General features: G+C 38.1%; 2 protein-coding genes and 1 long non-coding RNA gene across 3 annotated transcripts in view; 2 read left to right on the top strand and 1 right to left on the bottom strand.

Moving 5' to 3' along the window:
* LOC149923081 (E3 SUMO-protein ligase ZBED1-like) overlaps positions 1 to 702 on the top strand; it is a 1330-nt gene extending 628 nt beyond the window's left edge. Inside the window, exon 2 of the mRNA XM_090162344.1 lies at positions 1 to 702. This exon is cut by the window's left edge and continues 213 nt beyond it. Coding sequence (XP_090018470.1) covers positions 1 to 702 — 702 coding nt within the window.
* A 36064-nt stretch (positions 703 to 36766) lies between these two features.
* On the top strand, positions 36767 to 37661 carry LOC149923080 (uncharacterized). Its single transcript, XR_016477424.1, has 5 exons — positions 36767 to 36818; positions 36882 to 37023; positions 37116 to 37239; positions 37297 to 37554; positions 37613 to 37661. It is a non-coding gene; the product is annotated as an uncharacterized LOC149923080 (long non-coding RNA).
* Positions 37662 to 41322: 3661 nt separating this feature from the next.
* Positions 41323 to 106209, bottom strand: LOC149923079 (uncharacterized). The gene is made up of 5 exons (XM_090163123.1): positions 106046 to 106209; positions 45601 to 48969; positions 43711 to 44065; positions 42582 to 43637; positions 41323 to 41442 (listed from the first exon to the last, which is right to left on the bottom strand). Exons 2-4 carry the CDS (start codon positions 48950 to 48952, stop codon positions 43289 to 43291), a joined length of 4056 nt encoding a protein of 1351 aa, XP_090019249.1. The 5' UTR covers positions 48953 to 48969; positions 106046 to 106209; the 3' UTR covers positions 41323 to 41442; positions 42582 to 43288.
* Positions 106210 to 144179: the final 37970 nt, after the last annotated feature.

The following is a 144179-nucleotide window of genomic DNA, read 5'->3' as shown; positions in this document are numbered from 1 at the left end:
TTTTGGAAGTCCAAATCTTTGGAGCATTTTATGAGCTTAACATGCCATTTTACTAGAAAGGATTTCACCTCCGCTGCTTACAGCCTGGCATGTTTCCCATATACAGATACACACACAGCGGAAGTTATTCGAAAGACTTTAAGAGATCTCATGGAGAAATATATTCCTCTGCAGTTCCTTGATGGGTCAATTCCTCTTTATTTTGCGACGGATAACGGACGTAACGTATCGAAAGCTATAAAGGAGTCGGAATGGACGCATGTAGCATGCTTCTGCCATACATTGCAATTAGGAATTCAGGACGCAATATCAGAATTGAAAATAAAGGAAAGAAAAGTGGGAGATATCTTGAAAAGGTGCAGGTCGATAGTAGGACATTTCAAGAAAAGTGTGGTATCTTCCAATCTTTTACAACAAAAACAAAAAGAATTGAACATGCCACCAAAGCATATTATTCAAGATGTTGATACACGGTGGAATAGCACCTTTATGCTGCAAAGATTATATGAAGTAAAGCAACCACTTTCAGCAGTTCTGTTAGAAAATGATAAGGTGGATAATTTGTTAAACTACGAATGGAAAATAATAAACACATTAGTTGAAGTTTTGGAACCATTCGAAACAGCTACGCAGGACCTCTCCGGAGACAGATACCCAACCTTATCAATGGTCATTCCAGCATTACATTGTCTCGAAAGTTAATTAACAAGATTAGGCTCATTACCACAAGACCATGCAGTAAATCTAGCCAATGTTTTTCTGAAACATTTAAAATCAAGATTTAAAGGTTATCGCAATGATGCCTTGCTCATTAAAGCAATGGTGCTAGACCCGAGATTCAAGACCATTCTTTTAACTAAAGAAGAAGAGAAGGTGGCAGTTGGCATGATTAAAAGAGAAATTTCCATTTTATACGGAGAAGAAGAGCAAGTAACAGAAGAGAATGCTGTAAGCAGTTCTAGTTCTAAAACAATAAAGAGAAATAGTTTATGGAGACATGTGGGGAGAAAAATTGATCATTCTAAACAGAAGAAAGTTGGCTTGAGCGAGCAAGTAAACCTATATTTTGAAGAAGACGTTGTACTAAATGATTCCAATGTGTCCGAATACTGGCGTAAGAGTCAATTAAAATATACACAGCTTGCTCGACTAGCTAAAAAATATATTGGCATACCAGCCACTTCAGCATCGAGCGAGAGACTTTTTTCAGCTAGTGGAGCTACAATGACTGAAAAAAGAGAGCGATTACTACCAGATCATCTTGAACAGCTAATTTTGCTACATGTCTACTTGAAAAACCGAAAGAAACTACAATAACTGCATAAAGAATAATATTTAACGGTAAAGAGACTGAACTATTAAATTTTTAAATTGATAATATAATTATTATTTTGTATTACAAGCTGTGATATTATAGTTGAATCAGATATTTCAAATGATCTCAGTGCTCAAACTTAACTTCCTTAAGTCTCTTCCTACAATGTTTTTTTAAAAATTTAAAAGTTTTAAATATTATATAGATTTTCAAATATCTAAGCTCAGTTCCAAAAATAAAAAGTATTTTTATTTGAAAACATCCAAATATTGTATCATTTTAATTAAATTTTCAGTTCAATAATTTTACCCACATGAATACTCGAACGCCAAGCCCAACTACTCGAGTACTCGAACGCTAAGCCCAACTACTCGAGTACTCGAACGCTAAGCCCAACTATTCGAGTACTAAGCCCAACTATTCGAGTACTCGAACGCTAAGCCCAACTACTCGAGTACTCGAACGCTAAGCCCAACTACTCGAGTACTCGAACGCTAAGCCCAACTATTCGAGTACTCGAACGCTAAGCCCAACTACTCGAGTACTCGAACGCTAAGCCCAACTACTCGAGTACTCGAACGCTAAGCCCAACTACTCGAGTACTCGAACGCTAAGCCCAACTACTCGAGTACTCGAACGCTAAGCCCAACTACTCGAGTACTCGAACGCTAAGCCCAACTACTCGAGTACTCGAACGCTAAGCCCAACTATTCGAGTACTCGAACGCTAAGCCCAACTACTCGAGTACTCGAACGCTAAGCCCAACTACTCGAGTACTCGAACGCTAAGCCCAACTACTCGAGTACTCGAACGCTAAGCCCAACTACTCGAGTACTCGAACGCTAAGCCCAACTACTCGAGTACTCGAACGCTAAGCCCAACTACTCGAGTACTCGAACGCTAAGCCCAACTACTCGAGTACTCGAACGCTAAGCCCAACTACTCGAGTACTCGAACGCTAAGCCCAACTACTCGAGTACTCGAACGCTAAGCCCAACTACTCGAGTACTCGAACGCTAAGCCCAACTACTCGAGTACTCGAACGCTAAGCCCAACTACTCGAGTACTCGAACGCTAAGCCCAACTACTCGAGTACTCGAACGCTAAGCCCAACTACTCGAGTACTCGAACGCTAAGCCCAACTACTCGAGTACTCGAACGCTAAGCCCAACTACTCGAGTACTCGAACGCTAAGCCCAACTACTCGAGTACTCGAACGCTAAGCCCAACTACTCGAGTACTCGAACGCTAAGCCCAACTACTCGAGTACTCGAACGCTAAGCCCAACTACTCGAGTACTCGAACGCTAAGCCCAACTACTCGAGTACTCGAACGCTAAGCCCAACTACTCGAGTACTCGAACGCTAAGCCCAACTACTCGAGTACTCGAACGCTAAGCCCAACTACTCGAGTACTCGAACGCTAAGCCCAACTACTCGAGTACTCGAACGCTAAGCCCAACTACTCGAGTACTCGAACGCTAAGCCCAACTACTCGAGTACTCGAACGCTAAGCCCAACTACTCGAGTACTCGAACGCTAAGCCCAACTACTCGAGTACTCGAACGCTAAGCCCAACTACTCGAGTACTCGAACGCTAAGCCCAACTACTCGAGTACTCGAACGCTAAGCCCAACTACTCGAGTACTCGAACGCTAAGCCCAACTACTCGAGTACTCGAACGCTAAGCCCAACTACTCGAGTACTCGAACGCTAAGCCCAACTACTCGAGTACTCGAACGCTAAGCCCAACTACTCGAGTACTCGAACGCTAAGCCCAACTACTCGAGTACTCGAACGCTAAGCCCAACTACTCGAGTACTCGAACATCTATTTTTAGGTAAGCCTAAATACTCGAATACTCGAAAACAAAAAAAAACTCGACTCGAAACTCGATAAGGAAATTTTAGATACTCGAGACTCGACTCGAAACCCCAAATTCAAGACTCGCACATGGCACTGAATGGGCATTTTAGTAAAAATCGGCATTGAGGAAGAGCAATGAAATCCGCAGAGATAAACGCCAAAGACCGTGAAAATTTATAGAAATTTTGTTTTCAATGTTAATTTATTTGTAAAAGAACCTTCATTACGATTATTATACATCGATAAATGTTTACTAAAATCCTTTTTTAAGTCAAAATAACTTATTTTTATTATTTTAATTTCATTGTTTTATTTGTTTTTTATTCGAAGATCTATTTGGTGTGAGTTTCGCGTTTTAATTTTATTCTCGAAGTCATATTGGTTCGAGAATTTCGTCAGTTTTATCATGACTTTAAATTTGTTAGGGTTTAGCTTTTTTGTCCCCTTTTTATTATGGACGTTTTTACGTTTTATGGTATTTTATCAAAATTACTGGTTCTGAGTTTAGCGTTTTACCTACGGATTTTAAATTTACACATAAACTTGAAACTTGCTAATCTTCGCATGCAACATTTTCTTGCGTACAGTTTTCATTGGTTAGACGCTACCGTCGGAAGGGGAAAATTCGTAAATTGTCTTCCTCCTTTCCGTAAAACGTTTATCGTAAAGGTTCGTCCAACGAAATTTGTACACAACACGGCGTTAGCGTGTTTAAAGGCTAGCTGCGTTCTCCTTGTATTGGTTGCTCCTAGCTGTGATGAAGTTAATCGTGAATACCTCCCGGTAAACTTATTTACAAAGAGCAGTGGCGAATTAAAAACCAACGTGCCCCTTGGCCTGAGTTCTATTAGACCCCACTGACCTTCATGTATCCTCGTTTCGGTTCACCTACCTTTAATAATTAAATTAAATATCTATTAAATTTGTACATCGACAGTACAAAACCTTCAAGGATATACACAGCAATATTTTACAATTTATAAGAGGGACAGTAGCATAATATTTAGAAATTCATAAGAGGGACAGTAGCAAATTATTTAGAATTTCATAAGAACAACAATAATACAATATTTATAAATTCAAAAAAGGGCCGATATTACAATGTTTCTAAATTCAAAAAAGGGACAATATTACAATATTTCTAAATTCAAAAAAGGGATAATATTACAATATTTTTAATTCCATAAAATGGAAAATATCATTTAAAGATTACAAAAAATAAACTCGGTTATGTATAAAAACTTTAAACAAATTCAGTTTTTAAGCTTTAGAATATCGTTATATTTACACGCGAAAATATCAATTTTGTCACCGAAATCATTACAGGTCGTCTGAGATTTAATGTTATTTAACTTTTGTCTGGTTTTTATAGTAGGTACGTGAAATTTAATTGATTGAGTGAGATCGGAATATTTCGAGTTACAAATAGTTTTTTTTTTGAAATATCAATTCTCGTTCTATATTCGTAGTCGTAAGGCAGGTTTTTCAAGGAATGTGTGTGTGCTAGTTCAATGAATTTTATTTGCACGTTTTCTATTTTTGTTAGTAAATACTCAGCGCAACCTCCCCAGGATAGCATATCGAAAGTAAGTTTCGAACGTAGGCTGAGGTAGAGCATTTTGAAACAGTTAAGTTCTTTGGCTAGACGGAGGATTCCAAACAGCGTTCTTTGAAACTTGCATTACAATTCTCAAGTCTTTTCGGGTGTTGGTTTAGGGCACCGCAGTGGCGTAGCTGAGAAATCAGAGGCCCCCCCGCAAAAATATTAATGGGGGCCCCTCTTTTAAATTTGTTTTTAGTGAGCGGGCCCTGCGAACCATCAGCTACGCCACTGGGGCACCGCTTTTACGTTATAATAATAATAATAATCAGCTAGGCTAATGCCCAAGGCACTACCATAGGCCCAAGTCATCTAGTGACTTTTAACAAGTCCTGTCTTTAAGCTGAAGCACGACCCTAAATACTCTTTTTACAACCGGGTGTCCAAATCGGTGATTTTTAATAAATGACTATCTCGACCTTGAAAATGGGTATCCTGACCTTCAAAACGGTTATCTAAAAAATTTACTAATATCTTTAAAAATAATTTCTATAAACAGGACTATTTCGACCTTGAAAATGGTGATCTCGATCTGTAAAATGGTGACCTTTAAAATGAAAATTTGGGCTCCCCAACTTTACATAAAAAGAAGGGAAATTTATAACCAACAGTATTACAAACCTGATTCAAGTTTGGATATCGACTTAGTTCTTTGAAAACAAAAGCACTGTTTCAAATACGGGAATATCCTGTTTTTCCGGGTGAGAAGAAAACGTAAATTTTTTTTTGATTCGAAGTTCGTTGCTCCGCTTGGCTAGATTCTCCGGGTCCAGTTCCCCGCTGGATTGCAACCCTTTCCCTTATCCTTGGAAAACATTCGAGCCTTGTTCAAATGAAATCCAAAGAACGTTTTTCCGTTTTCCGTTCTTTGAGAGAAAAAAAGTGACATTTTAAAACAAGGCTTTCCCCTTTTTGACCCTCATCCGGTTCAGTTTAGACTGTTCTTTTGGTGGAGCGTGCGCTTTTCTCTTTGGCACTCTTGACCCCTGAGACCCTTTTATTTTCTAACAAGAGAGCCTCTTTAATACTCGACTCCTTTTAGCATGACGGCCCCCTTTTTCAGCGCCAGTTGATGTTTTTCGTCGTAGATTGAAAGTCCTTTTTGTCCCTTAAGTTTTCAGGGGGTATAGGTCCGTTCTTTGAGATGAACTCAAACACTGAGAGAATCCCCGGTGACCGCTATATTTGTATTCTTTATTTACACAGCGCTTTTCAAATTTACAAGCTGACGAAATTTTGAAAAAGAGGTTTTATTTGAATGCTAATTTTTGTTTGTTTGTTTAACAAAATAAACGTACCGCTTTGTAAGCTAGCCATATAAATAAATGATTTACTATTTTATAAATTCTGAAGAAAATTTCGATTTCACAGTTTCGTAATTTGTGAATTTCAGAAATAACGGAAAGTTTTCTAAAAATTATTTTTTTCACCGATAGTCATCAGAGAAAGTTGTAACTTGTAGAGCGTACTCTCGAACCTACAAATAAAATGGGATCCATCGAAAAAGGTAAATTTTTACTTCGATATTACGTCATTAACAAAAACCAGTTGGTACTACCTAAAATAGTTTTTCCATTTCGAAATTAAGTTATAACAGGAATCCATACCTCTACTTGGAATGCTTATCCTGGCGTATCGCGTATGGTAAGATCACTCTGACGGCTTTGGCCCCACCTACGAGAAAAAAAAATCCCCTCTGCGCGCGCTCCCCTCTCACGTTGTTGTTTGTTAAATTAACATATATAGTGACGTCAAAAAAACTGTCAGCCACATCGAGACGAAAATCTGTCGCAATAAGCATTCCAAGTAGAGGTATGGATGCCTGGTACTACTAGCTAAAACACAATTTTTTTTATAGAAACAAGAATGGTAATTTGAAAAATTAAGATAATTAGAACGATAAAAGTTGTAAAAACCCCTCTTTGAACTTTGAAGCAACGAGGATAGAAAAAAACCAATACTCGACGAGTTTAGAGAGCTGCTTATTCGATTAATCGGGTACCCGAATCTGCAATTTTTAGGTACTCGGTAATCGACGAGTATTCTCCAATTAATTATTCGAGGTCGAGTTCGAGTACTCAACCTCAAAAAAGGCCGAGTACTCGATGATGTTCGAATACTCGCACAGCCCTACTTATATTGCTTTTATTTTGAAATCTTTAACTTTATATTTTTATTATATATATTATATATTGATATTACTTTGAAATATTTTATTTTTATTACTTTTAAATCTTATATTGTTATTACTTTTAAATCTTATATTGTTATTATTTTGACATCTTATACTTTTATTACTTTGAAATCTTATATTTTTTTACATGTACTTAGAAATCTTATACTTTTATTACTTTGAAATCTTATATTGCTTTTATTTTGAAATCTTATACTTTTATTACTTTGAAATCTTATATTCCTTTTATTTTGAAATCTTTAATTTTGAAAACTTTGAAATCTTATATTTTTATTACATTGAAATCTTACATTTTTATTACTTTGATATCTTATACTTTTATTACTTTGAAATCTTATTTTTATTTTTTGAAATCTTATATTGTTATTACTTTTAAATCTTTTATTTTTATTACTTGGGAATCTTATATTTTTATTACTTTGAACTCTTATATTTCTTTATAATTTTCAAATTCAGATTTTTATTATTTTCTAATAACTTTCAATTTGGGATCTGATAAATTTGAATTTTCGATTGTGATAATTTAGTTGTAATTTCGTCAATAGCCCGGGCGGGCTTCGACTGCCCGCACCTCCAAATAAGATACGTGTGCGTGTCCATAAATCAAACCAATTTCGGGAACCTCCCTTGTAAAGCGACACTTGGAATTCTCTATAGGTATATACCTATAGAGAATTCCAAATGACCAAATTTCTCTCGCGGTTTATGACCTCTACATTCCCTCGAGATGGAATGAAGAGCAAACCATTGAAATGGGTGGACCGCTCCCAGTTATCCCGCTTTATAGATCATCGGCTTATCCGCGGCTCCACTTGATATCTGCTCGAGTGCGGAGCCAAGGAAAATTGATGCTGTAGAGAGGGACTAACATTTTTTGTACTACATCCCGAAGATGCTGATGTCGCGGGAAAAAAAACCCGTAGATTTTTTATAAAGGAACCACGGTGCAGGCGGCAGACTAAAAAGGAAAACGTTCCCCCACAATGAGGTAATAAATGACTTCAACCGTTGTTTTTTTTTATCCGGCGAGGTGACCACCTCACACCCGCCTCACTCCAATTTTTGTCTTTCCTCTGGACACTAGTTTTTTTTCGTTCCGTCGCATCTTCCGAGACAAAGTTGTAAATTACAGTTAGCGACGCTATCGTAGACCTTACCTCCAGCAGCGGCTTCGACTAAAACTCCAGATAAGTCGGGGATGGTCGTTCTAAAAGAGGGCCAACAGTCCCCAGTCGCTGACAACCTCGAAGGTAGAGCGTCTACTTTCCTCCGCCGAAGGAAATGATCGGAGAAAGTCCACCTTCCATATACCAGACGATTGTGCCTTCGACGTTGACGGTGGTCGCTATAGGTATCTAGATTTCCCTACTAGCCTCTACGGCTATTTCTCTTCTATTTTGTCCCTCGACTAAATTCTTCTTTCGTTTCGTAAGGACAGGGAGGAGAACAACCGCCTTTCCTTCGGGCACCCGCTTAAAATCTTAAGTCTTTTCGCCTCTCGGTACCCCCCACCCCGCCGTAATCTCGCTCATAAATCACTAAGGAGTAAGGAGAAGCGAACTTCGCGGGAGCTAGAGAGAGAGGTTCGCGATGTTAAAAAAAGAAGAAAAAAATATCGAAAAAAGCGATTTTTCTCTTCTAACTGGCTTTGCCACCGTAGATAAGGAAATGTTCGGAGATTTAACGAAGAAACATTTTAATCTTCGTTCTAGTTTTACGGTGGACAAGTCTTGTTTCTTTTACAGGCTGGAAAAGTTTCTGAAACATTGACGTCGCCAAGGATACCGCTTTCTTTCGCTTTATACCCTAGTGTCGAAAAATTGTTTTTTTTTGCTACAAACCAACCAATTTACAACCCTAGAACAATGTTGTTACTTTTAAGAGTTTATCTCGTTGTCATCATCACAAGGTTTCCACTCAATTAACAAAAATTGGTATAATTGAGCGTTTAGGAATATTGAAATTGTTCTTGGGTAGTTCAGTATTCGCTCTTTTAAATATCTACGGCAATATAGGTATTCTACCGGAACCTTACTGTAATTTTATAATAATTTTTTTTATTTAATATCGATGAAAATTCCAAAAATGCTTAGTATAATTTTGGTGATTAGTTTTGCGTAAATCCAGCATCTTTATCGCCTATTATCCGTTATAATACGTTAATATTAATTATTTATTTATTTTTAGGTCAATCGAGAAGAACATCGTGAAGAAACAAAACTAAACTTTTTTGATCAGTAGAGAAAACTACATCTAACGTGAAAATCAGTTTTATAAGTGTACATTAACCGTGGTACTGTAAATAACGAACTAATAAAGGCTGGCAACGGTTGCTCACTATACACTCTTTTACGCGCGTCTTTCCCCCCATCAAGGACCCTCCCACGATTGGCTCCACAGGCAGCTGCCATAGACGTACTGCACGAAGCTCTACCGTGGAAAGTTCTTTCCCCCAAAACCCGTTCTCTCGCCTGTAGCACGGTAATGGCGACTCCCATGAAATATGCGCGTAAAAGATACTATATTAGTCCTTGATTTTCTTTATTTAAAAAAAGACGAAATATTTTGGTGTATTTACCAAATAATTATTTCCAAACCAAGAACTAGAAAAAGGGAAGGGCCATACCCTAAGTAACATAATAACCATAAGCATGACACTTGCTATTGTTTTAATGCTAATTTCCTGACGGAACATTTTTTCGACATTTTCGTCAAGCTCCGATTTGGATTTGCATTTGAACTGAGTAGTGTGTTATCGTCCTTGGAAGTAGCAGAAGTCTATAATAAGAGAAGCCTCTAACTCGCCCAAAATCGTGAAACGTCTCCGAGGTATTCAGATTTGTTAAAGCGATATGTGGCAAGAAAATAAAGTCCTCTCGATTCATACCGAGGGACTTCAGGTGTTCAAATCAGCAGTGAAATCACTTGAAAACACGTAAATGTAGTACCTTTATTAACTTTAATCAATTAAATATTGAAATCACTTGAAATCTGAAATCAGATGTACAAAATTTCTAATATTGGAATGATTGGATAGCCCCTCGATTCGTAGGCGTGCAGTAGCGGAGAAAACATTTCAAAAATGCGGACGATTCTTTACATTTTAGCTCGTAGAATTCCCATCGGATTTTGCTGGGGATTTTAAATTTTGAGAGACTCAGGGGCGTAGGAACGTTCTAGAAGTTGGAGGGGGCAAAGATAAACGAAAAGGGGTCTGGAGAATTGTTTTTAATTTTTAATGGAGTGTAGCTTCTCCGAATGCGTGTGTACTTGTTACTACTATGTAAATTGGCGGGAAAAGACTGAAATTTAAACACAGTTGAGGTTCTATAAATTGTATATGCTTTTAAAATGATAATTTGAGTCTTTTGAAGATCTCAACTGACCAAAGGTTGGAGGGGGCAATAACATTAGTTGCCCCTCCCAGCAAAATTCTAGGGAGGGGCATTGCCCCTCCTGCCCCTCCCGGTTCCTACGCCCCTGGAGAGACTCACCTCGTTTTGATTGAACTTGGTAATTTCTACATTATAAAGCTAATAAATGTTAAAACTATTATTTGTTATCATAAATATACGTACCAATGAACAATAATCGGGATTCTGAAGGCGATATCTCCGTATAATTTCCTCAATACGCTTTGAAAAACCTTAAGCCTTGCCCGCCTTTCGCGTTTAAAGTTTAAAGGTTTAAACCAAGGATGATCTATAAATTCGTTTCAGGTTTGCCAACCGACGTTTTGGAGAGCAGAGACTAAATATAGCACTCACTAGATTCGCTAGTCCTTGGCCGCGTTCATTTCTAGTTTGCTCCGTGTCGAAAACAAGAGGTTTCAAAAGTTTTACGTATAGGGAGTTAGAGGCTTCTCTTATTATAGGCTTCTGGTAATAGTATATTTCGCCTTAGGCTTATTTATACACTAGGGGGCTCTGTGTTGAGAAGGTTGGGTGGCGGAGTGGTTAGCACTTTCGCCTCGCAGCAAGAGAAGCCGGGTTCGATTCCAGCTTCTGGCACTGGGTCAAAACTCGGAACAGCTCTTTTTGCGTAGAGTTTGCAAGTTCTTTTCCCACTTGTTTAAGGGGTTTTCCCCCGAGTTCTTCGGTTTCCCCTTCCATAAAAACTTATTGAGGTTAACGGTGATAGTAAGTGTAGGGAGCTGTTGGCTCGAACGCGTGGCATGCAGGGCTTGTCACCACCCTCCTACGCAATGTTGTAACCCGGTCACCTGAATTAATGGCTTCAAAAGTGCGTACTAAATCTAGAATATTCCGTACCTCTGAAAATCAGTTTGGTGATCATTTTTAATAATTAACATACTTAGGGGAATTATGTTACTTATGGCTATACGGAGGTCTGCTTGACCGTTCAAAGTTGCTTATTGGGAAAATCTGTACTCCTTCTGTCTCGTCTTCCGAATCTTTGTTTGGGCAGCCGGGGAAGGCGCTGTACTCAATTCTGAACTGATCCCACCTGTCACCCACGTGGCGACAGATGTCCCTAGAATAACGGCTATAAACTATTCATTATCAAAACACTCTGGATTCTAGTTCAGTAAAAAAGCTTTTTTAGGTACTTTCGTCTACTATGAACGCAATATACAGAGAGTCGAATGTAGTTTATTTAAACTAACTTAGGGTGATAGGATCGCCTTATACGCTTTTCAGACCAGGCTTAAAAACCTGGGTTATGTAAACCGAAGTATAACTTTTATAAAACAATTCAGCACAAAAAATAAACTTTGGTTCCATAAACGGAGGTTAAACCCGGTCTTACGAGCCTAGTCTGCAAAGGGTATAACTATGACCATTTTTAAGAGTGGTAATGGATAACTACGAAGCTGGATGATAATTCAGTTCTTGGACGCCAAGTCGAGATACAAAGTAGTTTGCTTCGCGCGGAATACACGACCGGAGATTTCGTTTTTTGAGGAAAAAGAGACGAACAAAATAAGAAAGGAAAAAACGACAAACGGCGCCGTACGCGGCCATTTGTAACGTGTCGTTTCTTTGAACAGTGAGGAGAAATTTCGACAAAATTCTTTTTCTATTTCATTTCTTTGGCTTTGATGCTCGGACTTGTAATTTATTTATATATATATGGGGAAAATACAGGCATACTTCTCAAACCCTGTATACGAATATATATATTCGTATAAAGGGTTTTTCAAAAGGTGATGCAAAAATTTTAAGGAGTTGTAGGGGTGAGTTGAGAAGTATGCCTGTATTTTCCCCATTTTCCTGCGATGAGTTAGAAGAGCGCCAGAGAGCTTAAAAGTGTGGCCTACTAGCCCCTGGAAGTAGGCTGCAACAAGCGCAAAACCAAATAAACATTGCGGGCAATCCGTGGTCAACCTACTTCGTTCCTGTTCTGTAAAACGAACAATACGTTTGTAACGAACTAGTCGCGGAGAAGTTCAAGTAAAAAATTAAATAAGGTACCCAGAATGTGCCTGTCTCACTTAATCGACGATGGACATTGGTAAAAGTCCGTGAGACGGGGATGCGCCGGTTCGGGTACCTTTCCTGGTAGAGACGTTGAGCAGCCAAAGCATTGTCATCCGCTAGTCCATACACGAAATGAATATCCGCCAGTTCTTCCGAAGTGAACTCCATTGCTGCAGTTTGAAAGTGATGATAAATCGCGGTCCATCACGACTTTAAATTCTGTTTAAGTTTACTTTTTTACGCTGGTTACCTCGATTGGTTCACAAAGTCCTTTTTTACCTATCACACGAACCCAAACCTTAATGTTCGCATTGCCCTGCTGCTTGGTTTCGCGCTTGTTGTAGCCTACTTCCAGGGGCTAGTAGGCCACACTTTGAAGCTCTCTGTCGCTCTTTTAACTCATCGTAGGAAAATGGGGAAAATACAGGCATACTTCTCAACTCACCCACTACAACCAGTGTTACCTAAATGTCACTGTTTTAGAACAAAGTCCATGTCAGTGACTAAAAGTGACAAATACTGACTAATAATCAGTAAATGCAGAGTTAAATGATGTAAATAATATCTTTCAGATATGTAGCATCACTTACATGTGAGATATTGTTTCAGTTTTTCACAACAGAACCATTAAAACACCTTAAAGATAGACAGCAGATGAATTCAAACTCTGTAAAAATCGGTGTTGGTCCATTTGATCGAAAAATATGTGATCGACAGTCGATCATTATACGTTGCAATTGATCGAAATTCCATTTGGTCGAATCCCATTTGTCATTTGTTTCATAAGATCGAACCTTCAAATGATCGAATACTATTTGATCGAATTCAAAAGTATTTATAGTAGCAGTTGGTATGTTTTTATTTTACCGAATGTCAATATGAAGTGCCGAAGGAATAATGATGGAATAATTCATTGCTTTAACTGTATTAAGCCACAAAGATGAAGAGATTTTTACTTTATACACTATATGAGGGAATTTTTTATGACATCGACGATAACGGCCCGTTGTTTTTGATATATATAAATAGGGTCAGGTTAGGTTAGGTTAGGTTGATGTACGCGCGCCGTAGGCGCGTATGCACCGTTTCCTTTTCGATTTACTCCCAAAAACTAGTAGTTTTACCCTACAGTAGCTTTCGATCAAATTTCGTTCGATCAAATGCCATTCGATCAAATGCAATTCGATCAAATGGAAATTCGATCAAATGGGACCCGTTCGATCATTTGGGAATCGATCAAATAGACTCAAACCGAAAAATCGTTGAAAAATGGGCAAAATAAATAACTAGATTGGGCTATAATTGAGTTTCTAGACCAAAACCCGGCAACTAATCCAGTATATTTGTCTAAAATAGCACTAATATATTTTTTCTTTGGTAAGTTTATTTCGATTAAAATTTATTATTTGCCACTATTTGGCATATTAGCCAGTAAAAGTATTAATCGCCATGTTAGTATTTACCACTTTTGGCCACCTTATTTATAATAATTATAATAATCAGCTAGGCTAATCACAAAAGGCACCACCTTAGGTCTAAGTCATCAAGCGACTTTTAAGGTCATTAATCAAGGTGGCCGGGTTACAACGCGTAGGAGGGTGGTGGCAAGCCCTTCATGCCACGCTAGCCAACAGCTCCCTACACTAACTTCTACCGTTAACCTCGACAAGTTTTTATGGAAGGGGAAACCGAAGAACTCGGGGGAGAACCATTTAAACCAGTGGGGAGATAACTCTACGTGGAAGGAGTGGTTCCGAGTTTTCACCCAGTACCACAACCTGGGTTCGAACCCGGCTCCTCTCGCTGCGAGGCGAAAGTGCTACCCACTCCGCCACCACTTCCTACAACTCCTTAATATTTCTGCATAACCTTTTGAAACACCCTGTATATTCGTATATACGTCCTCTCGCCGTTTGAGTCAATTTCTCTCAGTCTGAATTCCGGCTGCAGCGCCATAACGCGATGGTCCCTGCAAAGTACCGCCGTCCATAAATTCCCGAAGGCATCTCATTTGTCTCCCCGCGAGTCGTTAAAGGCGTCCATATCCTTTTATTCCGAAAACGCTCGCTCTCTATAGGCGAATAAAGTCTAGCGAAACCCATTTCACTCATTTCGCGAAAGATTCCCTATATACAGGCTCGCTAGACCCCGTCCGGTTGAGGGATGGCCCACCCGTTCCCGTCTCCCCGCTGTAAGGGACAGCCTGTCAGGTGAACTCGAAGCCTCTACTATTTTTTCTCCCGTCCCATCCGACCTAAAGGGATTCTGAAAAACGCCCGTATTACCCGTCACCCTCGTCCACTCGCCTACCTGATAGCGCGGTAGACGCTACTCCGCGGCTAAATTGCTCGCGTTTCTAACGGGCTTTTCTACGTCGTTCTTTAATGTCAAATGACGTCGCCGAGTGTCTTCCCCCCTCCCTCCCCTAATTAGCATATTACTCTCGTCCCCGCGTACGAACTATCTATATACACGCGCAGGAATTTCATTCGTTTTTCGCTCGCTTTTGTCGCTTAGAACTATAAAAGTGGACGGAGGGAAGGATGGGTTGAATAAGAATATAGTCGGGGAAATATTTCCCCATTTCCGCACTGCCTTCTTCTCTCTCTCTCACTGTTTTCCTTTTTATTTCTATTGGAAAAGCTACTTCGGAACAAAACGACCGTTTCATTTGGACGAGCTGCTTTATATATATATAGTTTTTTTTTTAAGTTTTTACTTCCCGAGCCTTTTTTTTATAAAATTTCAGTGCGGAAATACTGCAATCGTTACTGTCGTGGTCGGTTTCGTCGCTACGTAGTCGCTGTGGTAGTTTTGTAATCGTTTTTCTACTTTTACGCGTAAATAGGCGCTTCAATAAATGCCGCTCTCTTATTTTTTTGCTCCCCTACGCGCATGCGCGACTCACTGAATAAAATAGTCACGTGTTTTTTTTTACAAGAGGCGCGTGCGAAATGGAACGAGCCCTTCTATATTAGGCTTCCCTAAAATATATTTACAGAGTTGCCATAAAATTTTCAGATTAAAATTCCCTGACTATTCCCTGTTTTCCCTGACTTATTAAGGCCAAACTTTTTCTTTTATATTTTACTTTTATCAGAAGTTAATAAATTTAATGGACTTATATTTCAGTAAAAAGGTTATTGCAATGTTGAAAAAAATTAGCCAAACATTCAAGGAAGTAAATGATAATCGTGGAATTTGTCATAGATCTAGAGTAAAATTACCTTCAAAAAGTGCCAAGATAAAATTGAATTCCCTGACTTTTTCCTGTATTTTTACCAATTCTTAAAATTCCCTGTCATTTCCCTGACTTTTTAGGCCCTTTTTTAAATTCCCTGACTTTCCCTGATTTCCCTGTTTTCCCTGACGTGTGGCAACCCTGAATTTATCTGTTGAGACGATCATCGGAAGCGACGCTAAAAATCATCTCAATATAAAAATAAATACCTTATTTTTGCTTCCTGTCTACGTACCCAAAATTGTTCTCCATTCGAGTGAAGTGTGGCTCTACCCCTTGGCCAAATTGTTCCCTCGCGTAGCCTCTCATTTCCGTCACGGGATTAAATAGCAGACTTTATATTCTTCTCTCCTCTTTCATTCCATTTTTTTCAAAAATTAAAGCCAACCGAAGAAGAAACTTCGAAGATACTACTTCTAGATTTTCATTTTATTTCCCTCCTCTCTAGAAAAGTCCATTCAAAGCATTCAAAAGAGTGGGCGCGTGTAAAGAAAAAGTTTCGCGACTATAATAGCTCTCGCCGATGGGCTGGACGGAGTTCGAGCCCGGGTGAGAGAACCTTTGAAAAGCTTTTTGAACGACGTGTTATGATTATTCATTCATGAGAACGCGATTACCATCTTTTTAGTTTTACGAGTCGTTTCTCCAAAATGAGGAGAAAGAGAGGGAAAGATGAGAGAATTACCCCGCGTAGTCGTTAAAGGGATTCCGGATACCTTGGCGTACAAACTTACCTAATGGATTTCGTGGTTTTAATGCTAATACGAAAGAGATGACTTAGCGGGCTTCTCCTAAATTGACGAGTTACGAAGTTGCGAGCGTTCCAAGTGATTTCGTTTTTTCGGCGAATACGAGGCTGGAATCGAAATCCTGGAAAACCGCGAAAAAGATTGAAAGCAAATAGTGCGGAGTTCACTCCTGAGGGGAGCAAATTTCATTCGCCCTTTTCTCATTTGGCAACGACTAATTTAAAAACTTTCATTTCTAATTTACATTAATGCCGTTTGAAATGGCGCTAATGAAGCGCAGTTCGCTCATTAACCGCGAGAGTGAAAAGGCACTTAATTTTTGGTTCTTAATTTGCGAAAAATGAAAAGCGTTCGCTTTTGCTTATATCAAGATGAAAAGTGGGAATTAAATGGAGATCTGGAAAATATACCGGCGTTAATTGGATCTATTTGTTTCAAATTCTATATATTTAATTAAATTAATTGATAATGCAGCACTGTCAATCTGATCCAGGCCTGTCTTAAGATCTTTTCGGGCCCGGGGCTAAATTATTTTCTTAAGACCTTTGTGATCAACAACGGTCAGCCTTTGTATGTCCGTTGTCTAAATTCAATTACACAATAATCAAACAAAAACTTTAAATTTCAAAAGTATAACATAGGCCTACTGAAAATAAGATTTTTACTGACAGTGACTCGCTGTTAGGTTATAGAAATTGTTGGTACCGTATGATACGCGATGTCGCGATGAGTCAAATTATTTTAGACGTAACTAAAAGATACAAAATATTAAATGAGCATAAATAATATTTAACCGACTAAACCCTTATCCCTAGAGTAGAGGCTGTATGGCTGCTCTTTACGGGGCCCCAAAACTGGCTGGGGGCCCTGGGCTGTAGCCCATTTAGCCCATGACTTAAGACGGCCCTGATCTGATCCTGATTGACCGTGCTGCATTATCCATAAGGCTGACTAGGCTGAGCCCTCGGGGCCGACCAAGAGCCCGTGCCCATGCGTCATAAGTGAGAGGGGATTTCGAGGGCGCCCAAAGTGTCTCAAAGCCTAGTGGACTTGCCATGAGTTAATACGGCACTGCTGATTGACATAATTTGTAGGGAGGCTCAACTTAACAATGGGTACGTCAAGAAGCTAAGAAAGAATTATCTACTTCAGAAGAATTTTAAAACGTGTCAAGTTATAAAAGAGGTTACCTAACAGTAGACTGAAGCCTATGATAAGAGAAGCCTCTAACTCGCCCAAAATTGGAGGAATACAGGCGATATGTGGCCAGAAAATATAGTCCTGTCGATATATTCATACCGAGGGACTTCAGGTGTTCAAATCAGCAGTGGAATCACTTGAAATCACGTAAATTTAGTAGCTTTAATAACTTTAATCAATTAAATATTGAAATCACTTGAAATCTGAAATCAGATGTACAAAATTTCTAACATTGGAATGATTGGATAGCCTCTCGATTCATACGCGAGCAGTAGCGGAGAAAACATTTCAAAAATGCGGACGATTCTTTACATTTTAGTTCGTAGCAGTGTTGCCAATGTGTGGGATAAATCCCATATTGTGGGATTTTTGGCGATTTTTGGGCTGTGTGGAATAAAGGGATTTTTAAGCGAAAATCATTGATTTGGTGGGATTTTTGGCCTGAATTTTTGAAAAGCACTATTTCATAAACCGAAAATATCAGACTTCTATTTCTCTAACGCTATAACAATTATTAGTAATTTTTATTTAATTTTTTACCCGCGCTGTCCTACGAAACTTGAAAATATTTGGCAGGTTTTCCGCTGAGTTTTGGGAGGGGGCGTGACTAAAACGTGTAGGGGGTTTGGCTGGAAATTTTGGAACTTGACTGTGGGATTTTCGCTCGTCAAACATTGGCAACACTGGTTCGTAGAAATCCCAAAGGATTTTGCTGGGGATAAAAAAATTTTGAGACTAACCTCGTTTTGATTGAACTTGGTAATTTCTACATTATAAAGGTAATAAATGTTAAAACTATTATTTGTTATTAATTATTTAAATTTACATAGTAATGAACAATAATCGTGATTTTGAAGGTTATATCTCCGTATAATTTCTTCAATACGCTTTGAAAAACCTTAAGCCTTGCCCGCCTTTAAAGTTTTAAACCAAGGATGATCTATACCTACGTATCAGGTTTGCCAACCGACGTTTTGGAGAGCAAACTACATTTTCGCTACAAAGACTAAATTAACTAAAAGGGTTAATTTCTTCTTGAAAACAAGACCTTTCAAAAGTTTTACGTTGGCGGTATAGGGAGTTAGAGGCTTCTGTTAACAGTAAGTCAGCTGAATTATAGCACAGGTTAAACAGGTTTTTCTTCTAGTTCTTCGGTTTCCTCTTTCCATAAAAACTTGTTAATAGTAAGTGTTTGGAGCTGTTGACTCGCGTGGCATGAAGGGCTTGTCACCACCCTCCTACGCATTGCCACCCGGCCACCTGAATGGCTTGAAAGGTCGCTAGCTGACTTGGGCCTATGGTGGTGCCTTTGGTATTAGCCTAGCTGATTATTATTATTATTTTATTATATGTAAGTTGAGAATTTTAAGATTCTCGGTGTACCCATTGTTATAATTCCTATAGACAAAGGTAGGAAGCTAATCCTGTATTTATAGTGTATGGGTTTTTCAACTCTACCAAGTACCGAATATATATTACACGCAACCAAGTGAGACAAATTCACGGGCCCGAGTAGCATTCTCTCGGGGCCCGCTAAAATAGGGACCGACTAGTAAGATGGTCATATTCCATCAGCACCCTTAATGAAATTTTAAACGTCAATATAATTTGTTAGCACCAAGTAGCCCCCTTGAAATTTTCAACGCCTGAAGATTTCAACCAGTAGGGCCCTCGATTACCTCTTTCTCCTCGGGCCCGGAACGCCACCAAAAACTATCCATCCAGGATTAAACAACTTACTGGCAATTCTGTCCGTCAGTTCTGATATTGGTCTTCAAAGGGGATTAGTGGCGTCGACACAGAACGGTGGCTCTTACTTTCCTCGGCCTCCTGCCAGCTTTAACTTGTCTCGTCCGAGCAGTTGATAGCGTTGGGCGTCTCGCGGGTGACGCTAACTTATTATAATCCTCTTAATTTTACGGCATTTTGCTTAATTAAGTCTCGGGCGACAATTTCGGTTTCTTTATTGCCGAGACATCCGCCGCGTCCTGAGCCTTAACGTCAACCTCTCCCGAGTTGCCAACGACGACGGACAAAGGGGAGACAAAAATCCAGTCCGCGGGATTGAACTCGGGGACGTTACTTACTGACGTCGCACCATCTACATCGACTCGGGGTATACTGTAAGTAAGGCGGAGAAGTCGGACCAGTTTGCGTGGCTATCATATAAGGATATACAACCCAAGTGGATTCCCTCCCGATTCGACCGAGCGAAAAATTAATTCTCTGCCAAGTCAGTCTTCTGAAACTCAGTCCTTGTCTCTACGGTCCCGCTCTTTATAAGTTGTACCATTCTTCAACTTTAGTATAGTTTTTACAAGGGTTTTTTCCCTTGGCGTTTCACGGTCGCTCTACACTAAGGGGAATTCTTCGATGGCTGACAAAAAAATGTGAAGGGTCTATAGTGACTGAGAAACAATGGATAGGATGGTTCCTTTTACTTAATAATAACAGTGACTTTCTTGTTGTAGGATGTAATGGATTTTTCCGACCGCGATCTCTCTCCCCGATCTCTAGTTATGAAAAGATATCGTCTTCCCACTCTCGCCGCCTTTGTGCGCTCTTCCCTACAGGAAATTGCTTTTCATTTCACCTCTGACGGATAAATTTCTTCCGCTTTTATTCGCTTGGAAGAATTTCGCCGCTGTATTTCTTACGGCTAACCAAAAATCTATTTTAAAACTGTACCTTTACGCGTTTCAGATAAAATTTACCGTCATGTCTATAGCTACTATCATATGTAACATAATTACTCATAAGTATGCCTCTGTATAACATTTCCATTGAAAAAAATTCAATGAGACCTTGTTTCACGCGGAACATACATTAAGCGGACCCAAAAATGCAAAAATGCTTATAATCCTTGCGCTATTGAAAAGGTTACCATGGAAATGAAATCATGTGATCGCGAGGCACGAACTAAACTTGACATGGGCAAAGCCAGAAACGCGCGAGGAATTCTCACTAACTTCCGTTTCCCATCAGTAAAGTTGATGACGCGTATTTCGTCACGGAGTTGTAAGTGACGTAATTTACGTCATATCCCGTGAACAAGGTTTCATTAACGAAAATGCTTTTATGGCATACTTATGAGTGATTATGTTACATATGCTACTATCAAAAGTAGCATAAGACCCAAAAGTGTGTCAGAACGGTATAGTAGTTAATGAGAGTTTGTCGCAAAGTAAAAAGGGGAAACGAAGGGGGTCGGAAAATGCGTCATCAAACTCGAGGTACCCCAGCGCCGCCGAGTGAGGCGTTTTAAAAGTATGTCTACGGGCGACCAAATCGAACAGAGAAAATCGGGCCAGACTATAGACTAAATATAAAGTTGCTAGTACTATTCCAATTAGTACGTTATGTAGTCTATAGTGCGACTAGGTCTCACTAGAAATTTTAATAGGCGCGAAGGTACAGCTGACACACTTTTGGGTCTTACGCTACTTTTGCTACTATCCAATGGAAGGACCTCCGAGGGGCTAACCACATCCTCAAATTCTGTACACTTGTTACAGCGAGTACAGCCTTTGGTAATCATGCATTACGTACAGTCAAAGCTACAAGACCTCGGACCAAGAATTTAAGGAACTCACTGGTCCGGGTTTTTGGATACGGAAAGCGTGGCTTAAATCGGAAGGCTCGATGTTTCTAATCAAGTCAAAAGGCGCTTTAAGAATTCCGTTCAAGTGAACTAAAATTTGCTGTGTTTAGATTCTCAGTGCATGGAAATACGGATAAATTTGGTAATGATTATCTAGACGCCGTGTAGAGATGGCGCTAGTATTAATAACCCTGTAAATGAACTTATCTCTCTGTATAACTATGTGTAGTAACCTTTAAATGTTTAGTTAGTATTTGTTTATATCATCGTATCGCCGAGCTACGCTCCTCCCAGTTACAAAAGGGACCAAAGTATTTGGCCATAATAAATAATTTATTAATTAAAAGGGATTCACTGTATTGTGTTGAGTAAATAAACATTCATTCATTCCTTCTGATATTTTACAATTCAATTAAATTTATTTGTAAATAATATTGTAATAATTTTCGTTTTTAATTTATTTTTAAAGTTAATAATTTGTTAAACTAGACTCAATAATTAATCCTTTGGGCTCCTCTGCTCCGTAAAGAGATCTCTCTAAGTTGGGCAGTGGGAAAATAATTATAAATTCATCCGTATAAATATTTATCACATAAGTTTCATTTTCCTATGGTCCGCGTGTTAAATCTTTACTTATAACCATTTGTAGAATGATAACACTTTTTATTGACATACATATATGCTAAGTAACTCATAATTAATTTTTGTTTTTGACGTCAATTCTATGTTAGTCCATACATAGATCTCGATAATTATTATATATATTATTTTATAATGACCAGCATTTATAAAATATTTAAATCAAATAATTTTCGAACACATCCTTTCGATTACGCAAAACTAAATGTTAATTTAAATTAGAAATACCTTTATTAATGTAAATTGACATATTCTGTAGTAGGTTAGGTATTTTGTTTTTTGAATTTCGAGTTACGAAATATCGACAACTTTTCTCGGAGTCTGTGAACTACAGTTGAAAACTGCAGTCACCAACAAAGTTTAGCAAAAATATTGCCTCAGGTGTAAAAATCGTAGACAATCAAAGAAATTACTTAAGGAAATCACTAGAAATCACAGAATAACTGTGATAAATCAATGGAAATCACAGAATAATTGTGATAAATCAATGGAAATCACAGAGTATTTGTGATAAATCAATGGAAATCACAGAGTATTTGTGATAAATCAATGGAAATCACAGAATAATTGTGATAAATCAATGGAAATCACAGAGTATTTGTGATATATCAATGGAAATCACAGAATAATTGTGATAAATCAATGGAAATCACAGAATAATTGTGATAAATCAATGGAAATCACAGAATAATTGTGATAAATCAATGGAAATCACCGAATAATTGTGATAAATCAATGGAAATCACAGAATAATTGTGATAAATCAATGGAAATCACAGAACAATTGTGGTAAATCAATGGAAATCACCGAATAATTGTGATAAATCAATGGAAATCACCGAATAATTGTGATAAATCAATGGAAATCACAGAATAATTGTGATAAATCAATGGAAATCACAGAATAATTGTGATAAATCAATGGAAATCACAGAATAATTGTGATAAATCAATGGAAATCACAGAATAATTGTGATAAATCAATGGAAATCACAGAATAATTGTGATAAATCAATGGAAATCACAGAACAATTGTGGTAAATCAATGGAAATCACCGAATAATTGTGATAAATCAATGGAAATCACCGAATAATTGTGATAAATCAATGGAAATCACAGAATAATTGTGATAAATCAATGGAAATCACAGAATAATTGTGATAAATCAATGGAAATCACAGAATAATTGTGATAAATCAATGGAAATCACAGAATAATTGTGATAAATCAATGGAAATCACAGAATAATTGTGATAAATCAATGGAAATCACAGAATAATTGTGATAAATCAATGGAAATCACAGAATAATTGTGATAAATCAATGGAAATCACAGAGTATTTGTGATAAATCAATGGAAATCACAGAGTATTTGTGATAAATCAATGGAAATCACAGAATAATTGTGATAAATCAATGGAAATCACAGAGTATTTGTGATAAATCAATGGAAATCACAGAGTATTTGTGATAAATCAATGGAAATCACAGAATAATTGATAAATCAATGGAAATCACAGAATAATTGTGATAAATCAATGGAAATCACAGAATAATTGTGATAAATCAATCTAAATCACAGAATAATTGTGATAAATCAATGGAAATCACAGAATAATTGTGATAAATCAATGGAAATCACAGAATAATTGTGATAAATCAATGGAAATCACATAATAATTGTGATAAATCAATGGAAATCACAGAATAATTGTGATAAATCAATGGAAATCACAGAATAATTGTGATAAATCAATGGAAATCACAGAATAATTGTGATAAATCAATGGAAATCACAGAATAATTGTGATAAATCAATGGAAATCACAGAATAATTGTGATAAATCAATGGAAATCACAGAATAATTGTGATAAATCAATGGAAATCACAGAATAATTGTGATAAATCAATGGAAATCACAGAATAAGTGATAAATCAATGGAAATCACAGAATAATTGTGATAAATCAATGGAAATCACAGAATAATTGTGATAAATCAATGGAAATCACAGAATAATTGTGATAAATCAATGGAAATCACAGAATAATTGTGATAAATCAATGGAAATCACAGAATAAGTGATAAATCAATGGAAATCACAGAATAATTGTGATAAATCAATGGAAATCACAGAATAATTGTGATAAATCAATGGAAATCACAGAATAATTGTGATAAATCAATGGAAATCACATAATAATTGTGATAAATCAATGGAAATCACAGAATAATTGCGATAAATCAATGGAAATCACAGAATAATTGCGATAAATCAATGGAAATCACAGAATAATTGTGATAAATCAATGGAAATCACAGAATAATTGTGATAAATCAATGGAAATCACAGAATAATTGGGATAAATCAATGGAAATCACAGAATAATTGTGATAAATCAATGGAAATCACAGAGTATTTGTGATAAATCAATGGAAATCACAGAATAATTGTGATAAATCAATGGAAATCACAGAATAATTGTGATAAATCAATCTAAATCACAGAATAATTGTGATAAATCAATCTAAATCACAGAATAATTGTGATAAATCAATGGAAATCACAGAGTATTTGTGATAAATCAATGGAAATCACAGAATAATTGTGATAAATCAATCTAAATCACAGAATAATTGTGATAAATCAATCTAAATCACAGAATAATTGTGATAAATCAATGGAAATCACAGAACATCTTTCGAAAATCAGTAACCAGGCGTACAAACGTACTGTTACAAAAGCCTATCCCTTCGGCTTCGTGTAAATTAATGAACAATATTTATACTCTTATGTCCATACTTAATTGTTCTCAAAACCATGTCATAATTCGCCACCGAAACGAGTCTAGGTGGCGCAACGGCGCTAGCTTCTCCGATATTCCGCCTATGATCGTTCTTCGTCTATGCTATGATCTAGTGTCTGCTAGAGACAAATTAAAAAGTCATAAGAGATTTTTTTTCTTAAATAAACTTAAAATATAAGCAAACGATGCAAATATTATATTAAAATACGAGTATCATTATTTATAAAGTCAAATTTACGAATAACGATGAGGAAAAACTAATAGCCGCTACCCTTTGAATGCTTATACTGGCGTATCGCGTATGGTAAGATCACTCTGACGGCTTTGGCCCCGCCTATGAGATCCCCTTTGCGCGCGCTCCCCTCTCACGTTGTTGTTTGTTAAGATAACACAGTGACGCTACCTATCTAGGTTTCAATGACCACGGCCAACTTTGACACTCGCGCAATAGCGGCCAACGCATTCGCAGAAATTCCAAGAAAACGATTTTCCCGCTATAAACCATGCTATAAACTTTCGGCGTTCAGCACCAAGCTCGGTTTTATATTGGCTTCAATGCAAAAACTATTATAAAAATAATTTTCCGCTAGGGGCGCTCACAGCCGAGATATATTTTTGTTCGTAGGTTAACATCGAAACTTCAACGAATGGGCTGGCCGCTATAGTGTGTATTCACGAGGCGGGGCTTAGTCCCAATTTCGAATTTCCCGCGTTAGGACCAAACCGCCATCTCGGATCGGAAGGGTTTTAAAAAACGTCGGGCGGCCATATTGTCTGTGATATCTCCTAGTCGCTAATCGTGGTGCTATTAATATTAATGCTAAAATGAATTTAAATAACGAGACGGATAAACTTTGTGCTGGATATGCCGAAGTGATAAAATTAGGTATATGCGAAAAATATTTCTATTACCACAACCTTGTATTGCACATTTAGACCAGTCATCTGCCAAGGCTTAGAAACACAGCTAAACTTCCAAAATTGTGTTAGACAAAATGGCCACCGGCACAACTCGCGATAAAAAAATTCGGTCGTTCATCGTCATCAAACGTCATTCGTATAAGGCGTGGCTTAGACTAATACGTCACAATAATACACACTATTGCGCGAGTTGGCCGTGCAATGACGAACCAAAGGTGGCGTAGCGATAGTTTTTGGGTCGAGAAGATATTTAAGTTTAATTTTAGACTACACTACATAACGGGAAACGGAAATTTCCATGCCAAGGCCTAACGGAAAGGAATAAACATAGACATAATAAAGAAATAGACCCAAGATTCTACGGGGGGTAAACACGGGAGCGATAACTAGCAGACAGCCGGTATTTGTTCCGTATTCCTGTGGTACCACGTTTAAGCGACGCCTGTCGATTAGGCGAGAAAATACAAAATCATCACGTGACACGTCACACATGTTCGTGTTTGCAATCTTTTAGGTACTCTGACGTGATTCGCGAATATTTTGGCTGTGAGAATTTAAAATAAGGTAAATTTTTATTATAATTTTTAAATAAGTCAATTAATTCTTTCAAAACCCAAATAAAAAGCAGCAGATGATCTTATAATTAAAAACAAAAAATTCTATTTGCGAAATTATATTTTGTCAAAGGCTTAAGTAACTATCCGGTTTGTTGTGGAACTTGTGGTTATGGCTTGTTATGGGAATATTCTGAGATTCTAAATTGTAAACAAAAGTAAATGGAATTTTGATGAAAAGGATGATTCTACCTTGGATTAATAATGATTCTACTAAAGGTATGTAGCTATTGTCCTTGAAAAAAAATTAGCTTTGACAATTTAAGTCTGATGGCTTGACCCTTCATTTCTAGATTTTTGTCCTTCGCTAATTTGTGGAGTCTGAGCTTGCAATATAAATTAATAACTTTCTTAATGATGATGTTCGATTCCAACTTCAGGATCAAACATGTTCGTGGTGATCTGGTAAGATGTCCATGCCAACAATATTTCGTAATACAGCAAGTTCTAACAAGACTACATTTCTTTTATAGAGAGAGGAATATCTCTTCATAACAACTAAACAAAATTGGCTAAAAACCAAGGAGATCTTACTCAAATTATAATAACATAATTAAAATTACACGAAATGATCCTTGGTCAAAATTTAAAGGTGAGAAGTTAGCATCACCGGTTTTTTCTATTTCACTTTCAACTGGATGTAATTTCTTTAAATTAAATAAAAAAATTATTTTGACTATTTTTACTTGTTTTAATTCTATGGAAACCAAACCAGAGTTGGAATGGCTTTTGGTGTGACCCACCTTTTGCCATTTACAATTTGTATATCCCGTTCTAAAAAGTGATCATTACAAATTAAATCATGATTTGAATGTGTCGCGATTTACAGCAATTGTCCATTGAGAAAGTATTGTAGGTTTAGATAAGGGAAACCTATAGTTATAAAAAGATTTTAAATAAGAATGAATATTCATTGAAATAATATGATAGTTTAATCCTAATTATAAAGCGCCACTAAACTTAAGTGGCGCTTTGGACTAGGCGCCCACTGGCTCTCTGTTTCGTATCCGTCCTGCCTTCCACAAGGCATTGTCTCCGTTACGAAGCAAAGGCTTGTGGAAGCCAGGACAGAGACGTTACGAGGAGTAGTGAGCGCTTGGCCTAGGCCATGTAGTACCTAACGCTTAGGAATATTTATCCGGTTTAAAATCAGACGCAAAAACTTTAGGGATGAATTTGATTAACGGGTAGTACTTTTATGTTAGCTAACATGTTTCATAATTCGTTTCGGTGATTTTTTTTATTAAAAAGTTATAGAAAAAGTGTTTTCTACTAAAAATCTTGTTTTTATTTGGTAAAAAAAGGTTAATTTTAGTGTTTTTACGCATTGCAATAACAAGTAAAACAATATCGGAAAAGGTTTCATTCCATAAGTAGGATTAAATTATCATATTATTTCGATGAACATTCATTCTTATTTAAAATCTTTTTATAACGAAACCTACAATACTTTCTCAATGGACAATTGCTGTAAATCGCGACACATTCAAATCATGATTTAATTTGTAATGCTCACTTTTTAGAACGGGATATAGTAGAATCATTATTAATCCAAGGTAGAATCATCCTTTTCATCAAAATTCCATTTACTTTTGTTTACAATTTAGAATCTCAGAATATTCCCATAACAAGCCATAACCACAACAAACCGGATAGTTACTTAAGCCTTTGACAAAATATCATTTGGCAATTAGAATTTTTTGTTTTTAATTATAAGATCATCTGCTGCTTTTTATTTGGGTTTTGAAAGAATTAATTGACTTATTTAAAAATTATAATAAAAATTTACCTTATTTTAAATTCTCACAGCCAAAAAATTCGCGAATCACGTCAGAGTACCTAAAAGATTACAAACACGAACATGTGTGACGTGTCACGTGATGATTTTGTATTTTCTCGCCTAATCGACAGGCGTCGCTTAAACGTGGTACCACAGGAATACGGAACAAATACCGGTTGTCTGCTAGTTATCGCTCCCGTATATTTTTGGCAAATCAAACTCCGCGTAAGGTGTCTATTTCTTTATTATGTCTATGGGAATAAATAAAAAATATCCTCTCTGGTAGGAATGTTAACGTTTGACTCTCGGGGGTTCGAGCTCCTCTCTCTCGTTGAATTGAATTCCCGCGCGTCTGATTTCCTTTCTTTTTATTTATTCCGTATCGTTATATTCCACTATCGGGCAATCTTATAGCCTCCTATCCCGGCTGGCCATTGTGGGAAAAGGCCAGATAACCGCGGCGCAAATTTTAGCAAAACGTAACTCTTCTTTTATTGGGCCGCTTGTATCCTCTTTCACATCGACATTACATTTTGTCTAGACGAGCCCCTTGAAACGGCTCCCCACCGAAACCCCTACACTCCCTCCTTTTAATGGCGGATTTTCGGGGTGTTTCTATTCGTCCATAGAGTTGTATGGATCACTATTATTGGACGTTACAATTTAAAGGACGTAAAAATGCTACTTTCTAGCCAGAAATATTTATGCGGAAATTATCGATGAAAACGTTTAGAAACCGATAAAAGGCCAACTACGACAACTTTACTCTCAGGTAGCTATATTACCTGAAGCATCTCAAATAATATTCTTGCGCGGTACACTGATCACACTAATCCAGAGTAATTAAATTTTTTGACTGCAGACTAGTTAGTACAGAAGCTGAACCGAGGCTTAGTATTATTTATATTACTTTATGTGATAAATTTCAACCACTACTAACTATTTCAACACCAATTTCTTAAAAATTTTCATCGTTAGCAATTTCATTTACTATTAAATATAAAAAAATTCTGCCCCAGAAAGAAAATTTACCATAATTTTTAAAAACACCGGTGACTGAAGCGTGTGGTTCAAGAAAATACCAGAATGAAGTCCAGGCTCACCGATTACGAAATAGCTTTTTTTTTTTTTTTGAGATACACAAACATCGGTGTCGACCCGAGGCCTTAGACACCAGAACACACACAATAACTGATTAATCAGGGTGAGATATGTGTAACGGCCACGCCAACGGGGGGATACGTGGGGACAGGGGTGTTGACACCCGTGGCGGAAGTATCCCGACCACCCGTTGGGGGATTGGTAGTCGGCCTCACATGGCCTTCCACAAACTCTGCCTCCCGGACGCCTGGGATTACAGGAGTGAGCCACTACTCCCGGCGATTACGAAATAGCAAACAGCGGTTTTTAGTCGATGAGCTCTATTGAACGTATGCCGATGAATAGGACAGATACAGACTGAATAGCGACGTTCAACGCGCTGTAAATATAGTCAGAGTAAAGAATAGACAATACCGGAAAGAAGGATACTATTAAGGCGGGTTCACACTTACCCCTAAAACCGCTTCGTTTTAGATAACTATTTTTCAAAACCAGAGTGAGAAATCGCTTCGTGTTGGTTCGGTTCGCTCAGAATCGCTTTTAAAACGACAAGGCGGGGAAGTCAAATTGCTCGTATTTTCAAATATAATGGGAATAAAATTCTAAATAATGTCGAATAATATTACTGTATGTATAGTAAACATGATTAACTAATTGTTTTGGGATACATTTTAATATTTTCAAAATTCCGGTCATAATTTGAAATTACGTTAAGCCTTGGCTATAAGCGAACCGGGGTGAAGCGATTTCGCACTTTTGACCCAAGTATTATCTGCGGCGGTCAAAACTGGGATTCAAACCGACCTAAACTGGGTTTTAAACTCTAGTGTGACTGTGACCGTGGCTTTACATTCAACCCTTCCCTTAAAGGGTAACGCAAGTGGCGGTGTAGGGGGGCGCATGATTCGGAATTATGTTTTCTTCTACAAGTCGTAAGTTGGTTTTCCAAGGAGGATTTTATACCGCGCGAAAAACCTTAGTCTCCTTGGTGTATCCACGTGGTGCAATTTCGTACTCATTCGCGAATTTTTCGATTTTCTTAGCTTAATTTATTTATTATGGAGAAAAGAACCGAGTTAGTTTCCGATAGTTTGACGTTGATATTTTCGATTTAACAATGTTTGGGCATAAAATTATTTGTCAATTGAATATTTTTTAATTATGGAGGTTGAAACATTAGGCCTTGGACGCGGTAAATCTCTAGCCTCACACCCTTGGCCCAGTCTCCCTTAACAATTTCCCAATCATTATACCCCGACCGAATATGTATCTTTGTTTTATAATATTTCTTTTGCACAAAGAATCCGATTTGTCGGTAACCTCGAAAACTTCACTTTCCTCGGCCATTTTCGCGACTAAAGAATGGATTTTGCTATCGCGGAAGAACCGCGAGAGGGCGCATTGATACAAAATAAATTCAGAAAAGATGGTTCTGCTTTTTTTACAGATAGAAAGGCTCTCACAGATAGCGCATGCGCAGTCGTTCTTTTATCTATAAGATAATTTATCCCCCGCAATTTCGTTGCCTTTTAAAAGAAATAGCTTTTATATCGAACAATCGTGCTATCATATGTAACATAATCTTTCATAAGTATACCATAAAAGCATTTTCTTTAATGAAACGTTGGTCACGGGTTTTATTAAGGTACTTTACGTCACTTCCAACTCGGTGACTAACTTTAACAATATATAGATTAGCTTGTGCTTCGCGATCACGGGATTTCGTTTCCATGATAACCAGTACCGCATTTACTGAAGGTGGGGCCATAGGTAGATTTTAGTGGGGGCCTATGTAAGGAAAGCGTAAACACGCCAAACTAGCGTGTCCCGAAGCTGAGCTTATGTCACGAGAAAAATTATTTTTCAAATAATAAAGCAACAAGCCTGATACGGTTTTCTCTTAAACCGAATCAGTGAAAAATCCATTGATAGTAGGCCTACTACTTAAAGGGGAACGGCCAAGCTTTTCCAAATATCGCCTTATTTGCATATTAAAAGATCAACAAGACGTTTAATATACTTACACGTGCCTTATTTTGTCTTGAAAAATAGTTTTTGGCCGGAAAAGTTGAAATGCAAAATAACGCCAAGTATTTAGGTTTGAATTTTCGCCGCCATCTTAAGGTGTATCGCCAGCGCCAGCAGGACCTTAGTAAGCGATTTGCGAACTATCCTAACTTTTAAAATAGCGCAATTTAGGCTTAGGTCTCGTATAACTGGAACGCGCCGTGCGTGCAAAACATTTTTTTTTGCGTCTTCGGCAGCGCGCGCTACAATGTTGTAAGAAAGCTATCGTCGCCAGAGCCATTGTCTCCTGCGCTTTTCAATTTCCCGAAATTTCTTTATTTTATTAAAAATTAACCACTTAATATTTTTTATGCGGTTTTCGCCATAAATTTTAGTTTTTATCGGGCTATAGGGCTATCTAACTGGTTAAAGCTTGACCGTTCCCCTTTAATCCGGCACTGGTATTAACCTTTTCAATAGCACAAGGACTATAAGATATTTCGGTTTTTGGGTCCACTTATTGTATGTTCCGTGTGAAACCGCCTCATTGAAATTGTGTCTATGGAAATGTAACACGCGAATTGTTTTTAATGTAACTAACGCCAGTCACCCCAAGCTTCTGTTAAAACTGGTGGTTGAAATGTCAAATTCGTGTCATAAATACGGAAGGTCATACTCCGTGTAATGCAGTTGGGCTTAAGAGTATAATAAACAATTTCAATATAACATAAAATGGCTAACAAGACTAATCCTAAATACGCGCTCTTTGACTCTGGAAGTCGTAAAAGCCACATATTAAAACAGTCTTGGAGCAGTTTAAAGCGAGTTCAGGACCGATACGGAAGTGAGAGCTAGCAGACAACACCTATTTTCTTCATGCACTCCATTATAGCGCCATCTTTCCACCAAAAGCAAAAATATTACACGTTATTTCAACTTCACGTTACTATAGGGATATCAACATTATTAGGCCTAATCTACCGCGTTATTATTTCCAAATACTAATTTTGAATAGATGGCACTATTACCTAGCGCATGCAGGAAATATTTTCCAAATAGTAATTTTGAACACCGATAGATGGCACTATTACGTAGCGCATCCAGGAAATATTTTCCAAATACTAATTTTGAACACCGATAGATGGCACTATTACGTAGCGCATCCAGGAAATATTTTCCAAATACTAATTTTGAACACCGATAGATGGCACTATTACGTAGCGCATCCAGGAAATATTTTCCAAATACTCATTTTGAACACCGATAGATGGCACCTAGGAGCAACAAACACAACACCCCACACAGGAGAGCGCAACCCGTCAAAAGTCGTGGATTTTCTTGCGTACACTTTTCATTGGCTAGACGCTATAGGGCCTGCTGCCGTCGGAAGGGGAAAATCCGGAAATTGTCCCCCCCCCCGCCCGTAAAACGTTCAGCGTAAAGGCTCGTGACGCTCGTCCAATGAAATTCGTACACAACCCTTCGTTAGCGTGTTTAAAGGCTAGCAGCGTTCTCCTTGTGTTTGTTGCTCCTGGATGCCACGCGTTTGAGCCAACAGCTCCCTACACTTACTATTACCGTTAACCTCAACAAGTTTTTATGGAAGGGGAAACCGAAGATCTCGGGGGAAAACTCCTCAAACATGTGGGAAGAGAACTTGCAAACTCAACGCGGAAGGAGTTGTTCCGAGTTTTCAACCAGTTCTCCTTGTGTTTGTTGCTCCTAGATGGCACTATTACGTAGCGCATCCAGGAAATATTTTCCAAATACTAATTTTCGTCACCAATAGATGGCACTATTACGTAGCACATACAGAAAATCCGGATTTTCTGCTAGCTGCCTATCTATGCTATTTCATTTATCTATGGTTCAGGAATGGTATCTGGCTAAGCTTTAAATCAGTGGTTTTCAACCTGTAGGGTACAGCGGGATGGTTCCAGGGGGTCCGCGGAAACATTTCAAAAAATATATAAAAAGTTTAAAAATCCAAATAACTAGCTAATCTAGTCTATTCTACTTTATATTTGTGATGTTATGATTAATAAATTGATAACTCTGCAGTTTGGTTTATAAATAATTATGAATATTATTATTATAAATAATAATTTATTTCATAATAATAAAATTAAATCATATATTTGAAATCTGGGGCGTTTTGGCTTTCAAATATTGGTTTTCCAAACGCTGGGGGCGATATTATTTAAGTCCAACCTAGCTTAAGAGTGAGAAAACTAAAGTTTATTTGGGAAGCAAAACAGACCGTCGTCCTGGAGAGCAAATTAAGACTAAAGTGTTACTTTATTTTTCTAACTGTAGACACTTAAGCAGACGACGCCTTATTTATAGCTCGCCTTTGAAATAACGTAAGCCACGACCTATTTAATTGGTCGTCGCCGTATCTTCGGACAATGCGCGCTGTCCGGAAGTTGAGAGCGACCTCTTATATTCACGAGAGGTTGCCCAGGGAAATTAAAGCCAAAAATTCCTTTTAAAAGGAAGAAGCTACGGTTTTGGTTTGCCAGGAGACTAGCGTGGAATATTGAGCGCAATCTTATTAGAAGTCGGGGAATTGTTCCTCTCTTTTTCCTTTGCTGGGTCCTCCTGAAGGCTGGCTCCTTTCAAGAAGCCATTTTCTCTAATGCGGAATGTAAGGAAGACTAGTTCCCATTTGACGAAATATTTCGACGAATTAATTTTTTGCGTAGCGAAATAAAGAGCGATTTTTTAATCCTTAAGCTTGTTTTCCACTGGCGCGCGCAACGGCGCGTTTCTCAGCTTTGAAACGTTCAAACGTTTTTACGCGCGTAAAGAAAATAACATTATGATGCGTGCTAGTGGAAAACAAGCTTAAGCCTTAAGCTTGTTTTCCACTGGCGCGCGCAACGGCGCGTTTCTCAGCTTTGAAACGTTCAAACGTTTTTAAGCGCGTAAAGAAAATAACATTATGACGGGCGCTAGAGGAAAACAAGCTTAAGCCTTAAGCTTGTTTTCCACTGGCGCGCGCAACGGCGCGTTTCTCAGCTTTGAAACGTTCAAACGTTTTTACGCGCGTAAAGAAAATAACATTATGACGGGCGCTAGAGGAAAACAAGCTTAAGCCTTAAGCTTGTTTTCCACTGGCGCGCGCAACGGCGCGTTTCTCAGCTTTGAAACGTTCAAACGTTTTTACGCGCGTAAAGAAAATAACATTATGACGCGTGCTAGTGGAAAAAAGCTTAATCCTTAAGCTTGTTTTCCACTGGCGCGCGCAACGGCGCGTTTCTCAGCTTTGAAACGTTCAAACGTTTTTACGCGCGTAAAGAAAATAACATTATGACGCGTGCTAGTGGAAAACAAGCTTAAGCCTTAAGCTTGTTTTCCACTGGCGCGCGCAACGGCGCGTTTCTCAGCTTTGAAACGTTCAAACGTTTTTACGCGCGTAAAGAAAATAACATTATGACGGGCGCTAGAGGAAAACAAGCTTAAGCCTTAAACTTGTTTTCCACTGGCGCGCGCAACGGCGCGTTTCTCAGCTTTGAATCGTTCAAACGTTTTTACGCGCGTAAAGAAAATAACATTATGACGCGTGCTAGTGGAAAACAAGCTTAATATAGCTTCAAAATGAACCAAATGGAGAGTAATGTTGAGAATTTCAATAAAATACATTTAATTTTATTTAATATCTTATTGGTTTATACCAGAAGTAAATGAACCGAAATTATCGAAATAGCGCGCTCAGAATCGGAGGGCGTTTTCCTTATGAAAATGATGAAATCGAGTCAAATTAAAGCTAATTTCCATCCCCGTCTTTTGACGCGTTAAATTGTACTTGGAAATTGTGAGTATAGCTATTTATATGTATAAAAAATGGTTTCATAAAAATAATTTTTGTTTCGGTCTAGGAACGCGCAAAATTTCGAGGTCAAAATGTAACTTTAAAATGAAAACGCCTCCAACATGGGGAGTATAGCAGTCTGATAACCTCGGTTCATTTACTTTTGTTTATACAATATATGAAAATTTTTTCTCCAAAAATCAAAGACGTTTTTGGATTAGAAATATATTTCTAAAAAGACACAGGGCTATTCCAATAACCTTATTCAAGAAATGAGGTAATTTGAAATAAACAGTATTTGAAAGATTAATAAATTAAAAATTTATTTGCTTTTTGGGTTCTTTCGAATGAGTCCGGAACATTACGATGTATTACTAAATCTAGTGAGAAATAGGATTGAGAAGAAAAATAGCAGATTTCGAAAAGCTTCTGATTGGCTGAAATCTTGGACGAATAATTACTGGACCCGAAACCAAATGGCGCGCTTGGTACTTTTACGGCAGCGCCGCTTGTAGCGCAGTTGTGTCAAGTAGGGGAAAGATTTCTATTCAATTAATAAACACGTGCTCAATATTACCGGACGACGTTAGGCCTAGCGTTCTTAGCTCGCCACTGTGTTAAAGCTTACGCCTTTATTTCCATTTTGACTAGGCATTTTTAAATGTATAATCTATTTAAACCTTCTTACAAACTATATATGCAAAAACATTAAAGCGATTTTCCTATTTAAATTAATTAAATCATTACCCTTTCATTTTTATTCCAATACAATTATTACTGAATAATCTAAAGCCTATAGTCTTAGTCGATAGCTACGCCGCAAAATTTTCGTTTTGAAAACGAAAACATTTGATAGAGTTGGCCGTTTTTGGTCTATCGAAATCTGGCAGCCTTTGCCCTCCGGCCTGTATCTCCATTCCGAAAATGGCCGACGATTACGCCGTCGAAAATATTTTACTAAACTGATCGGCGGCGTTTTTGAACTATCGACTAAGGGCCCGTTCCGGAGACGTTTTCTAAAGTCTCGTTAAATAACGAGACTCGCAACGAGACCCAGACTAGAGTTAGAAAAACGCGTTCCAGAGACATTTTAAACATTTCGTAAACTCCCGCTCTCGTTAGGTGGTTTTTGTTTCGCCTGTTCTGGGTTTTTGAGCACCGTTAAAAAGTGTAGCAATTTTATTTTTTATTTACTTTACTTTACTTTATTTTCATTTTACTTCAATTCTGTCTTGACGAAAAAAACGAGTTCGAGTAAGAAGGGAGTAGTTAAAGGTTAAAGGTTATTTAATAATAATCAGCTAGGCTAATACCCAAGGCACCACCTTAGGCCTAAGTCATCATGCGACTTTTGAAGTCCTTAATTCAGGTGGCCGGGTTACAATGCGTAGGAGGGTGGTGGCAAGCCCTGCATGCCACGAGATCGAGCCAACAGCTCCCTACACTAACTATTACCGTTAACCTAGAGTTGTTCCGAGTTTTCACCCAGTGCCACAAGCTGGGATCGAACCCGGCTCCTCTTGCTGCGAGGCGAAAGTGCTAACCACTCCGCCACCCCACCTAAAAAGCTTGCCCGTCATGTTTTCGTTAAACGGAATTTAAACAGACGACAAAGCTAGATTACTCCCTCTACACCTCCTTTCGAGGAGTAGTAAAAAGTGTAACCTTAGAGCTCTGGAACGAGCGAACAAAATTCGGGACAGGGTTAATCTTACCCCGAGAACAGGCGAATAAAACGTCCAAGGGTAAAAAGTTTACACTTTTTGTCCCCGGACAAGCGAAAAAAAAACCACCTAATTTTTAACCTGCCCAAAAAACCACACTGATTTCATTGGCTGTTGACTTATTCATACAGTATATAAGAGAAGAGGTTTGTACGGACGTATTATACATTTAAACCGGACGTTCTTAGAAAGAGTTGGAGAGGGGTGAAAGTTTGGTGGTATTTTCAAATGACCGTAGTTGTATTATTTAAGTTTTTCATTCTTTAGAAATTGACGTTTGGTGAATATAAAGTAAAAATTCCTAGGTTTCTAGGATTTAGTACTTAAACATTTATGCCATTTGTTAAAGTAAGTAATGTCGCAGAATTTGGTAACTATTCTAACAAAAGCTCAAACAAGAAATTCCAAAGTAAGCTTTAGGTTCTTTCTACTTTATGGATGAAGCATGGATTAACTAACTATGGATGAAGGTAGTAAAATGACTAAAATTAAATTTTTTAGCCTGAGGAATTCCTGCGTACTTGTCCTGATAAATCAAATCAAGTCACCGTAGTGAAAACAGAACGAGACTTGGGATTCAAATTTAATCTCATTAAAACAGCATCAAAACGCAAGAATGGCTGAAGTTAGTCTCACCTAAAGTTCTTTAATGGGGTTGTTATCTTAACGTACTATTTTAAAGATTGTTAGACCATAGACCAAGGAAGGTTGGTTAGACAGCAGGAAGATATTTTGGAAGCAACTTCAAATAGGACTGTGGCTGAACAGCGTGGAAAAAAGGCGGATAAAGTTTTGAAATTAAAGCAGGTGTCTGATCTTCAACAATCTCAAAAGGTTCTAAATGCTAAGATGAAAGCTTTGAGAATGGAACGTGAACGCGCTGGTTTTATAGCTTCTTTGCCCCCACCATCAAAAGACCAGTTAAAAACTCTTTTAGAATGTAATGGATTTACACTGATATAACCAGATATTTTTCTAATACAAATATTTACAAACAGAATATGACAATGGTCAGAATGATAACCAAGGATCAAGAAGATTTTTAAATTTTTTACTGTGTATATTTAATGTTTTAGATTTTTTACTGTGTATATATATTTAATTGTGAAAAAATACCTTTTTATAAAATTTTATGAGTTGAAAAATTATTGTTTGTTATTTGACTATAATTTAATATAACATTATTTTTATCTATCAATAGGTGTTTTTTTTTTCGCTTGTCCGGGGAAAAGGTGTAAACTTTTTACCCTAAGACGTTTTATTCACCTGTTCTCGGGGTAAGATTTACCCTGTCCCGAATTTTGTTCGCTTGTTCCAGAGCTCTAAGGTTACACTTTTTACTCCTCCTCGAAAGAAGGTGTTGAGGGAGTAATCTAGCTTTGTCGTCTGCTTAAATTTCATTACCAGCAGTATGTCTACTACTTTAATATTAATTTAATGAATATTACTTATCTTTAGCTTTCAGATGTAAAACTTCCCACAACAATGAAACTTATTTCTGTATTATTGTCAGCTGATCCATCGTCCAACGGAGCTGTCTCCATCTTCAAGCAGGTTTTTTCACTTAATATCAGTTTGGCGGTAGATTTGAATTCCATTTGGATATTTTTCAAAGGTGGTTATCACCTTCCGGTAATATTTTACCCATAAAAGTAGTTAGGGGCTCAATAAACTTTTCATTAAGTACATTTGGCAGTTTTTATCATTGGGTATCAGGTCAAAAGGGAGATGTGTTCCCCTTTCTCTTTAAATGATAGCTACAATAATAAATAATAAATAAAAATCTATGGGGTGTCTTCAATTCGGGCCTTGGCCATTCCCATTTGTATTTCAATAAACGCGGTTTCAGGTAAATGTTTGATTGGTAGTGCCACAAATACTTCAATTCATAGTATTGGGTCACTCGCGATACATTATTTTCAGCGGGACATCGGTTTCGATATTGTTTACACCTTGTTTTAACACGTTAGCTCGAAGAAACTCCGCCGCCATTTTTTCATTATTATCACCTCCAGACTTTTTGTCTCGTTAAAATGTCTCTGGAACGCGTTTTTGAAAAAGTCTGGTTAAATAACTAGACTCGCCCCCTTTCTCGTTATTTAACGAGACTTTTTCGTCTCTGGAACGGGCCCCAAGACTATTAAAATTCCAAAAGCGTCACATTTATTAAAAACAGCGGAGTAGACAACGGTATGCGTGTCAGCTGACATTTTTACGCACGAGTTTGGTATTTGGATAGAAATATTTGGTGATTCTCTCGATAGGAGCGCTGACGGGCGATGCAATTTGTGGAACCGGGGATTTTGCTGTGGTTTCGAGTCCCGTAATTATTCGTCCAAGCTGAAATGTTATTTCGCTAAGACGCCAGCGGAAAAAAACCATAGAACGTTCGCATCTAACCGCGGTGGCGCGATTTTGAAAATTTTCGCAAATTTTATTCGTGAGCGCGAAAACCGCTTTTTTCGCCAAGTGGGAACTAGGCTTAAGACTCTACTACTTATTCGTGGCGGCATTGTACCGCAAAGGGAGAAAGCCCCAATAAAGGGGAAATTAGATAAGAGCGAATGAATAATACCAGTCCAGTCGGAATCGCTGACCGGAGATAAGAGCCTCCCGCTGCCACGGTATTAACCCGGCGTTTTAATTTATTCGTTTCACTCTTTCGACGCTCTGGTCCTCTCTCCCATAAATAAAATACAATACGGGCTATAGTGTCGCTTTTATCTCGGTAGAGTTTGAACAAAACGGTCCCCGGCAGAATCCAGATTCGAAGAGGCGATTTAAATGTTCAAACAATTTTGTTTTCGTTCCGGGCCTCGCTGTCTGAATAGTTGCTAGTAAACTTGTTCGAGTGGAAAGTAAGAGTTTCGGGGTGGGCGGAACGGGGAGACGTTCAGGATAATGGCGGCTACGACGCCAGCGCCACTCTTCGGAGCGTAAAAGCAACCGGCTCTTTTGCGTATAGAGAAAACGGAAATAAAACGCATTTATTTTTGACCAAAACATTTCGTGGCGTTCGTCTATAAAATTAGCAAGTTTCTGAAAGGCAGGTGTTTGGCTCGTCCCCGACGTGAAATATTTACCTCTTCCCGAGATTACAACACGCGAGCTTGTGTTTTATTTTCAATGTCCGATCCATGCAGACGAGCCTGATCTTAAAGGATAGAAAAGTAAAAATAATATATCGTGTAAACATTACTTCGGTTTGTTCGTTAGATAAGTTAACAAAGGCTTAGAAAATTATTTTTACTTTAGAATTTTCTCCGCTGTATTCTGGTCTCACCCGCTTAAGTATAGTTTAATTAGGTTTATGTTAAATCTAATAATGTTAGGTTTCTTTAGTCGGGAATTCCAGTCAAAATTTTTTCATCCAACACTTACACTTAAGTAGCGTTTAATCTAATGCCTAATATAGTTTCGATTTATTAGTTAATGAGGTTAATATAGCTTCCATAGCTACGATAGGTTAGCTTCGATACGTTATAATTAGCAATTAAATTTAAAATTAACATTTATTTTAAGCACTCCTAATCATCCATTAAATAATTGCTTATTTACTTCACCAGAAACATATTTTACATGAAATCATAAGCATACAGGAACAAGGGTCATCTAGCCTTCATAGTAGTACCAGGAAACTTATATAAATACGTTAAATATAAGACGTCGTGAGTATTTTCAAAATCATTGGCTGACGACCATCACGAACGAAATTCTTGGTAATAAACCATGTCCTTTTCTATGAGAATCCTCAGGGTCACCTTAGACTTACTTAGATACTTCAAGTGTAAAAAGTTTACATCATGGTGGCTTGCATCGGGTTAAAGACATTTAGATTAAATATTTTAATTTACACCGTTTTTAAATTGGTACCATTTCTCTAAATCTTGAGATAAACTTTGAATTTGCAAATTCTAAAGATTCCTACCAGTTGATTATGTCTAGCAAATTTTGATACTCTACCATGAGTACTTTTCGAGTTATTAGATCTTCAACCTGGTCTCTAATAGTATTATTTTCATCGCAAGATGTTTTTGATTTGTCTAAAATCCCTCGATTTGTTATGAGTCAAATTAGGTATAATGAAAGCTATTTAGACCTAAAATTTTACGGGGAACACTTTTCTAATTGAAACCAACTTTTTATCTCTAATATTTCTGGAGATACATTTGAAATAACCTCTCAAATGTGCCACTGCATGAGCTACGCGAGCTGAAAATTTCAAATCCGTACTAAAATTAAATTTTGATTTAATACCGCTGGATCGTTTTGACGTTTACACCCTGTATCGTTTCTTAGTAGTCCCTATCAAGATTTTTGTTCTAAAATTTAGTATATTATGCCTATTTTCTATAGGAAGACGACGTGAAAATATATTATAAATCTTATTTATTTTAAATATAAAATTAAAAGCGTTCCTTTAGAAATAGAACTAAATCTAAAGAATGAAAAGTAAAATAAAAGTCAGAACATGAAACACTTTTAGTTTTCTAAGTTCCGTTTATTTTGACGGGAATATTTCTGTACAAAAAAGATGAGACAATATATATAGGTATTTTTTGTTCATATATATAATTTACTTATTTTTTATTTTCCCAGTTTACAATGGCAATCATTTTTGCGATTAAATTTGTTCAATTTCCATTCCTTTTTCATCTTAAACACTCCCAAACCCATAAACTAAAATCATTTTTTTTTGTTCCAACTGGGTTTTGTTTTATTATTATTATACATCCAACGAATATATATTTTTTTTTGTAAATCTTCTTAGAAGGAGGCATTTTCTCGAGGAACCAAATACTTTTAACACTTTTTCGGATAGTTTCGTCTGAAACATAAAAAGAAATCAACACTTTTTTTTACGAGTATTCTCTTCCATTTGTAAAAGTGGCTATTGCTAAGGAAATTCAGCGCGTCGTTGTTAAGGTTTAAGGGCAAAAAAGGTTCAGATTTTTTCTTCCAGAATCAGTAGCTTAGAAACGCGTATATTTTAAAACCAAGGGCTAAGCTGAAAGTACTTTTAGTTAGCTCCACTTGCCGGGGAAGCTTCGAGTAAAGTAGCAGCTAAGCTTCGACACGATGTTTTTGTCTCTATCCCGGGATAAAAAGCTGGATATTTTTAACCCCCCTTTTCTGTTCCGCTTTCTTAGAGGAAAAAAATCGAGATTGATCGAAGACTTTTCTATATCCATTTGTTCAAAGTTCCCCGCCCCCCCCCCCTTTCTCGATATCAATCAATGATCTTCCGGTTCAATTTTATTAGCAGGATTTCTCCGCGTTGCGAATTTTTTTCTGTCATTTGCCAAACAACCCCTGATTTTTGTTTTTCATCTACTTTTTCGGACCTATTTTTACACGTAGCTTAGATTAGTTTCGTTGCCTTACCCTATCAATTTCGCAGTTCACAATTGAAATTAAGGGGCCTTCGAAATGATCGAATGGCTAAAAATATCTTATCTCTTTTCCGATTTCGTTTGCGCATTGGCTTTCAATTTCTCGTTCCCGCCAACGAAGGCCTTTCAAAAAAACCTTGGATTTATTTTACAATTTTTCCGTTTCGTATTTCATTTTTATGTTTTTGAATAATTAGGACAAGATCAATGAGAGTAGATTAGATAATTATTGCTGTCTTTTTTATTTTATTTGCATCTCAAGTACGCTTTGATTGAGTATTAACTATAATTTTAGGTACGAAAGTGGGCCGATTAATTATGAAAATAATTTATTCGTTTTTTTTAATTAATATTTTTGGTAAATGTTTATTTAAAATTATCTCAACTCAATCAAAACAAATTTATTAAAAAGGTTATCTAGATGGCATTCCCGCGTAATAACGATAAAAGAGGAGACATTTGGGGAAATCATTCAAATCAAGTCTGACATAAGGGTACTATCCGAAACCTGCCTAAAGTTGATTAACCCTGGTATTATTATTCTACGCGTAGATTTGCAATTAATTATACTTACCATTATCTAACAATATCCGTGTTACATATTAGAAATTCTTCTTCGAGGGTACAGTCAAATATTATCTATACACATGGCCGGGCACGTGTCCATTCAATGTTTACTTTCACGTTAAAACTCACGTTTTAGTGTTTGTAAGTATATATAATCGAAGTTATCCAAGTTTTACGTAAAAGGTCCGTCTCTCCTTACAAAGAAACACGTGGGAACTATTGTATTGCTGATCACACTTTTTTATTTTCATTCTTTGTGGTAAATATTTGCATCAATCCTTTTATAGTCCAGTCCAATTATTGCAAGAATTTTCGCGATTATATATCCATTCAGATTCACACCGTTTACACTTTCCACACATCAATTACAACCGAGTTGCTCGTGTATTTTGCGTTTTAGGAGTAACTGGGGATTAGCTTTTTTTCTCTCGGAAGATATAGTCATCAAATGGGTACGAGAAAAAGAAATTCCACAAAAATCGAGACTTTTTTCTTGGTTAGTTTTAAAAACGCGTCGAAAAATGCCGCGAAGGTCTTAGTTTATGTCCAGCACCGTAAAGTATTCGACACTCGGTTTTTGGGGGATTGGTGGCGCGCGCTTGATCAGTGTTTTTGGCAGATGAAAGAGAGAGAGATCTGCAAACCGTCTCACAAAACGCATTTGGGTCTTGTCTCTTCGTCGAGCCTCTTGGCGGAAGCCGACGCCCCTCGCTGTCACGAGTAAACTCCCTCCGAAGACTGGATGGAGAAGTGACGGTAAGAAATGTACTCCTGAGGAACATCGTTCTTTACCGGCCTTCTCCGCCGTCGACGAAATTTCAAGGCGGTCAGTAAGATGGAGAGTGTCAGGACGAGCGCCGCCCCGATGCTGGCCCCCAGGATGATTCCCAGGGTGGACAGCGAGATCTTGCTCTTCTCCGTCTTGGCCAGGGTCCGTTTCTGCAGGCATTTCCTGTTGACCGAGGGACTGTCGTTGAAATTTTTGTCCACGTCCGTTACGTACGCCGTCGGCTTTGATAAGGTGCGCAAGTATTTGCCCGTAGCCATGACGCATACCGTGTACCTACAAAACCGCGAAAAGAGAGAACGCGTCCAAATTTAGCGTTGAGAATGAAATAAGTCAGCGACGAGTGTACCATTTTTCCGGATCCAGTCCGTGAAGGTCGAATTTTCTCCTCGGCGCCTCCATCGTTTTCGTCACGACCGAGCCAGACACCGAAGTCTCGTGGTACGTCAGCACGAATCCGCCGATCAGGGTGCCGTTCTGCACGTCCCACTTGACGGTCATGCTGTCGTGCTCCAAGTGTTGGACTTCGATGTTGGAAATGGAGGGCGCCGGACAGAAGTCGACGGGATGCAGGTCCAGAATCGTTTGTTCTTTCAGCTTATCCGGTTGCACGCAAGTCGGGCTGGAGCTCATGAAGAGACGCGTGTGCTCCTGAAACCATTCCCAGACTCCCAAAAGGCGGCAGTCGCAGTGGAAAGGGTTTCCTGAAAATCAAACGGAAAAGATAACGAAGAAGAAAAACGGGGCGATAAATTCTAGCGGGGAAACAAAAGCCCTTTCTCTAACGCCGTGAGCCATCTTCACGCCGCTATTCATCTTCGGCCGGCGTTGAGGTTTTCTTACGCCCTTCGAGCGGAGCCAGTCCTTTCCTAATCCACTAAGAACGAATTCTAAGATCCCCGTTAATGCCATTGTCGGGTTTTCAAATGCAAATGAGAGAAAACGTTTTCAGCCCTCGCGCTATATCGGGTTCTTTTCCGAGTCCGGATCGCTTTATTCCGGGACAATTACCGATACATTGCACGCGGTTAATTTGTTCGTCATTAAATTCTCATTAGCGAAGAGACTCCCTGGACAGTAATTATAATAACGGGGGAGACGCGATCTCTCTCCCGAAAGTTTTATTACGGCTTTCCCTCCTCGCGTCGAAGCCGATTTCCGATTCGGAACGCCGAAATCCAACGCGCCCAAAGACGAGAGTCGTTCCGATTCGTAGTGGCGTTGTACGGCTGGGGATTCATTCGCGTCCGTTTATGAAAATTTGGCGTCAATTGAAACATGGGAAGGGGAAGGGGGGACGCGTTTCCGTATTTGTTTCAGCTCGTCCCCCTTTTCCTTCCCGTTGGTGTGTCCGCCTGGATATGTCGCCTAATAACGCTTGTCCGGATTGTTGAGGGATTAGCCGCGGGGGAATATTTAACGAATCAAGCGCTAGTTTAGGGCGCTAATTTGGCAGCTTCCTTCCCCTCGCTGTCTTCCTCCTTCGGGGAGTAACAATATAGTTAATTATTCATGAATATAGGCAAGGAAGGCGCCGTCGAAAATCACCTATTTAATAGCCGATATGGAAATTCCCGCTTATTGCGTCTTCATTCGAGACTAATTTATTCGCCCCCCCCCCCTTCCGCAAAGAGAGGCTCGGGCTAATTGGTGCTCGAAATCGGTGAACAAATAGCCCCTCTCTCAGCCACGTGCCCTCTCTCGTCTGCCTCGGTTATAACCTCTGCCAAAAGTGGCGTTACTACGTAGGAATTAAGGCTGGCGTTTGTTCCAGAACGAGCTCGAGGGGTGTTACGGGCTGCCCGGTGGGGGGGGGGAGACGATTTAATTGAACACGAAATCAATTAAGGTCCACGGGGTTTCGCTTTGGCGTTACGACTGGCCCGGAATTTATCAAACCAAATTCGTAAGACACCTAACCTTATTAATAATAAGACTTTGGTAGGAATAATTAACGATTAGTCTAGCGTGATCGAATCTGGAGAATCTCGAAATTTCTGGCCCAGAAGAAACCCCGAGAGGAGAGAGACAGCCGCTTCCTTCTGGCCTCGTTCCAATGGATTTCTCCAAAGTGTAAATATTTGAGGTCGTCTAATTAGCGGACAAAGGGACCTTCTTCCCCGGACGGTCGCCGCTATAAAAACAGCTTTGCGGTGTGGGCGGTATACGGGAAAGGGTTAAAAGTGGTCTTTTACGCGCGAAGGGTTGGTAATTGGTTAATAGAAAGGCGCGTTCTCACCGGTTAAATTCAGCTCGGTGATTCTGGTCTCGAGAGGTAGAAAGACTTCGTGGTGAACGAACATTAATTGGTTTTCCATCAAGTTGAGTTCCGTCAACGAGAGCAAGTTTTCGAAAGCTCCCGACGCGATCCAGTTGATGAGGTTGCCCTCCAAGGAGAGCGTTTTTAAACTTTTAAGGTTCTCGAAGGAGTTGGATTCGATCCTCATCAGGCGGTTGTACGAGAGGTCCAGGTGCTCCAGCTGCTGGAGGTCCTCGTTGACCGCCGGGAATTCGATCAATCGATTGCGAGTCAAGTTGAGAGTTTTGAGCTGTTGCAGGCCGTAGAAGCGCTCTTCGGGCAACAAATCGAGTTCGTTGTGACCCAGATTCAAGGAGGAGAGTTTTTCTAGCGGCTTGAAGGCGCCCGGAGACACTTTGGATATTTTGTTGTGTCGCAGCGAGAGCGAAGACAAATGGGGGAAGCCCCAGAAGTCGTGCGAGGCCACGAGAGATATGTTAGCGTGATCAATGGTCAGCGTTTCCAGCGAGGTGAAAGCGCCCGTCGTCCCCCAGTCCTCGCGCAGCCTCTCCAGCGGGTTGCGGCCCAGTGACAGCCCTTTCAAGGCCAGCATCGAAGAGACGAGGAACGTATTGGGAATGAAGGAGAAGGAATTCCCGTCCAAGTAAATTCGCTCCAAAGACTCCATGTTATCGAAGACCCCTTCTTCTACCGTCTTCAATCGATTGTTCGACAGGTCCAAGAACTTGAGCTTATTCAACGCCGAGAACGCCCCGCTTTCAATGGTCGTCAACTCGTTGCGGCTGACGTTCAACGCCTTCAGATTGGGATTACTGGCGAAGGCGTCTTTCTCGAGTATCTTGACGCGATTGGCCGCTAGACACAACTCCTCCAAGTTGGGAACTTTGCTCAAAGTTTCCGTCGGAACCGCCTCCAATTGGGTATTGTCCAGAATCAATTCGCGCAAAGAGCCGACGCTGCGCAAAAGATCGGCTGTCATTTGACCCTTCAAGTTATTGTCGCTCAGCTTCAAAACGCGCAAGTCTTTGAGAGACTCCAGTAGTTTCGGGGTCACCGGAGACACGCTAGTGTTCTCCAGATTCAGCACGACTAAATTGTTCAGCCCGTAGAAAATATTATCACTGACTCCGCTCATGTTATTGCCAGAAAGGTGCAAGTGTTTCAAGGACGGCAGGAAGAGGAAATCCACGCGCACGTCCGAGAGCCGATTATTTCTCAAGTCCAGAGTGGACAGGGCCGACAGTTCCAGGAAGGAGCCCGCCTCGATGTTCTCAGCCATGACGCTGTTGAGCAGCAGCTCTTCGAGGAGCAAATTGCCCTCGAACATGTATTTGCGAACGACGTAGATTTGGTTATGAGACAAATGGAGCACTCGCAGATTCCCCAGCGATTGGAAGGTTTGAGGTTCGATATCCATCACTTGGTTATGCGACAGGTACAATTCCTCCAAGCTTTCCGCACCGTTAAACATGTCGATATTCAAGTGATTCAAGTTATTGTATTCCATACTCAGATACGTCAAACGTTTCAAAGCGCCGAACGCGCCCGGATCGATTCCCGAAATCTCGTTGTGGTCTAAATAGAGTTTCTGAGCTTCGGTCAAATCGCGGAAAATGTCCCGGGTGATTTGCGATAGCTTGTTGAAATTGAGCCACAGGATTTCCATTTTGTTGAGTCCCCGGAGACTATCCGTGTGCATGCGGACGATGGAGTTGTAATTGAGCTGAAGGGATCGCAGACTCGAAGGGTAGCGACTCAAGATATCGCCCACTTCGATTAACTTATTGCGTTGCAGATTGAGATGTTGCAGATTGGCCAGGCTTTGAAGAGCCTCGTTTTCGATCACTTCGATGCGATTCAACTGCAAATGGAGCTCCTGCAAATTGGGCAATGAATAGAAGGCGCCTTTCCGAATCATTTTAATCAAGTTGTTTTGCAGCCGCAAATCCCGTAGTTCCACTAGTTCTTGGAAGGTGCCCGGCCCGATGTCCGTGATCAGGTTATTGTCAATCGACAGGGATCTGATCTCCCGGTTGTTCTTGAAGAGGAGCGGGTGGATGTCGCGCAGTTGGTTGAAGGAGAAATCCATTTGGTACAAGTGCGGCATCGTCGTGAAGGCACCCGAGTCAATGTGGGCAATGGCGTTGTTGGGAGCGAATAGCACGGTCACTTGCGAGCTGTTCAAGAAAGTTTCGTTCGTGATTCTCATCAGGTTGTTGTTCGACAGGAATATTTCCCTCAGGTTCGTTAAATTTTGGAAGACCCCCTTCTCGATGCTGTGCAGGTGGTTGTAGCCGAGCTCGATCGTTTTCAACTTGCGCAGTGGGGTAAAGACCTTTCCACCCAGTGTCGTAATGGTGTTGTGGCTCAAATCGAGCGTCTCCAACTCTCTCAAGTAGACGAAGACGTTATCCTCGATGGCTACGAGTCGATTGGTATAAAGCGAGAGCGACACGAGTTTGGGCATGGTCACGAAACTGTTCTCGTGCAGCTCCCGGATGCGGTTGGAGCTCAGATCGAGCCTTTGCAAACTACTGAATCGCGTGAAACCATCGTCGGGAATGTCGATGATCTCGTTCCAAACTAGTTTCAAGGATTTGAGCTTTCGGAGTCGCCGCAAAGAGACCAGAGGGAAAGTCGTCAATTTATTGTTGATCAAAATCAGTTCCTCGAGCGTGTTTTCGAGACCGCCGAACGCGTATTCCGATAAGGAAGTGATTTTATTGCTCTGCAGATTCAGCGTGATCAATTGCAAACCGTAAAACGCGTAACTGTCCACTTCCCCGATCTCATTCGTGTCCAAGTCTAAAGTCCTCAAATTGCGTAATTTGTTGAGGGCGGCTTGGGGCACCTCTTGCAAACGACTGTTTGCGATGGATAAACTGTCCAAGACACCCTCTAACCCCGAGAACGCGCCCTCCTCGATGGTGGCCAACTGGGTGAAGGAGATCTGCAGGTGAGAGATGCTGGAGTTGACGAAAAAGTTGATAGGTAGCTGAGTGACGTTGTGATCCAGATGGTAAATGCTGAGGGATTTGATGGGTGTCGAGATCTGGGCCAGAGTCGTTCGAATGGGATCGAGTCCGGTGGTGGGACATTCGAGGAACAGTCCGTCCTCGAACTGGTAACAGGGGCACCAGGGGCTCTGTTCCCAGGGTGGGCAGCCCAGTTTATCTCGCTCGGCGCCTTCGCTGGTGCTGCCACCGAGCGACGCGTCTTCGCCTCCGGTGGCCAGGACCGTCGAGAATAAAACGAGGGCGAAGGTGGCCGAAAGCCAGAACCGAGAAACGCCACGAGAGCAGCCGGAGTGGAGTCGCTTCGACCGTTTCATGTCTCATGACTCAAAACCTGTCAAAGAAAAAAGGTACAAATGATCAGGGTTTATTTATAGAGGCTCGTAAATAAAGCTTAATACGATTTGGGGCCAAGAAAACAAATATCGATCGGTGAACCCCTCTTTTTAACCTTACCGCGTAATTCAACGTCTAACGAGGGGTGGCGTTGGCTTCTAGGCCTTCGCTACATCAAGTTTAATTTATTCCCTTATTTTCCATATCGATAATTTGGCGGAAGGGTTGAAAGGAGCCGAAGAGAAAACGGAGAACGCGCTAGGGTCTATATTAAAGGCGCCTGACCGCTTTCGCCGGGCCTCTAATCGAGCGACGGAGAAGGAGAGCCAGAAGTCGGGCTGCCATCGGGAAATTCATAAATATTCCCCTGTTTTCGCCGTAGCCAATTCCCTCATGAAGATGTTACTTTGTAATTTTTTTTTCTCTTTTCATTTCATTGGCTCATAAATATTCATCCTCGTTCACATCCCGAGCACGCCCTCGTACCAAAGGGCCTCTTCGCGTAAAAAAGGGAGATAATTCTCAGGGATGGGGAAGGAGCTGATCACGGCGAACTTGACTATAGGGTGGTGGAGCGTCACACTTCGCTACATCGATAGCAATTTTACGGGCGATAAAAGTTGTCTCCTTACATCGGAATGTTTACAATGACGCACCCCGTTACAACCTTTTTTATTTTAGGATCCTCTTAGCGCCTGAAAGCCTTCCTTAAAGGCCTCGCCTGTGTCCCTTTCTCGTTTACGTTCTTTCGGGAAGGAACGGAAACTCGCCCAACTTGTCAGTTGAAACGCTGCTCGATAGTTGTATTGTCGGAATTGTTTCTGCTAGATTGTTTTTACTTTTAATCGCGTGAAGGAAAAATGATTAAGACACCGAAAAGAATTTCGAAAATATTACAGCTGCCTTATAAATAGCCGAATTCCGTAACAGGCGCGGATTCGCAATTTTCCTGAAAGCTTCTACTGGCTTTCTCCGTCTGACGATTCCATCTTGCCGAATCAATCATAACTCGTTTCTGCCCCGTTTTTACGCGACGTAGCGTACGCGGTAGAGGCCTAATCTAATCGCTTTCGTCTAGGTTTTTCTCCTAAACATTTTCCAGGAAATTTCACCGTTAATCAAACACTATATAAAAATAGGGCTCGCACGCTCGCTTGATTTCTTGGCGTTTCGGCCCATATTGGAAGAAGTCGGGGACCATCTTGCGCCGAAGAGAGATAGAAAACGTTTCAAAGTAACGTGGGCTCTTCGTCGATATAGAGAGACTTTCGTAACCCGCTTCTTAAGAGTGTCTTCTCGGCGAAACACCGGCTATTTCTTAGTAACGCGTCTTTAACTCCTATTCATAGCTGGCTAGATTCTGGTCGATGATCGTATCACCTGACGGTTCGGTCGACGCTATTTCGGAGTGGTTGGCGGTACGCATACGCGCCCGGAGACTATCCAGTTATCTGGTAGTTTAGAAGAAGGCGTTTTCGGATGAAACCTCGGTCAATGGCTATAAAGGAATGTAAAAAGAAAAGGGAAGATGAGGAGCGTCAAACCCTCGACTTTCGCGTCTTACTCGGCTTTCTGGCCCCGGGTATAAAAAAAGGGATATACATTCTCTCTCTTCGGCTCTTCCCTAAAAGGGGATCTCTTCGATTTAGCTCTCTCCCTTTCGGTTGGGGTGCTGGGTAGCGAAACACGCGTGAACAGGCACGATGACGATTCCCCTTTTAGGGCAATCCGACAACAGCCATTTTCTTCTTCCGCCGCTATCTCCAAGTTCGCATCTTTCCCTTTCCATACGCCAGCCTCTCTCTCCGACGCACTTTTTCCTCATTCGACGCTGCTTTAGGCTCTTTTAACCCCACTTTTTCCACCGAGTATTTTTTTCTCCTTTGGGGTTATACGCCGCCTCGGTAATCCCCCTTCGGGGTATCTCTCACCCGCTCTACCTTAATGCGCTTCTACGCCGCTCTTTCGCCTTTCTATTTGAGGCCTTCCTATTACAACCTTGGCTGCCTCGACGCGCCTTCGATTCGCGTCCCCCGTCGCCTATTTTTTCGCCAGGGTCTCGAAGGAGAAAGTCGTTCAGTTTATAGACCAAACATCGGCGCGCGGTACCTCGGGAACCTCCGAGACCGCTATCATTTCCAAAACCCCTTCGCCTTGTTTTCAATCCTATATCTCAACGAACCTTTTTATCTCATTTCCAAAACTCGCAGAATTTATAACGGTGACAAACAGAATTGAAGTTTTCTTTCGTGTCACTTGATATAAAATTACCGATACTCGGAATATTTATATTTTGTCCCTAAGAATGTTAACTGCGGTTTCTTCTATTGTAATTTGTTTGTTCCTAATCTCCAAAGGCAAGCTGACGTTGGCTGCATTATTTCCGGTTCATTTCATTTTCCTTACCGGAAGTTCGTGTGTCAACTAAGAGTTGAGGACAATAAAGCTACGGTCACACTAGAGCTTAAAACCCAGTTTAGGTCGGTTTGAATGCAAGACGATAATCCTTGGTTCACTCGCGCGAAATCGCTTCACCCCGGTTCACTTATAGCCAAGGCTTAACGTCATTTCAAATTATAACCAGAATTTTGAAAATTTTAAAATGTATCCTAAAATAATTAGTTAATCATGTTTACTATACGTACAGTAATATTATTTGACATTATTTAGAATTTAATTCCCATTAATTTTTGAAAATACGAGCAATTTGACTTCCCCGCATTGTCGTTTTGAAATCGATTGTACGCGACCCGACTTGGACGAGTTGGTTCCCGAACCAACACGAAGCGATTTCTCACGCTGCTTTTGAAAACTAGTTATATAAAACGAAGCGGTTTTAGGGGTAAGTGTGAACCCGGATTAATAGTATCCTTCGTACTAAACACGCTATCGCAGTGTTGTGAGGCAGAAAACCGAAAAAAGTGAAAAACTTTATATTTAAAAGTAAATGAAATGGCTAACGATGAAATTGTTAAAGAAAATGGTGTTGGAGTAGTTAGTAGTGGATTATTGCCACAATGTTAATAAATGATACTTAGCCTCGGTTCAGCTTCTATATACTAACTAGTTTGCAGTCGACTTCAATGCTCATCTCAAAATTTGGTATATTCCCATTCGATCGAAATCCCATTCGACCGAAATCAATATGTTTCCGAAATATAGCCCAAAAGGCAGATTCGGTTCATTGGGACCTTTTGTTTTTTTTTTATTTCTGCCCCGAGATATAGCAGGGTACGCAAAAAACGTTATACCTAAACAAAATTGCTACAGGTGTACTAACGGTAAGGTTAGGTTAGGTTAGGTTAGGTTAGGTTAGTCTCTCACTTCCCTAGGGTGGCGCGCTTTTAGAAATATATTTATGCTTTGAACTTTTTATTTATATCAAGAATACAATAATTCGAACAATTCGAAACACTTATTTATATAAGAAGTAAACCTATTTAAAAAAGTCTCATAAAAATGAAATTTGATGTACTATAAAAAATAATATAAACGTGCAAAATTGGGCTGTAAACCGCACAATTGGGGTATTTTCGATCGATTGGGACTCAATGTTAAATCGTTTTCGAACGAATGGGATTTCGGTCGAATGGGACCAAAGCCAAAATTTAATTACTCCTGATTAGTGTGATCAGTGTACCGCGCAAGAATATTATTTGAGATGCTTCAGGTAATAATCAAGCAGTAAAAAAAAACATTTTTGTTTTATATAGATGATAATTAGAATATTAATATAGTAATTGAAGTGGGCTGGTGGAGTGGTTAGCACTTTCGCCTCAGCTTGTGGCACTAGGTGAAAATTCGGAAAAACTCCTTCTGCGTTGCAAGTTCTCTCCCCACTGGTTAAAGTGGTTTTCCAGCTAGCTCTTCAGTTTCCCCTTCCATAAAAACTTGGTGAGGTTAACGTTAATAGTTAGTGTAGGGAGCTGTTGGTTCGCGTGGCATGCAGGGGTTGCCACCATCCTCCTACGCATTGTAACCCGGCCACCTGAATTAATGGCTTTAAAAGTCGCTTGATGACTTAGGCCTAAGGTGGTGTTTCGGGTTGTATTAATATTAATATACTAAAAAGAATAGGAGGGAAGTGAGACACCGTCCTTTTATGCATGAATAAAAACTTTATTTACAATTTTACAAAAATTTATACAATTGTAAAATTGTAAAATTGTAAATAAAGTTTTTATTCATGCATAAAATGACGGTGTCTCACGTCCCTCCTATTACATCCCCTTATACGAAAAAGAAGGTTAAAATAACAGTCTAATGTAAAAATATTATCATTTGGAATTGTTTTCAAAAGTCTCGTATGTCAACTTGCTTGACTATAGCTCTCAGATATAAGCCTAAAGCGAGCTTAAAATTGATTTGCGTACGCGTCAGTCAGCTAAAAGCCTTTACGCGTACGTCAGTCATTATTGAGAGATAAAATCCTATTTTAATCGAGCAATTTCAAAGTATCACTACATTTTAGCGTACCTAAACCTGATAAACCTGATTCTGAGATCGGTCGATAACGAAGCTTTTTATCAGGAAGCATTTTCATTTTAGTATACAGCAACAAACATATTGCTAATATACCTAAGGGAATCCGGAATTTCAAAAATACGAACGTGGACCTAAAATTGGACAGTTATTCCATAAACTTTATCACATCATAAATGATAATAGTTATCAATTAGTACGAATGAAACTTTTAACATAACGATTTCTATACTATACTATTATCAAAAATTTCATAAAAATTTGTTTGCATCACCTCAATATCGCGGTAGTCAATGTTCACCGCTATACCATAAATATGAACAGAAGAATGAGTTGGGATAGCCATTTTGATTGAAGACACTTTGAATTTTTGAAAAAAGCAGACAGAATTGTTTTGGCGTCTTTTTGAAATATTGTCACAAAATTATTTTTTTAACAACTAATATGTGTTTCCATAAAACAAAACCATAAAAAATTAAAGTATAAAATGTTTTTCTCTGCTTCACGATTGTAAGTTTTCTAGTACTTTTGACACGCGCGTTTCGCACGTGGATTACAAATCGCAAAATCTTTATTGACTCGAGCGCCTGCTCTCTATCTTCAATAACTAATAATCTGCTAGGTTAATACCAAGGCACCACTTTGGCCTAAGTCATCAAGCGACTTTTAAATCCAATAATTTAGGTGTTCGGGTTAGAATGCGTAGGAGGGTGGTGGCGAGCCCTGCATGCCACGCGAGCCAACAGCTCGCTATTACCGTTAACCTCTGCAAGTTTTTATGGGAAGGAGAAACCGAAGAACTCGGGGGAAAACCCCTTAAACCAGTGGGGAGAAAACTTTCGAACCCGGCTCCTTTTGCTGCGAAGCGAACGTGCTAACCACTCCGCCACCACACTATAGCTAGTGACGTAGAAGAAACATTTACACGTGACGTCCCGTATTTTATAGAAACACCTATTGCTAATGAGGTATAGAAAAATTAACTTATCACACTTATTCTATATTTTATTCCGAAATTATGATTACGAAATTAAACCCCTTTGTAGTGGTTAATGTTATTAAAACAAGTCAAAATATTATACGAAATTAGAAGTACTTACAAGGAGACATCCCGAAGTGTAACCCACCGATTTTGTTCAAACTCGGGGGATTGGTAGACGTTCATGTATGATGAAAAATCCTAAATGGAATTTATTCAATGGGCAACCGTTTTGCCATGGCAACGAAAAATGTTTTTGACAACAAAAAATGGAAATTTTCCCATTGAAAATAACATGGGATTCTGACCGATTCCTAGCCCCCCCCCCCCTGTGAAAAATTTAAACAAATTTCAAAACTTCGAAAATGCCAAAAAAAAAGAAAAAAGAAATAAAAATTGACAATAAAAACATCAACTTTTGATCAATTTTAGGTCCAAATCCCATGTTATTTTCAATGGGAAAATTTAACTCCTTGTTAGTCAGACTTAACTGGTAGCGATGAGAGATAAAAAAAAACTTGCAGAGGTTAACGGTAATAGTTAGTGTAGGGAGCTGTTGGCTCGCGTGGCATGCAGGGCTTGCCACCACCCTCCTACGCATTGTAACCCGGCCACCTGAATTAATGGCTTTAAAAGTCGCTCGATGACTTGGGCCTAGGGTGTTGCCAAGGGTATTAGTCTAGCTGATTATTATTATTATTATTATCATTATCAATCTCTTGATTAAATTCCCCTGACCTTGAAATGTCAAGGGCAGATAATGAATGCCTAAGGTGGTGCCTTGGGTTATATAATTATTAATTATTATTATTATTGGGCATTAGCCTAGCTGATTATTTTATTATTATTATCAATCTCTTGATTAAATTCCCCTGACCTTGAAATGTCAAGGGCAGATAATGAATGCCTAAGGTGGTGCCTTGGGTTATATAATTATTAATTATTATTATTATTATTGGGTATTAGCCAAGCTGATTATTTTATTATTATTATCAATCTCTTGATTAAATTCCCCTGACCTTGAAATGTATACGATCCAAGGGCAAAGAATGAATTCGGTAGTTGGTAAGATTGAGGCGGAGGTAGCGTTAAACCTTTAGGGCAGGTATATGGTCATTGAGGGATGAAAGGGCGTTGAAGTGGCCGAAATTGAGTCTGGCAATATCGTTTTCCCCCGGCAGTGGCTAAGGGTCAGTTGGTCCGAGCGTCTGATTAGGGCGAAATGTCCCCCAGCCGAACCGGCGGTGGCGAACGCGTGAGGCCGAAACCTCTGGAGCGTGGACCCCCTCTCGAACAAGTCCCCCTACACCCTATTAGACAAGTCCCTTCTTTCCCCTATATATCCAGCCTTCGCAGAATCAGCCTGGCTCAACTCTGATACGATGTCGGATGTAGAAAACCCTCTATGGCCGACGATGACCCGCGTCTCTACGGCTCACTCGACCCTTTCTCGCTCGTAATCGCTGTCCTCCGCGCCATCTACCGACATAATTTTCTCTTTTACGCTGCTCTATTTTTTCCTCTATTCCGTTCCGTAGATAGATATGGCTTTATCTCGATTTCTATTTGCGAGGGATCTTTTGATGGAGTTCTAATGGAGGTGTTGCCATGACGACCCACCGATTGCTTATAGAACCGTAATTACACGGTATTGTTTTTCCCTGAGGCGTATGGTCGGATGTAAGTAACGAATAGCTGTTTGCGATGCCTAATTCGCGCGGTGGAAGTAAAGCCTTGCGCCGCCGATACAACGCCGCCGAACCGCCGCCGAATCATTTACTTTTCAGCACGCCGCCGACGCCACCGCCGAATTTTTTTGAGTTTTCTTACGTAACTTTAGCGTGGTTTAAAGATCATGAGTTTTCACACCAAAACTCCGTAAATTATTCATTCTGGAAGACGTAACCCAGTAACACACTATCAAATAGTAAGCATCGATTTTAAAAGCATGAATCCATTAATATATAATTAATATAATCAGAAGTAAATGAACCGAAGTTATTAAAATAGCGCTCAGAATGGGAGGGCGTTTTCCTTTTCAAAATGATGAGAAAATCGAGTCAAATAGAAGCTAATTTCCATCCCCGTCTTTTGACGCGATAAATTGCACTTGGAAATTGTGGGTATAGCTATAAAAATGGTTTCATAAAAACAAAAACATTTTTTTTTCCGGCCTAGGAGCGCTTAAAATTTAAAATTCTAATTCAAAATGTAACTTCATAAGGAAACCGCTTCCAACATAGGGAGTATAGCAGTCTGATAACTTCGGTTCATTTACTTTTGATATAATCAGAATTAAGTAAATTAACCGAAGTTATCGAAAAAGCGCTCAGAATGGGAGGGCGTTTTCCTTTTCAAAATGATGAGAAAATCGAGTCAAATAGAAGCTAATTTCCATCCCCGTCTTTTGACGCCATAAATTGCACTTGGAAATTGTGGGTATAGCTATAAAAATGGTTTCATAAAAACAAAAACTTTTTTTCGGCCTATAGGAGCGCGTAAAATTTAAAATTCTACTTCAAAATGTAACTTCATAAGGAAAAAGTTTCCAACATGGGGAGTATAGCAGTCTGATAAATTCGGTTCATTTACTTTTGATAAAATATATTATAATATAATAAGAATATTCTTATCAATTTCCCTATAATAAAGTTTGAACTTTTCCAATTAAAAACTGAATATTTCAACGTTCCCAAATTTCATTTAATTTTTTTTAACCTTAAGGCGCCAAAGACGCGGTTAATAAATAGTAGGTTTTTTTGTTACAAAAGGTAATATTAAGATTCATCCACCGGAGGTCGAAGCTAAACTTATACCGTTCTACGTCTTAATTTATGGCTTCTTGGTGAAAGTCAACGAAGCTAAACTATTGAAAAATTTAAATTACGTTTTTAATAAGATATCTTTTTTTTTTTCATTTTCTGGCGCTTCCATTCTCGTGAAAAATGTCGCTCTCCTTCGTAAGAAAAAGAATTTTTCCATTTCTTAAAACGTATAGCTACAGGTACAAACGAAATATTCCCGGTAAGTTTCGCGAAATACCCTATCCTTTACTTTGATTTAGTTCGTCTTAGTAAAAGAGGTTTCACGCTGGCGTTTCGTTACTGCAATGGATTCTTTGAAACCACCGAATTAAATTTTCCCCATTTCTTTTTCTCCGAGCGGTCTTCAGAATTTCCTTTGACGTTTATGACGACATATATCCCGCCAAGTTATCTTCGCTCTGAATTCATCCGTTTGTTGGTGGTATATCCAGAGTTAAATGCGTTGGTAAAGTTTACGTTCTCTCGTACCTTTAACTCAACCTAGTGGAAAGTCAGCTAAAGTTCGTAGTATCCTATAATGCGTAAAAGTAAAACTTGCGGAAAATAAGAAAGATTCTCATTCCACGGATGTTTTCCGTTACAGAGTCTTAACCTGTATATCTCTATAATAACAGAAGTATATTATATAATTTAGACAGAAGTATATCCGCTTGAAACATGAAGCTTAGCAGACTGTCGCTGATTTTTTTAAATACCTTTAGGAAAATTATAAAATATGTAACGAAAGAAAAATATTACAAAGATAAAATGGGTTTTATAAGTAAATATCCCTACGCAGTGTTGTTTTTAAAATTTACGTCGTTAGATGAAGCAATATACGCGATAAGAGTTTCAACTAGTGTTGTAAGGATTTGGATACATTTGTTCGAATTTCATTCGTCCGAACGGTGGTACAAATGTCCGAATGATCATTAGTCCGAATGCCAGAAACAGGATCGATATTAATACGAATATGAAGTAAAATATACAATATATAGATTTAGCAGCAATTAAGAAAAAACCACTTGAACAAACAACGATATTTACAATGTAGTTTTTTATTTTTTATTCTTGCACTAAAAACAATCCGGACAAAAAAAACAGCCATAAGAAATACTAATTTAGCGACAGAATTCGGACAAGTGATGCTACCGATTCGGACGAATGAAACAAACAAGTTGTCCAATTCTAACAATTGAAACATTTGTTATTTCGGCGGTTCGGACGAATGAAATTCGAACATTTGTTCCACCGTTCGGACGATTGAAATTCGAACTAATGTACTAATTTTCCGGAAAATGACCGAGGCCTTTTTTATTAGTCTAATATTGTTTGCAAATTTAAATATAGCGTCATTTTTGCCTCATTTTTTCGAATCTAAAAGTAAAACTAAACCTCTAGACTAGCTTTAATCTGATTAACAATGTAACACTTTGAATGTTTTGTAGTATTTTTACTGATATTAGACATTTTATATCGATAAAAAGTTAAAAACATTAAAAACCCTTAAAAAGTAATTTATGTTTCAATGTGTTATTTTTCCGATTTTCTGGAAATTTTTCCGCATTTTATTTTTCCGGAAAATTAAATACTTCTATCGTAATATATTTTTAATATACTTCTAGCAAGAATGTATTTATTTATATTTAGGAAGAATGATTATGTTGCGACAATCGCCGGGCACGTTGAACGCCTTTCCCCCGTCTCGCGCGGGGGGAAAGACAAAACGTCACCGGCGTTTGATTTCCATCGCGTTAGGTGACGTAAATTTTAAGCAGCCAATGAAATACCGGCACTATTCGTTTTATTTTAAGCGGAGGAGCGTACTGGGGGGACCAACGGGTGGATTGAGAGAAAGGCTAAAAACCGTCTCGACATAGACATTCTCCCTAGGTATAAATAAATACATTCTTGCTTCTAGTATAACGAAATTATCAGATAGTAATTTCCTGATTCATGTAGAGCGAAAATAACCTTATCTCGTAATATATATTTAACATACTTCTGCTTTAGTTAAATTGTGATAGTAATTAACCGATTTATAAAGAGCGAAAATTATGACTGCGCGTTTAATTAAATGGCTTGTTATTTACGACTTTTTTTTTGGCCTTTTTATAAGTCTGTTCTGACGTCTGTAGGAAAACCATTTATTTTAAGTGTAGGACTCGGGAATATCCAGAGGAAATAGCGTTCTTCTGGGCAGGGGGCAGGGGGAAGGGGAGGGGGGGCAGGAAGCGGACCATAACTATTAAGTAAATGGGCCCGGGGGTTCGCTTAAAATTTCACCTTATTTTTTCTATCGCGATAGGCGGAAGATAACCTAGGACTTCGTAAATAGTCTGGTCACGCAGACTGGACCTTATCGCCGGCTGTTTCTCAACCCGACGGCGAGTTTTATCAACAAAATAAAAATAAAGCATTATCCTAAATTGTTTTTGGTCACTTTTTTGTTGTGTTTTTTTTGGGGGCGAGAATGGTTCGTGATTAATTCCTATCGTTGCCAAAACATTGTCTCCGAGTCGTTGGACACGGCAATAAGAGTAATGAAGAAATATAGGCCTAGCCATACCCTATTTGAACTTTTGAAGACACGCGATCAATGGTTTTTCGTGGCCCGGGTGTTAGTCATTGCCGAATTAACCTTCATCACCATTACGTTGAGGCTATACTGGGACGGAGCGCTTTCAACCAGGGGGGCACGTGGAATGTCGTAAAAATTGATGTGATTTTATTATTTTGTTACGGGGTTGTAGGCCTATCAAATAAAAGGTTAGTAGTAGCGAAATGAAAAGCTTTCGCTAAAATCACACCACAGATTTTTTTGGTTTTACGTTTGTTTTAAAAGACCACGTTGAAAGTTGGCATTGGTCACGGTCTAAGATATGGTCGTAATCTTTTCACTTTATGGTTATTGCTCGCTTTTAAACGTCTATTTCTGGATGTTTTGCGATCGTGTTGACGTAATAACCGAGACAGCTATATCGAAAGGCTAGTGAACATTGACAATGAAATATGTTTGAAATTGTGTGAAAACGTTTTAAAAGCTAGACCTTCCCTTCTAAGATTAATCCTAGAAAATGGGAAAAAAACCGGCATACTTCTCAACTCAGCCCCTACAACGTAACCTTTCGAAACACCCTGTATTTATGACATAATAAGCAATGTCTGTAACCTTACAGACATTGCTTATTATGTCATAAATACAGGGTGTTTCGAAAGGTTACGTTGTAGGGGCTGAGTTGAGAAGTATGCCGGTTTTTTCCCATTTTCTTACGATGAGTTAAAAAAACGCCAGAGAGCTTCAAAAAATGGCCTACTAGCCCCTGGAAGTAGACTGCAACAAGCGCAAAACCAAGAACTGGTCAAATCAGAAGATTGCGTGGCTTAGGTGATGGTTGTGCGGGTCTCCAGGATCTTACGGTGACGAAACGAATTCTCGGCCGATAGTGTGGCGTACGTTTAAAAAAGAAAAACTAATGTAGTGCTGGGATGTATGTAGAGCCTTAACTCTTTTTGTAAATAATTTTGTAAATATGTTATTGTATTATATAGATACTGCTTCTGGTTACCTTAAGACTTTAAGTGATGAACTCTTATGTTTTTATTACTTCGCTTTAAAAAATGTAAATTCCTGCGAATCCACTGTATAATGGTTTCCTCCGTGATATAAAACGGATTTGTACCCCAAAAGGAAAATAAATATAGATAGATAGCAGCAGGGACTTTAACTACTGTTTAAAATAACTTTTTTACGCTGGTTACCTCGATTTGTTTACAAAGTCCTTTTTTACCTATCACACGAACCAGCGTGGGAAATAAGGCAGTGGCAGTGGGCAAATGACCAGTTTAAAAATTTCCCGGACCAGTTTATTAACTAAATCGGAAGGGGGTTAATGGTCCACTGGACCACTTAATTAATTCAAGGTGTTTTATTTTTTTGAAGTGATTCTGCTTGAATATTTTGCAATTGGTAGGTCCAAATGTTATATTATTAGTCTTTGGATTTGAGGGTCTGTGTAACTGCGGATTTCACATGTTTGTACACTCCAATTCGAATTCAGTAATTCACGGTGAAAAGTTAAAACAAGCTATTCTAATATAGCAGACGACGTGCACTGGTCATGGTCCAGTTTATTTATTCTAGGCCAGGGGGTTACTGGTCACCTGTCCACTTAAAAAAAATCCTTATTTCCCACCCTGACACGAACCCGAACCTTAATGTTCGCATTTCCCTGCTGCTTGGTTTCGCGCTTGTTGCAGCCTACTTCCAAGGACTAGTAGACCACACTTGGAAGCTCTCTGGCTCTCTTTTAACTCATCGTAGGAAAATGGGGAAAAACAGGCATACTTCTCAACTCACCATCTATAACTCCTTCAAATTTTTGCATAACCTTTTGAAACACCCTATATTATTCAGTTACTAACGCCTACACTGAAGTTATAAAGATTCAAAATTTGAGCCTGGAACACATACGAAAAAATGTAAGGGAAAAGTATTTCAGAATCGTAAAAGAGAAATAAAGTTAATTTGCGTTTCTGTTTACATTTAATGTTTTGACACGCATCAAAACGTAAATGATTTCAGCCATTTGAAATTCTATAGCAACGCCATCTAAAAGTCAAACTTCAAAAGATAAAATATAAATAGATAAAACAAAATGGCGTCTAACTAGTAGAATACGGACTGCCGATTGGCTGACGGTGAAATAAATGTAATATATTTTATGGTGCACGGGGAATCCCCATCCCAAGTATTTCACTGCGAGGATTAACTAATGTAGTTGGCCTTTCGTTTCGATCATATTCTTAAAAGTATCTAGTTAATAGCATTAAGAGCTTAACGAAGCCAGGGCCCCCACTCAAATCTTTAATTTTTTATAGGACTATTTTTACAAAATTATACGATTTTATAGGACTATATATGCTATTTAATTAACTAACTTAATGCATTTAATAACAAAATCTATATTTAGAGAGATAAGTCTTTGATTTTCACTTAAGAAATTGAAACTATTTAACCATTTTATCACAAAAATATACTAGTAGCTAACCATGTTAACATTAACAAAAGTATAGACTAGAATGACTTGGTATAGGAATTTATCCTATAGCTAAATCTAGCAATTTAACTGAGTGGCTGGATTTGAAATTGGCAAAATATCAAAATTATAGGATTTTATAGGACTTTTGAGGGATTTTGCTAAAAATATAGGATGTTATAGGACATTTTTTTTAAATATAGGATTTTATAAGAATTATAGGACCTCTGGGGGCCCTGCGAAGCAAAAAACTACCCCAGACGAAAAAAGGGAACTTGATTATGCACCCTATATCTTTAGTTTTGAAGAAATATCGATTTTTGGTTTTAGCATTTACTAACAAGGATTGTACTTAATTGATTTAATCCAATTTTATCGACTTAACCCAATTTTATCGATCTTATCCAATTTCATCGACTTAACCCAATTTTATCGATCTTATCCAATTTCATCGACTTAACCCAATTTTATCGATCTTATCCAATTTCATCGACTTAACCCAATTTTATCGATTTTATCCAATTTCATCGACTTAACCCAATTTTATCGATTTTATCCAATTTCATCGATTTTACCCAAACGTTTTGCCAAATTTTTAATTTTCTAATTTTTTGAAAATGGCCCTTACAATCCGTGATTTTCCAATGCTATTTTACGTAAAGAAAATTTAAATTTGAATTGTGAAAAACATTTTTGGTTGCCATAGCAAAACGATTTCCATTGAAACTTTTCCCTTTAAGAGCTTTCAAGGTCCATGAAGGTCTACTCAACCCCCGAAATTGAAAAAAATTGGAGATGTCTCCTTGTAAGTTCTATACTATTTTGGTTGAAAAAAAAGGTACTATACATTTTGGATTTTAAAAAAAATCAGAGTTTCAGTTGCCAAGGACCCTACCACTTCTCTGACTACCCCGATGAACTGCCAGTATTAACCAATTCTACTTGTAAAGAACACGATATGACCAGGCCCGTCTTAAGACCTTTTGGGGCCCTGGGCTAAATTATTTCTTAAGAACTTTGCGATCCCCAACGGTCAGCCTTTGTATGTCCGTTGTCTAAATTACACACACTAATCAAACCAAAACTTTTAAATTTAATTTCAAAAGTATAACATAGGCCTACTAGATTTTTACTTACAGTGAGCTGAGTGAGTCACTGTTAGGTTTTAGAAATTGTTGGTACCGTAGGATACGCGATGTGGCGAAGAGTCAAATTACTTTAGACGTAACTAAAAGATACACAATATTAAATGAGCATAAATAATATTTAACCAACTAAACCCTTATCCCTAGAGGTATGACTGGCTTTTCCGGGGCCCCAAAACTGGCTGGGGGCCCTGGGCTGTAGCCCATTTAGCCCATGCTTTAAGATGGCCCTGGATATGACCTTCATACGCGACCTTCAGCAAACGGCCATATTTTGTTATATTTATACGCGGTAATGAGGGGTTTGATTGGTGGTATTACGGAGGGGTTCGAAATAACCCGTTCTCCGTCGATCTTCAAAGTCGAAATTGACCGGTGGGTTTTAATAAAGGGAGAACCGCGTGGCCGAAAGTATTGGGGCTGTTCAACCCGCGCGCGGTCCCCGTGGCGTATTGGAGAAGGGGCTTCGGCGGTCATTAAGGGGAATCTATTACGGCCGCATTAAAGGCGCCGCGCTCGAGGGGGAGAGATCGTTTCCTCGCGGGGGTGGCGACTGAAGAGAAATGAGCGGGATTAGAGAATTGCGTCTACAAATCGATGGGCCCCCTCCTTGCAGCGCGGGGAGAAGGGGTCCGCCCCATTCACCACCCCTTAATCCCCCCACTTTTCCTTTATTCCGGCCGGAGCCTCGGCGAGCGTACCCTGTGGGAGGCGTCGTTCGTTTTAACGGGACAAACGTTAGGATCACCCGCATTCGTCATATATAGAAAATAGGGAAACCGGGCTCGCTCCCCCCCCCCTCGGGCGCGCGCTCGGCGATAAGCTGTTACTGCCTCTGCCGACCATATAATTCCGAATAAGATTTTCCCCCTGAATCGTTTCTGTATCATTTTCTATACCGAGTAGTGTAAAAGACGACACCGTCTCATCCCGTACTACGAACTAGCGTCGAGCAAGGTAGTCCTTAACGTTTATAGCGGTACGTGGTGAGGATAACAACAACCTCCTCCTTGAAAGTCTCAGGGCTATTTTATAGGGCGAAGTTAGTCGTCGGTCCGCTCGGGCCCCGAACGCTCGCTCGGGCCGCCAAAGCGCTTCGGAATGGGACTCCATCTAGCAGCGAGTTCTTGATTTATAGTATGGTAATGCGAACGACTGGAGTAACTGACTCGTACAGTTACGCGTTTTCCTTCCTCTCCGCTCGGGAACTTTTCTACTCCAGTTGGGCTCGACCCGCACCTACCCGGCCCCACCCGGCCCTACCCAGGCCCGAGCCCTTTGGACATCGCTCCCCGTACGCCGTATTACTTGTATGGAACAATAAGGAATGGGTCACGAATGCGTGTTATCCCCCCCCTGGTCCACTTTCGCCCATATTCCGCTTATGATAAATGCGCCACCGAACATCCGACAGCGGGGGTTATCCGTAAGGTCCTTTTCTTGACTTCTTCTTGGGGATAACTAATTTCATTAGTTCGGTGGATTCGAGAGCTGCTCGAATTACTCACCAGGGGAATCTTGACTATATACGTTTCTAACGTAATCGCGATATCTAAGAAGGGTTTATTTATTTAAACGTATTAATAGTCAGGCTTGCGACGAAATTGGTTCGTATCGTTTCCGAATGACGCTAAGCGGTCTGTGAAATACGTGGTTTCTAGAGCCGTTTAAAGGGACACTGAAGGCCGGAGTCACGTGACCGGAAGGGAGTAGCTACCTGAAATTTGGTGAGAAGTTTTCTAAAACTTCTGTAGCCGTTTAAACGTTGGTCTTGATAATTTTAGCAGTTGGTTAATAGAACAGCTACTCCAATGAAGTGGGGTGGCGGAGTGGCTAGCACTGTCGACTAGCAGCCAGATCAGCCTGGTTCGATACCAGTTTGTGGCACCTAGGAGCAACAAACACAAGGAGAACGCAGTTAGCCTTTAAAAACGTTAACGCAGTGTTGTGTACAAATTTCATTGGACGCTAACGAACAGCTGTGTACCAATTTCATTAGACGAGCGTCACGAGCCTTTACGATGAACGTTTTACGGGCGGGGGGGAAGAGAATTTCCGAATTTTCCCCTTCCGACGGCAGCAGGCGCTAAAGCGTCTAACCAATGAAAAGTGTACGCAAGAAAATACACGACTTTTTGACCGGTTGCGTTCTCCTTGTGTAGGGTGCTGTGTTTGTTGCTCCTAGGTGGCACTGGGTGAAAACTCGGAACTACTCCTTCTGCGTTGAGTTAGCAAGTTCTCTCCCCCACTGGTTAAGGGGGTTTCCCCCGAGTTCTTCGGTTTCCCATTCCGTAAAAACTTGTTGAGGTTAAAGGTAATAGTTAGAGTAGGGAGCTGTTGGCTCGCGTAGCATGGAGGGCTTGCCACCACCGCCCTACGCATTGTAACCCGGCCTCCTGGATTAATGGCTTTAAAGGTCACTTGCTGACTAAAGCTTACATGTACAATTGTCACCTTTGATTTTAGTGGCAAAAACATGTTTATTTCTAGTTTAAGACAAAATAATAACCTAATCCGAGTGTGGTTGAGTGAGCCATTTGATTATCATTTAAGAAGAGGAGTGTACTGGAAGACCTTGAGGTGGTCTGGGAGTCCCCCTAAAGTAGAAATACAGTCTTGAAAGTAGTGATTGAGTATTCTAACAAAGCATGAAACAGGCTAGAGTCTGTCAACTTTATCATTCTAATTTGTCCATGCCAAAGTAGAGTAATTATTACGTTACTTATGGTCCATGGTTTAAGAAAAACGTATTAATTTTGGAAATTCCAGGAGGGTTAAACGTAACAACTCTCGGTAAAAAATGTCCTTGTCTTCGCGAATACAGTTTAAAAGTACGTGTCACCTCGACGCCCAACATTATGAATCACCTTAAAATAATTTGCAAAGGGGGGCAAAAAATGCACTCCTTCCTCCGCTTTTTGACGGGGGGCGTCGAGGCTGGTGCTGGCGACGAGGGTATTCATTAAATAGATGGTTGACGACTGTTTCCCGCGCGTTTCCGGCTCCTTTTATCTCCCGGCCAGAAAACTAAGAAATTGACGCGTTTTTTTCCCGCAGCAGCAGCCCGTGCTTCGGGGTCGTTCGCGACTGGGAGAAGCGATGTGTCCTCTGGCAGATGCTTCGTCTAGTGTCGCCTCCTCGCGTCCCGACACGCAGCCACGGAATACAGTTCCCTCTGTCTTCGCTCATCGCCGGTAGGTGTCACTTTTAACTCGCGCTTTTCTCGAGCACCCTCCAAAACTCGCTCGCGTTCTCGAGGAAAAAAAGTTAGCCTCGGTTTGATGGATGGGATTCATTTCCTACTCTACCGCATCCACTCTCACGCTACGGAAGGTATCGCTTTTTCCTCCCCCCAAGCAACGCCACCTCGCGACCCTTCGTAGTTTCGCTCGGTCCCATGAATGAGAGATGGTCGTCTTCTACTCCTTTCCTATTGATTATAACTCGGCGATGGTCTCTGTTACTGACACAGACTTCGACCAAAAAGTGTCTTCTGTAGCTGACGAAAAAAGACCACGTGACGAATAACCGTTATGGTCTTAATTTATAATTGCGGTAGTGGATGAGAGTGAAGTTTCGACGGAATCGTAGGGAACAATCTCGTTGACTTTGAACACATTTTAGGATCATTACCCATCCGTTTTTAATTTGCTTTAGCGAACATTTTTCTCGCCTATAATACGTGTTTCCTTTCGATAAATTATAAAAAATAAAATAAGGTCAAAGATTTATTCCTGTTCCTACCAATAATTTAAAATTTTTTAACATCTAAAATGTCTAAACGAAGAATTTATATCCTAGGAATGGAATAACAATAATAATAATCAGCTAGGCTAGTATCCAAGGCGCCACCCAAGTCATCTATCGATTTTTAATACCATTAATTCAGGTGGCCGTGTTACAATGCGTAGGAGGGTGGTGGCTAGCCCTTGATGCCACGAGAGCCAACAGCTCCATACACTAACTGTTACCGTTACCCTGTACAAGGGGAAACCGAAGAGATCGGGGAAAACCCCTTAAACCAGTGAGGAGAGAACTTACAAACTCAACGCGGAAGGAGTGGTTTCGAGTTTTCACCCAGTGCCACAAGCTGGGTTCAAACCCGGCTCCTCTTGCTGCGAGGTAAAAGTGCTAACCCCTCCACTACCCCACATCTAAGGGAAATTCGTCTCTCATGCAGGGCTTTGTTGACTAAACTAAACATTATGCCATAAGTAACATAATAAGATTAAGTATGACACTTCCTATGTACTTACGTCGTTAGTGAACCTTTTTTTCAACACCCTGACATTTTCAACTACCTCCGACTTGGACTTGCCACCGAACTGAGGGGTTTATTATCGTCCTTGGTAGTACTATTTTTGCTTTATAAATATTTAGACGCTAGGGGGCTCTGAACTAAACCTTGATTTTGCTAAAACACTGAAAATAAGTCCGATGATAATATTTTGCTTAATGTTATACCAAGAACCCATAGACGGACTAAGAACACGTAATCATAGCTTTAGCCCGTCGGGGAGCCTCCTAATCTATATTTTCAAAATAAGTCCCGCCTTTTTATATTTTCCGCCTGTAGTAATTTAAGTAACCAAAAAAATAAGCGGTCTAAGAACTACTTAAACTAACTAAAAACCTACTTAAAAACCACTTAAAACCAACTCTAATTTCGCTTAATGGAGGACACTTAAAGCCAACTTAACGCCAACTTAGAGCCAACTTGAAACTTAATAACGACAACTTAAGCCAACTTGAAAGCAACTTAAAAATAATATGTAATTTTCTGTATATGTAAGGGTTCGCGCCTTCTTCTTAGAAGTAACAATAGTCGAAGAAGACTCAATAGCTCCGCCTCTTTAAATAAATCGATTAGGAGGCGATCCAGCAAAATTTCCTTTCCTCTGTTTTTGGTACGTCTATTTGTTCTTGGTTATACTTATTGTAGCTATGTGACTGAGAAAGGTGAAAAGAAATTTGATTTTAAAACGCAAAATCGTCAGCTAATCCAATCCACTGAATAATGTTAACGTAACTAGCGCCATTTACTCGAGGGGTCACACATGGGTCTCTTTATTTTTAACCTGATTTTGGATTTTTGAAGAATTGAGGACTTTTAATGCGTATTTGTCAATTAAAATTAAATTCTTGGATTTTTGACTTGTAGACTTTTATTTAAATTTGGCGCGTGATCAGAAAATGGAATTAAGAAACCCTGATTCATTCTACAATTTCATTTCTTGTAAAATTTAAAATATTCTTCACGGGTAAATTGATGTATTTAGATGGTTAGTAAAAGTAAATGTAGTTAGAGCTGTTATTTCTAGACCAAGGCTTAGCGTCTAATTTTCGCCGAATTTAGCGTGGTCATCTTTAGACATACCAAGTGTAAACATATCCGTGAAAAAGCTTTTAAAATGACGTCTTCGGCATCTTTAGAAGCTATAAGAAATGCAAGTATTTTAGTAGACTACCCATCCTAATATTTGTAGACGGAAGTACCACAAAAATGGCACTGTTATGACCTTCAAACTGTCATAACAGACTTAAGATAGCGTCCTAATGACGGAAAGAAAACGTTAAACTAAGGCTTAGCAACGCTGTTTGCTAAGCCTTGGCTGAACGGATCCACTCTATTTCTTTTATTTACCCGGCGATATTATATTTTTATACGTAGTTCCTTCCGCGATTTTTCCATTTCGAGAGTGTAATCATTTTCAGACTTTTCGTTAAAAAATGAGTTTTTTTTTAGGTACAAGGGAGCTTTATATTACTTTTTTTCAAAGCCAAGCTCTTAAGTCGAATCGAAATGAAAAAAAAACTCAATTTTCGTCAGACTCGAAATAAAATGTATATAAATACGGCCCTTCTGAGCTTGACAGTTGGAATTATCCGCGCTTTACCCGCAGCGTATGAAACGATTATTTATAATTTTTCTGTTCCCGATCTCTCTATAAAGTAACATTGGCCTTCTTGTTTAGGTGTATCGGGCGCGTCACTCGTGACGTAGAAATGACGTTTCACCATGGATTAAACACTAAAGGATGTTCCACGAGCGAAAAAACACAAAAATACTCTGTAACCTTGCCACCTAGCGGCGCGAGCCCGCAAACCGGAAATTGTTTAATCCATGGTTTCACTATTAGTGCTCTAAGGTTTATTCATTACCCAAAAATTTTCCGATTTATTTAAAAAAACGTTGGTAAAAAGAATATCATTTTAACTTATTTAATTATGTTTTTTACGCAACCAAGCATTTATTTGAATAAAAGTGGCATTTATTTAAATAATTAAAAGTGGTATTTATTTAAATAATTGTTTGTTTAATTTAAATAATAGGCTTATTCACTTTCGATTATTTAAACATTTTACAATTTTTATTCAACTATTGGTTATTTAAATAAATATTATTTAAATATCGCCGAGCTTATTTTATTCATGGATAAAAATTAATCGATTGCCGAGCACTATTCACTATGATAGCCAATTATAGACGCTAGCAACTCTATTTATGTCTTATTCAACTTGTTAAAAAGTTCCACGCGCGTCTTGATATTTTAGCGTAAAAACCGGCTCGAGCGATTTCGCGCGTGCTACCTGAAATAAACAAAAATGCGCGAGCCTTTTACGCTAAAATATTAAAGAGCGCGTGGAGCATTTTAACAAGTTGAACAAAACCAATGAGGTAGAATAAATAGAGATCCAAATCCGCCTTCCACGACCTACCGTTTCGCGGGACAGTGTTTGTTGAGTTGAAGAGTTAGGCCTAAGAAATGAACTTAATCAAATCGTGTTGGCGCCATCTATCGTGTTATTGGAAAACTAAAACTTACTATATTTTGCAAAAGTGTCTGCTTATAGAAACAGATGGCGCCAACACTATTCGATAGAGTTGAAACTTAAGCCTAATTCTCCTACTCGAATAAAACGTGTCCCGCGAATCCCAGATTGGTTTGGATCTCTATTTATTCTACCTCATTGGAACAAAACATGAATTAAAATTCGACGAGTCGCCCTTTTTTTAAGATGTAGCCTTCAAAACTGAACTGAACTCCTACGTATCTCGTGACGAAAACGATACATTTAAACTAGTTCGGCAAGCGTAATGAATTTATAGAAATTTGGATTCCTTTTCGCGATGCGACTAAATATTTTTTACTTCTTAAAATTTCACCTTTAAGCCTTTGCAAATAACATTTTTTCTTCAACTCTAGGGGGAATCCCTCGGGTTTAGGTTGGGTTCTTTGGGCAAAACAAACACGCAAAACGGCGTCGTGTATAATCAGAAATTGACGTTAAGGGACCTTTGGGCTTTGCCCTTTGACGATTTGTATAATTCGCTTTTGGAAGATACACGAGTTTTGGAAAAGTCGTACAAAATTTGCTCATCAATAACTACCGGAGGCGCTATAAAGTGGATTGGAATCGTATACGATTCACTCGGAATACGACCTAAAAGTTTATTTCAAATGAAGAAGATCGCTCTCCGCCTTCGCTTGTAGTATCACCTTAGGTGGGTAACATTTTCCAAAGGGTTAGTTGGTTTGTTTTATTAGTCCGCGTAAAACAGCGGGTACTACTTCGAAGGGAAGTATCCAGTGAGGGTCTGTAGCGATCACCTTTAATAGGGAGAGGGCAATTCTCTTCGGGCGGACGTCAACGGAACCAGCTATAATCCCCAAAGGTCAGATTTAGTTTTAAAAGGGAGGACGACGTGGAGATGAGTTTTAACTTTTGGAAACCGATAATGCGCTCGTCGTCTTTTAATCGACGATGGCATTTTCTCGATTAACTACACTTAACTCCGCGTTCCCGACCCGATCTACGCGTATAACTCTCTCTCTCTCTGATGCGGGAGGCGCGGGCTCACCGCTCCACTCTCTTGGTCTCTTCCAATCTTCACGTATATATTTAGGAAATCCATCGGCGCTTCTCTGTCTTTGTATGTCGGGCATATTTCAACCCCCGCCTTCCTCCCGCTTCGTTCTTTAGCGAGACAAATGATTTCGAAGTTCCCTGGGCGCCCCGTCCCTTTTAACCCGATTCGGAAGCGTAGCTCGCTTCGCCGGAAACAAATCGAAACTCTCACGCGCTGCTCCCTCCCCCCCCCCCTATTTCTCCCAACGCAATGTTTAGCAATCCTTAGATATACGTATACAGGTTCACCCTTTTCCGCCTTGTTACTGCTATACGGGTTGCATTTACGGCAACGATACCATGAGGGTACGATCTATTTCGGCTTCGGTCGCGTTCTTAGGGCTGGTTCACACGGGCAGTGTTCTCTACTTTTACCACCTTCTCCGGTTGTTCTAGCGCATGAAAATGATTGTACACACCGACAAAATTTGCCGGGTTTTACCGCCGCGAGCACTACCGGTAAACGAGAAAACGGTTAACCTTTTTTTGAGGCGCGTTAGGCTCGACCCATCGCTGAGCGTTATGCCGTCACGTGATTGACACAAAAATTTCGTAAGCCTACTTTTAAAGAATAGCAAAATCGCTCCTTATATCACGTGACAGCGTAACGCTCTCTGATTGGTCGAGCTCAAAGTGCTTGAAAAAACCAGGAAAATGAATTAGATATATTTCAACATTTTTTCTCCGTTTTCTCGTTTACCGGCAGCGCTGGCGACGGTAAAATCCGGCTAATTTTTCCGTGTGTACAGTTCATATTTCCGTACGCCAGAACAACGGAAAAATAGAGAAAATCAGCTAGGATAACAAACACAGCACCCCACACAAGGAGATCTCAATCCGTCAAAAGTCGCGCATTTTCTTGCGTACATTTTTCATTGGTTAGACACTTAAGCGCCTGTGGCCGTCGGAAGGGGAAAATTTGGAAATGGTTTTCCCCCTTTCCGTAAAACGTTCAGAATTAAGACTCATCCAATGGAATCTGTACACAACACTGCGTTAGCGTGTTTAAAGGCTAGCTGCGTTCTCCTTGTGTTCGTTGTTCCTAGCTGCCTTGTGAACCAGCCTTCAGGTTTCCTCAGTGGGAACGCGCCTCGCGTGCGCAAGCTGGTTCGTATTCAATAGTGCGGTCACGTGACCGAAATTTAGGCCTTTCTTGACCTTTCGGTTCTCCTTCGGGAGCGCGCGTCTTTCGGCCGCCCATCGGCCCTGAGTGGCTAGCCGCGGTTTTTGGTATGCAAAAAAGGAATCTCCAATACATTTAACAGCTCGCTCGTTTTCGTTCTTGATGGGAACCTTTTTGGGTATTTGGCTAGCCCTCTCTTCGATAAGAAAAAAAAACCGTCTTGTACGGGGGTATTTCTGGCCACCTGATACCAACTTTCGCTGCGAATACGTCATGCACTTAACCCCTTTCTTTTCTTCCCGGTGTTTCTGTAACTTCTGTTTATATATCCTAGCCGTCTTTAGCGCCATCTGGACTGGTCGATAAACTCGAATAGTTTAATTTTATGCCGATATAATTTATTTAATCCCTCATCGTTAGAAGAAATTTAAATTGTTTAAATTTAAGTTAACATTTCTATTGGTAAAATTTTTGTATATTCTTAAAATTTAAATTAATATTTTATATATCTTACAACCTGGTGTTTTCATAAAATAAAACAAAAAAATAAAAGTATAAAATGTTTTACTCTGCGTCACGAGCTTGAGCTTATTAGTACTTTTTTTACACGCGCGTTTCGCACGTGGACTTCAAATTCCAAAATCTTTATCGGCTCGAGCACGTGCTCTCTATCTTCAATAACTATAGCTAGTGACGTAGAAAAAACATTTACCCGTTACCTCCGGTATTTTATGGAAACACATATTATTACAGTTTATCGATTTATTTATTACATAAATTTTATTTTTAATTCACCAATTTGGCCTATTTATGCGCCTGTAGAAGTGTTCTACACGCCACGCACCGGTGTACCGAAGGAAGTTAATTTACAGGGTTTCACCAATCTACGTCATCTAGCATCGGCGTTTACGTAATTCTAACCAAAAACCAAATAGTCCAAATTATTTCCCGTAAGCTCTAATTTATTAGGATTCGGATAAAATAGTTCGATTCTTACCGGAGGCGATCGAAAACGACCAAATTTAGCCATTGAAATTCGATAAAAAGCGGAAAGAAGGTTTTCAAACCTTTTACCATAATACTCGAAAACAATCAAACCTCCCGGGTATTCTCGTTTTATTCCTAGTCGCGTTGCCAATGTTGACGTAATGGCAAAAGCGAATACGCGAATTCTCTTTTCGGGGAGGGCCGGGATAAAGTGGAAAGAAAATGGCCATTGCGAAGAGGCATTCTCAGCCTGGGAGCCTTTCCCCTTAATTGAGGGCTTTAACGCGCCGCCGGGAAAATAAATAAATCGAGACTGAGGTGGTATTTGATATACAAGAACCAGCGAGTATTTAGATTTCCCCCCCGGCTGCTATAAGGAGCTTTCGAGACCGTATTTTGGTCTTCTTTTGGAAAGTCTACCCGTCTAAATGCGGCGGCTAAACTTCTCCAGATCCACACGATTGATTTGGAAGTTCTTTTCATCAGACGCCCGAGAATACTACCGTTATGTACAACTTCTTTTAAAGAAATAAATTCCCTACTTCCTTCTGTCTTTTAACCGAAGAAACTTCACTTTTAAGGTCTCTGACTCTCTCTCTCGCTCCACCCTTCTTCGCTTCAGTCTCGTCAAGCGTCCCGTAAAATCCATACCAGCGGCTCCTTCCAGCCTAGAGTTTTGGGAGTCGGCTTAGCTGGAACCGAACGGAAAGCGAGGCGAAAGACCGAATAGACGTTGAAGGAAATGTCAGCTTAGAGGCTTTGGCTTTGACTGGTGGGGTTGGAATGGACGGAGGGAGGCTTCAATCTGAAGTCTAAAAGGCCGTAAAGTTATAGATTTTTCCATCATCGATGCTCGCGTTGCGCGGATATCGAAACAGCCGATTAGAAAATTCTCTTTCCGTTCTACTCTTGATAAATCACTGGCATAGTCATCAGTAGGGACTTCACCTTCCTTCCCCGGTTTGAACCTACTGGGAGGTAAGCCTCGTTTTGGAATATAGTTGCAACTTCATTCTTCTGGTGGGAGATTTTGGGTCGTAGCGGACAACCGCCGATGTTTGAATAAACTGCGCCGAAAATGCGTCCTCCCCTTTTCACTCCTCTTCTCCGCACTACGTGGGATGTCTAGTTTTGCCTTCACTGTTTTACCTCTTCAGGTCGCGCGTCAGTCAAACACCAACGGCCTTATTTCCGAGTCGCCCTTGGGATGTTTATACCCGCGTTCTCCTTGATAACTTTATAAACTAAATTTAGTCCTAGCTACTCGTTAACGAAAGTTTAGGATTGTTTGAAATAACTTGGAATGTTAATTACAACATTAAAGTGTAATTGCGGAAAGTTATTGGAGTAGTTTTGAAAACTCAAGTGGTTTCTATCGATGTTGTTTTGGTTTGAATTAGATAAATTATAATTCTAAGGTATGCGATGGGAATTTTACAAACTTCGTAGCCTAGTTTGGATTTAAACTTTAAAACTTTCCCTAAAAATAAAGCGGAATAATTTGGCCAACCTAATGCGCGTGTAGATGTATTGCACCTGTGGCAAATGAATGAATATTTATTAGCTCAATGTACTGTACAAATCCCTTTTAAAACGGGGAGGAAACCATTTCTGGATCCGCAAGAAGTTTAAAACAACAAACAAACGATATAAATTTTTAAATCGGAAATAAAGTTGCAATAACAATATTTACAAAAATTTCCACTATTTACAAAACATTTTATAATTACAATAAAAATAAAAAGGTTATCGCACGAGGACTTTTCCAACGCAGAGTGGGCACTCCGGTGTTCAGGGAGAAACTAATTTACGGGATTATCTCTACTAACGCCATCTATACGGGACTTATGTTAAACTATTTTATAAAATTGTAATATTTTTCTACAGAAATATTTTGTAAGCTAAACCGTAGCACTCATTTTCCGTGGTTTGATTTACTAAGACTGTATTAATTGGTAGTTTATGGTCGAATTTACCCCTGAAACTAGAGGATGAGTTTTAGAGAACCAATTAGATATTGGACTAATTTGATTTAATTTCGAGGTAAAGAGCTGAAAACCATCCTTCAATATAAATTAATACATTCTCGATATTACATAAAATCACCCTGTTCTTATTCAAAACGTTACATCATTTTGAAAGCCCGATTCGAAACTAAAATATACGCTTTTCCACGCGTATATGTAAATATCACAACGAAATAGAATAAATATAGAATGCGAATAGATTAGTAATTTATCAAAACGGGGTTGCCTTGGGACGTTTAACAATCAATTAGGACGAGCGACAACGAGAGAGAATAATCATCTTCATTTGAATAACGATATCTGTTTCTTAAGATATACGCGGCAATATCTCTCTCTTATCCTATTTTATTGACCTACGCATAATCCTGAAGGATCCTAACTATCTCGCCGCTTCCTTTTATACCGTTATTTTGATTATTCAAAGAAAGGGAAAAGAGTGACGCTTAAAAAATCCACCCCGATACAAGTATGACCGACGGAATAAGAAAAATTCTCTCAAAGGCTATTTTATCTTTATTCCGAAGCAAAAATTTACATTTTCTTCGGAAAGTTCTTCCTTTTTGTTTCTTATACACGGTCGTGCTAGTATTCTTAAAAGGCGTATTTTTTCGCTATTTTACGGTTGAGCTTCTGATTCGGTAACGAGATAAATTCGACTCTCGCATATATTTCTCGCCGCTTCGACCCCCTACGTAACCCCCTACGTTTTCACCGGTAAAGTTTTGAAAGAATGCAAAAAAAACGCCGTTGGATAAGAAATATATAAACTGAACGAGAAAATATATACCCCCTGTGTTTGCAAAAGTACCGTATATACTACACTTTTATTTTTCTTCGCACGGTAGAGGGCGCTTCCATTTTATTACACCTATCCACGCTCCCCCCTCCACCGATCCACCACGTTCCCTTTGTTGGAACGCGCTTTTAAGGTGACGGTGACGAGGAAGGTCGGAATGGAGGTAAAGTTAGCGAGGCGAGAAGCGACGTCTGTATCGCGAGCGAGATTCTGTCAGGTTGGCGTTCATCGACGGGTTTGAATAGTAAAAAATTGGAGGGGAAATAGGCAGCGGCAATTTGTTTTGATAACATTCCGAGAATTCGAATTGTTTTGGGTTCCCGCGCTGGAAGTCAAAGGAAAAGGGTTTATATTCCTTTCCGTCGGCGATAGAACCACCTTTTACCCTGCCGGATCCGTTCTATCTATACATTTCCTTTATCTCCTCGAGGGATCTATAGATTCTCTTTGGCCGTTTTCCCGACGTAACTCTCCGCCCGATAAAAGAGGCCCGCGCCATTTTACCAGAGCCCGCCGATTTCTCCTCGCTCCTTTTAAAAGAAGACTCTCGCATTCCCCCAAGATCAAATTTCGGCCTCTTTTCTAACCTTTTATCCGTATTCTCTACCGACTGATCCTACAAACGGCATCGCGCGCTGATAAAGAAGAGTTCTCGATCGGCGAAATTATTCCTTTGTTTCGGTACCGACGAATGGTAACTTTTCTTTATTAAATCACGCTGGCCACAGTTGCTCCGCTCTTTTGTATGCCAGCCGAAACAGGCGAAGAGACTACCATTCTTTTCTTAAAAGGCCAATTCCCTCCCACGCTTTACAAAGAAACCGAGCGCCTCTATTAACACGATAGATAAAATAAAATCCTTCCCTTAACACAGATCTTACGTGAATGTTAAATACTAGAACTCTAATTATAAACGCTATTAAAATATTCCTTTGGTTCAACTTAGGAAATGTAATAATTATTTGTTTAACTACACCAAAACTTCCTTGAAATTATAATTTTTTTCAACAAAAAGATCAAATCAAATCAATTAATGTTTTATTATTTAATCCAAACTTGTATGGCCAAGTCTTATATGACTTTCAGGCTTCGTTTCCGTGAATGTTAAATTCAAGAAATCGAATTATTAACGTTATTAAAATATTTCGTTTGGTTCAACTTAAGAATGTAATATTTATTTGAAAGTTAGTAATAAATTAAAGTGTTTAACTAAACCTAAACTTTGACGTGTACTGTCTATCAATAAATATTACAATTATTATTTCTAGTTGTTTAAAACTTCGCTAACCTAGGAAAACCTAGCTTAACCTAGCCTAACACTACCTAACCTAGCCTAACCCAAACTAACCTAACCAAACCTAACCTAGTCTAACCCAACCCAACCCAACCTAGCCAAACCCAACCTAGCCAAACCCAACCTAGCCAAACCCAACCTAGCCAAACCCAACCTAGCCTAACCCAACCTAACCTAGCCTAACCCAACCTAACCTAACCTAACCTTACCTAGCCTAACCCAACCTAACCTAGCCTAACCCAACCTAACCTAGCCTAACCCAACCTAACCCAACCCAACCCAACCCAACCCAACCCAACCCAACCTAACCTAATCCAACCTAACCCAACCTAACCCAACCCAACCTAACCTAACCTAACCTAACCCAACCCAACCCAATCCAGTAAACATTACATTTCTTAATTCTAATTATATTTAAAATTTAACCAAAAGATCTTAGTATAAATAGTAACCTAGTTAAATATAACCTTAACCTAACCTACCCCTTCATAACCTAAGCCCTTTCGTTAAGATTTTAAATCTTTACATTAAAATACGTACTGCGTACACTAGAAGTAGTGGATTTCTAATTATCATTTAGCTAATTGTCTGGTGATACCATCGTAAATAGACCTTACACTTGACTGTATAAAGAAACCTTATCTCGTACGACACAACCTAATTATTTCTCCGCTAACCGCGGCCAAGAATACTGATCCCTATTTTTTTCAGTATAGTGCTTTAGACTTTATTATAGACAGAGGGTTAAAAAAATACAAACAAGTATATAAAACCAAAAAATATGGTGGAAAAACGCGTATGGCATAATTCGTTCGGAAAACGTGATTGCCATTGACAACGAAATATATTGGATCCCGGGGGTTTTTCTTTTGATCTATTCACGGAATATTTTTACTTTTTTTTTAACCCCAGTTTTTTCTTTTCTTCGACCTTCTCGGCGGGTTTTTGCCACGGGCCAAACTAGCGTGACCCCGCGCGGATCATAAGCTTTAGTCAAAATCCAAGGTTCTTTTCGGGCAAAATGATTTTTCGGGTTTCCTTCCACCTTTTTTGTTTCTCGTTCTTTCTGATGTTTTCTACCTTTTGTATTCGAGAAACGGGCGCTGTCGTGTCATCAGTATGCCGAACGTCGTTGCCTCCCTCGAATGCTCTCCGTCCAACAGACGAAGGAAAAAAATATTGTTTACACAATGACTCCTCCGTGACTTTTTGTCTTTCGACTTATCAAAGTTCGGAGGCTCTAGCGAAGTCCCATTCGAAGTCAGTCCACCCACGAAATAGTCTTTAGATTTCGAAACCCGCAAAGCTTCTCTCCGTGTTTTCTTTTATGTTCTCGCGATTGTTCTTTCGAACAATGGTTCGAGACGGACTATCTTTCCCCGTAGTTTCGTTTGGATATCCTCTATTTTGCGTTGCGTAGCACCTTCTTTGATGTTTAAAGACCTGAGTTCCATTACGAGGACTCAAACAACATCCGTTATTGTCAATTAGTTCAAATTGATGCCGCGATGTTGCTGGTTTTTACTTGGACCCAAACGCCACGACGGCGAGCGAAAACGCGTAAAAATTGTATTAGGCCTAACGGAGACTTATTGCGTCGACGCTTAAAAATGGTATTAGGCCTAGCGGAGACTTATTGCGTCGACGCTTAAAAATGGTATTAGGCCTAACGGAAATTTTTGCGTCCACGCTTAAAAATGGTATTAGCCCTAACGGGGATTTTTTACATCCCGCTTAAAAATGGTATTAGGCCTAACGGAATTTTTTTGCGTCCACGCTTCAAAATGGTATTAGACCTAACGGAGATTTTTTGCGTCGATGTTCCGCTCTTGTTTCGCTTACTTGTTAGTGTTATTGATGTCAATTTGAAGCGTGTCGGTATCTCGCGGAAGCGTGCAACGGGTGCGAGCTGTGAACGACTGATCTAAGACAATGGAGATAGAGAGATAGAGTGGGAAGCGTTACTCCCACCACGGCCAACTTTGATTTATCGCGCATCTCTCGCGCTACAGCGGCCATCTCATTCGTTGACGTTTCTGTGTTAACCTATGAGCAAAAGATGTGTATGACGTCAGCGCCCCTAGCGGATTATTATTTCTAGTATAGTTTTTACATTGAAGACAATATAACCACCGAGCGTGGCGCTGACCTCCTACACATTATAGTACAGTTTATAGGGGGAAAATCCTTGCTCGCGGAATTTCGACGAATGTGTTGGCCGTAGTAGCGCGAACAGCGCGTGATCAAAGTTGGCCGTGCTCCCACGTTAAATCGGGAGGGGATAATGCAATCGCGAACAACTCAACTAGCTAATATACTTAGACTATAAACTATAAATATATACAACCAAGTATAAGTTCGGTGCCCGGGGAGAAATTAATTTACAATGTATTTTGCCTAATAGTTCTACGGAGCTACATGACCACCAATTATTAACGCTCACGGCTCTAGACGAAATGAATTCGAGGTATCGTAAATCACGACTCTCCCGCATACTCTGTTTCCAGAGATAATAAGTCCGTATTATGATTTAGGGCTCCGTACAACGAATAACAGTCGTAATCCGAGAGAAGTAATATACGACTGCCAGACAATCGTTCCCGCGTCGCTACTAATCCGAATCCAGACGACGGACCATGATTTACAAAAATGCTCCTCTCGGGCTAAGTGGTTCCGCCTTGATTAGCTATGTAGCTCCCAAAAATATGAATCCCACCGTATTCGAGAACGAAAGTGGGCCAATTCCCATTCCAGAGTCGACGAGGCCGGACCGAAATTAAACCCGCAAATGCCCCTTACGGTAATGAAACTCGGAGAGAGTCCTATTTACAGGCGGCCCGTTTTCGAATTTATTTTTATACCGCTTTGACGCGGGGCTAACGTCCCTACTAATTTTTATGACCGTCGTTAAGAGCGGGCTTTTCGTTTTCCGATGAATTTAACCTTCTTCATTGATTTTGATTCGGAAATCTCGGAGAATCGGCGGAGGCTGCTGGCGACGGATTATTTTCCAAGGAACTCCTCGGCGGCTAATTAGGCTACTTTATATTATACCTCGGAATAGTAAAAGAAAATATGGTCGAAGCTTCCGTTGGTCCGCCTCTTAATGAAGGCTCGAGTAACTCCCGGACAATTACCTCGGTAACTTTAAGCCCGGGACGTCGGCTGATAGGCGTGACCTTACGTCTATGGCGGTGGTGCTGGTAGCGGACGCTTAGAAGGAGGCTAAATGGATAATTAAGGGGGTATCTGTTAACTGATAATTAAGCCTTCCAGAGGCGGGCTCTCCCGCCAACAGCTCGCTCCTTAACGCCGAAACCCCTCCGCCATTAACTCCTCAACCTAGAACGTGCGCGGGGGAGGGGATAGGTGAAACACCCTTTAATTACCTTCCCTCTGATTTGTTTCGCTATTTACTAGGGGGGGACCGGTACGTCAAATTCAAGCGGGAGGGCTCGATTGTCCCCGCGCTAGCGTCGAAGAGGGTTTGTTTTTACGTCTTATCATCTATACGTCGCTTTTTTTTTCTACTTAAAAGACTTTACCCCCGTCCTTCGAACTTCGGCGCGTTGCCCGGTTAAGTTTGTGATGGGCTCACTTCCCCCTTCACTCGTTTAAATATAATGTTTTACGTCCGAAACACTCCTCGCTCTCCCCTATTTTGCATATGTATCCGCTAATGACTCTGACGGAGTTCCTTACTAAAACGTTGTTCTCTCTTCGGTTGCCGAGCGTTTTTGAATACGTTTAAAGTTATTTTTCGTGTTTTGTCGTTTAAACCTAATTTTAAACGGGGTTCGTTGAATTTGTTAATTATTGGCACCGTGTTCAACTCGATAGAATGTTACCATGTTATATAGTATATTGGATGATGGTGCAGAAATTGGTCACATCGTAATATCTAGAAGAATCTAGGTGATAGTTAATAGCCCGAAAATGGTTTTTGAAAATTAAATTTTGTTGGTGAGCGCACTTAATTATAATAGTTGAAAATTATTCGTGAGTTCTGAACCGTTCAACCAGTCCCCATGCGCACTATTCGGCAAAAAAAATTCTAGAACTACCCAAATGCAAACTATTCGCAGACAAGAACCTCTTGTTGAACCGTTCGGAACCGTTCTAAATGGTACCTGCTCAAGAGCAAGTACTGGCCAGAACTCAAGGTTGAAATCTCTAAAATTCGTCTGCACATCGGGCTGCGTACGTCAAATCGTACGATCCTAATTTGAATCACAACTATTCGTACAAAAGTTCTGAACTATCCAGAACTTTTGCGTGACGTCACAGCTCAGTCCTAGGCCGTTCTCTTAACGGTTCAGAACTCACGAATAGTTTTCAGCTAATAATAATAAAAAAATCACATTGAATTTTCGATCACGTGCTCCTGAGATTTTGGACTGAACCGGCAAAAATAATTACTCGTAATGTTTTCCAAAAATGTGGCCATTGTCTACTTTCGCGCTATTTCAAGCTGAACTCTTTGAATTTTGTATTTTAACTTATAAAACTAATAGTTATGTGTAGAACAGCCTCTTGTTTAGTGATTAAAATAATTTTGACGATTTTAAATTTAAAAGAAATTAAGTTATTACGTTTTAATTCGGACCCCCGGAGCTAAACATGTTGGGCAAGCGCCCAAACTACCCTTTAGTTAGGACCTTATATCTCGTTAACTATTAATATTATAATTATCAAAATTATTTTAAGCACTAGAGGAAGGTTCAGCCTAATAATAAATAATTCAATGATGTAATTGTTAAAACAGAAACGTTCAGCTTGAACGAAAAAGAGGCTTTTACTATATTCTTCCCCCTTTAGACATATGTTTGCATAAAAGCCTTTCATCGTTTAATTAATTGTAATTACTTACTTACTTACTAATTAAATAATTAAATATACCCAGCATACCAAATAATCTAATTACAATGAGTACTCTGTTGACTGTACCTACAAAAGCGCTAGTTATCCTAGTGTCTTACCAACTAATGTTTCTATTATGTTTGCTTTTCAAATGTTATTTCAATTTCCCTCCGTGTTTTGAGGTCTTAAAGGAGGCTTTAGCCGCTCCAAAGAACACCCGACATATTTGATTAACTTTCGCTGGCCATTTTTCTTCCACATTAAAAGTGTTTATTCTCAGTGTTGTGTTGATTATATTAAATTATTATTTGACGCTTATTGCAAACTAGTTCTGATGGAAATGGTTGCTAAGCGAGTCTTATTAGAAAATATCCGTAAATTGAAGCAGATATCGCAACCCTTGCATTGGGAATTTTTCCCATCACTTTTCACAAGCATTCCGACTTGCAATGTTAAACTTTCTTACAAGATTGATATTATTGGTTGTTTAAAAACGTCTTTGCTTCGTAATAATCATACAGACCGTGCAATTACATTTAGGACGAGAAGCAATATTAGACAGTTCCAGCACCTAGTGTAAATGCGTAAAGGCGAACATCTACGTTCGGTTCCAATGTCAGGAATGGGCCTGAAAGTTAGCATTGGCATATTTTCACGAGTTTCTGAAACTTTCAAAAGACGTTTAAAGGGGAACGGCCAATCTTTTCCAAATATGGCCTTATTTACGTATCAAAAGATTAACAAGACGTTCAATATACTAACACGTACCTTTTTTTGTCTTGAAAAAATAGCTTTTGGCCCAAAAAGTTGAAACGAAAAATAACGCCAGGTGCTTGGGTTTGAATTTTCGCCGCCATCTTAGGGGCTGCCGCCAGCGCCCCTAACCCCGTATGAGCGATTTGCGAACTATCCTAACTTTTAAAATCGCGCGATTTTGGCTTAGGTCTCTTATAACTGGAACGCGCCGCGCGTGCAAAACAAATTTTTCGCGTCTTCAGCAGCGCGCGCTTTTACGTTGTTTTTCTGTCTCACCGACTTCTCACCGGGTGTTGCGGTGGACACGCGCTTTTCGATTTACCGATTTTTTTTATTTTATTAAAAATTAACCACTCAATATTTTTTGATGCGGTTTTCGCCATAAATTTTAGTTTTTAATGGGCTATAGGGCTATCTAACTGATTAAAGCTTGACCGTTCCCTTTTAAAGCCCTCGTTCAAGGTCGCACGCGCCTCCTCAAAGAAAATATACGGGCGCGCTATCAACTTTAGCCTTACAAATAAAACTAACACAAACGCGTGACTATTTTATTCAATGACTCGCGCATGCACGTAGGGGGAGGAGAGTGGCATTTATTAAAACTTTCTGTTCTTTCGATTTAGTTTTTCAATAGGTGGTTTTTTTTTGTCCCAGGACAAAAAGTGTAAACTTTTTACCCTTGGACGTTTTATTCGCCTGTTCTCGGGGTAAGATTTACCCTGTCCCGAATTTTGTTCGCTTGTTCCAGAGCTCAAACGTTACACTTTTTACTCCTCCTCGAAAGGAGGTGTAGAGCGAGTAATCTAGCTTATATAGGAAATCCGTCTGCTTAAATTTTGTTTCACGAAAACATAACGGGTTTTGAACATCTTCACATGTGGCCAGCTTTTAATAACGAATATCCAATTGCTAAATGCTATTTAATGACTTTAAAAGTTGCTTGATGACTTAGACCTAAGGTGGTGTCTTGGGTATTAGCCTAGCTGATTATTATTATTATTAAATAAATAAGAAAAAATAGTCATATATTGATGATCTCACCACCGGTCGCCATCTTAAAAACAAAACAAATATATAACCTTTAACCTCTAACTACTCCCTTCTTACTCCAACTCGTTTTTTTTCCGTCAAGATAGAATTGGAGTAAATTGACGTCATAGGGCTACACTTTTGAACCTGCTCAAAAAAACCCAGAAAAGGCGAAAAAAAACACCTAATAATTAAATCGGGATTCATAATGCTAAGTCATTCTCTGTTGAAATTAGATTAGAGTGGACCTAGCAGCTTGTAGGGCACGTATTACAATCATATCTGAGTCATCTGCCTCGTATACAGACGCGCTTACCAAACCGACTCCTCTTAAAATTGAATATTTCATTCGGTGCAAACGCTGTAGGCTCGATCGGAGTCTGCCAACGAAATAACGCGGTTGGGGAATGATAAATGAGTTAATGTAAAAATTCCCTCGGTTCGACGAGCTTTAATATTTTGTATCAAAATAAGTATAAAAAATTCTTTTAATCCCCTTCGCATCGGAGATCCCCGGCCCTTACATACCCTCGACTTGATTTTGCAGTTCAGGAATTCGTGTCGGAAAATTTTCGGTAGAGGAAGCTGAAAGGGGGATGGAGGGAGAGAATCTGCTTATCGTAAAGTACGGCGAAGAGACCCGAGGCGTCTACGAAACTAGCCAAAGTCCCCTTACCATTCTCTATTGAAATCGCGGGAATAGGAGAGAGAGGGACCTCCGCCGTTGATCGTCCAGATAGAGGCGTCCGCCGAAAAGAAAAGAGAGCACCCCTTCTTTTATTTATAGTCCTCTTATAGCATCTCCTCTATATTCATTTCCCCTTCGCGCGGTTCCATTTTTGGACCATTGTCCCCGAACACCCCTCCGTTCCTTTAAACCCCCTCCTTCGCTCCTACGCCGTCCGCTTCCAATCCCAACGCCCATAGACATCTCCCCGACCTTCCGCCTCCAAATTTCGCGTCTCTCTTCGGTTCAGTGTTGCCAATGTTTGACGAGTGAAAATCCCACAGTCCAGTTCCAAAATTTCCAGCCAAACCCCCTACACGTTTTTAGCCACGCCCCCTCTCAAAACTCAGCGGAAAACATGCGAAATATTTTCAAGTTTCGTAGGCCAGCGCGGGAAAAAAATTAAATAAAAATTACTAATAATTTTTATAGCGGTAGAGAAATAGAAGTCTGATATTTTCGGTTTATGAATTTCTGGAAATAGTGCTTTTTCAAAAATCCCACCAAATCAATGATTTTCGCTTAAAAATCCCTTGATCCCACACAGCCCAAAAATCGCCAAAAATCCCACAATGTGGGATTTATCCCACACATTGGCAACACTGCTTCGGTTTTCCAAAGCTTAAACTCACGCGAAAACTCTTTTTCTCTTCCCGCGCACGGTTTTTCCCTTCGACCAGAAGCGACGGTGGCTCCAATCCGCGGCTCCCTTTCAAATGCTGATGATTCTGATTTTCATCTTGAAGGGAGAGCCCCGAAACGAAGGAGCCGCTTCACCCACACGCCGTCTACTTTTTAAACTGGAAGGTTTTTCCCACGTTGCACCTGCGCTTTAGCGTTTGGAATACTTCATTCTATAAAATCTTTCCCACCTGTCTTTCCCCTTTGCCTATCATTGCCAGGGTTGGCATAGAAATAGCCATACCGGTTATAGTCACCTAAATAAATCCGGTTATAGCCACTTGAAAAAAATCCAGATTTTTGTGGCTTTTTTTAAAAAAAATTACAATATGAATATTTTAGTAAATTAATAGTTTTTATTTAGAAATTTAGTTTTTTTTTGTTTCATATTTAGAAACCGGTTTACTTTTACCAGTTTTTCGGTAGGTTTAAAGTTCCAAAGTTCGCTGCCTCGCTTCTGTTGTGCGTCATACACAAAAACTAGGGGGAATTTCCCGAGGAAATCAAAAGAATTCATTTATTTTATATAGTTATTTCGCTTTATTTGTTTAGTTTCTTATTTACGACAGTAACTGCAGACAATTTCTACTTACATAAGTAAAAGGTACTGTTTATAGTTATGCCGGTTATAACCGGAAAAAAAACGGTTATAGCCAATTAAAACCACTGGTCTGGATTTTTTCAAAAAAAGCCGGCTTTTTTCCAACCCTGATCATTGCTGCCACAAATTTCACATCAACTTTGGCAGTATGAAGTCCAATTGCGGTAGCATAAACTTCATATTTGACTTTGACGGGGATTTTATGGAAACATCTAAAGTTGTTAATTTTCCGGAAAAATAAAATGCGGAAAAATTTACAGATAATTTTACGGATAATTTTTCGCAAATCGGATAAAATAAAAAATTGAAACATAAATTACTTTTTAAGGGTTTTTAATGTTTTTAACTTTTTATCGATATAAAATGTCTAATAACAGTAAACATACTACAAAACATTAATAGTGTTACATTGTTAATCAGTTTAAAGCTAGTCTAGAGGTTTAGTTTTACTTTTAGATTCGAAAAAAATGAGGCGAAAATTCCGCTTTATTTAAATTTGCAAACAATATTAGACTAATCATGGAATGAAAACTTTATTATTTATTTCTGAAAAATACGGAAAAGGCCTCGGTAATTTTCCGGAAAATATTCCGACTTACAATCCTAAGAACATCTTTTAACGAGCGTTCGTATTTACTTCAATTGTAGCGAATTTTAATATTTTATTTTCTAGTACGCTATTTCTACAATCAAACAAAATTCGCTCAATAAATCAATTATTCAAGAGTTAAATTTGGTTAATTTATAATTTTAAATAAACCGTAATACACGTACATTTTCATTTCTTGGATTGAAAACTCAACTTTGAATGACAGAACTGTAACCTTGTTTTCAATAGGCGCTTAAATAAAACACCCTTCAAGGAAATCGCCAAGTAATATTTCCGAGAGCCAGGACCATGTTTTTGCTAAGCCTTATTATGCCAAAAAACGGTCCCTGATTAAAAGGGAACACTTGTTCCATACCGTATAGGTGAAAAAATTCCATTATTTTAACAAGCACTATATAAACAGTGAACTGCAGGTCCTGGCTCGCTGAAATATTACTTCTTGGGGATTTCCTTGAAGATGTTTTATTGACGCGTCTATTGGTCGATTCCTAAATTCACTGGATGAAAATTCCCATCTTGTGAAAATTCACTTCCATGATACCCAAGGATCGTCTCGACATAGTCATTATCTCTATATAAGTATAAACATAAGTAACATAATAAACATAAGTGTGGCACAGAACGAATGATAGTCTGTCGTGGAGTGGTTGCGAAATAGGAAGTTTCCAAACAGGAAACTCGTCTCTTCCTACTCTTTCCGTTGGCAAAATAGTTGGTTAGTTTGATGGAGAGAAATACGAGCGTACACGCGTTTAGGTTTGAAATTAGAAAATAAATAACTTCTGAAATGGAGCCAGTGTTATAGTTATTTTTATCTTCCGATTCAATAATTCATCATTATTTTCCAAAAGTCAGCGTTATATACACTTTTGAAAGCATTTCAATTTTCAATAGGCCTTGGCTGGTTCGTCTAAAAGGCTTCCGGCGGACCGTCGCCAATTTTCCGGGCTTTCTCGAAATGCAAGGAGCAGTTTGCTGAGAGTTGTCAGTCCGCCGGTACGCAAGGGTTTATGTTGTCATTGGCGAAACAAACTATCATTCAAAAAGTTTAATTGGGTCATATAATTAAATACATTCTTGACCACACGTAACCTAACGCAATCTTGTAAAATACTAAAAATGGGGTGGACTTTATAACTTCCCAACTCAATATTTTCCTATTGACGTATGCAAAACAGTGTGTCAGCACTCGTTAACGTGAACCTCATGAAACCTTCACCATTTCTATAGATAGCTCCACGATTTCTCGTCACGACCCGTTTATTTTATACAATTTGGTCTGGCATGCCGTATGTTACCTCGACAAACAGACGACCCTAACTCGGCTTCGAGGTCCGTCAACCGGACAAACAGGGTAATCCATTTCCCCGCTGACTTCACCGTCGTCCCCGTTGAAGGCGTCACCATCCGGTATGTAATCCACCGAATCGAGATAAATTGGATTCCTTTCAGAACATTTTATACTCCCGGAGAGACGATGGTAAAATGGTAAAACTTAAACCTATTCGTCCCGGGTGATAATATACACGAGGTAGAAGAATAAAAGAGGGGAGCTAGGCGCCAGAAAGGAACCGTTCATTTCCATCTTAAAAATACTTCAGGGGACCATATTCCGGTTGAGAGAGAAATGGAAAGCTGTAGCGAAGGACCGTATCGTTTCTCGCGCGCCACGATTTCGTCTCTTTTTTTCCCGAATGGATCGAGTCGGGATATATACCTTATCGGCGTCCTATCTAGGCCGGGCCATTCTATTTTCGGGGCTTTCACCCGGCCCGCAAACCCCCCTTTCATATAACCCGCGGATTCGTCGTAATGCGAGCCGTCAATATGGAAAAGAGAAGTAGCCTTCAGAAGTAGCTCTAATGGCGGCTCTCTCTCTCTCTCTCTCTCTCTCTCTCTCTCTCTCTCTCTCTCTCTCTCTCTCTCTCTCTCTCTCTCTCTCTCTCTCTCTCTCTCTCAATCTCTCTCTCTCTTTCTTCGCTTTGTAGCAAATCCGCCCACCTTCGCCCCCCTTCGCCCATTTTAGGACCCACCAGAGCTCTCTCTTTTTCACTGGCTAGACGGATTGCTTACATTTATTTCATTTCTCAAAAAAAAAAAGAACGACTATCGCATCTCGAAGAAAGATGCGATTTGAACGTGCTGGCTAAGCCTAATGTTCTTTGGCGGTTTTCGAGGCGATTTTATTAAGCGAGTGTCCCGGAAAAGTCTCGAGCAGACGCGCAGTTTCTCGAGTCACTCTTTTTTCCTTCCCGATATTACCGTGAGTCTTAATCACCCCCGACTAACTAACCGATGACGTTTGGGATTTTGTTCCATCTCTTCCCAAATGCTCTTCTTTATTTGCTTTTTTGATCTTCGCGCGAATGGTTTTAGCTTCGTAGAAATCGTTAGGTTATTTTAGTCTACGGTTTCTTCATTAAGAAATCAATGGCTTAAGACTTTTCAGGATTTTATTTTTGCGTCTTCTTTTCATTTGCGCGTTGGCGTAACGATGTTAAGGGTACGTGAGTGTGTAGCCAGACCTGTAATTTTCTACGGATTTGAAGAAGCTGATTCGTTCCCTAATCCACTAAACGTAGGCCACTTTGGCGAAATTATGTTTTCATAGTAGAGAAGGATTCGGGATCGAAAACTATCGCAACTGCCTCTTTTGGTGGTCGTCGAAAACTAGTTAGGTAGCGCCTATTATTAGAAATATACGAATTATACTTGGTTTTGCGTTTCCTCCATGATAACACGGATAATATTTCTCTAATTTGACAATAACCGACGCTAGATCATAGACGCTACCTCATAGCGCCAACTAGCCTCGATTCGGTCGCTAATCTATTTCCTCTCGCTGCCATTACATTCTATATTTGTAAAATATTGTTTATAAATATAAGTAGTGTAAATTTTATCGTTAGGTGGACTAATACAAGTGGTATAATTTAAACCGCGATGTGGTTTGTCGGAAACAGACCTCTAGTCGGGATGGAGACTGGAGACCCGGAGACCTGGACACTGGGGGCCCAGGGCCGGACTGGCTAGTAGTTGGCCCCACCGGCTATGCAATCGTGCTGGCCCGATTTCCTATTAATGCCACATTTTGGAAACTGGAGGCCCAACCATCCATTGGAAACTGGAGGCCCAACCATCCATTGGAAACTGGAGGCCCAACCATCCATTGGAAACTGGAGGTCCAACCATCCATTGGAAACTGGAGGCCCAACCATCCATTGGAAACTGGAGGTCCAACCATCCATTGGAAACTGGAGGCCCAACCATCCATTGGAAACTGGAGGCCCAACCATCCATTGGAAACTGGAGGCCCAACCATCCATTGGAAACTGGAGGCCCAACCTTCCAGTAGAGCCTGGAGACCAAAAGTGTTGCTGACCATGCATCGGCGGCTCAGGCCTCCAGTTTAGAGCTCGGGGAAATGGATAAATTAACCGCCAAAATTTCAATTAATCATAAAAATTTCGATTAACGCCGAGCCCTACTCCAGTTTCAGTCTCCGAGACCGGAGACCTACGATTACTACGGAGACTAGAGGTTTCTAATTGGGATGGTGACTGAAGGATCAGAGATTGGAGCCCCAGCCTTTCAGTGGAGACTGGAGACCAAAAGTGTTGCCAGCCTATGGTCGGAAAAGTACCGCGTATTGGAATCCACGTTGAGTTAGCAAAGGTGCATCTTTCATTTTAATGGTCTATATGGCTACTTCTCTGATAAAGTTATTTACACATATGAGGCTAATCCGCGTTGAGATTTTAGACGGTGGCGTTAATTAATTCGTGGTATGTGTCTCATTCGCTTATCTAGAACGCGTGGAGTATTCGGGATATGTAAACTAAGACTAATTAGTGACGTTTCAAAGTTTCCGTCTGAGCGGTAATAACCCAATGTCGTAATTGTAAACCCATAATAAGGAAATTTTCGTTTTGAAATTAACGCGTTGCAACTCGAAATGACATCGAATCAATCAGGGGAAATCGATGTATCGCCATCCGTGGCTTCGCTCGGGAAACCCCGTATGTGCGGGCACTCGCGTAATTGCGTACAGTTTGGCGCGAGCTAAATCCGTTGGAAAGAAAAGTTATCCCCCTGAAGTTTCGCTGAGAGTTTCGAGGTACGAAAGAGGGTCCGGATCTAATGTCCTCAAAGAGTCGTTCGGATAAACAGGGGCAGGGACACGCTATAGCCGACTCGGATTGTGTCCGCTCTCGTTTTCTCAAAATCTTAGCTTTCTCCCCGGGTTGGAATATCGTACGCCACTAAGACGGCTGACGTCGCGGCCTCCGAGAAAAGACATTTGAGAAATGAAGTCGGTACTCTTTAGACTAAAATGTTGCAGCCCTTCATTTCAATAGGAGACGCGAGAGGGAGCCAGCGGCGGTGACACGAAAACCCCGTCGCCTCCTTAGCCTCTCCTTATCCACCCGAGTACTCTCGATCCTGTTGGGAATACGGAGGAGTACTGGCCTTAACCTAGGCATCCTTCACCCGATCCGCCATCTTCCCGTACGCAGTCAGCTCAACTTTATAAGTCTATCTTTAGCCTTAGTCCTATCCATTTCGCAATAAGGTACGGTAGAGGTGGCCCCTACTAGAGGCTCTTGACAGAAAGACACCCCCAGGAAACACGAATCCGCTTCCCCTCCGCATCGAAAACAGTTCCCGAAATCCAAACAAGCTCGCGGAGAGAAAAAATTGGCGCTGGATATGGAAAAATAGAAAAGAACGGCGGCTGGAGGAGGTAACCCGGATTTTTTCATTTTAAAAATAGGAGTTCTGGCGCTATTTCCACAATACCGTGGGCCCCTCCGCCTCGCTTTAGAAGCGCGCAAAGTGTTTTCATAGTCGGACAGGTTTTTACTGCAGCGGGCTCGCTCGTGGACTACAATCTTTCTCTTTTTTTTGGGTGCCGGTCGTCGCTTTTGAAAGGCGAGCCGAGTGTGTCTCGAAATGATAAATAGCTCCTTCCTCCCTTCTTCTCTCATTCTCTCGTCTCATCCGCGTTATCCAACTATGGCGCCCTACGACTAAAAGCCGACGCCGACAGCGACCTCCCTCGCCAAAAATCTAGTCTCTCGCTAGTATTTTCGTGTACACAAACGCCTTTCCATTTTAGTAAGGAGACGAAATATTAATAGTCGCGTCTTTATGCCGAAATATGTACGTATTTTCGCCTCGTTCCGAGCTGGTAGATTTAGCTCTATTTCTCACTTCTCGCACGCATTTCGGGTCGTCTACCAACAGAATGAGAGAGAGAGTCTGAGAGAGCTAGTATGCATTTAGAATACCCACTTTAAAAGGAAAAGGAATATGTATAGCGTAAGCCAAATAAAAATCCTTGTCGCGACGATTCTGTTGGTTTTTTAACTTCTTATTTTGCACGGGGATTTAAATAGTGTATGACGTTTGGTTTAACGAGTGCATTCTCCGTAAACAAAATGTAACGCTAAAAATAGCTGCGAAACTATATAATAGCTTAAAAATGTTTTTTTTTTAAATTTCTATATCTCCATACTATAAAAACATTGATGGTAGGCCTAAACTCGTTGGGATAACTTTTCGCGTTGTTGGTTCCAGATGCTCGAACCGAAAGCGCTGGTCGCCGAGTGAGAGTTTATGGGCCTAAGTTCAGCGGGGAATTTTTAGCCAAGATTCTCCCTGGACTCCCGAGGTTAAAGTTTGTGAGACCATCACTGTTATAAGATATTCATTTATTGAAATGTTTTTCAGTAACAGCAACCCGGTTTACAGTGCCGTATTTCCGCCTAGGCCAACCTAGGCCATGGCCAACCTAGGCCATGGCCTAGGGGCCCATCCTTGGAAGGGGCCATCCAGTGACCGTAATTACTGTATTCGAAGGCATAAATCTATGATATCAATCGAAATTTTTATTGGAGTAATTACTAGGTAGAAGATTTTGTTTTAAAATTAGCAACATTTCTGCCTGGTAGTTTACGGACGCAGCCTTAAATCGAAATGTTGCATAATTATCGCGTATTTAGTCGACGATTGTTAAGAGGTTTTATTTAGTAATATAACCGTAGAGTTCAGACCATAGATATAAGAAATGTATATAAAGGTCTAGATAAATTTCGGGGCGTCTAAGCCTAACATAAAATACGGAATTGACACCTAGCAGACACCGAGGAAGGCACGTGACCAAGAGCGCGAGCTCTCTTAGCATTTTAGTACTAAGTACTTGACCTTTCCGCAGGCTGTAGTCTTTAGACACCATCTGTTGGTGACTTTTAGTATAATTTTTAAGCAGGACACAATGGCTCTCGCGACGATAGTACGAGCTTTCTTACCGATAGATAGCGCCTTATAGGATAGCCTGCAGAAATTACGCGTTTCTGCTAGCTGTCACCTCCGTATTCACTCCCTTTGAAATATTTTATCTAGACCTTTATATACGTTTCCTATATCTATGGTTCAGACTTCTACGCTGAATCAGGGAAATTCAGGCACCGCCTAGTTCCAGGGATAAGAGTAAATGCAGCGCGTGAAAAGGGGGCCCAGACTCCTTATCTGCCTATGGGCCCAGGATCTCTAAGTTCGGCCCTGCCGGTTTAGTCACCCCCGTTTTATGACTTAAGTGTCAAACGGGTACCATGGATTAGAAATATTTTAAGTGTTGATTTATTATTGCGTCCTCTCGTTGCCGAGAGTTTGTGTTTCCCACTCGATTATGTTTTCTGCCGTATGTCTTAAGACATCAAAGAATGTACCACGGTTTCAGTACAGACCAAATGGTGCTACTATAAATATAGTTCGTGGAGCCTGACTGGCAAACTTGGGTGTCACGTGAAGTTTGACGGTGGGAGTTTTAAAACGTTGCGTGGCGAGTGGTGATTGGGAAGCTTCCGACTGGTCACGTGACCAGGGTTTGGTACAAAAGAAAAAGTTGGCGCGAAGAGAATGAGTTGTTCGGGATAGAAAGGAAACCATCTTTCAGGACTAACAATTTGTTAGAGTCGCGCTTGACCTGCAAAAAGTAACATCGAGTGCGGTCCAAGTCGTGCCTTGAAGCGCCGGCTGGTGTACATAAAATTCCGCCTTTACATTGAACGGACATCACCCAGTCTTGTCGCCAGCGCCAAGCAGCAGCCGCGAGACCGAGTTAGCACCATAATGCGCTGAAAAACATGGACAAGGACAATATTTGAGAAATCTTTGTTACTCCTCTGCTATGTAATAATAAAAAATTATAATCAGCTAGGCTAATACCCAAGCTTTATTTGATGCGGCTAAAATGTGTTGCGTTTCCAATATCATTTCAGTATAATATTTAAAATAAATAATAATATAATATCAAGAATGTATTTATTTACTTTCAGGGAGAATGAATATGTTGAGACGATCGACGGACACGTTGAGCCCCTACCCCCTTCACGCTAGAGGGGGGGGGGAGAAAAAGGAGGCGGTCTTATTTTTTGCGTCCTCGTAGCAGCGTTAATCGCGTCGAAAAACGTAATTTTTAAGAACCAATGAGATTGCAGGGCGAATTGGATTTATTTTAAACGGAGGAGCATACCGGGGGCCCCAACGGGTGGAATTAGAGAAACGCTAAAAATAATCTCAGCATATTCATTCTCCCTGAGAATAAATAAATACATTCTTGATAATATCCAATATAATTCAGGTGTAATATATGTCTGCCCTTGTATGTCAATACCCCTGCGTGTTTCCAATGTTAGTTTTTATTTTAATGTCATATTAACTTGTTTCTATTCAATTTATGACTATATTAGTGTTATGAAACCCATTTGATATTCTAATAATAATAATAATAATAATTAAAATCATCACAAAAATTTAATTAAATGTGTTCCTGGCTGCGTCAAGATATTAATAATTATCTCGATAATTATTAAAATGTCTACCTTCCAGCATTTAATCTGATTTAGCCAAAACGTAATATTTTTTTCAAGTGGGTTTTAAAGTTTTATCCTGAATAACCAAAATCATAAGTAACACTAATTTGCAATATTCCCGAGCCAAAATATACTACTACTGAGGACGATATTATTCTACTCAGTCCGGTTTTAGGTCCAAGTCGGAGCTTAACGAGAGTGTTAGTATCGAAAAAGGTTCGGTAAGAAAATAAGCATTAAAACAATTGTAAGTGTCATACTTAATGGAAATACGTTACTTATACTTAAAGGGGAACGGTCAAGCTTTAACCAGTTAGATAGCCCTATAGCCCATTAAAAACTAAAATTTATGGCGAAAACCGCATCAAAAATATTGAGTGGTTAATTTTTAATAAAATAAAGAAATTTAGGGAAATCGAAAAGCGGGCGTCCGCCGCGACACCTGGTGAGAAGTCGGTGAGCCGGAAAAACAACGTAAAAGCGCGCGCTGCTGAAGACGCGAAAAATTGGTTTCGCACGCGCGGCGCGTTCCAGTTATAAGAGACCTAAGCCTAAATTGCGCGATTTTAAAAGTTAGGATAGTTTCGCAAATCGCTCATACGGCAGCCCCTAAGATGGCGGTGAAAATTCAAACCCAAACCCCTGGCGTTATTTTTCGTTTCAACTTTTTGGGCCAAAAGCTATTTTTCAAGACAAAAAAAGGTACGTGTTAGTATATTGAACGGTTTATTAATCTTTTGATACGGAAATAAGGCCATATTTGGAAAAGCTTGGCCGTTCCCTTTAAATTGTATATATTGTTTTCGTTAGGAATATTCCATAATAAGTTGTACTGTATAACATAATATTTTTATTTGGTTTATATTATTTTACTTTTTAACTATTTTAATTGATTTTATACTCTTACGTTGTATAAGTATACAAAGGCACAAATCATCTCGATTTAGTCCCTTACCTCTATGTAAAATACCTATTTGTTTATAAATAAAATTGAATTGAATATTGAATATTTAAAGGGAATATAACATATAGTATTTCTGCACCCCATCAAATAGTAATATCTTACAAGTGTTAGCGGTTTGTTTACCTTTAACATATTAATTATATTAACGAATGAAACATCACTGGTAAAAGGACGTTGAAAAATCGGTTCTTTTTGGAACCAATCGAACTAGAGGTCGGTAACGGTTAATCATTATCCATCTTCAAATTGATTTTTTCGGGAATAAATGTAAACAAAGAAATTCACCGGTTAATATTTCGGAAAACGTTTAAAAAACATGTATTATTCATAAAATTTTAGCTTTTTATCGAAAAAAACGTCGTTTTTTCGAGTAACTTTACAAATTTATCAAAAAATTAATCGGATAATACAGAAATATAAATTACTTGATCAAAACATTTTACGAATAATTTGGAGAGCTTTATCTATTGAATAAAAGTTAACCATCACCGACCTCTAAATCGAACTTAAAAAGGATCCTTTATAAAAAGGAGCAAATATAAAAGGCTGGCATCGGACAACTGGGGAGATGCGAATTTAAATAATAAGAACTCCACTATCAATATTACATGGTATATAGTGGAGACCGCATCCAGTATTTTCTGAGGGAATACCCACTTGAATGAAATTCGGAATACATTACAGACGTGGAATGCAATTTTCTTTTGTTTCAAAGAACCCGGGGCTCATCTTCTTCTTCTTTTTGAATTTTGATCGGATTTCTCTACTGGTGGGAAACGACCCGCAATCTCCCCCTTTTTGCTTGAATTTGATTTCCCTTCCCATATAGTTCAACCGATGTTTAGCCGGTTGTATTGATAAAGGCGAGAAGGGATTTCCACCTTTAAAATCATTCGTTCACTATCTACGGAACTATTTGCTATTCCGCCCGGATTTACTGGATATCTTTTTTTTTTGGTTCGTCAATTCGTCATGGACCACGAATATTTCGATTGTGAGATTTGCCTTAACCCCTTCTCGCGGATAAAATGCGGTTCGCGGTTTTCTCGCCTTTCTTCGAGTAAAATTGAAGACAGCTGATAGCGAATAATTTAAACGGAATTATACCTAAATTCTTTCTCAAAAAGATTTAGAAATAATTTTGAATAATTTAGATTATTTTTAGTAGCCTAAAAGGATTTGGAAGAAATTGTCTTACCCTAATATAATCGAGGGGTCGGACACTTGCCATTATTTTGTACGGGATTTCGTAGAGATTTTGGCGATTTTATCAATACTTTTTGAAGTGATTTTGGGATTTCAATGTTAATTTGCCATAGAGAGAGTTAAAAGATTTTGCGATTTTAGACAAAGTGTACGGGATTTTGGTAAATGTCCGACCCCTCGAATATAATCTTGGTTTAACACCAGATTTTAGTAAGATTTTAATATTTTATGTAAAAATTAATTTATTGTACTCAATTTTTCCCTTTTACCAATACCATCCTGTTGAAAAATAGTACCAAGAACTCGTTTAAGATTTCTGCCGATTTCAAATTTAAACATTTCTCATTTGAAAATGTTTACACAATCATCGAAAATCTTTGCTTTTTAAAATAATTTCAACGTTTAAATCGTTCAAATAAAATGTAGGCTTAGAAGTATAACTTACGGCACTTGTACATAAAACAATGAAGATTAAAAATTGCTGACCTGACGAAGCCCCCGAATGGTGGCGAAACTAGTCGTCCGAATTTAAAATTTTTAAAGATTTAAATAAACTTTTTATTGTACAAGAAGTGGTTTTTGCAATTTTTAATCTTCAAAATGTAGGCTTTTAGTTAAAATAAAATTAACAGTAACTAAATAAAAAGGGTAAACAATAGAAATAGCACCGTTAAATTTAATAAGAAAAAAACGCAGTACTTCGGCAGACTATTCCTTCGAGGCGGTTACAAAATTATGATTGAAGAATTTTAAAAGGTTTGAACACGCGCCAAATTTAAATAGAGAACTATTACGTTAAACAATTTAGCAAATCGAAAGGGTGTTTACAATGCGTAGGAGGGTGGGGGAAATCCCTTCATTATACGTTACCTAATAATTTATCAATAACCTAATAATAATAAAAAACTATCCAACATACCTAGCGATTTATTTACTAATTGGTTTTAGGCAAAAGAGTCGGTTATCGAATATCATTTTTTTTTCCATCGAGTATTCGAGTCCAGTAATATTGAAGTTTAGTCGAGTAATCGAGTAGTTGATTAAGGGGAAACTTTCTCTTATTCGAGTCGAGTAACTAAAAAAAACCTCGAGTAATATTTTTAACGAGTTGGGTTATCGAGTACTTGATTGGTTTTATTCAAGAAATTATGAAAATAAATTTAAAAGGAGTATAAAGTAACTTTCAATGCTGAAAAATATTCCTTTAATTTAAATGAACCACTGTTTCTATAACTTTGTAGGTACCGTTTATTGCCCCCCAAAAGTTGTAAAAACTCCTCTTTGAAATTTGGAGCAACGAAAAACCAATACTCGACGATTTTAGAGATCAGCTTATTCGAGTAATCGGGTACCCGAATCTGCAATTTTTTGGTACTCGGTAATTCTCCAATTACTTATTCGAGGTCGAGTTCGAGTACTCAACCTCAAAAAAGGCCGAGTACTCGATAATGTTCGAGTACTCGTACAGCCCTACTTATTGGCTTACCTTATTAGCTAATTTCATAATCGATTCATCAAATATGTATCGCAGTTCAAAAACTATATCGAAAATATTAAGTATATCACTTTTATCAAAATATGGTTTTTTAAATAAGTGGTACGGTAGTAGTGGGAAAATTATCAGTAGTGATTACAAAAGTTCATCTTTTTAAGCGGAAAATAATTAACGACTCCGCTCACTGGCTGTAATTTACCGCTCATTTCGACTCCAATCCCGCTCTAAATTGAGTGGATCCCGCCCACTCTCGCGGTTAATATTCATTGTACCCCCTCGCGGAGAATACTAACTACGCGCTGGCTCATTCCCCCCTCAAACTTACAATACATCCTCATCTTACCGAGCGATAAGCGTTTTTAATTTATTTACCGTTAAACCCAATATTTTAATGAAATCCTTGGCTCGTGAATTTATTCTTCAAAGCCTTTTGGTACCTTTTAGCGATAGCATTCAAATTCTTCCTATACGGTATATTCCTCGCCGCTATCGGCTTTGCATAAAATGTAGGAATTCGGGCTTTGGGGAAAACGTGAAAAATTACGGATAGGGATAAGGATTTCCATGAATATTATTTCCACGTATAACCCGTTCCTTCTTCCGTCTTTATCGTCGTTTAGTTCTTCTTTAATTTTATAAATCCGTTTAGCTAGGCGCCGACCGAAACCTACTTCCCCAGCTCCCTGCGCGCTGTCTAGTGGCCATTATAAGCTAATACGTATCTAGGGCCGCGTCGCGAAAGGGGAGTAAAATATAAGCGGGCTTTTAACAATAATTCAAAGTATTGACATAATTCTCGTACCTATCTCTTTGGAGCCGTTAAAAGACTCTTATCTTAAGCCCATTCCCCCGACGCTCTTAGAATCCAGCGTTGTAGAAGGCGGGGAGTCGGCTCTTGTAGTCTCTTTTCTCCCACTCCTTCGGCTCTTTTGAAAGGGGATTTTCCCATAAGGATATCTTACGAGCCCTTCTAACGTTACACACGGCGTCATCCTCCAGTCGAAAGGGCGCTCCTCCGAAGGCTTTCAATTCCGACCTGGGTTTCTCGCTCCTAAATGCTCGTAATTTATATTTGTTTTAAACCGACCGTTATCTCGCTACAGTTCGGAGGCTGGTGGTAGTTAGTTCGGGACGTCAATTCCTCCCCATCCATCCTCAACGGCAATAAATAGAAAGCCAACGTTGCTCAGGAGGGATATGTAAAACGTATTGTATATAGATGATGAGGGTGGAATGATTATCAATGTCCCTGGTCGTTTATCAAAGCGCCGCCTCGCTGCAAGCTGGACGCCTGATGGGAAGCTCAAGAAGGTGTGATGGCGTCTCTTTAACGGATACCTCTTTAATAATCCCCGACGAGTTGAGATATCGTTGGCCTTTACGGGCGCTCTCCAATCAACTATTGACTCTCATCGGACGCTCGATATTGAGCGATGCCTTCTGTTTCTTATTCAACTGTAGCTATTAATAAGTTGGAGAAAACGTTTAACTGTGTTGGAATAAACCTTTTTCTAGGGCTGTGCGAGTACTCGAAAATCTTTGGATAATACTCGTCGATTACCGAGTACCAAAAAAATTGCATATTCCGGTACCCGATTACTCGAATAAGCTGCTCATTAAACTCATCGAGTATTTTTTTTTCTATCTCCGTTGCTTCAAAGTTACAACTTTTGGGGGGCAATAAACGGTACCCACAAAGTTGTGGAAACTGTGGTTCATTTAAATTAAACGAATATTTTTCAGCATTGAAAGTTAGTTTATACTCCTTTTAAATTTTATCTCATAATTACTTGAACATAACCAGCTAATCAAGTACTCGAAAAAAATATTACTCGATGGGTTTTTTTAGTTACTCGACTCGAATAAAAGTATTGAAGATTCCCCTTAATCAAGTACTCGATTACTCGACTCGAATACCCGAGAAAATAATTTGATACTCGATAACCGACTCAATTGCCTAAAACCACTAATCGCACAGCCCTACCTTTTTCAGATGAGGCTTCTTAAACGAGGCTTACGCAAAAAAAGTTGATTTTACCACCTATAAAAATAATTGACTTAAAGTAAATCAAACCTTACGAAAATGATAGTCAAATTTGATTCCAAAATTATATTCAAAATTGGGCAAATCCAAATACTACTTTGATCGAAAATTACTATTCAAAATGAGTCATACTGGATTCAATTACAAAATATTAAATTCAAATTTATTTCGATTTTATCAAAATTATTTGATCCAAACATATTATTTTTATAAAGAAAACGGCTTATCTTACGATTCGGGTGGTATTTACCCTCTTCGATCGATCTTAATTTAAGCCGATAATTGTTTATTTTAAGACAAGAAATTATACAATTATTCGCGACCGAAATGGCGCTATCTTCTCCGAGGTTCTATGATCTAGCACTCCTGTGAATCCATATTTAAATGGTTTCCCCCCTGTTTCAAAAGGGGTTTGTAAAATCTAGAGGTCGGGGATGGTTAACTTTTATTCAATAGATAAAGCTCTCAAAAGTATTCGTAAAACGTTTTGATCAAGTAATTTATATTTTTGTATTATCCGATTAATTTTTAATAAATTTGTAAAATTCATCGGAAAAACGATGTTTTTTCGATAAAAATCTCAAATTTTACGAATAATACATATTTTTTAATCATTTTCAAAAATATTAACCGGTAAATTTCTTTGTTTACATTTTTTTTCCCAAAAAAATCAATTTAATCATGGATAATGATTAACCGTTACCTACCTCTAGTAAAATCAAAAGGTAAATAAATATACATTAAAATATACAAATTAAAAAGTCGTTAGAAGGTTTTTTCTTAATTAAACTTATCAAAATATAAGCAAACGATGCCAAAATTATATTAAAATGCCAGTATCATTATAGTCAAATTTACGAATAACGATGAGGAAAAACTAATAGCGTCTGCTTTAGCCGCTAACTATCTAGGTTTCAATGGCGAACCAAAGGGGGCGTTGCGATAGTTTTCCGTTGTAAATTGTTACAATCTACTGTTTAAACATCGAACATTAGTTTATTATAGCTAAATCAATGAAATTTAGTTTACTAAAGATAAATCAATGAAATTTAGTTTACTAAAGATAAATCAATGAAATTTAGTTTACTAAAGATAAATCAATGAAATTTAGTTTACTAAAGATATGTCAATGAACTTTAGTTTACTAACGATAAATCAATGAACTTTAGTTTACTAACGATAAATCAATGAACTTTAGTTTACGAAAGATAAATCAATGAACTTTAGTTTACTAACGATAAACCAATGAGCTTTAGTTTACTAACGCTAAACCTCGTCTGTAGATAAGGTATTTTCTGGCAAAGACTGTCTGGAAAACCGTCCTTTTTAGGCTATTCCTTAAAAGCTTATAAAGGCTTTCATCTTGGCAAGCATATTTCGAAAATTTTAACCCCATTGTTTATGGGCTACAATTTGAATTTCGCGTCTCGAATATAAGTTCGCCTCGATTTCATCTCAGCTCTAAAATTTAATCCCTATTATCTGGTTACACAATAAGCTTTTGTTATATTCAGAACAGAGCCCATCATAGGAAGACATTTTTCATTGGCTTTGAGGACACGCTGCTGAGGTGGATGTCCCGAATGTAACTCGGCACTTCTCTCAACCGGTAGTAACCGGAGACACGTCTCCTGGTAGTAATAATACGCGCATAATCACGCGAAATAAGCTGAACAGCAACGTGACGATTTACTTGCAATAAGGACCCACGGGAAACGTCACCTTCGTAATCGAAAAGTTGTCGTCAACGAGGCCTTAGCTTATGGCTCCAATCAGACTACCAACAGTTCTAAGCTTGGCTGTCGAAGCACTGACGTCCTGGGAGGGTATAACCCAGTTTTGCTATATATATAAATACGCGGTGGTGTTGTTCCGTAGCTGGTAATTCGAACGTTCCGCTAGGTTTTTGTCCGTTTTTTAGACGCATCCTCTTGTCAATCTGAGGGATTCTCTTCGCTCATCGCGTCCGAAAACACTCTCGTTTTCGTCGCCCTTGGATATTTCAGGCTGCATCCACGAGCCTCTGGAATAAAACCGGACGTAGGCAAAGCCCCTTTACGGGAGCACCATCAAAATGGGGAAAGTGTTTTTTTTCCTCATCCCACTCCGTCTCTCCTTATAAGAACTCGCCTGTACGAAGTCTATTTCGCTCTAGCTAGTGCATTGGTAAGCGGGGGCTTTTACTCGATTTTTAGCTCGCGTCATGGAGGGAGAGAGTGCTTCATCAGGAATATACTTCCGTCCTATAGGCTACCCTCTGAAAATGCGTCTTCCCTGCTTACATTATTGAAGATTGGACTGTATACATTGACCGACGAGGTATATAGAGGGTTTTTTCCTCGAAGGATTTCCAGCCTGTAAGATTCTCGGGATACGTACGTACTAGAGTAAGCCCGCGCGGATAGTAACGGAGTCTTCGCAGGAAGGAAGTGCGGGCTAGAGATATCAAAAGGCCCTGACGAAGCGGTGTAACCATTGACAGGACATTTTCGTTGCGCGCCAGAGAAATGAAGAGAATTGGGGGGAACGTCCATCGACGTATTACGATCCGCTTGTATCTGGACAATGGTCCGCGCTGCTTCCTGGAATTGCCCGAAGCCCCCCTCCCCTTAATACCTCTTGTACGAGAGCCATCATAAAACGGAATTGGTGCAGTAGCCTCCTCTTACGCCAAGAGCCTCTATATAAATTCTCGATTTACTCTCCTTAACCGTCCGCTTCCCTGCTACGCAAGGGCCTCTTAATATTTCTCCAAGGTGTATTCAATGCGGAGTTAAACCTCTTTGGTTTCGCCATTGCAACTGCCAAAAACAGGCGCTCAATTAACATCGTTGTCATCTACCGGTTACAATCGCAACTTCATATTTTTTACTCGTGGTAAATAAATACACGAGCAAAATGCGGAGTGGTTTTTTGGGGCTAAAGCTTGAAAATGCTATTGAAGAAGAGCTATGATAAATCTAATGATGTAACTTATCCTAAGACGTTAATTTTCCTGAATGTTCCCACACTATCGTGAATTTCTAAATCAGTAACATTAGTAACTAATTTATATACAAATTTCGACTCTCAAAGGTCCTCTAAACCTTTGACACCGAAAAAAATATCGACCTGATTATGAAGTTTACACATGCGCCGCGATAGCCAACTTGGCACTGTTTGTAACTTCCCCATAACGACGATGAGTGTGGCTAATTTTATTCTTTAGACCAAGGCCTATTGAAATTTAAAACTAGTGTTGTTAATTTTCCGGAAAAATAAAATGCAGAAAAATTTCCAGAAAATTTTACCGTAAATCGCAAAAATAAAATATTGAAACATAAATTACTTTTTAAGGGTTTTTAATTTTTCTTAACTTTTTATCGATATAAAATGTCTAATAACAGTAAACATACTACAAAACATTAATAGTGTTACATTGTTAATCAGTTTAAAGCTAGTCTAGAGGTTTAATTTTACTTTTATATTCGAAAAAATGAGGCGAAAATTCCGCTTTATTTAAATTTGCAAACAATACTAGACTAATCATGGAATGAAAATACGGAAAATTTTCCGCCTTACAACATTATTTAGAACTAACGCTTACTTCGGCGAAATAATGACCAACTATGAAATCAAACCGTAAAATTGACTATCATAAACGATCGCTGCTTTTAAACTTTACTGGTATTTATCCCGTTATTCCCATTCGACCGAAATCCCATTCGACCGAAATCCCATTCGACCGAAATCCCATTCGACCGAAATCCCATTCGACCGAATCCCATTCGACCGAAAGAATTTTAAAATGTAGCCCAATTGGCGGGGTGATTTGGTATTTTATTTATAAGGTATGTACTATCGAAGATCCATGTTTAGGTTAGGTTAGGTTAGGTTAGGTTAGAGTTGGTTAAGTTTACTATTTCAGTTTTGGTTCAGTTACTTTTCTTGAGTAGGTGAAGATAAAAATATAATTCATGCTCATTCCATTTTATTTTCAAATAAATGCATAGTACAAAGATATTAAAATGGCTATCCGCTCCATTGCAAACGACTTCAGTAACTAAATTGAAAACATAGCAAAAGCCAATTTATATAGCAGCGTTCGGTCGAATGGGACACATAAAAACCGCACGTTTCGGCGGAATTCGGTCGAATGGGACACCTCAAAAACCGCCTTCGGTCGAATGGGACTAAAGCATTTATACCTAACTAGTGCTCGGCATTCGATTAATTTTTATCTATGAATAAAATAAGCTCGGCGATATTTAAATAATATTTATTTAAATAACCAAGAATAAAACTTGTAAAATGTTTAAATAATCGAAAGTGAATAAGTATATTATTTAAATAAAACAAACAATTATTTAAATAAATACCACTTTTATTCAAATTAATGCTTGGTTGCGTAAAAAACATAATTAAATAAGTTAAAATTATATTATTTTTACCAACGTTTTTTAAATAAATCGGAAAATTTGTGGATAATGAATAAACAATTCCGAGCACTATCCCTAACAACTTGTTAGTCAACTTTATCCCAGTAGTTTAAGCACATTTTTTCCCTTAAGATAAATTCGTCTCAATAGAAATAATTATAAGTATCCAGTGGGTTTTCTTTTAAAAAGGCTCTATCAAATTATATTAAAAAACAGCCCGAAGAAATGTGGTGCTATATTGGCACGTCGTATGTGTTTTTGGGGTCAGTACGGTAAATCCTCTTCATTGGATTGGATTGAGAGAGTATTAAAGAAAGCACCCCCCTCCCCCCGTGCCCCGTCGTCGCTACGTGTTCAATTTCCCGAACAAGCAATTACGGGTTTTGAGCTTCAAAGAAGAGGGTTTTACTCCGCCATAGACTATATAGAGGCAATCCTGTCTCTTCCGCAGTCGATAAACAATAACCGAGGCTCGGTATGGCTCTTTTAGCTCAGCAGTCGGATTATCGTTTTTCAGAGGGCCCACCAATCTTCCATTGGTGTCCAGCTCACGTCCGAATCTTCCCCGTCCTCCTAATCATAACGAACTGACCCTCTTTGGGAGGTGGCCGGCGAGCTCGGACCTCGGCCGGGACCCGTCTTCCCACCCGCCGTCCAGTCAACAGCCAGCCCTCGGGGTCCCTGTCCGCCCAGCCGAATTTCGACCCCGACCATTCGATTCATCCGCTTCGATAGCCCCGGCTTAGCCCACATTTTTTTTAGCGAGAGAGGGTAGGCGGTGGGTTTTCGTTTTTGGACTGGGGGTTCTGAGACGTCAAAACAGGGGAAGTGCAAAATGTCGCATTACGGGTTCGCTACGGTCATGGCCTTTTACGAATTTTGACCATTGGATTATCTCTTAATTAATATACTTTTGTAGACTTTCATTAATATTTTTCCTTTTTACACTCTAATTCGCGCAACGTTAACTTCGCAAATTTTTAACTTATAGGCGTGGTCTGGTTTAAGTAGCGTTTCGGGTATACATTACGTAATTTCCGGTACAGAAAACTTAATATGAATATAATCAAAGTTACGTTTTAGTTAACGGTACATTTGTAAAAAATAAGTTTTGGGGAATATATATATTATTTAGTTTACTAATTTTGAAACTTAAATATAACCGTACATAATAATAAACCACGAACTTTTAAAAAATCAATTTGGTTGAAACACTTACCCTTCAGCTCCTTAAGTGCAAATTGTTAAACTCCTTGATTCTGAGTCATAATTATCAACCGCGACCAACATTTAGAAGCCTCACGACGGCTGAACACTTTCAAATCTTTCATCGCGAAAACCAAAACAATTCGTTTTGAAAAATACGCGTAGCAAATCCGAAAGCGTAACTAGTTCGTCCTCCAAGAATTAATTTTCGGAGGGGAATATTTCGAAGTAACGACGACCGGAATCTTAATTCGATTCCGACGTAGTTTGGCAAACGAGCGAGAAATGAACCGTCGATTTCATTCTTTTCTAAAACTAGCTGATCTTCTTCATCTTTTAAAGATGCCGGCGCGCGCGAGCGGAGTGTAAAACTTTTCGCTGATTGAGGCGAAACTAGTTTTCGAAGAAGGGGACCCGAAGAGAAGAAACAGAAGCGAGACGCGATGGGATCGGCCGAAAGCCCGTCTCCCGAACGACTGAACGTTGCCGATTGATTCACAGACAGGATCGCGCTCCTCGCTGCTGCTGCTGGCTGCTCTCCTCTCCCCATCCTCCTCTTGAGCCTCCTCTCGCTCGAGAAAAAGGGCGACTCGCCGTGGCCGGTATTGGAATGCTGTCTCCCCAAAACCCGCCGCCTTTCCCCGATTTCAGGGACGCCGCTTCTCATCTCGTCGCGAGCCCCCCCCCTACCCCCCCCCCTCCTCGCTATAGGGGCGCAAACTTGCAGATTCGTTTCCTATAATTTCACCCAAAACCTCTCCCGTTTTCTCTCCTGAAACCTTCTCGGTAATTTCATCCTAAAAAGAAAAGATAGAGTTGCTGGGATGAATTTCATCCAACGCGATTCTCCATTGATAAAAAAAATCGGAATCCATAAAAAAATGGCGTTTTTCGCCAGAGGAAAGGTTTTATTGCGCTAATGAAGGTTACTTTTTTATCCGTTAGGTGGTGCTCGGGAGTAGTAATGATTGACGGGAATTTGTGTTAGCTGCCTCGAGTGAATGGCTGAATGTAGGTTGCCTTTTCTCTTCCTCTTTTGTGTTAGAATGGAATTTTAAGCTATCGGTTGTTCAGTTCCTGCCCTCAACGTTTTCTTTCGTTATCGCCGGTACGATGGGGTGGTGGGTGCATTTCAGAAATTCTTCGAAGGACCATCTTCGCTTTGCTCCTGCTGGATTCTGTCTTTAGGTAGCTTATTGGTCAGTAAAAGGGTAACAAACATTTCCGAACCGTAATCGTGGGAAATGACTTAAGAAATTCAAATTCAAATTTATTCTAACATTTAAGCCACGATTTTACATAAGGGTTTTTGGGCTAAGATATTTCCATTGAGTTGTTTCACCACTGGATACACCGAAAAATGTTGGTCGAAAATCAGTTGTTCGGACTGGTGGGGTGGCGGAGTGGTTAGCGCTTTCGCCTCGCAGTAAGAGGAGCCGGGTTCGATCCCAGTTTGTGGCACTGGGTGAAAACTTGGAACACCTCCTTCTGCCTTGAGTTCTCTCCCCGCTGGTTTAAGGGGTTTTTCCCGAGCTCTTCGGTTTCCCCTTCCATATAATAATAATAATAATAAAACAACTTAATTAGCCTGCAGATAGTTGTTTAATTAACTGATTTCTTAATTAGAAAGCAAATCAGTAAATAGATTTTATCTGATTAGATACAATATAGAAGAGTTAAGTGTTTTCTCTGCTATGTTACCTGTATAATAAGCAGATATCTGATATTCCTTAACAGCTAGAAATGGTTGCCACTATCTTTGACGTCATTGAGCAGCTTCAACCGGTGCTTACCCAATTTTTGCCAGCCGCCATTTCCCCTCGGTCCTCACGGGGGGACGGAATGCTTAGCACTTTAACTTCGAAACGATAGGAGCTGGGTTCGATCCCAGCTGTTGGCACTGGGTGAAAACTCGGAACAACTCCTTCCGCTTTGAGTTTTCAAGTTCCCTCCACTCTGATTAAAGGGGTTTTCCTCCGAGTTCTTCGGTTGAGGTTAACGGTAATAGTTAGTGTAGGGGGCTGTTGACTCGCGTGGCATGAAGGGCTTGTCACCACCCTCCTACGCATTGTAACCCGGCCACCTGAATTAATGGCTTTAAAAGTCGCTTGGTGACTTAGGGCCAAGGTCATAGATAAAATAACTTCGTATATAGATAGGAAACTTCATGTTGTAGAAGTGACGCCAGAGCTTTGGCCGACATCTGGTGGCGGCACCCGAATAATATTATTTGGTGAAGTTCGCACAACACGAAGTCCGTATTAGAACCTTGTTGTATCGCAATACCAATTGCAAAGGCTTAAGGGAGCTATATGTATTCAAACTTTCAAAGTACTTTTTTCTTGAACTGAGAGCAAATTTAAAAAAATAGCACTAAAGAAATAGCATTCAGTAAAGATTTCAAGTTTGTTTTAAACGCTATTTCTGGTATATTTGAAGACATTTACCTTGCAAAATACGTTTATTCACAAAATTCCGACCTCAAATTTCTCAATACGTTCTACGCTCTCGAGAACACAGCCAACTGGCGCAGTCACTAGATGTCAGGGCAATCTCGTGAAAGTCAGTTTGCCCCAGTGAAGTTTCCTATCTATATACGAAGTTATTTTATCTATGCAGTGGCGTAGAAAAGGGGAGGGTTTCCGTGTCCAAACCCCCTCCTTGGGTGTAACTTTGGCTGTACTAAAATTTAACCCCCTTCTCGACCCCTTTCAGTTATTTTACATAGTTTGAACCCCTCCCTTGAAGGATTTCTGGCTACGCCACTGTATCTATGCCCAAGGTGGTGCCTTGGGTGATTAGCCTAGCTGATTATTATTAATATTCAGGGTTTCTTCCAGAAACATTAGTACATTGGTAACAATTTATAATTTTTGAGCCCCTCGTAATCTCAATTCCGTCAATTAGAGGTACAAATCCAACTTCTCCGAATTTTATTTACTAGGAGATACCTAAAAAAATTCTAAATACATTATCGACAATTGTTTCATTGTTATTTATAAATAATTTTATCTCTTGGGACAATTTTGAGACCCTTTCTAGATCAATTTGGGGCCCCTCAAAATTTTAAGGTAGGCAGTGGCCTACTTGGCCTACCCCCTAGCGCTGCCACTGCTCCACCCACGTCAAATTTCACCATCATTCTATCAAAATGTTGTCGATATTTCTGCAAAGATAATTTAATCTTAATTCCCTGGGAATTAAAGTAGTGGTAATAAATAACAAGTATGGAATTTACTTTAAGCGTCGCTTCAACCATATATTTCGAAGACTAGAAACCGTAATCTCCTTAAATATATCGCTTAAATATATTTGACGCTGAATTTTACACTAGTTTTTATTTATAATTCCCAACAATGGCACATTGGCAAATTGTTTGACGAAACATAATGGACCACTTTTATTAATCCAATAGGGCTTCGAGAATTAGGTCTCGCTAACGGCATTATCCCTGGCCTATCCCTGGCCATCGACTCCGTTCCAGCAGCGCAAACAAGATTAGAATTCGTTTAATTTGGCCACGAACGCTCGCCTTTGCCCAATCTCCAGGAAATCTCCTTGCCCGCGTACGTTAACTATGGAATATAGAATATAGAAAGGCGAGAGGAGAGACGTATAATCGTAGACAATAAGGTCGTATTAATAATATTAATAAATCTAAGCGTTACGTTCCCGCCTCGTCTCAGTTTTATCGCTCGGACCATAAAAGGCTCTTAACCGCTGGCGGACTTCGGGGATGAGGGTTGGACCGCTAATGCCCGCCCCCAAATCTTCCATTTCATCCGGAAACTAGTCTTTAAAGTTTGGCCGATTTTGGTGGCGCCCGGAGTTAAACAAATATTTGCCCTGCCCACCCGAACCACCCCCCTATTTGGCTCTTTAAAGACTTGTTTGCTCAGAAATAAAAATCTTCGGAAAAGTTCTCGCTTCTATAATGGATAATTTTATATTCTTTCTGGTCTTGTGTGGATGTCCGTATAATCCGTCCTGGTCAATGGTTTAGTTGCCAGGTTATTTTCTTTTCTTACTTATTCAATTATTTTATAATTATTATAATCGTTTCGTCTATTTTTGGTCTATTTGCGCCTGTAGAAGTGCTACACTTACAATACACGCGTGTTACGGGAGAAGCTCACTGCCGTCAGAAGGGGATAATTCGGAAATTGTCTTCCCCCTTTCCGTAAAACGTTCAGCGTAAAGGCTCGTCCAACGAAATTTGTACACAACACTGCGTTAGCGTGTTTAAAGGCTAGCTGCGTACTCCTTGTGTTTTTTGCTCCTAGCTGCCAGTTAGTCTTAGGGTCATTAATTTTGTTAAATAACTTACCACTTTATCAGTAAAAATATTTCCTTATTTCATTGCGCTTTTACGAAATATTTAAAATTATATAAAATCATAAGTAACATAATAACCATAAGTACGACACTTGAAGCTTTGTTCTCGAAATTGTTCCTTCTACTGACTTTATTGGTAAATTAGCATATTCATTTTGAAAATGGTTTGCTGTATGTGGATTTCTTTATCGAATAGGGACTTGACAAGATGTCGTATATAATACGTGCCCCATGCTTTTTCCAATTGGAAAGTAAAGATTACCATCATGGCGGCCAAAGCCAAAGGTACGACGTGACGTCACGCTACCAAGTCCCTATTAGCTAACTAAGCTACCCAAAATGAAACCAGCTAATCCTCCATTACAATGTTGATCAACTCCACACAAACCAGGTCTTATAAATATCCTCAAAATATATTCAATAAACCATCATTATTTTGAAAAATTAAGAGTTAGTTTTCAATTTGGAAGCGTTTCAAACTAAGCTAAGCCTTTGCAAGTGGTTTTCAAAGGTAAAGTGCAGTTCATGACGTGGCTACTGGATGGCGCTTTGCCGTTATATTTTGGTAAAAAATTACCCACATGTCATACTATAAGTGTATAATATTGTTACGTAAGTGTGACACTTCCTATTCTTCACACGCAAAGGTTTTAATGAGATCTATTCGCAAGACAGCCTGCATTACGAGCTTCGTCACCGTTTTGCGTCCGCTTGCTAACGCGTCACGCGTAGCCTTTCTCAGCACCTCACTAGGGGGAGATTTTCTTCTTGTGATGACGTCACTCCGTTACTACCTCTCAGTAAAATATTCCCCAAAGTGACAAATTTATGGAACAATATTTTTTTTTAATCAGCTAGGCTAATACCCAAGGCACTACCTTAGGCCTAAGTCATCAAGCGGCTTTTAAAGCCATTAATTTAGGTGGCCGGGTTACAATGCGTAGGAGGGTGGTGGCAAGCCCTGCATTCCACGCGAGCCAACAGCTCCCTACACGAACTATTACCGTTAACCTCGACAAGTTTTTATGGAAGGAGAAACCGTAGAGCTCGGGGGAAAACCCTTTAAACCAGTGGGGAGAGAACTTGCAAACTCAACGCGGAAGGAGTTGTTCCAGTGCCACACGCTGGGATCGAAATCATCTCCGCTTATTGCGAGGTGAAAGTGCTAATCACTCCGCCAACCCACATATTATATACTTATGGTCATACTTATCGCTATTATATTACCTATGATACAATCTACAGTATGGTCTTTCAAATATTTTATTGAATCTCGTTACAAAACTTACAAACCATAACAAAGTATAGCGCCAATTTCTACACCGACCAGACTACCTCTCGAAGTAAAATATAATCCGGTTTGTTTGTTCGGGGCGAATTATGAAAAGCTTTTGACGCTTTTTCCAAAGTCCTGTTTATAAATATAAATAGATTTTTGAATGAGTTTTACACGTTCGAGTATGTTAAACTAAAGCTAGCGTATTTAGAGGCATGTAAGTGAAAAAATCCCTGATTAGGGTACGCTGTAAAAAGGTAAATCTTTGAAGGGAATTTTTTTGGAGAGCCCGAGTATCACGCGACTATAGCCTGTGCTTTCCCTTTGATACCCGGCCACTCGACAAAAAAATCTATCAAGGGACATTCTATCGCGAGAGGATGAGGAGAGGATCATCCACCCATCGGCGAATAGTCGAAAACTAAAAGAGAAGATGTGAACTATAGCTCTAAGCTCTTTTATATTCTGCATAGCAATACCGATTCTTATCCCTATAATTGATTTTCGCGTCGTACGCTTCGTAAGAGAAGCTCGGACCATCTAAAGTCTCTTCCTTTTCTGATATTATTTAGGCCACCGTTGTAGACCTATGGCCGTCATTTATAAACTCTCGGATAAGAAAGCCTGCTAAAAATGAAGCTATTAATCTTAAGGCGCGAAAAAGCCAATTTTACGGAAAACAAGGGTGCCAAAAAACATTTGATTTTTACGAAATGAAGAAAATCTTATGAAGGATGAGACGCGCTTTAAAAGAAAGAAATGGAACTCATTATACACGAAACGCTTCTCCTTAAAGTCCGCAACGAAACTTTGCGTGCCTTTTTAAGATTGGATTTGATAATGAGGTCGCCTTCATTTGGAAATCTGATAATTGTGAAAATAGAAAACTGTATTTATTATTTTATGGTTCTTTGGCATCGGTTGAATCCTTTTGGCAACATGATCATGTTTGGAAAAGGATAATGTTGGTCATTGGATTATTTTTGGAATCAGATAATTTTTGGCATTGGATTATATTTTGAATCAGATAATTTTTGACATTATATCATTTCTGGAATCAGATAATTTTTGGAATCAGATAAATTTTGGCATTGGATTATTTTTGGAATAATACATGTATAATTTTTGGCATTGGATTATTTTTGGAATAATACATGTATAATTTTTGGCATTGGATTATTTTTGAAATCAGATAATTTTTGGCATTGGATTATTTTTGGAATCACATAATTTTTGGCATTGGATTATTTTTGGAATCAGATAATTTTTGGCATTGGATTATTTTTGGAATCAGATAATTTTTGGCATTGGATTATTTCTGGAATCAAATAATTTTTGGCATTGGATTATTTCTGGAATAAGATAATTTTTGGCATTGGATTATTTCTGGAATCAGATAATTTTTGGCATTGGATTACTTCTGGAATAAGATAATTTTTGGCATTGGATTATTTCTGGAATAAGATAATTTTTGGCATTGGATTATTTCTGGAATAAGATAATTTTTGGCATTGGATTATTTCTCTTAATAAGATAATTTTTGGCATTGGATTATTTCTGGAATCAGATAATTTTTGGCATTGGATTACTTCTGGAATAAGATAATTTTTGGCATTGGATTATTTCTGGAATAAGATAATTTTTGGCATTGGATTATTTCTGGAATAAGATAATTTTTGGCATTGGATTATTTCTGGAATAAGATAATTTTTGGCATTGGATTATTTCTGGAATAAGATAATTTTTGGCATTGGATTATTTCTGGAATAAGAATGTTTGGCATTGGAGTATTTCTGGAATAATATAATTTTTGGCATTGGATTATTTCTGGAATAAGATAATTTTTGGCATTGGATTATTTCTGGAATCAGATAATTTATGGCATTGGATTATTTCTGGAATAAGATAATGTTTGGCATTGGAGTATTTCTCTTAATAAGATAATTTTTGGCATTGGATTATTTCTGGAATCAGATAATTTTTGGCATTGGATTACTTCTGGAATAAGATAATTTTTGGCATTGGATTATTTCTGGAATAAGATAATTTTTGGCATTGGATTATTTCTGGAATAAGATAATTTTTGGCATTGGATTATTTCTGGAATAAGATAATTTTTGGCATTGGATTATTTCTGGAATAAGATAATTTTTGGCATTGGATTATTTCTGGAATAAGATAATTTTTGGCATTGGATTATTTCTCTTAATAAGATAATTTTTGGCATTGGATTATTTCTGGAATCAGATAATTTTTGGCATTGGATTACTTCTGGAATAAGATAATTTTTGGCATTGGATTATTTCTGGAATAAGATAATTTTTGGCATTGGATTATTTCTGGAATAAGATAATTTTTGGCATTGGATTATTTCTGGAATAAGATAATTTTTGGCATTGGATTACTTCTGGAATAAGATAATTTTTGGCATTGGATTATTTCTGGAATAAGATAATTTTTGGCATTGGATTATTTCTGGAATAAGATAATTTTTGGCATTGGATTATTTCTGGAATAAGATAATTTTTGGCATTGGATTACTTCTGGAATAAGATAATTTTTGGCATTGGATTATTTCTGGAATAAGATAATTTTTGGCATTGGATTATTTCTGGAATAAGATAATTTTTGGCATTGGATTATTTCTGGAATAAGATAATTTTTGGCATTGGATTATTTCTGGAATAAGATAATTTTTGGCATTGGATTATTTCTGGAATAAGATAATTTTTGGCATTGGATTATTTCTGGAATAAGATAATTTTTGGCATTGGATTATTTCTCTTAATAAGATAATTTTTGGCATTGGATTATTTCTGGAATCAGATAATTTTTGGCATTGGATTACTTCTGGAATAAGATAATTTTTGGCATTGGATTATTTCTGGAATAAGATAATTTTTGGCATTGGATTATTTCTGGAATAAGATAATTTTTGGCATTGGATTATTTCTGGAATAAGAATGTTTGGCATTGGAGTATTTCTGGAATAATATAATTTTTGGCATTGGATTATTTCTGGAATAAGATAATTTTTGGCATTGGATTATTTCTGGAATCAGATAATTTATGGCATTGGATTATTTCTGGAATAAGATAATGTTTGGCATTGGAGTATTTCTCTTAATAAGATAATTTTTGGCATTGGATTATTTCTGGAATCAGATAATTTTTGGCATTGGATTATTTCTGGAATCAGATAATTTATGGCATTGGATTATTTCTGGAATAAGATAATGTTTGGCATTGGAGTATTTCTCTTAATAAGATAATTTTTGGCATTGGATTATTTCTGGAATAAGATAATGTTTGGCATTGGAGTATTTCTCTTAATAAGATAATTTTTGGCATTGGATTATTTCTGGAATCAGATAATTTATGGCATTGGATTATTTCTGGAATAAGATAATGTTTGGCATTGGAGTATTTCTCTTAATAAGATAATTTTTGGCATTGGATTATTTCTGGAATAAGATAATGTTTGGCATTGGAGTATTTCTCTTAATAAGATAATTTTTGGCATTGGATTATTTCTGGAATAAGATAATTTTTGGCATTGGATTATTTCTGGAATCAGATAATTTATGGCATTGGATTATTTCTGGAATAAGATAATGTTTGGCATTGGAGTATTTCTCTTAATAAGATAATTTTTGGCATTGGATTATTTCTGGAATAAGATAATTTTTGGCATTGGATTACTTCTGGAATAAGATAATTTTTGGCATTGGATTATTTCTGGAATAAGATAATTTTTGGCATTGGATTATTTCTGGAATAAGATAATTTTTGGCATTGGATTATTTCTGGAATAAGATAATTTTTGGCATTGGATTATTTCTGGAATAAGATAATTTTTGGCATTGGATTATTTCTGGAATAAGATAATTTTTGGCATTGGATTATTTCTGGAATAAGATAATTTTTGGCATTGGATTATTTCTCTTAATAAGATAATTTTTGGCATTGGATTATTTCTGGAATCAGATAATTTTTGGCATTGGATTACTTCTGGAATAAGATAATTTTTGGCATTGGATTATTTCTGGAATAAGATAATTTTTGGCATTGGATTATTTCTGGAATAAGATAATTTTTGGCATTGGATTATTTCTGGAATAAGAATGTTTGGCATTGGAGTATTTCTGGAATAATATAATTTTTGGCATTGGATTATTTCTGGAATAAGATAATTTTTGGCATTGGATTATTTCTGGAATCAGATAATTTATGGCATTGGATTATTTCTGGAATAAGATAATGTTTGGCATTGGAGTATTTCTCTTAATAAGATAATTTTTGGCATTGGATTATTTCTGGAATCAGATAATTTTTGGCATTGGATTACTTCTGGAATAAGATAATTTTTGGCATTGGATTATTTCTGGAATAAGATAATTTTTGGCATTGGATTATTTCTGGAATAAGATAATTTTTGGCATTGGATTATTTCTGGAATAAGATAATTTTTGGCATTGGATTATTTCTGGAATAAGATAATTTTTGGCATTGGATTATTTCTGGAATAAGATAATTTTTGGCATTGGATTATTTCTCTTAATAAGATAATTTTTGGCATTGGATTATTTCTGGAATCAGATAATTTTTGGCATTGGATTACTTCTGGAATAAGATAATTTTTGGCATTGGATTATTTCTGGAATAAGATAATTTTTGGCATTGGATTATTTCTGGAATAAGATAATTTTTGGCATTGGATTATTTCTGGAATAAGATAATTTTTGGCATTGGATTACTTCTGGAATAAGATAATTTTTGGCATTGGATTATTTCTGGAATAAGATAATTTTTGGCATTGGATTATTTCTGGAATAAGATAATTTTTGGCATTGGATTATTTCTGGAATAAGATAATTTTTGGCATTGGATTACTTCTGGAATAAGATAATTTTTGGCATTGGATTATTTCTGGAATAAGATAATTTTTGGCATTGGATTATTTCTGGAATAAGATAATTTTTGGCATTGGATTATTTCTGGAATAAGATAATTTTTGGCATTGGATTATTTCTGGAATAAGATAATTTTTGGCATTGGATTATTTCTGGAATAAGATAATTTTTGGCATTGGATTATTTCTGGAATAAGATAATTTTTGGCATTGGATTATTTCTCTTAATAAGATAATTTTTGGCATTGGATTATTTCTGGAATCAGATAATTTTTGGCATTGGATTACTTCTGGAATAAGATAATTTTTGGCATTGGATTATTTCTGGAATAAGATAATTTTTGGCATTGGATTATTTCTGGAATAAGATAATTTTTGGCATTGGATTATTTCTGGAATAAGATAATTTTTGGCATTGGATTATTTCTGGAATAAGATAATTTTTGGCATTGGATTATTTCTGGAATAAGAATGTTTGGCATTGGAGTATTTCTGGAATAATATAATTTTTGGCATTGGATTATTTCTGGAATAAGATAATTTTTGGCATTGGATTATTTCTGGAATCAGATAATTTATGGCATTGGATTATTTCTGGAATAAGATAATGTTTGGCATTGGAGTATTTCTGGAATAAGATAATTTTTGGCATTGGATTATTTCTGGAATAAGATAATTTTTGGCATTGGATTATTTTTGGAATCATATAATTTTTGGCATTGGATTTAATCCAATGCCAAAAATTATCTGATTCCAAAAATAATCCAATGCCCAAAATAATCCAATGGATTATTTTTGGCATTCAATCGTTTAACTTTTGTCGATAACTTTTTTCAATCGTTTATCTTTTGTCGATAACCTTTTCCATCGTTTAACTTTTGTCGATAACCTTTTCCATCATATAACTTTTGTCGATAACCTTTTCCATCGTATAACTTTTGTAGATAACCTTTTCCATCGTATAACTTTTGTAGATAACCTTTTCCATCGTATAGCTTTGGTCGAAAAAAATTTCCATCGTAAACGTTTATCATTTTATTAATTGTGGCACATGATAATTACCTTCAATTTGTAAAAGTATATAAAAATAGGATGATAACCTCAAACTTCCAAGTAACTGCGTGTATAATTAACTTCTGTTATCAGCTAGCGCTAGTCTAAAGGTTATATAGCTTTAAAATAAGACTCTAAATTGCCTTTTCATTTTTGTGATTTCGCGCGTTAGGGTTGAGGGGGCGAAAGGGTAGATTTCGCTAATAATAGGTTACAAGGCTAAGCCTCGGCGTTGAAATTTGCGGTTCAGAAAAAGGGCATGCCGGGTAGCCGAGGCTTATAGATCATTTTCTGAGTTTATTTTCTCACGCGGAGTATGTGAAAATTTCTTGGCGAAAGCCTTAATCGCTTCCGAATTCGGGACTTGACGGGCAATGTCTTAAAAGTTTGAAACAACATTCATCACTTGTTTTCTAGCGCGCTTCTCTGGCTGCCAACTTTTGAAAAGGGTAATTACAAGCTTAATTTTTGACTTTCATCGTGTAGCTTGGCTTCGTTTAGGGCAACATCTTTCGTCTTAGATTGATGATGAGGGTTTCAAATGATCAAGAAATTTAAAATGTTGCGGCCAAAAAAAAAAACTAAATGTAGAAGATGAAATTCGAAAACACTTCGCCCGTAATTATAATACTTAAACTCTCAATTAGTTTTCATCAGCTCTTCTCGTTTAAGTGTCCTCATTTTTTTTAATAACGCCTAACTATACCTAAACATTAAGAAAGTAACAAACCATTAGTATATAATACCTTCTTGTTATTTGCGTACAATTAATCAATTCTTTATCCGGTCGATTTTCCTTCCCCTATTAATTGGAACACGATGACAGTATAAATAAATCTCTTTATTTTAACTTGGGTACCTTTGTTATTAGGCTTGCTGATTATTATTATTATTTTGACTTGACACTTTTTGAAAATAAATATTTCATTTATAAATATTTCGTTGTAAGTTGGAAAAATGTCGAGACTTTTTTTCCAGAAAATAATCCGTATTTATTTATTTTTATTTATTTATTTATTTTATTTTCATTCCATGATTAGCCGAATATTGTTCGTAAATTTAAATTTCGCGGCATTTTCGCATCAACTTTTCGAATCCAAAAGTAAAACTGAACTTCTTTTATTTTTCCGATTTGCAGAAAATTTTCTGGAAATTTTTCCGCATTTAATTTTTCTGGAAAATTAACAACTCTACTTTATATAGTAGCCTTTCCAATTTATACAGATCCACGTAGCGGCCAATGTGAGAAATTCATAAGCTACTGAATTTTCGTCTGCACTGTGCTGAATAATAGCAAATCATCTTAACAGCATTTTATAAACTTATCGCGTTGGCCACTACGTGGGCTATATGTAAATTGAAAAGGTCTATTTTAACGTTTATTCCCATTCGACCGAAATCCCATTCGACCGAAAGAATTTTAAAATGTAGCCCAATTGGCGGGGTGATTTGGTATTTTATTTATAAGGTATGTACTATCGAAGATCCATGTTTAGGTTAGGTTAGGTTAGGTTAGGTTAGGTTAGGTTAGGTTAGGTTCGGTTAGAGTTGGTTAAGTTTACTATTTCAGTTTTGGTTCAGTTACTTTTCTTGACTAGGTGAAGATAAAAATATAATTCATGCTCATTCCATTTTATTTTCAAATAAATGCATAGTACAAAGATATTAAAATGGCATAGCTAAATTCATAGCTACTGCATCTAGTAGGGAGAGTGCTACTTCATTTTGAGATTAAGACGGAATAAATAATTATTATTGATGTATAAATACCCTCCTTTATTAGCTATCCGCTCCATTGCAAACGACTTCAGTAACTAAATTGAAAACATAGCAAAAGCCAATTTATATAGCAGCGTTCGGTCGAATGGGACACATAAAAACCGCACGTTTCGGCGGAATTCGGTCGAATGGGACACCTCAAAAACCCGCCTTCGGTCGAATGGGATTTTGGTCGAATGGGAATAAAGCCTATTTTAAAGCCTAAATCGCCGTCAACATTGAAAAGAGGTTGCCGGTTTTTCACATGTCAAATCATTCTTTAATAATACAGATTAAGCTCAGGTAGCTAAATTTTAAAAACCACTTATTAATATGGCTGTATGATTAGTGGTTTTAGGTCAATCGAGTTGGTTATCGAGCCGAGTAATATTTAACTCGAGTCGAGTAATCGAGTACTTGATTTAGGGGAAACTTTCTCTTCTTCGAGTCGAGTAACTAAAAAACCCCTCGAGTAATATTTTTAACGAATACTTGATTAGCTGGTTTTTTTCAAGAAATTATGAAATTAAATTTATAGTAACTTTCAATGCTGAAAAATATTCCTTTAATTTAAATGAACCACAGTTTCCACAACTTTGTAGGTACCGTTTATTGCTCCCCAAAAGTTGTAAAAACCCCACTTTGAACTTTGAAGCCACGAGGATAGAAAGACAAATACTCGACGAGTTTAGAGAGTAGCTTATTATCGGGTGTCCGAATGTGCAATTTTTTGGTACTCGGTAATTCTCCAATTACTTATTCGAGGTCGAGTTTGAGTACATGACCTCAAAAAAAGCCGAGTAATCGATGATGTTTGAGTAATCGCACACTTATTAAATGAACCTAAAAAAATACCAGCTAGCCTGTTAGCAAATATTAGTTAGGCTATATCTTTTGATCTGAAAAGTAACAAGTCAGAGCCGCCATAACAAAGTTTCGCATCTACGATGTGTGCCGAGTCTCGTTAAAGACACGCATCAACAAAGGTGGGCATTAGCAAGCTATCGATTGATGTAACATTTTCATATTCGCCCAAACGGTCTCCTAGATATCAAATTTCAATATCTGGTCCCCAATCTATTGAATGTGCGGCGACTCTTAATGAAAGTTTGAAAGGCGCTGATCAAATGCGAACATGACCGTGCCTTATATCCCAATTAGGAAATCCAAATTGAAACTTAAGTGGACTGATGGCACTGATCAAATGCGAACCGGAGCGTGGCTTACGCTGATGCATCGCCTCTAGTAGACTTGGTGATTTTGGAGCAGACCCAAATATTGAACACGCACGCGCAAGCGCCGCAATAGAATAAGGGGATGATGTTAGGCCTAATATTGTTAGCTCGGCGTTTAAAGTTTTAAGCACGCGCTTTGTTTATGGGCAGGGCCGGCGTTAGTGGGGGGGGGGGGGGTAAGCGGGGCAAAAGTACCCCGGGCCCGGGCCTCCGAAAGGGGCCGCCGGAACGGTTGCCTAACTAAAACTATCTGACTATTTCCAAAAAAAACAAATTTTGGAGTAAAAATTACCTGGGGCCCGAAAATCCTAGCGCCAGCCCGGTTTATGGGTGGAAACGTTTCACGATGCTAACAGTAAGAGCGCTGTCGATGATATTTGAAAAATGGAGGTTTAGCTAATAAATCGGCTCTAATGGTTTATTTGTCCAAGCTAAAACTTTAAATTTAAACGATTCTTTGAGAGCAGATATTTTAGGATGACAATTGAAATTTTGCTGGGAAGAAAGCATTGAAAAGTCGATTACAATGCCTCTTTTATCAACAGTTTCTTTGCCGGAACTCGCGCCTTTGTCTTTCAAGATAATAAAATGTAAATTTTCGAATAATATAAGAATTTGGAACAGAATTTTTCTCATACTAAGATATTTTTGGGGTCTTTCTCTATGTGCTATGTTCCCCTCCACAATATTAAATATTACTCATGGCCATAAATTGTCATTTGTAGAAACGTTTATATATAAAATATATTTTATAACACTCCTTTCTAGAGTTGTAAGTCGAAAACTTTCCCGTATTTTTCCGGGAAAAAAAAGAAAAAAGGTTTTTCATTCCATGATTAGCTTAATACTTTTCGCAAATTTTTTCAAATCCAAAAGTAAAACGAAACCTCTGGACTAGTCTAGAATAAAACCCTTAAAAAGTAATATATGTTTAAATTTTTTATTTTTCTGATTTGCGGAATATTTAATATTTCCGGAAACTGGAAATATACGTCATCAGCCTCATCGTGTTTATTATTTTGGATAATATTTAACATTGCTAAAACTAATTTAAAGTCTAATTTAAATTGGAAATAACTATTTTTTTGTGAGCCACCGTATGTCACAGCGTTTTGGCATTTTAAAAATTTATTTTTGACCTGTAGGTTTCGAGCTTAGGAAATATAGCGCCATCTGCCTTAATATTCGTAAACTAAATATGTAAAAAAATAGCAGAAAACTTTTGAATTTCAATGTTCTTCGGTGGAAACTTTCAGCTTTTGTGTAGAAATAATTTTGAATGAGCAGATATATATTAAATTTAAAACTGGGTTTATATGTGGCGATACTTGTGACCAAAATTTGAACTACGCACGAAGCCTATCTCTTATTGAGCATTTTCAAAATATTATCATCTATAGCGCAGAATTGCACTAGAAGATTTATATGGCCTGTAGTAACTCAAACAACACCCTTACTCTTGCAATATTTGCTCGTATAAACAATAATAAACAATAATATTTAATTTCAACGGTTTTAAATTTAGAAAATACAGAAAACGTTTGTATGCTTATGCTTTAAAAGTAAACCTACATTTTCTTCGAATTAATTCGTCCATAAGGAGAAGAAATTGCTGCCAACGCATTGCAAGAAAACGTAAATTCCTAATTGGCAACGTATCTCCGACGAATTTTAATTAATTAGTCAAAAGACGCTTCTGCGACACAATGTAAACTCAATGGGGAGCAGTCTATCAATAACACCTTACATCTATAATAATGAAAGTAGTGTTGTAAGTCGGAAAATTTTCCGGAAAATGACCGAGGCCTTTTTTCCGGAAAATTTACGTATTTTTCTGAAAAAAAATTAAAAGTTTTCATTCCATGATTAGACTAATATTGTTTGCAAATTTCAATAAAGCGGAATTTTCGCCTCATTTTTTCGAATCTAAAAGTAGAACTAAACCTCTAGACTAGTTTAAACTGGTTAACAATGAAAAACTATTAATATTTTTAGTATGTTTATTGTTATTAGACATATTATATCGATAAAACGATAAAAATATAAAAAACCCTTAAAAAGTACTTAATGTTTAAATTTTTTTATTTTTCCGTTTTTCGAAAAATTTCCGCAATCCCGGAATTTTTTTTGAAAATTTTCCGCATTTTCTTTTTCCGGAAAATTAAAAACTTTAAATGAATGCAATCCTTGAGATCAGGAACCTAACATTTCTAATTATCACATTGGCCGTTAATTAGTCTTCGTTCGGACCACTCTCTGGAATCGGCAACGCGAATTCTAATTATTATTCAAGTGATCTTTGCACAATTTAAGGATTTAAGTCACTATTTCGTATTTTAAATCACAATTTAATCGTTTCCACCACGATTTAATTATTTCAATCACGATTTAATCATTTTAATCACGATTTAATCATTTCAATCACGATTTAATCATTTCAATCACGATTTAATCATTTCAATCACGATTTAATCATTTCAGTCAAGATTTAATCATTTCAATCACTTTTTAATAATTTCAATATCAATTTAATCATTTCAATCTCTTATTTAATCATTTCAATCTCTTATTTAATCATTTCAATCTCTTATTTAATCATTTCAATCTCTTATTTAATCATTTCAATCTCTTATTTAATCATTTCAATCACTATTTAATCATTTCAATCTCTTATTTAATCATTTCAATCACTATTTAATCATTTCAATCTCTTAATTAATCATTTCAATCACTATTTAATCATTTCAATCATGATTTGATAATTGAAGCCAGGATTTAATCATTTCAATGACGATTTAATTATTTTAACCACGATTTGATAATTTCAATCTCTATTTAATCATTTCAATCACTATTTAATCATTTCAATATCTTACTTAATCATTTCAATCACGATTTTATCATTTCACTCTCCATTTAATCATTTCAATCTCTATTTAATAATTTCAAGCTCTATTTAATCATTTCAATCCCTATTTAATCATTCCAACTTTAATAATTTAATCATTTAAATAACAATTTAATCATTTTAATAACAATTTAATCATTTTAATAACCATTTAATCATTTTAATAACAATTTAATCACTTTAATAACAATTTAATCATTTCAATCACGATTTAATAATTCCATCTCTATTTAATCTATTTAATAAAGATTAAATTACCTTTTGCAACTATTTAAGGGTTTCCCAATATTCTACAGACAGCACCATTGCTTTGGTTGAAAAAGAACCCTAGATGGGGCTGGCGAGGGGAGAGAAGGAGAGAGAGATAGGAAACTGAATCTTCAGTCATCGAAAGTTACTTTTTGTAGACGCGTTCGAATCCCCCCCCCCCCCCCCCCCGCCGTCCGCCATTCCTTTCGCATTTTTCGTAACAGGTTGGGGTGACAAGGAAATTAGGCAGACATCAAAGAGAAAACGCGCGAGCAGACGACGCAAAGCACAGAGAAAAAAATATATATATCTGCACCAAGAACGTCATGTTAAAGCAAAAACATCATAAATAGTCGAAATACGTATATAAATGGATTTTTTACAGTCAGGAGCAGAGTATGTGGGTTTGTAAGAGGTTATAAGAAGCGCCTTCAGTGTATTTAACTATACTTTTTCCTAATTAAATCCATTTGAAAAGCTGTGACTAGTGGACGAGCCCAGCTGAAAATGTGCGTTGACAAATGGCCATTTTCTGTATTATCATATTTCTATAAAAAAAGCATACATAACACTGGTTTCTATATAGTCCCACTTTTTTTAAAGTGAATCAATTAAAAAGTATCGTACTTGAATGTACCGAATTTTCCCTCTAAGGTAACAACAGAGAGAATTCTCTCTGGTAACAATCCAGGTTCAACCAGGGCTATTAAACTGTAAGAGGTTCACTTACAGAAGCTTTTGGATTTCGTCCATAAGTGAAACTTCCCTTCCCCAAATTTCCCTTTTTTTATCATTATTGCACGGGAGTGCCATATAGTTAACTTATTTATAAACTTGGTTAACTACATTAGGTAAAAAAAATCATGAATTTAATTATATATAAATTTTATTATTAGTTTATTTATAATTCAACATAATAGGAACTGTCCTTCATTCTAGAAGGGGAAAGAACTCTGACTTATTGTGGGATACGCGTTTCTATTACTGGTGGTAATCCAACCTCCTCAAAGTTGAATAGCTATGGTATAACTCAACGATTTTTAAAATAGCGGTAAGTGGTTACAATATACTTTCTCTAAACAAGCAATTTGATTTTAGCCAAAGATATAACGATCCCGAGAATATCCGAGTAAAATAATCTATAGTCCATTCCTCAGTTCCAAATGTAAACGATATCGTATAAGATTAAAGGGGAACGGTCAAGCTTTAACCAGTTAGATAGCCCTATAGCCCATTAAAAACTAAAATTTATTGCGAAAACCGCATCAAAAAATATTGAGTGGTTAATTTTTAATAAAATAAAAAAAATTCGGGAAATCGAAAAGCGCGCGTCCGCCGCGACACCTGGTGAGACAGAAAAACAACGTAAAAGCGTGCGCTGCTGAAGACGCGAAAAATTGGTTTTGCACGCGCGGCGCGTTCCAGTTATAAGAGACTTAAGCCTAAATTGCGCGATTTTAAAAGTTAGGATAGTTCGCAAATCACTCATACGGGCTTAGGGGCGCTGGCGGCAGCCCCTAAGATGGCGGCGAAAATCCAAACCCAAACACCTGGCGTTATTTTTCGTTTCAACTTTTTCGGCCAAAAGCTATTTTTTCAAGACAAAAAAGGTACGTGCTAGTATATTGAACGTCTTGTTAATCTTTTGATACGGAAATAAGGCCATATTTGGAAAAGCTTGGCCGTTCCCCTTTAAGCCTAAATTTCAACCACGAAACGCGGTAATCCATTACGTGTATGGATCGTCGAACGATCAATCGATTTTCTCGCGGCTTATAGTTGAAACAAATCGAATAGAACGGCGATTAATCTGACATAATCAAATAGAATCGAGGTCCTTTTCCCGTTCTGTTCTTTTATACTTTTTCCTTCGACTTGGAAAAATCGTAAAACGTAATTAATTAGGGGGAAAAGGTTCGCGGATAAGTCGAGATTGAAATCGTAACGACGCCTCGCTATTTATTCCAGGGCGACTGTTGCGGCGGCGGTCGATCTAAGATCTTTGCGAGGAATTTCGGAACAGTGGATTCCAGTTCGTGGCCGAAAGAGAAATTGGCGGATTATTCAGAAAAGGAAAAAAACACGAAAGGAAAAAGATTTGTAAATTCGCCGGGGAATTGTTGAAAAAGAGCAGACTATTTTATTTCATTCTTTTCTCATTCGAACCTGCGGGGAAAAGAAAGGCCTGTTTTTACCTGTATTTTTGAATAAAAAATGAAAAGTTAAATTGAAATGATTCTTTGTTCTTACATTCAATTAAAATTTCGGTCTTTTTAAATCCTAATATTAAAAATATCACAATGTAGTTCAGTTTTTCCCTAAAATCAAAATGCGTGCAGATTCTATACAGGGGCTGTTCGCAAATTTCGTAAAGCTAAAATGTTACGTCACAAATACCGGTCACTGATACAATATTTTTCGATGTAGAAGATCTGGTAAAAAGTAACTTAACTTGGAAAGAATAACTTCAACGGAAAGATAAACAAGACATTTGTCAGTAAGTAAAAATGTTTTGAAAGATACACTATTTTGGATAACATTTTGCCAAATATTTTCAGACCATTTGGTAACAGATTTTGGCGTCAAATGCTTCGGAAATTCGGCAAATTTTTCGGAAACATTTTCAAACATTTCGTAAAAAATTAGAATTATAGAATAAATTCTAGTTCCCACAAACAAAAGTAGCGCTACGCAAAGTGAGACTGCAAGGAAGTATCCTTATATAAATCTCTAAATTAAATATGACTTCAATTTGCCGCTTATAATACTCCACTCTTCAATCTCAAATCCAAATATTATACTGTACAATTTTTATAATCGTTAGTTTATCGGTGTTGTTATTCGTTGTAGACCACAGTCGTCACGGGAAATGTAGTCTTAAAGGGGAACGGCCAAGCTTTTCCAAATATGGCCTTATTTCCGTATCAAAAGATTAACAAGACGTTCAATATACTAACACGTAACTTTTTTGTCTTGAAAAAATAGCTTTTGGGCTAAAAAGTTGAAACGAAAAATAACGCCAGGTGTTTGAGTTTGAATTTTCGCCGCCATCTTAGGGGCTGCCGCCAGCGCCCCTAACCCCGTATGAGCGATTTGCGAACTATCCTAACTTTTAAAATCGCGCAATTTAGGCTTAGGTCTCTTATAACTGGAACGCGCCGCGCGTGTAAAACAAATTTTTCGCGTCTTCAGCAGCGCGCGCTTTTACGTTAATTTTCTGTCCCACCGACTTCTCACCGGGTGTCGCGGCGGACGCGCGCTTTTCAATTTCCCGAAATTTCTTTATTTTATTAAAAATTAACCACTCAATATTTTTTGACGCGGTTTTCGCCATAAATTTTAGTTTTTAATGGGGTTTAATGCTATCTAACTGGTTAAAGCTTGACCGTTCCCCTTTAACAAAAAATCGTACATTCCAAAAATGGCATTGCAAAGCTATGTGGAAGTTAAAATTATTTAATTTTATAAATACTAAGGTACTTATACTTTAAGGTCATTTAATGATAGTTAAATTAACTGTTTAAAAAAATTTAAATATGATTTCACTTTTTTTTTCTGATTCTGCAGCTTATGGCTTCGGTGTTACGCTATTGCATACCGAAAAATTATTCATAAGTTTTATTATATTAACTAAATATTACAAATATATTATTTTTCTTAAGTTATAAGTTATATCTTTTTATATAATGAATATTTATTCATTAATAATAATGTAATATTATAATGAAAGTAACATTTAAAATAAAACTTTGCACTCCACAATTGTAGCTATTTTAATTTCGCTTCTATTAGGGGATAGGTGGCCATGGTGGTGACGTAGGTAGTTTTGGTTGAAACCCCACTACAAGGTAAAGAAATTGGTGGCACCAAAGAAAACTTCCGGGGTGTTTTCCGTATTAAAAAGGTGCTTTAAGGTATCGGCTCCTAACGTTGCCCTAGCGAAAAATATTTTAATTTTATCATCCGATTAGAAATGCAATGATTTCCCAGTTTAAACTGCAAATTTAATTCGTTATCTAAAAATAAAAAATATCGTTAACAAAACGATTAAATTGTTAATTAAACGATTAAACTGTTAATGAAACGATTAAATTTTTAATGAAACGATTAAATTGTTAATGAAATGATTAAATTGTTAATGAAACGATTAAATTGTTAATGAAACGATTAAATTGTTAATGAAATGATTAAATTGTTAATGAAACGATTAAATTGTTAATGAAACGATTAAATTGTTAATGAAACGATTAAATTGTTAATGAAACGATTAAATTGTTAATGAAACGATTAAATTGTTAATGAAACGATTAAATTGTTAATGAAACGATTAAATTGTTAATGAAACGATTAAATTGTTAATGAAACGATTAAATTGTTAATGAAACGGTTAAATCGGGTTTGAAATAACAAAATCGTGTTTGAAATAACAAAATCGTTTTGGAAACAAAACGATTTAATCGCGAAGGAAACGATTAGATCATTAGCGAAACGATTATACCGTTAACCAATCGATTAAATCGTTACCGAATCGATGAAATCATTAGCGAAACGATTATACCGTTAACCAATCGATTTAATCGTTACCGAATCGATGAAATCATTAATGAAACGATCAAATCGTTAATGAAACGATCAAATCGTTAATGAAACGATCAAATCGTTAATGAAACGATCAAATCGTTAATGAAACGATCAAATCGTTAATGAAACGATCAAATCGTTAACGAAACTGTAAAATCGTTAACGAAACGATTAAATCGTTAACGAAACGATTAAATCTGTAACGAACCGATCAAATCGTTAACGAATCGATCAAATCGTGATTGAAATTATTTAATAACGATTACTAGTACACTCGAAAGTATAGTGATTTGCTATTCGGTCGCCTCTGTGAATGAGCAGCCACTTTTCAAGTGTGACTAATTATATCGTTGCTGTTGTCTGTTTCTTGAGAAGATAAATTTTCGTTAGAATCTTCCGGATTAAAAATACTAAAAATGGGACCGGCCTGGAGGTGCAATAAATGTTAGTACACGCGAAATCTAGGGCGTGCTGTGGTTCCTTCGGCTGTATTCCTATCGTTGAATTAATCTACCGAAACAAGAAACCGATCTTTATCCGCCTCTTTGACCGTGTCGCGAATCGTTAGGATTCGAATTCATTCACGAATGATTAATGATAAGTGGTTCTATTTTTAATGAGGCTAATTAAAACCCTTTTTTTTAATAGGAGGTTTTTGTGTCTTTTCACACGAGCTAACTTTTCACGCGCACCTTTCCGGTCAACGCCGTTTCGACCAGAGTTCAAGAAAAGAGAATTGTGGTATTCGTTCGTGCGAAACTAAAATTCTTGTACTTATTCCAAATACGACCACTAACGCTTGTAAAAGTTTGTAACGTTAGAAACGTTAAGACAGTGCTTGAGAACCTGCAAAGAAAACTTGTAAAATGGTTTGGTTAAATGATAAAAATTACGTGTGTTAGTGATAATTATCATTTTGAACACTGTACAGGGTTTCCACTACAGAATGATCAAGGGCTAATAATTGAAAAGTAATTTTTCCTAGGAATTTGATATTTTCAGATCGCCTAGCTCGCGCGGGGGGGGGGTGGACATTAAATAATACAAAACTCAATGACCTTGAACCATGTCCTCAAGGTCATTCAAAATATATCTCGAAAACCGTTGGGTTTGGAGACTCGGTTCCAAATAAGCCAGGTTCACACTCACCCCTAAAACCCCTAAAACCGCTTCGTTTTAGAGAACTAGTTTTCGAAACCAGCGTGAGAAATCACTTCGTGTTGGTTCGGGAACCAACTCGTCCAAGTCGGTTCGCTCAGAATCGCTTTCAAAACGACAAGGTGGGGAAGTCAAATTGCTCGTATTTTCAAATATAATGGGAATAAAATTCTAAATAATGTCCAATAATATTACACATGATTAACTAATTGTTTTGGGATACATTTTAGTATTTTAAAAAATATGTTCATAATTTGAAGAGATGTTAAGCGAACCGGAGTGAAGCAATTTTGCGCGTGTGAACCAAGAATTATCGTCGGTGGTCAAAACTGGCATTCAAAACGACCTAAACTGGGTTTTAAGCTCTAGCGTGACCGTGGCTTTAGAAAGAACCATAAGGTCATACATAAAAATGACCAAGAGATGATGCATATTTATATATATATATATATATATATATATATATATATATATCTATATATATCATGAACTAATTAACACAGGGACTCCCCGTACACATGTTAATTCCTATAGGGAGCCCCGAAAGGCCCTTGTTAAATGCACTTCCTCTTTTTACCCCCCCCCCCCCAGTCAAAACGTCACAAAATGGTAACGTCTACCGCCATCTAGTAGTTTTCAATATCACTTCTGAATTTTGAACAAAATAGCCGATGGTTCTATCTCAGTTCTTACAACGGTCTTTTTGCCGCGACAATACGTTTTATGATAGTTTTTTAACATTAGATTATATTTTTATAGGGCATATGAGTGGAGTTTTTTATACCAATCCCTAAACCATAAATCAACATCATCATCTACAAAATAAAATCAATATTTACAATAGATAAATTATAAAATTGAAAGCGATAAAAAGGCTTTTTAATAAGCCTTGGTAAACACTTACCTGAAACAAAATCGACATCCAATTATTTTTCCCCTTTTTTAAGTGGAGAAATGAACATCGTTTCATAAGTTAATGAAGAAAAATGCATTTTCTATTTACTTCAAATTAAGGATAATTCTAGCTAGTTTAAATCCGAAAAATGAAAATTTACGCGCCACGACATGGTAGCCACATGGACTAGCTTTATGTTGAATCCCCACTTTTAGACTCCCCGTTTGACCCTAGATTTCCGTTATTTCTTAACTATACCGCCAGAGCACACATTTAACAATCGCCCGAAGCAAATATTCGGGAACGGGGTGTCCCTGTGTTAATTAGTCCATATATATATATTCCCGTTTTAATTGTTTTACAAAATCCTGTATAATTTATTCTACCTTGCAAATTTTCTCTTCAGAAACGCACTGATGACGTAGTGACTGCAACCATATCCCATAATTTCGAACTCTCTCATTATAAACCATATTTTAAGAATTTAGTTTAATTAAATAACTAAAGGATATTTTCTTTCGAAACGGCGTTTGCAAAGAACAAAGGGAGCTTGCGAAGTCGCATCGAGAAAATCACAAAAAGCAATTTTTTTTCAGTGCTACCTAAACTTTATAGATCGCGATACAGCCGTATTAATAAAATTTCATAAACGTAGGAGCCAATATACTTACAAAACATAACGCGAGGCTATTTTTACACTCTGTCAAAGACCGTCGGAGTAGTTGGGCATATTTTGTCCATTAGCGAAGACATTCTAAACCTTTCAGAACCCAAATGTATCTTTAGGGACATACTTGACCTAAATTTTAAGCTAGAAAACGATGGAGAAGTTGTATACCTGGTGGGAAAAATCATCGATTATCTTCAAAAACAAGAGTTTCTTTGGAAGTATATAGTAAGAAACGTTAATATACGTGATGGCTCTATCATTTTTGGCCGGGTCAAGGTGAGTCGCGGGGATTACCAAGAAGGGCAAAGAGGCCGGCCGAAAGAGGGGTCCGAGCAACAACCAGTAAAACCATCCTTCCTTTAATAGGTCCATCAACCGGACACACCGGTACGTACGAGCCAACTTAAGACTAGGATAGGATAGCAGCCAGAGACAGGGAATGGTTACTCTTTTAGTTTCCGTCAGACAATAACCCCGAGATCTATCTAACGGTCTATTCAACATTTAGGATGGCGGGATGGGGGGTGAGACAACTGACCATTTCCCCTCAGAGTCCCCCCCCCCTTCAATCTCCTTTTCGCGATTACCGGTAGGGTCCGAATGGCAGTTCCCTCGAGTTCGGTTCTTTTTAGGATGAGGCTGGTGCCTCAGGGGCCAGTATGGAGTCTCCTCTCGCGATCCGAGGGATGTATTAGAAGAGAGAAAAAGTGCTTCTCTCTCACTCGTAACAGCTTGCCATTGATTTTGTTCCCGCTCTCTGTCGGCTTCGGGCATCGAGGGCTGCGGGGTTCGCGAAATCGAGGCTAGGATTTCCGCTACCAGAGTTTTATGTACGTGCCGCCGGAAGAAAGCGAGGAAAGTGACGCCAAAAAGAGCGCCTATAATGTCAAAGATTACGGAGATATCTTCGGCAAAAACATCACGAAAGTCTCGTCTTTCTGCGGATTAGACCACATACAGTCTCGGATAATTTTAGCCGACTTTTCGTCGCGTTTCTTTCCATTAGGAGAACTATTTTGGGAGGCCACTTTTCGCACCTTTCCTACCGCGTCACTTTTATGTTTTTTCTCTACATTTTCCCGTTACATTTGTTCCTACATCTATCATATTTTTGCACGCCGCGCGCCGTATCCATTTGGTTTTAGATCTACCTCCAACGTTCCAGCGTCAAATATCTACTTTCATACGCCTGACCATAAGTAACATAATAAAAATAAGTAAGCCACTGCCTATTCACCCAATGCAAAATTTTTATTGATAGTCTGTTTCGCCAATGACAACGTAATCCATATTACGTACCAACGAACTGACAACTCTCCGCGAACTGTTACTATACTATTTGGAGGATGCCCGTAAAATCGCCGACGGTCCCCCGGCAGTCTTTTCGACGGACCAGCCAAGACCTATTGAAAATTCAAATGACTTCTAAAGAGTAAATAACGCTGACTTTTGGAAAAGAATGATGAATTATTGAATCGGAAGATGAAAATAACTATTAGAAACACTGGCTCCACTTCAGAAGTTGGTTATTTTCGAATTTCAAACCTAAACGCGTGTACGCCAATGAAGTAGAATAAATAGAGATCCAGGATCTACCGTTTCGGGGGACAGTATTTGTAGAGTCAGAGAGTTAGGCCTAGTAAATGAACTTAATCAAATCGTGTTGGCTCCATCTATCGTGTTATTAGAGAACTAAACCTTAATATATTTTAGTGTTTGCTTATAGAAACAGATGGCGCCAACATGATAGGATAAAGTTGAAACTTAAGCCTAGTTCTCCTATTCAAATAAAACGTGTCCCGCGAATCCCAGATTTCTTTGGATCTCTATTTATTCTACCTCATTGGTGTACGCTCGTATTTCTCGCCATCAAACTAACCAACTATTTTGCCAACGGAAAGAGTAGGAAGGGACGAGTTTCCTGTTCGGAAACTTCCTATTTCGCAACCACTCCACGACAGACTATCATTAAACTAATACGTTCTGCGTCATACTTACGTTTATTATGTAACTTATGGCCTAACGTATCTCGGCAGCCAATTCCCAGCTCAACGAACTGATTCCGATGACTGAGGTGGTTCGAGCAACCCGCGTCGTTAATAATCATTAGCGTCCAAAGACATTTTTCTCGGCCTTGATTCGCCTACTTTATTTGAAAGAATGACCAATAATCGTCCATTTTTTATTCATAAATATACGGCAGAAACTGTACTTTACACTGTCTGACTCGTATATAAATTCTTATCCCGAAACTTCTATGATTTGTTTGTGGCCATTACGGGAAAAGTTATGTTCTTAATATTTCGCCGGCCAAACGTGTTTATAATCATTTGATTTATGAAAACGCGAACCGCGTTGATCAAAACAGGGCTCCGCAAACCCCTTCTACGACGCCTTTCCCCCGCGAAGTTGTTCGTTCGTTCGTACGTTTCACCAGTGGTTGTTGAATTTACGAGCGCGATTTACAATATTTATAAATGCGTCTAATTTGTGTTTTCCGTGACCCAGGCCGGTCATTTCCATTGTAATTAGGTAGTTAAGGGGCCAGTGGGTTTCTTAATTCGTTTGGTTTGGGCGGCGCGCGAATATATCGAGGCTTAAAAAGATCAAAAAGCTGCTCTTGTTTCTCTATTCCGCCTCATTAGTGTCGTCTGCTTCGCCTTTTTTTGTAACTCTTAATGAGGCATTCCCTTCCAGCGCCAAAACAAAGGCGGGCTCGGCTTTTCAGTCAGGATGCAATCCGATATGCGGATGCCTTTATCATTTCGGGAAAAGTTCCGTTCTTGTTTCGGAACTAGCGTTAGGCTATAGTTCCTTAATTGAAATTGACTCGCGGTGGTCAAGACGCGAGTAGCGTGGATATAGAACGCGTAACTTCGTTATCCAAAACACTCGGCCCCATCCGAAAAGAATAACTTTCCATCTTCCGCCAACAAGTAACTAAGACACACTCATCGGTTATTAAAGGGAAGAGACGCTCGTGCCTTTTAAGAAGCGCCTGTTTACGTAAAGGGCCGAGGCCGGAAAACATTCTCTTTTAAGTTTTCGAAGCACGCTCGCCCAGATCACGCTCCCTCCACTGTTCTGTTTTTCGTTACCAGTCCGTACTCTTTTATGACAGCCTGCGTTCCTTTGAACTAAACACTTCGTTAGGCTTAATGATTTTCCCAAACTTGGCTTTTTGAGTACTGGTTTCGCGTTACTTTTGAAACACCTTCGGAGCATCAGTTTCGAGTATCTGTTGAAACCGTAAACTCTTTTCAAATCTCGAGGGAATAAATAAATTTCGTAAAATATGTGTAGACATTACCAGAAGTAAATGAACCGAAGTTATCGAAACAGCGATCAAAATCGGAGGGCGTTTTCTTTATGAAAATGATGAGCCATTAAGCCTAGTTCCCACTTACAATGTTAGCGAAAAAGACAATTTTCGCGCTGAAAATTGACGCTCGCGAATAAAATTTGCGATTTTTTTCAAATTCGCCGCTAAAGTCGCGTCTCCGCGGTATCTAGCGAATGTTCTATTTTTTGACGTCCACAGCTTGGCGATAAAAAGCTTCCGCCAATCAGAAAACGCGTTCCCTCGATCTCTTCCGCTCCCGTCCGTCACTTATTAAGCCTACGTCTTTAGAAAAGCGGCTCGGCCAACTTGACCAAGATACTGAAGTAAAGGTAATTATCTCACGAATAGAATCGTTTCTTTATTGAAATTATCAACAGGAACATCCATTTGGTTCATTTTGAACTGATGTTTTATGTTAGGCCTAAAACTTTACTAAAAACCCGTGCGAGTTGTTTTCAGCGTTTTTAAATTTTCGCGCTAAAGTGAGAACCGCTTCCCGAGCGACCGAAAAAACGCGTCTTTTTCCATTGCGCGAAAATTTTATTCGTCTCGAAAATTCGCCAAGTGGGAACTAGTCTTTAGAGGTTTGATTTTAATGCTTTTATTCACGCTAGATGGCACCAATTTCAAATTTTTGGCTCACAGACAAGCTTAGATCATTTCACAGGTTTAACCGAATTAGAGACTTATTTTTTAAATAACCGAAGTTATCGCAACAGCGCTCAGAATCGGAGGGCGTTTTCCTTTTCAAAATGATGAGAAAATCGAGTTAAATAAAAGCTAATTTCCATCTCCGTCTTTTGACGCGATAAATTGCACTTGGGAATTGTGGGTATAGTTATTTCTATATGTATAAAAAATGGTTTCTTAAAAACTAAAAATATTTTCTTTTTCGGCCTAGGAGGGCGTAAAATTTCAAATTCGAGGTCAAAATGTAACTTCATAAGGAAAACGCCTCCAACATGGGAGTATAGCAGTCTGATACCTCCGGTTCATTTACTTTTGATATAATCAAAATTAAGTAAATTAACCGAAGTTATCGAAATAGCGCTAAGAATCGGAGGGCGTTTTCCTTTTCAAAATGATGAGAAAATCGAGTCAAATAAAAGCTAATTTCCATCCCCGTCTTTTGACGCGTTGAAATGCACTTGGGAATTGTGGGTATTTCTATGTATAAAAAATGGTTTCATAAAAACAGAAACGTTTTCGCTCGGCCTAGAAATGCGTAAAATTTGAAATTCTAGGTCAAAATGTAACTTCATATGGAAAACGCTTGATATAATATAATACGAATATTCTCATCAATTTCCTTATAGTAAAGTTTAAACTTTTCCAATTAAAAACCGAATGTCAAAATGTAACTGTTAGATTTAACGTGTAGTGTACGAAAATAATAACTGAGCCGTGAAAGGGGTTATAGCTAAAAACAAACTTCTTTATTTAGTAGTAATAATAAAACAAGTGGACGAGCAGTCAGCGGCGAACTAGAACTCCGAGGTAGAGATAAAAAACAAAGAGAGGAGCGTTCACGTGACTGAATTTATATAAACAAAATATCGTTCTCTCTTTAGCGACCGTTTCGCCATCTAGCGTTACGAGCCCAACATAAATATATAGCTCTAACAGTAACTTCATAAGGAAAACGCCTCCAACATGGGAGTATAGCAGTCTCATAACTTCGGTTCATTTACTTTTGACACTACTGGGCGTAAATTTTTCGGAGATTTTGGTTAACTCGTATATCCACTTTTAAATTTGTTGTCGTACGTATTTATAGAAGAATCTCAGTGATAGATGGGGTTCGGTTGTAACTATAGAAGCGTCCGTTGTAGTCAACGGTGGCTGTTGTACGTATGGGATTTTCTTCGCCGACGGAATAAAATTCACCTAAACTCGGTTATTACCCCAGTAGCGGGGTCTCCTTCCCCCGCGACTGGCCGGTCGGCGTCGAACTGTGGTGGGGCCCCCTCGAAACTGATACGGGGTAATTGGATTAAGACTCCTCGAGTAATTGAAGGCCCGGGAAGGACTTACGCCAACGCCCGCTCCCGGTTGAGGAAAGGGACTTTACTAATGGACGTATGTAATAGCCTTTCCAGGCAGGGGCTCTAGGTAATAGTTAAGTAATTACGATTTTGACCCTCCCTGCCCCCCCCCCTCGCTCCGTATTTGGATGTTAGAGTTAGGGCGAGAACTTCTTAACCCTATAAGCTGATGGTAAGAAAAATGTGTTCCACTCCGAATTTCGCTTCTTCCTTTTCGTCTGGTGGATAGAAGCTTTCATCAAGTTTTAAGTCGCTACTTGTAAAAGGAGTTAAACCCGGCCAAAGAACTTTACTTTGAAACTCGCTCTATTGATTTTGTTTGCATACTTTTAAGTTGGATGGCTAACTTAACCTTAAGTTGTTCGTTTGATTTAGTTCAGATCCTTAAAAATGTAAACTTACTCGCAACTTACAAGGAGAGTATCCGAGGTGTTTATTGCCGATTTTGTTCAAAGTCGGGCGTAATGTAGACCTATATGAGATATGAAATTTACCAAAAGGAGACGTTGCGCTACTCATTCGATTTGCCATGAAAACCGAAAATGTTTTTGACCACTTCGAACAAAAAAATCTCCATTTAAAAAAGCACGGGTTTTTAAAACATTTAAAATCATGAAATGGGTAATCACTAATCTGGACCACATTTAGGTAAATTTCATCAACATTTTTGGTGTAAAATTGAAACACTTTTTTTGTAAAATGTCATATAAAATAAGGAAAAAATATTATTTTTGTTTTAAGTGTTCAAAAACATTTTCGGTTGCCATGGCAAATCGAATGGGTAGTGCAACGTCTACTTTTGGGAAATTTCATATCTCATATACGCATTACCCCAACTTTGAACAAAATCGGCAATAAACACCTCGGATACTTTCCTTGTTAGTTATACAGTGTGTTTCAAAAGGTTATGCAAAATTTTTAAGAAGTTGTAGGGGTGAGTTGAGAAGTATGCCTGTTTTTTCCCCATTTTCCTACGATGAGTTAAAAGAGCGTCCTTGGAAGTAGGCTGCAACAAGCGAAAAACCAAGTAGCAGGGACTTTAAATACTGTTTAAGTGTACTTTTTACGCTGGTTACCTCGATTTGTTTACAAAGTCCTTTTCCACCTATCACACGAACCCAAACCTTAATGTTCGCATTTCCCTGCTGCTTGGTTTGGCGCTTGTTGCAGCCTACTTCCAGGGGCTAGTAGGCCGCACTTTGAAACTCTATGGCGCTCTTTTAACTCATCGTAGGAAAATGGGGAAAAAACAGGCATACTTCTCAACTCACCCCCTACAACTCCTTAAACCTTTTGCAGATCCTTTTGAAACACCCTGTATGGGATTAATGACCCTATTTAAAATATCTACTCTTCACTAAAAAACAGGCATACTTCTCAACTCACCCCCTACAACTCCTTAAACCTTTTGCAGATCCTTTTGAAACACCCTGTATGGGATTAATGACCCTATTTAAAATATCTACTCTTAGCTAAAAAACAGGCATACTTCTCAACTCACCCCCTGCAACTCCTTAAACCTTTTGCAGATCCTTTTGAAACACCCTGTATGGGATTAATGACCCTATTTAAAATATCTACTCTTAGCTAAAAAACAGGCATACTTCTCAACTCACCCCCTACAACTCCTTAAACCTTTTGCAGAACCTTTTGAAACACCGTGTATAGGATTAATGACTCTATTTGAAATATCTACTGGTATACCACACTTGAGACTGCGGTTTTAGTAAATATTAAATCTTTCTTTAAAAGTAATAACCATCAGTTACATTTACTTTAATTTGAATTTAAAATTTACAAGCGACGAAAGAATTTTATTAGGGCAATGAAACCTTCCTTCATAACGTAATGGCGTCCGGCGGAGAATTAAGAAAATTATTTAATTATACCTACATCACGTTTTAAAGAATTTGAATAGACGCTACATTACCCCATACAGTATAGTTTCTTTCTTTCTCAGAAATGGTCCGTTTTTCCGTATTCCAGTCACACGTTTTACGACAAAAAAGAACTCGGGTTTACCTATAGCTAAAAGACAAATTCTCGCAAATATTCTCAAGCTTTTGGTCCGGTTGTTTATTTTTCAATTTCGGATGCGGGAGCCGAAGAAGATTTTCTAGTTTAACGGCTGTTCACGGTTCGTTCGGTCCGAAGAAAGGGAACCAAATTTCGGGAGAGATTTTTATAGCGGTTCAGCCCGAAGGATAGTCTGCGTTACTAATTAAAGGACTCGAATAGAATCAGGAGTCACCGGCGCAAACGTAGAAAAGCCAGCGGCTCCCGTTTGAGTTAAATTGCGCGTTGAAGACTTATTCGGCTGCTTTCGCGATAATATTATACCTTTTTCCGACAACGGCGCGCCACCCCGAGAAGAAGAAAGCTAGCCATTATGAAAGGACCTCTCTTGATTCTCGGAATCGAGGACAAAACGCTAAGACGTTTTTTTCTCTCCTTCTCTAAATCCAGCGCCTTTGAAATGGGGAAAATACCAAAATAAATAAATGTGCCGATTCCGCGAGAAATTTCGCGTTCAAAATAACTTCTGGGGTCATATTTCAAATGGATTGCGTTTTACTTTTAAGTTCATGGCATACCGCTGTTATTTTGTTATAAACATTTAGCGTGTTAGCGAGGTTTTATTTACACTTGGAGACAGTGTTCTAAGGTGGACAATACTGTGGAAAATAGTGGACAATTCCGGATTGGAAAAAATTAATTTAGTGACCAATCTTGCCAAAAAGGTGTCAATAAATATTTTTACCACAGGAAATTTGGCAAAATTAAACTACAGCGGCCTCATGTTCTTTTATTTTTTTTTGGCGGAGAATGTAGCAAATTGACGCGTAGATTACAAAGTGATTTTTGGGTCGCAAATGATAATTATTTTAATAATTTAATTAATTTATTAATTTTAGGGGATTAGTAACGTTTTTCTGAAAAATAGTTGCGTCGTGTATTCGCCGACACCACATTCTAGGCGCCCCCCAGGCCCCATCAGAATGATCAGATTCTGATTAACATTAGAATAGTCTGTTAATCAGAATGATCAGATTCTGATTAACATTAAAATAGTCTCTTAATCAGAATGATCAGATTCTGATTAACATAAGAATAGTCTCTTAATCAGAATGATCAGATTCTGATTAACATTAGAATAGTCTCTTAATCAGAATGATCAGATTCTGATTAACATAAGAATAGTCTCTTAATCAGAATGATCAGATTCTGATTAACATAAGAATAGTCTCTTAATCAGAATGATCAGATTCTGATTAACATTAGAATAGTCTGTTAATCCGAATGATCAGATTCTGATTAACATTAGAATAGTCTGTTAATCAGAATGATCAGATTCTGATTAACATTAGAATAGTCTCTTAATCAGAATGATCAGATTCTGATTAACATTAGAATAGTCTGTTAATCAGAATGATCAGATTCTGATTAACATTAGAATAGTCTCTTAATCAGAATGATCAGATTCTGATTAACATAAGAATAGTCTCTTAATCAGAATGATCAGATTCTGATTAACATTAGAATAGTCTCTTAATCAGAATGATCAGATTCTGATTAACATAAGAATAGTCTCTTAATCAGAATGATCAGATTCTGATTAACATTAGAATAGTCTGTTAATCAGAATGATCAGATTCTGATTAACATTAAAATAGTCTGTTAATCCGAATGATCAGATTCTGATTAACATTAGAATAGTCTGTTAATCCGAATGATCAGATTCTGATTAACATTAGAATAGTCTGTTAATCAGAATGATCAGATTCTGATTAACATTAGAATAGTCTGTTAATCAGAATGATCAGATTCTGATTAACATTAGAATAGTCTGTTAATCCGAATGATCAGATTCTGATTAACATTAGAATAGTCTGTTAATCAGAATGATCAGATTCTGATTAACATTAGAATAGTCTCTTAATCAGAATGATCAGATTCTGATTAACATTAGAATAGTCTGTTAATCAGAATGATCAGATTCTGATTAACATTAAAATAGTCTGTTAATCCGAATGATCAGATTCTGATTAACATTAGAATAGTCTGTTAATCCGAATGATCAGATTCTGATTAACATTAGAATAGTCTGTTAATCAGAATGATCAGATTCTGATTAACATTAGAATAGTCTGTTAATCAGAATGATCAGATTCTGATTAACATTAGAATAGTCTGTTAATCCGAATGATCAGATTCTGATTAACATTAGAATAGTCTGTTAATCAGAATGATCAGATTCTGATTAACATTAGAATAGTCTCTTAATCAGAATGATCAGATTCTGATTAACATTAGAATAGTCTGTTAATCAGAATGATCAGATTCTGATTAACATTAGAATAGTCTCTTAATCAGAATGATCAGATTCTGATTAACATTAGAATAGTCTCTTAATCAGAATGATCAGATTCTGATTAACATTAGAATAGTCTCTTAATCAGAATGATCAGATTCTGATTAACATAAGAATAGTCTGTTAATCAGAATGATCAGATTCTGATTAACATTAGAATAGTCTCTTAATCAGAATGATCAGATTCTGATTAACATAAGAATAGTCTCTTAATCAGAATGATCAGATTCTGATTAACATTAGAATAGTCTGTTAATCAGAATGATCAGATTCTGATTAACATTAGAATAGTCTGTTAATCCGAATGATCAGATTCTGATTAACATTAGAATAGTCTGTTAATCAGAATGATCAGATTCTGATTAACATTAGAATAGTCTCTTAATCAGAATGATCAGATTCTGATTAACATTAGAATAGTCTGTTAATCAGAATGATCAGATTCTGATTAACATTAAAATAGTCTGTTAATCCGAATGATCAGATTCTGATTAACATTAGAATAGTCTGTTAATCCGAATGATCAGATTCTGATTAACATTAGAATAGTCTGTTAATCAGAATGATCAGATTCTGATTAACATTAGAATAGTCTGTTAATCAGAATGATCAGATTCTGATTAACATTAGAATAGTCTGTTAATCCGAATGATCAGATTCTGATTAACATTAGAATAGTCTGTTAATCAGAATGATCAGATTCTGATTAACATTAGAATAGTCTCTTAATCAGAATGATCAGATTCTGATTAACATTAGAATAGTCTGTTAATCAGAATGATCAGATTCTGATTAACATTAGAATAGTCTCTTAATCAGAATGATCAGATTCTGATTAACATTAGAATAGTCTCTTAATCAGAATGATCAGATTCTGATTAACATTAGAATAGTCTCTTAATCAGAATGATCAGATTCTGATTAACATAAGAATAGTCTGTTAATCAGAATGATCAGATTCTGATTAACATTAGAATAGTCTCTTAATCAGAATGATCAGATTCTGATTAACATAAGAATAGTCTCTTAATCAGAATGATCAGATTCTGATTAACATTAGAATAGTCTCTTAATCAGAATGATCAGATTCTGATTAACATTAGAATAGTCTCTTAATCAGAATGATCAGATTCTGATTAACATAAGAATAGTCTGTTAATCAGAATGATCAGATTCTGATTAACATTAGAATAGTCTCTTAATCAGAATGATCAGATTCTGATTAACATTAGAATAGTCTGTTAATCAGAATGATCAGATTCTGATTAACATTAGAATAGTCTGTTAATCAGAATGATCAGATTCTGATTAACATTAGAATAGTCTGTTAATCCGAATGATCAGATTCTGATTAACATTAGAATAGTCTGTTAATCAGAATGATCAGATTCTGATTAACATTAGAATAGTCTCTTAATCAGAATGATCAGATTCTGATTAACATAAGAATAGTCTCTTAATCAGAATGATCAGATTCTGATTAACATTAGAATAGTCTGTTAATCAGAATGATCAGATTCTGATTAACATTAGAATAGTCTCTTAATCAGAATGATCAGATTCTGATTAACATTAGAATAGTCTGTTAATCAGAATGATCAGATTCTGATTAACATTAGAATAGTCTGTTAATCAGAATGATCAGATTCTGATTAACATTAGAATAGTCTCTTAATCAGAATGATCAGATTCTGATTAACATTAGAATAGTCTGTTAATCAGAATGATCAGATTCTGATTAACATTAGAATAGTCTCTTAATCAGAATGATCAGATTCTGATTAACATAAGAATAGTCTCTTAATCAGAATGATCAGATTCTGATTAACATTAGAATAGTCTGTTAATCAGAATGATCAGATTCTGATTAACATAAGAATAGTCTCTTAATCAGAATGATCAGATTCTGATTAACATAAGAATAGTCTCTTAATCAGAATGATCAGATTCTGATTAACATTAGAATAGTCTCTTAATCAGAATGATCAGATTCTGATTAACATAAGAATAGTCTCTTAATCAGAATGATCAGATTCTGATTAACATTAGAATAGTCTGTTAATCAGAATGATCAGATTCTGATTAACATTAGAATAGTCTCTTAATCAGAATGATCAGATTCTGATTAACATAAGAATAGTCTCTTAATCAGAATGATCAGATTCTGATTAACATTAGAATAGTCTGTTAATCAGAATGATCAGATTCTGATTAACATAAGAATAGTCTCTTAATCAGAATGATCAGATTCTGATTAACATAAGAATAGTCTCTTAATCAGAATGATCAGATTCTGATTAACATTAGAATAGTCTCTTAATCAGAATGATCAGATTCTGATTAACATAAGAATAGTCTCTTAATCAGAATGATCAGATTCTGATTAACATTAGAATAGTCTGTTAATCAGAATGATCAGATTCTGATTAACATTAGAATAGTCTCTTAATCAGAATGATCAGATTCTGATTAACATAAGAATAGTCTCTTAATCAGAATGATCAGATTCTGATTAACATTAGAATAGTCTCTTAATCAGAATGATCAGATTCTGATTAACATTAGAATAGTCTCTTAATCAGAATGATCAGATTCTGATTAACATAAGAATAGTCTCTTAATCAGAATGATCAGATTCTGATTAACATTAGAATAGTCTCTTAATCAGAATGATCAGATTCTGATTAACATTAGAATAGTCTCTTAATCAGAATGATCAGATTCTGATTAACATAAGAATAGTCTGTTAATCAGAATGATCAGATTCTGATTAACATTAGAATAGTCTCTTAATCAGAATGATCAGATTCTGATTAACATTAGAATAGTCTGTTAATCAGAATGATCAGATTCTGATTAACATTAGAATAGTCTGTTAATCAGAATGATCAGATTCTGATTAACATTAGAATAGTCTGTTAATCCGAATGATCAGATTCTGATTAACATTAGAATAGTCTGTTAATCAGAATGATCAGATTCTGATTAACATTAGAATAGTCTCTTAATCAGAATGATCAGATTCTGATTAACATAAGAATAGTCTCTTAATCAGAATGATCAGATTCTGATTAACATTAGAATAGTCTGTTAATCAGAATGATCAGATTCTGATTAACATAAGAATAGTCTCTTAATCAGAATGATCAGATTCTGATTAACATAAGAATAGTCTCTTAATCAGAATGATCAGATTCTGATTAACATTAGAATAGTCTCTTAATCAGAATGATCAGATTCTGATTAACATAAGAATAGTCTGTTAATCAGAATGATCAGATTCTGATTAACATTAGAATAGTCTCTTAATCAGAATGATCAGATTCTGATTAACATAAGAATAGTCTGTTAATCCGA

Source organism: Leiobunum rupestre, chromosome 11 (genome assembly GCF_980474605.1).
Source record: "Leiobunum rupestre chromosome 11, qqLeiRupe1.1.hap1, whole genome shotgun sequence".
Lineage (NCBI taxonomy): Eukaryota > Metazoa > Arthropoda > Arachnida > Opiliones > Sclerosomatidae > Leiobunum > Leiobunum rupestre.
The sequence above is the reverse complement of the archived record's forward strand: the minus strand, read 5'-3'. Positions and strand labels throughout refer to the sequence as shown.

Excerpts from the sequence above, each read along its gene's own strand:
- LOC149923079 (XM_090163123.1), bottom strand. The coding sequence starts at position 48,952 with ATGAAACGGTCGAAGCGACTCCACTCCGGCTGCTCTCGTGGCGTTTCT. Across the intron at positions 44,066-45,600 it reads CACCGAGCTGAATTTAACCG|GAAACCCTTTCCACTGCGAC; the intron begins GTGAGAACGCGC and ends TTTGATTTTCAG. Across the intron at positions 43,638-43,710 it reads GGACTGGATCCGGAAAAATG|GTACACGGTATGCGTCATGG; the intron begins GTACACTCGTCG and ends GCGGTTTTGTAG.